The sequence below is a fragment of the Leucoraja erinacea genome, chromosome 26 (assembly GCF_028641065.1).
Source record: "Leucoraja erinacea ecotype New England chromosome 26, Leri_hhj_1, whole genome shotgun sequence".
In the NCBI taxonomy this organism is placed as follows: Eukaryota; Metazoa; Chordata; class Chondrichthyes; order Rajiformes; family Rajidae; genus Leucoraja; species Leucoraja erinaceus.
Genome location: NC_073402.1, coordinates 24,233,403 through 24,377,581, shown reverse-complemented (window position 1 = coordinate 24,377,581; position 144,179 = coordinate 24,233,403). Strand labels below are relative to the sequence as shown.

The following is a 144,179-nucleotide window of genomic DNA, read 5'->3' as shown; positions in this document are numbered from 1 at the left end:
TAAGTGCAGGATATGAGGCGAACAACAACAAATTGCATTTATAGTTACACCTTCAATATTACTTCAAGACACTTTATATAAAAGGCTCAGCCAGGAATATTCGACTTGAAGCCAGATTTGATATTTCGGATTCATGCCCAATAGTCAACATTGTGAACTCCTGTAACACAGCACACAAGGTTTAAAAATCCTAGGTGAAAACTTGAAAATAAAATTTTCCTAAGTTACTGTCCCTGTCAAATATTTATCATAGAACAAGCCTTGCTGGATATCGAATGAAATGTCATTGAAATCACTGACCTGGAACACATCATTTGCACATTTTCTGCACAGATTGTGCTGGCACGGTAGGATCACGACTGGCTTTTCGAACATTTCAAGACAGATTGGGCAGATTAGTTGCTTCTCCAATGTCTCCATTGTGTTGGATTCTCGAATTATACTTGGCTGGAAATCCATCTCTAAAAATAAAGCAGGCCACTCGAAAACCTGTTGACTTGCTTCGGCTTTTTCCCTTGCCTGTCGCTCTGGTTCCTTTCGCTCGAATCCCTTTTCGATTGCTGAGCCTTCTCTTCAGAAGTGAACGAAAGTAGAGCTCTCTGGTTCTGTCTGTGCCAGGACTGCTCATGCCCTTTTTAAAGAGCATTTTAGCATCACATGACAGCTGAGGCGAGGGGTGAGGGGGGGAGGTGTGAGGGGGGGAGGGGGAACAGAGTCCTCGACATAACTCTTCCCATATTAGAAACCTGCAACGTGAAACTGGGAACAAGGAGGACTCAAGCATGCAATCACATGTGATGCTCAGCAAAACAACTTTCAATGAAAGAGTAAATAAAATACAGATTTACTCAACTTTGGACATAACTATCAACGTACCGAGCTCAATCGGGAACATGCTGTCCAAGTTATTGATCAAAAATAAGTTTGTTCCTATCGTGCAATGAGGGAATTTTGCGAGCCATTGTTTTCGCAGCTTGAGGGCAAAAATGAGCTACTGAGGAGTAGTGGGAGTAATGTGGGGCAAGAGCTGGTTCAGAAGATGCATCCTTGTTCGGAGACTTTTGCAAAGTGCAAGAAGAGGGGCAGAAGGTGCAGTTTTAATGGTAAGATCGCGAATGATCGTGTTGCTTGGACCAAGAGGGAAGCAGAATTTACTTGTAGAATCTGGGTTTTAGAAGTTAGCCTCCTAAATGATGACCATGAAGCTACCAGATTGCCATTAATACACAGTTGTTTCTCTAATGTTCTTTAAGGAAGAAAATCTTCCAACCCCATAGTGTCGCAGAGTCATAGAGTCATACAGCATGGAAAAGGGCCCATCGACCCAACTTGCCCACACCAACCAACATGTCCTATCTCCACTAGTCCCACCTGCCTGCGTTTGGCCCATATCCCTCTAAACCTACTTGTCTAATGGTTCCTTAAATGTTGCAATAGTCCCTGCCTCAACAACCTTCTCTGGTAGTTTGCTCCATACACCCTTTATATGAAATAGTTATCCCTCAGATTGCTATTAAATCTTTCCCCTGCCTTTAATCTGCCATCCCACTGATATCCCACGTATAGGTCATGATAAGTTGGCAGGTATGCTATTTCATAAAGTATTATAGTAATAGTGTATGATTTACCTGCATACAGTATGTGAACCTCAGTGTTGTCAAATGGTACAATTGATCACACCCTCATTTGAGGTCCAATCTTCCTTGGGACACACTGAGACAAAGTGAAGAATTATGGCTTGCGATGCCATCTCCAATGTACAGGTACATGACAAAGGGAATAACGTTTAGTGCAAGATAAAATCCATTAAAGTCTGATTAAAGACAGTCCAAGTGTCTCCAATGAGGTTGACATTAGCACTCCACTTGTTGACAAAATGGTTCAGTTGCCTGATAACAGTGGGAAGAAACTGTCCCTGAAACTGGAGGTGGACGTTTTCACACTTCTATACCTCTTGCCTGATGGAAGAGGGGATAAGAAGGTGAAACTCATCCGTGCTTATGCTGATTGCCTTGTCGAGGCAGCGTGAGGTGCAAGTGGAGTCAATGGAAGGGAGGTTGGTGATCTGGGCTGCGTCCACAATTCTTAGCAATTTCTTGCGGTCTTGGATGGAGCTGTTCCCAAACCAAACCGATAAAATATGTTCTACACGTTCTGACATTTCTTTCTTAAACTTCCATTAAGATGTTGCTCAAATTTTCCTCATGTGTTCTATGAGCTCCTCATTAGATTCTGTGTCAAATATTGAGTGATAATGCTCCAGGATATTTCACTCTTTGAAACAAAACAATATAAATCCAATTTGTTAATAATAAATGCATAGACTTAGACAGTGATCTCTGATCCTTAACCTTAGAGATTAGATGTGACATATTAAGTAAAGAAATGCGCAATATTAAGGAGTGTGTATGAAGGAACTGCAGATGCTGGTTTACACCGAAGAGAGAAGGCCATTCGGTCTCGACCCAAAATGTCACCCATTCGTTCAATCCAGAGATACTGCCTATTCCGTGGAGTTACTCCAGCATTTTGTGTCTATCTACAATATTAAGGATCACATCTTGATACAGATATCGTATGTGCAAAGGAATACTTATGTTCATGGGGTTCATGGGATGATGATGGAGTCATACTTTGCATCAATAGAGAAGAAATAAGACGTAACACGAATTAATCCAAAAGCAAAGAAACTAATAAATGTTACATTGAAACTTCTGGTTGTAATTCTAAAAGTAAAATGAAAGATGAAGGCAGCATTTGAGTGACATGATGTGCTGATCAGCTGATTTTTTAGGTTCACCATATGGTAAAAGAAAGAGAAATGGCATTAATTTACCTGCAATTTATTTGACTGCAATGAAGTCAACACCAATCATACTAACCAACTACATTCACTTCCACATTAGTCGATCCAGATATCACAAGAAATCACAAGAAATAAGAACATGGCCAGGTTATACGTTCATGTCCAATATTTGTTCACCTAGTCCTCTGTGAGAGCAGCTCTCAAATCCACGACATCCATCATGAAGAAAGACAAGGGCAGCAGGTACCTGGAAACATAGAAACATAGAAAATAGTTGCAGGAGTAGGTCATTTGGCCCTTTGAGCCAGCACTGCCATTCAATATCATCATGGCTGATCATCCAAAATCAGTACCCCGTTCCTGCTCTCTCCCCATCTCCCTTGATTCTGTTAGCCCTAAGAGTAATATCTAACTCTCTCTTGATATACATGGAACATCATCCCTGTCGGTTTGCCACCAAGTAATGCAGTATTAGTCTCTTGGACATATGTTGACATTCCTTAATCCACATTGTTTCCAAATCCTGGAATCTCCTCCGTAAAAACACCAAGGGAATATAATCTCTACCAGAGAAGCTCAGTAATTCAAATAGGTGGCCCAGCACCTAAGGGCAGCATGGTGGTATAGTGGTAGAGATGCTGCCTTAGAGCACCAGAAACCCGCGTTTGATCCTGACTACGGCTGCTGCCTGCACATAGTTTGTACGTGACCTGCCTGGGTTTTCTCCAGGTGCTCTGGTTTCCTCCCACACTCCAAAGACGTACAGGATTGTAGGTTAATTGGCTTTGATAAAATTGTAAATTGTCCCTAGTGTGTGTGGGATAGTGTAAGTGTGCTGGGATCGCTGGTCGGCGGGGAATCGGTGAGCCGAAGGGCCTGTTTCCATGCTGTATCACTAAACTGATCACTTCACTAAACTAAACTAAACAGCACATTTTCAAGGACAATGATCATATTTAATGGCAGGACATTTCCCATGTTGCCCACATCTTGAAAAATTAATAAAGAAATATAGTTCCTTCAGCATGTTCTGCCATTTAATATGATCAGAGTTGTTCATATTTTCTACTTCAACTTGACAGATTTGGAGACACAAGAGACTGCAGATGCTGGAATATTGACAGATTAGTAAGTTTAAAAAAATTCCCACAATAAACATGAAGTGATATCACATTTACTTGGAAAATGCAGCGAGACGTTCCTTTCACATCACTTGCAAGATGTTCTAATTTGCCTTGCATCCAAAAAGCATTTTTGAGATGTAGTCCCTGGTGTAATCTTGTAAACTAATGCCCCTGTCCCACTTAGGAAACCTGAACGGAAACCTCTGGAGACTTTGCGCCCCACCCAAGGTTTCCGTGCGGTTCCCGGAGGTTTTTGTCAGTCTCCCTACCTGCTTCCACTACCTGCAACCTCCGGCAACCACCTGCAAACCTCCGGGAACCGCACGGAAACCTGGAGTGGGGCGCAAAGTCTCCAGAGGTTTCCATCCAGGTTTCCTAAGTGGGACAGGGGCATTAGCAGCTACTTTGTGTCCCATGAAAAGGTGATACATTAATGGTGTAGGTTCAGGGATCAGTATGGTAATAGAGTGATGCACTTAACAGAGCTACCATCTCATAGCTCAATCCTGGCCTCCCGTCTTCGCTGGATGAAGTCTGTTTGTCCTGGTGCGATCAGATGGGTTTCCCCATGAAGTCCTGAATTTCCTCCTTTACCCCAAAGATGCGCAAGTTGGTAGGTCGTTGCTAAGTTGTTGACTCGGGGTGGCGAGGTATTGATGGAAATAGGGTGGAATAGGTTAGAAGGAAAATTAGTAGGGAACACCCAGCTGGCAAAGACTCTATGTGCTCATACGGTCATAAGTGATAAGAGCGGAATTAGGCCATTCGGTCCATCAAGTGTACTCCGCCATTCAATCATGGTTGATCTGTCTCTCCCTCCTAACCCTGCTGCAATAGCTTTGTTCTATGCTGTAAGGAAATGTGGCATTGGCCTGTATTGACATTGAGAGCAAATCCTCAACTCTCCACAGAAAACATGCACGGTGGCCTTTCATGCCCAGAGACAGTGAAGAGGTCTGTAGTGTGGTGTAACAGTTCAATTCAAATCAGCGGGTGAAACCAGACATACTGTAACCTCTTTTAATAGCATTTCCCCGGCTTGTGAACTCTGCTGCCTGCAGGGAAGAGCACAGCAGGAGGTAAGGATCACCTTCATGATCGTTCCGGTCTCTCAGCGTCCCGACCGAGGCTAGAGAAATATAGTTAGATCAGCGACAACGATGGAGGGGGGGTGGGGTGGGGGGGCAGATGCTACCTCAGGCTCAGTGTTTACTTGTGGCCGTGTTCTGTACTTGTGCAAAACTAGCTGTGACTTTGCTCTTGCAATGTTTCCAGGAAAGGAATGACAGTGGTGGTCAACAAGTGATCACATGGCTGCGTGTGTGTACAACAATGGCAGCCCTTAATGCAACTGTTGATGAAAGGTGACACCCTCGATGTGCCTGCAACAACCTCTCAGATGACATCCGCATGAGGAATATCAGGTGAATACTGAGGCTGTTGCTGCCAGGGGAGACGTCAAAAGGCCAAGACTTACAAACATTCAATTCACGGAATGTTTCACCAAATCAAACAGCAGGATCCAGATCTTGCTGTATTGCGTAGCTCAGCCCATATCCTATTAATTAAACATTCTCTCTTTCAACTACTAGCTGGAATATTTTTCATCTCCTAACTTCTTGTAAGTCTAGACACAAAGTACTGCCGGAACTCAGCAGGCCATGCAGCATCCTTGGGGGGAAAAGGATGAATGACATTACTCATTCAGAATCGAGTCTGAAGAAGGGTCCTGACCTGCTGAGTTACTCCAGCACTTTGTGTCTTCCTCCACTGCTGGTCCCTGGCTCCTTCCACCAAGCCAATGTTGAATCCAGTTGACACGCTCAGCCAGGATCCAATGTGATCTAACCTTCTGGACCAGCCTACAATGCAAAGAGCTGCATTCACAAGATGCATGTCAGAGAAAAAGTTGTCAATACTGTAGCTCCTGTTCTCCCAATTATGCTCCCTGAAATTTAACCCTCAAGTTGTTGAATATTGATCAAATACCAAGGCGGCATCCCTGGTATTTAATCTCCCTGTCAGTTTGATCCTGGGCCTGGCCAAGATGCCCATTCACGGGTCCAATTGCAGGTAAATTGATGCCATCTCTCTTTCTTTTACCATATGGTGGGACGGGGCTCAACGGATCCCACTTGGTCTAGTATGTCAATAAAAGTCTCTTGACGTGACTCTTGATGAGGACTACAATCGGAAAGAGAGGAAATTATGGTTGAATTGTAGGAAGTCTTGATCGAATCCCACCGAGTGTATCTGGGCAGTACATCTCAGGAATGTATTGGCTATATAGTTGGGTACATTAACTGGAACGTCAGGACCTAGAGGATTGAGTTGGAAGGCAGGTTGTATTAACTAAATTTGTGCTCTCTTGAGGTTAAATAATTGAGAAGTTATCCAATTGAAGCATTTCACAGGCTAGATATAGAATAATTATTTCCTTTAGTTAGAGAAGCAAATCCTAAATTAGAATATGCATTCATCTGGGAAATTTCACTGCATTTTACAACCAATGATCTTAAAGTTTGGTCACTGCTGTAGGAATTGTTCCAAGCAATTGGCGTATGGCAAGATTGCAAAAATACCTAAGGGGAAAAGCACGCATGCTGTAGTGATGCTGTCTCAGGGATAAATATTGGGTCTGGACTTCAGGGAGTGCGCTCATCTTTGTTGATTAGTGCCATGACAATTTTTTTAAATATGAAATAGCACATTGGGGCCTCACCGTAACAATTTAAAAAGGAGCGTTTATCTCACTTTACTTTAGAGATACAGCGTGGAAACTGGTCCTTTGGCCCATTGAGTCCATGCCGACCAGCGATCACCCCGGACACTAGCACTATCCTACACACGAGAGACAATTCTACAATTGGATAACTTCTCAATAAAGCCAATTAACCTACAAAACTGTACGTCTTTGGAGTTTGGGAGGAAATTGGAGCACCCGGAGAAAACCCACGCGGTCACAGGTAGAACATACAAACTCTGTATTGACTGCACCCAAAGTCAGGATCGAACCCGGGTCTCTAGAACTGTGAGGCAGCAACTCTACCACTGCGCCACCATGCTGCCCTATTTGTACAATCCACTGAACCTGCTGCACCATTCAATGGGATCATAGCTGAAATTCCAGCAACTCCACATTCCAATCCTATTATCAAGTCACTGAGCGCTGAACAACGGATATTTTTGAATCCTTGGTTATTTGCTCTCCTGGGGCCTCACCAGAACAATTTAAGAAAGAAGAGCAGGAGTGTTTACTTTACCTTGGACTTTAGACATTCAGCGCAGAAACTCGCCCCACCAAGTCCGCGCTAACCAACAACAATCAGTTCTATCCTGCACAATAAGGACAATTTACAGAAACCAATTAACCTACAAATCTGCAAGACTCTGGTATGTGGGTGGAAACTGGAGCACTGATCTGGCTGAGATCTGATGTTCTCAAAGGTCTTCTACTTCTTTCTGTTTGGTTCAAATCTAACGTACGGCCAAGTAGCTTGAGTGCCTGGAGAGTTGTTGTAGTTTGGAACTGAATCCAGGCAAAAGTATTCCTTTATGTAATTCTGACAGAATAAAGAATCTAAGAAATGAATGCCACATCTATGAGAAGTGAGTGTGTGTGCGCATACATGTGTATCTGTCAGTGCTTGTGCACATGTGCTTATGTTAGAAGTCGCACGTGCGGATATCAAAATAGGCTGGTTGTATATATACATATGGAGATGAGGTTAATGATGTGGGTATTTATGATGTATGGAAAAATAGCTTAAAGCACAGTGGTGCTTGTATGTTTTTGTGGGTAAGCTTTTTATATGTAGGTCATAGGATGAGTGAGGTCATCGCATTGTTTAGTGTCTGGGAAGGAACTGCAGATGCTGGTTTAAACCGAAGATAGACACAAAAAGCTGGAGTAACTCAGCGGGTCAGACAGCATCTCTGGAGAAAAGGAATGGGTGATGTTTCAGGTCGAGACACTTCTTCAGACTGAATTGAATTGGTACTGTTTGTATGTGATTGGGATACGATTGTGTATTGTGCATGACTCGAGTGGGCATCACAGGAAAAGGCTCTTCGGCCCACAATGTCTGTGCCAAACATGACGCCAACTTAAACCAAATGTGGACCGGTGATTTTTTTAGATGTGCAAGCTTTTACAAAAAGTGTATATTTGGTGTGTGTATCCATGTTATTTTGGAAGTGCCTTCATGTGAATATGCAGTTGGATTTCGTCAATGAACAGAGGAAAAGCTGATATTCCATGTCCCAATGTTTGCACTAAGATGACGATGAGTGACTGACACTGCAATAACTAAAGCAGAATGATTTAACATATCACCAGAATACATGGCCAATGTTATATGAGTGTTGAGTGGGAATTCAGGAGGAGCAGGTTGGGAATGTGTCAGAATAGAGCATATTATTTACAGCACATCTCCAATGAGTCCCATTACATCAGCTGTTTATGATTTTATGAAGCAGTTTACACTCCGCAGTAATGGGAACCGCAGCTAATTTAAGATGTGGAGTCAAGGTCAGACCGAACATATGCAAAGTGCCTGCATGGTGTGATGGGCCAAATGGCCTCTTTGTATGACTGCATGACAATATGCCACTGTTTAAAATGTACTGAGTGGTATCTGATGTTCTTCCACAAACATATATCTAAGATCCTTCCTAAATAAAATGTATCCCACTCAAACCAGTTCCTTTTGCACCTCTCCCCGTTTTCAGTGAGTCATGAAGAGGGCTGTAAAATTGGCTGCTGATTCATCGTCATCCAGTTATACCGCGGGTATGATGAGAATGACTCGGGTTTGATAGATACCATTTTGTCACTTCTTGCCCTTCATTTCATATGTTCCCACATTCCCTGGGCAAATTTGATCTCAACCTAACATCGTATGTGGGGGCAGGACTTAGGTTCGATGCTACAATCTGCTTCTAGGAACATGGGTAGGCAACGCAGGCACTCAAATCTATTCTGCCAGAAATACACAGCATGTCAGGCCATCTGACAAAGGGTCTACAACCTGAAGTGTTAGCTCTGTTTCACTCCCCATGGATATGACCTGACCAGCATGAAAACACAGAGTCCAGGTTGACCACCGATCACCCATTCACATTAGTTCTATGTTAATCTTCTTTCTCATCCACTCCCTACACATCGGGGCAATTTCATAGGGGCCAATTAATCCGCAAACTAGCACGTCTTTGGGATGTGGGAGGAAACAGGAGCATGAGATGGAAATCCATGCGGTCACAGGGAGATCGTACAAGCTGCGCACAGACAGCACTAAAGGTTAGAATCAAACCTGGGTCTCTGGCGCTGTGAGGTAATGGCACTACCAGCTGCTCTTCCTTTGCATTATCTCTTATCAACCACTGCTCCATTGTCTATGTAGTAGATGGATATCTCCTTCCTTAACCTTATCCTTCTTGAAGCCAATTGAAAAGCAACCAGAAATTTTGTTACTATTCTGCATTATTCAAACAGCCATATTTTTCTTCATCACCATTAATTGTCAAGAGTCAAGTCAAGAGCGTTTTATTGTCATGTGTCCCAGATAGAACAAGGACATTCTTACTTGCTGCAGCAATGATCTTCCCACTGTTTGCTGTGGTAACCAGACAATTATTCTTCAATTCCTGGCGATTTCAGAGCACTCCAGTTGTTCTTGATTAGTACGGGTGTCAGGGGATATGAGGAGAATGAGGTTGTGAGGGGAAGATAGATCAGCCATGATTGAATAATAATAATAATAATAATAATAATAATAATAATAATAATAATGTTTATTTATATAGCACTTTTCAACAAAACCAGTATTTGAACCAAAGTGCTTTACAGAGATTGATTAAATTAATTGAACAGATCAAATGTCAATAAATCCATACAAAACAAAAAAAGAGAAAAAGAAAAAAAGACACAGAACAGTACAAATGGTGGAAATGACTTGATGGGCCGAATGGCCTAATTCTGCTCCAATAACTTATGAAGGTAGACACAGCGGAGTAACTCAGTGGCTTACAAAAGGAGGAAGACTGACTAAACTTTATTATGTTAAGTTCTATCGTCCTTTTAATTGTGTTGTGTTCTTTTAATTGGCTGCATGGTAACTCAAATATCACTGTCCCTTAATTGGTGCGTGTGACAATAAATGTGAATTTGAATTTGAATTTGGGTGAGGTAGCATCGTTGGAGAGAAGGAATGGGCAATGTTTTGGGTCGAGACCCTTCTTCAGTCTGAGTAACTCAGTTCAATAACTCAGTTACTCCAGCATTTTGTGTCTACCTTCGATTTAAACCAGCATCTGCAGCTCTTTCTTACCTACAACTTATGAGTTGAGACCCACTTTCCTTTGCTTCACACATGTATTTGTATCTTTAATTACATAGCCTGATGGATCAACAAGACCCAGTCAGAGTTGGGTTAATGCTCGGTCACAGGGTCCCAGTGGATGCTGATGGCAATTAATCATTATCTAGATTCCTTACCACTCCCCCACCAACTGCATTCATTTCCACAGGGAAAAGGGAGTCTTGTGATGTTTATGGTTCTTGGATGACTAACACATAACGACAGGCTTCACCCGAGGAACACACAGCAACCTGCCATTTCCAAGCATTTTTTAACCGTAGCAGATAAGACGGTCCAGAGAGCAAATGGTGAAATCATTGCTGCTCTGCATTTATCCAGCCTTCACCTCTTTCTCACTAATATTCGAAAATTAGTCCCTTCTGTACGAACAAAGTGCCACTGATCAGCCACAATTCACTGAAATGATAATCTAAGGCAGAGATTTATTTACAGGCTAATCTTGGCAACTTTCATGGAGTATATTTCTGGATGTTTGTCACATGACTTCAAGCCCTCCCAGATATCCAGTAATTGGTCACCTGACAGGTTTATTCTCTCTGTCCCCCTCTCTTCCGACAGACAATCAGAAATATAAGATTAATCTCACTGAAAAATAAATGTATGCTTTTATTTAGTATTTAAGTGAAATGTGGCTATTGCAAAGCCAGAATAACTAGGTATTGAACATTAGTGAGAAGGAGCTGAAGACTGAATGCATAGCAACAATTATCTCACAGTTCATTGATCAAACATGATATTCTTCTTGTCTAATTTATGCATAGATAAAAGCATTCAAAGGGAATGTTTTCTAAATGAAGCTTTTTAACGTCCTCACTGGCGTTTCTCCAGAATGCCAGGCAATGGTGCCAGGACTTTAGTCCTTAATTTCCAGAGCTTCCAGCATAATCATGGCGGAGCAGACTCGATGTGCCAAATAGCCTAATTCTGCTCCTATAAGTCTAATGGGCTTATGGTTGGCAACCTTAACGTCTACTCCAAACTATTTATTTTTACATCTGAGGCCACCTGGATTCAGGAAGTACTGTATATACTTGCCTCTTTTTCTTCTTTCACAGTCTTCATAAGTTCATAAGTTCATGAGTGATTGGTGGAGAATTAGGCCATTCGGCCCATCAAGTCTCCTCTGCCATTCAATCATGGCTGATCTATCTTTCCCTCCAAACCCCATTCTCCTACCTTATCCCCATAACCCCTGTCACCCGTACTAATCAAATGTACGTGGGCAACGCTGCCCACCTCCTTCCTGAGAAGGTGGTTCATGTATTTTTCTTTTTGAGTAGTGATGTACTACAACTGAATTGCTGCCTGGGGCATTTCATGAGGCATTTAGCTTAATGCATTCAGCAAACTTAGGGTATCCATATAGTTCTTTATGGTGTAGAAACTACATTAACCTTATTGCAGTAGTTATCACCCATATGCACCAATTTGACAACGCTTGATTTTTAGTGATAAAGGTTGAAGGATAATTATTGTTTAGGACACTGGTCCTCTTCAGATTACTGCTGTGGATTTGATATGTCCACTCGTGAGGGAAGGTTTTTGGAAGCTCAATTTAACATCGCATCTGAAAATGCACCATTTCAGAAGTAAACACTGCTGCAGACCCGACTCTTCAGTCTCCAAGTCAGTGACTTCACTACATGAGTCAGGTTTAATGTGTAAGAAGAAACTGCAGATGCTGGTTTACACCGAAGATAGACACTCAGCGAGACAGGCAGCATCTCTGGAGAGAAGGAATGGGCGACGTTTTTGTACATATTAACATATCCCATGATGAACAATAAAATGCATTGCCAATAAATCAATTTCTGAGAGTTTTCACAGAGAGAAGAATGTTGCTGGTCGATGGTCTGAAGGATCTGAAGAACGGTCTCGACCCGAAATGTCACCCATTTGTTCCCTCCAGGGATGCTGCCTGTCCCATTGAGGTACTCCAGCATTTTGTGTCTATCTATGGCAGGGTGTGGTAGTTTGCAAGGAAATGGTTAGAGGATGCTCTCTGGACTTCAGGAGATCATCCTTCAGCATCTATTTCAAATTGTCTTTGGACAACGAAATGCATTTTGAACAGTCAAATGAACAGTGTTCAAGTCAAGTCACTTTTATTTCTATAGCACATTTAAAAAGCAACTCTTGTTGGCCAAAGTGCATTACATTGGTATAAGAATAGTATAGCAAACAACAGTGGTTCCTCGATTAAATACAAACATCACTATATACATATAGCCCTCGCTCAGTGGACGGCAAGAAAGGCTTGGGTGCAGAGATGAGTTTTAAGTCTCGACTTAAAGGAGTCGATGGAGGGGGCAGTTCTGATGGGAAGAGGGGATGCTGTTCCACAGTCTAGGAGCTGCAACCGCAAAGGCGCGGTCGCCCCTGAGCTAATGCCTAGACCACGGGATGTTCAGCAACCCCAAGTCGGCCGATCTGAGGGACCTGGAGGTGGAGTTCAGCGGCAATAGAGGCAAGCAGTGTGGAAACAGGCTCTTTGGAGACTCCCCACCTTTCCTAGTCCCACCTGCCCGCGTTTGCCCCATATCCCTCTAAACCTTTCCTATCCGTGTAGCTGTCAAATGTCTTTTGAATGTTGTTATAGTACCTGCCTCAAGCACCACCTCTGGCAGCTCGTTTCATATGCTCACCACCCACTGTGTGAAAAAGTTGCCCCTCACGTTCCTATTAAATCTTTCCCCTCCCAATATTCTCCAACTGCCTCCATATCAAACATGGATAAAGATGTTTAACTATTCATGCTTGTGCCGGGTTTCAATAGACCCTGGTTAGATTGAGTTCTGATTAGACTTAGTACTATATTTAAGCAGGCATCAATATTCTAGATCTCATCACATGATATGTGTAGACAGTATCTTGAGCAACATTCTTCTCTCTGTGAAAACTCCCAGAGATTGATTTATTGGCAATGCATTTTATGGTTCATCATGGGATCTTTTTATATGTACAAAGTAGATAAAAAGCAAAGTATTCATTATATTCCAAGGACCATACGATGTCCCTGAGAGATATAAGAAGAAACCATTATTAATGTAAGCCTTTGTAAAATCAAATCAAAACTGAATATTACTCTATTTTTTACACACCATACACTTGCTGATCATATACGGCACAGTTACGAAAGTAACTCCAAAGTTAAGACTGTTCATGCACCAGAACCACAACAATGAAATTCTTAGTTGCCACAGGTGCATGAAACACAACATAACAAGACAATGTACAATACATTATCAGCTTTTCTAGGTAAACTAGATCATTCTGGGTAGAAGGCAGGAGAATAGGGTTTTGGAGGGAGAGATAGATCAGCCATGATTGAATGGCGGAGTAGACTTGATGGGCCAAATGGCCTAATTCTGCACCTATCACACAAACTTATGAGTTGAGGCCCACTTTCCGTCACCTCACCCATGTATTTGTATCTTTAATTACATAGCCTGATGGATCAACAAGACCCAGTCAGAGTTGGGTTAATGCTCGGTCACAGGGTCCCAGTGGATGCTGATGGCGATGAATCATTATCTAGATTTCTTACCACTCCCCCACCAACTGCATTCATTTCCACAGGGAAAACCGAGTCTTGTGATGTTTATGGTTCTTGGATGACTAACACAGAAGGACAGGCTTCACCCGAGGAACACACAGCAACCTGCCATTTCCAAGCATTTTTTAACAGTAGCCAATAAGACGTTCCAGAGAGCAAACAGTGAAACCATTGCTGCTCTGCATTTATCCAGCCTTCACCTCTTTCTCACTAATATTTGTTAAGTAGTTTCTTCTATTACAAACAAAGTGCCACTGATCAGCCACAATTCACTGAAATGATCATTTATGATAGTGCAAGCCAAAATACATAATGCAACTTTAGTAGTACAAAGTTCATAGAGGTTTGGGACTGTGAGAGAGCTGTGGTTATGAGGGTTGTGCAGCGTGTTTCAAGGGCCTTGTGGTTAATTTGAAATAGCTGTTCATGATTGTGGAGGTAATGGTTCTTGGGATCCTGTATCTTCTTGCCAATGATAGCAGTGAGATGAGAGTGTGGCCAGGATTTTGCTGCTCGTTGCTGATGCAGCGCTTCACCGGTGGGGAGGTCAATACTGTGATGGGCCGGGCATTGTACACCATTTAATGCAGCCTCCTTTCTTATTGGGCCTTCAAATGAGCAAACCAGGCCATGATGTCACGTCCATATGCTTTCCACTGCACACCTGTAGAAGTTCAATTGAGTTTTTGGCAACATGCTGAATCTCCTCATCAACTTCTGATGAAATAGACGGTTTGGTGAACCTTCCCTGTAATTGTATCAATGTGCTCGCCCCAGGGCAGATTATCAGAACAGTGTATGCCCAGGATCTTGCAGCTGTTAACCCTCTCCACTGCCATCCTGCCTTTGAAGATGGGAACCAGTCTCTCAGCTTTCTGTACTAAAGTCAACACTCAATTTCTTGGCCATTCTAATGCTGAGAGTATGATTATTATTCTCAATATTAGCAACTCACACTTCTCTCTGCAGCTCACAAAAACCAATTCTTTAGAAATGCTATAATCATATAATTTGTAGAACATACAATGTGTGGCCATAGTCGTACAGCGTGGAAACAGGCACTTTGGCCCAACTTGCCCATGCAAACCAACATACCCCATCTGCACAAGTCCCACCTGCCTGCGTTTGGCCCACATTCCTCGAAACCTATCCTATCCATGTACCTTTTTAAAAAGCTGTGATTTTCCCCAATATATTTCCTGATATTTTCAATTTTTTCATCCCGTTCAATATTACACACTTTAGCTTAATTTAGAGATACAGCCTGGAAAAAGGCATTTTGGGCCGAATAAGTTAATGCCAGCCATTGATCACCCGTTCACACTAGTTCTACTAGTTCTACTATTCCACTTTCTCATCCACTCCCTACTTGGGCCAATTTTACAGCAAACCACTCAACCTACAAACCAGCTTTGGGATGTGGGAGGAAACCGGAGCACCCGGAGGAATCCCAGGAGGTCATGGGCGAACGTGTAGGAAGGATCTACAGATGCTGCTTTAAACCGAAGATAGACACAAAATGCTGGAGTAACTCAGCAGGACAGGCAGCATCTCTGGAGAGAAGGAATGGGTGACGTTTCAGATCGAGGGTCTGAAGAAGGGTCTCGACCCAAAATGTTACCTATTCCTTATCTGCAAAGATGCTGCCTGTCCCGTTAAGTTACTCCAGCATTTTGTGTCTATCTTCGGTCACGGAGAACATGCTAACTTCATACATACACTACCGAAGGCCGAAGGAATTGAGCCCAGTTCTCTGGTGCTATGAGGCAGCAGCTCTACCAAGCTGCACCACTATGCCACCTTAACTTTACCAAAACCTTACCCGTTTCACAAGCTCAAAATGTTTTGGCTTTGACAAGTTGTATGGACAAAATAACAAACTTGTTTAGATGCTGCTAAGTTTTGGTTTAAGCTACCTTTGCAGATTTGCACATCATTTTAAATGGAATATCGGAAGCAATGTTGCAATGATTTCTTCGACTAGCATCGCAACCGGCTTCGACTAGACCTGCGACTAAAAAATTATCGAATTTTTAAAACGGCAACCTATTTTTAGTCGAGGCCGGATTTAATCGTGATGAAAAAATAGCAGCGACCTAGATGAAGCCTCGACCACGCGGGAACCACTTTTGACCATTAGGGAGAGTGACCAAAACCTCCTGTGACCTCGTGTAATGGGTGGCGGGCAAGGGCGTCAGAGGTTGCTGTTTAGGTCTCCTAAGTGGGACAGGCCCTTAAACTTACTGCGAGTTATCTGGAATTTCATGAACGGCCATTCTACTAAAAAATCAAAAGACACTTTTAGATTTCTCACAAATGTATATATTTCTTTGTCCAACCTGACTTGGAACCAAAAAGATGCTGTTGTTGTCCAGTGCAATTGCAGAGAGCTGGGGATGTAACCCAATCCACACTTAACTGATGCTCAGAAGAAAATCCTTAGCTCTACCGCTGTGCCATTCACATTTCCCTCATTAACGAGAGGCCTCGCAAACCAAGATCACCATTTTGTGGCCAATTACTGTGCAAACAGTGTGAAACTGAATGCTGTCGGCTTTATGTGCTGGATTGAGCAAATGCCAAATTAGCACAGAGGGGAGGTTCCTTCCTCATTATACGCATCCTTATTATCAGATTGTTCCATGATCTCAACTCCTAATTTCCAGCTCCACAACCCTCAGACCCTCAGGGTGTACGGAGCGAGCTGCTGGAGGAGGTGGTTGAGGCAGGTATTATCGCAACATTTAAGAAACATTTAGACAGGTGCTTGGATAGAATAGGTTTGGAGGGATATGGGCCAAGCACAGGCAGATGAGATAGCGTAGATGGGGCATGTTGGTTGGCGTGGGCAAGTTGGGCCCGAAGGGCCTGTTTCCACGCTGTATGACTCTATGACTGTAGTGCTCCTCCAATTCTGGCCTCCAGTGAATTCTCCATTTTCACCGCTGTGCCATCAGTAACACAGCACGCAACTGCCAAGGAGCTGAATTATCTCCTAAGTCCTCTCTGCCTTTCTCCTTCATTAAAATGTTCCTTACAGACTACCTCTTTGTGTCATATCTCTTTACTTGACATGGAGTTAAATATCCCTGTGGGGGCGGGTCCAAGAATGGATGATGGCGTTAAACGTTGTTGCTATAGTTGCCGACTTAAGCTGTTGTGGAAACGAGTGGTACCGGGGCACCTCTAATACGGGCCCTGTCCCAAGCAACAGTGGACGATTCCCAGAAACAGCGGCAGTGGAACTGGAGCAAAATGCTGCTGTGTTGCCTGTTGTTTCGTTGTTTGCTTCTGGTTGCTATCGGGACACCTGTTGTTGTCTGCGTCTTGGTGTTTGTGTTAGCGCTATTTAAAACTTCCAATGGGCCCGGTTTAAGCAAGAGGTTGTTGCAGTGTGAGTACATAGAAACAAGACAGCAGATGTGTCAGATCCTGCCAGACTCCGTCACTGCCCCAGGCACAAATAAGAGCAAGGACACTTTTCCATATTCATCCTCATGCAATCGGATTCCACTTCTACCAAGTACACACATTCAATCAAACCCTACAGGTTGAACCCTACAGGTCAGAAGACGGGCCTCGTGCCAACCCGGAACTGCCTCATAGAACTGGGTCCAATTCTGGCCTTGGGTGGTGTATGTGTGGAGTTTGCATGTTCTGCCTGTGACTGAAGATGGATACAAAATGCTGGAGTAACTCAGCAGGACAGGCAGCATCTCTGGAGAGATGGAATGGGTCAAGATCCCTCTGAAGACCCATTCCTTCTCCCCAGAGATGCTGCCTGTCCCGTTGAATTACTCCAGCTTTTTGTGTCTATCTTCGGTTTAAACCAGCATCTGCAGTTCCTTCCTACACATTTCGTCTACTGGTTGTTTTTGTTTTAGTTTTAGAGATACAATGTGGAAATAGGCCCTTCAGCCCACTGAGTTCATGTTGAGCCCTCTTCAGCTCCTTCATTGTTCCAACATACTGAGGATACTGAGGCACTGACAGCAATTTGTATTGGAATACCACCAATAACAGTAAAACTGTCCTATGCTATTTTGCAGGGGGCATCATCAAACAAAATTCAATCTGCCACCGCAGAAGGATATATTAAGACAACTTAAGTAACAAAGTGGCTTGAAATGAAGATTTTAAAGAAGAGACTTTACATCTTCTGTGGTTGCAGGGGAAAGTACCTGGGGAGGGGAGGGGATGGTTTGGGTGGGAAGGGATGAGTTAACCAGGAAGTTACAGAGGGAACGGTCTCTGCGGAAGGCGGAAAGGGGTGGAGATGGGAAAATGTGGCTAGTGGTGGGATCCCGTTGGAGGTGGCGGAAATTTCGGAGGATTATGTGTTGAATACGACGGCTGATGGGGTGGAAGGTAAGGACTAGGGGGACTCTGTATCAGTTGCGACTAGGGGGAGGAGGAGCATGGGCTGAGCTGCGAGGTACAGAGGAGACACGAGTGAGGGCCTCATCTATGATGGGAGAGGGGAAACCCCGTTCCCTAAAGAATGAGGACATCTCGGATGTTCTAGTATGGAACACGCCACCTTGCGGCGTAGACAGAGGAATTGGGAGTAGGGGATAAGATCTTTGCAGGAAGCAGGCTGGGAAGAAGTGTTGTCGAGATAGTTGTGGGAATCAGTGGGTTTGTAATGGACGTCAGTCAATAGTCTATTTCTTGTGATGGAGACTGTGAGATCCAGAAAGGGGAGGGAGGTGTCGGAGATGGTCCAAGTAAAATAGAAGGGGCTTGATTTTAAAAAGTATTCACATGACATTAAAACATAGAACATACAGTAGAACAATACAACATGGGAACAGACCTTCCAGGCCCTTCAGCCCTTGATGCTGTGCAATCTCCATCTACTCCCTGCCTGTTCAATGCCTCTTAAATGTTGTTACTGTACCTGCTTCCACCAACTGCCCTGGCAGGGTATTCCAGTCAACTACCGCTCGTTGGGTAAATAAAACACGCCAACAAATCACTTTTAAACTTTCCCCCTTTCATTTTAAAGCTATGCCCTCTAGTATCTGACGCTTCCACCCTGGGGAAAAGACTGGCCATCCATCATATTTATACCTCTCATACATTTATACATATTCGGGTCTCCCCTCAGTCTCTGACACTCCAGACAAAACAATCCAAGTCTGTCCAGCCTCGCTTTACAGCTGGTGCTCTCTAAACCGGGCAACATCCCGATGGACATCTTTTGCAAAACATAGACACAAAATGCTGTTGGAACTCAGTGGGTCAGGCAGCATCTCTGGGGAACATGGGTAGGTGACATTTCGGGTCGTCGCCCTTGAACATCTTCTGCACCTTCTCCAAAGCCTCCACATCCTTCCTGCCACACGGTGGCCAGAACCGCACTCAATATCCGAAATGGAGACTAATTATTTATACTGCTGCAATGTGACTTGACAATATCCAACGTCCTGATCCATATTCTGCTGTATCCTTTAACAACCTTCCTCGCTATCCACAAGTGCACCAACGTATTATTGGCAGTTCAGAGGAGATCTCCAAGACTGTTCTGAGAGAGGTTTAACTGTGAAGAAGAATCATCTAAAATGGAAAGTTTGCTTCGAAGTAGAGGAGGCTGAGGAGAGATGTAACTGAAGTTTGTAACAGCTCGGATGAATAGACAGGATCGTTTTCCTTTAGCACAGAAAAGGCAATATCCAGCTTATAGAGTTTTAATACAATTAAATAGAAGAATTACAGATACATTGAGGAAGTATGATTTCACCAGAATTATGTTGGATCTGGAACACTGTCTGAACTGTTAGCTGAGACAAAAACCTTTGACATGTTTAATAAATACTTGGACTAATCTCAATAACTCTTTTTTAGGTCAGCATGAATATGATGGGCCAAATGGTTTCCTTTTTTATTTTGTCATTCTATGACTCCGAGTTTCAATTATTTAGCCGTCGTTGAACACATGATGTGGAGCTATTTATTGCCTTCTATAATGGAGTAGGGCAAATTGCTTGTGAGTTGACATTGCTTGTAATCCTCTGAGTTCCTAGCGCACCAGCGTGCACTACACACTAGGGACAAATTTCATTTTTTACTGAAACCAATCAACCTACAAACCTGTACGCCTTTGGAATGTTGGAGGAAACCACAGCACCTGGAGAAAACCCACACGGGGAGAACGTACAAACTCCGTACAGACAGTGCCCGTAGTCAGGATCGAACACGGGTCTCTGATGCTGTAAAGGGCCAGTCCCACTTTCATGACTTAATTCAAAACCTCTGCCGAGTTTAAAGGACCTAAAAAAGATTGTAGTAATCTACGAACTCCTACGACCTTCCACGACTTTGTTCACGAACTTCTACAAACTCCTACGAGTATGTCTACGAATTCCCACGACTATTTCGATGCCCTCCTTACGAGTAAAAAGTTGCAATTTCTTTCATCCCGACCATTTTTTTACTCGTGGACATTTTTTTTTTATCGGGCTGGAAAAAACGTCCCGACTTACCTGATGCCACGAGTACCTACGGCCGGCATAACGAGCCGCTACGCTATATCTACGAACTCCTACGAGCTTCTACGGACTCGTTACGAACATTCTGTGAGTTTGAATCAAGGGGAAATTCGTGAATTACCTCGTGAAAGTGGGACATGCCCTTAAAGCAGCAACTCTACCACTGCACCACCATGTTGCCCCTGAGAGTACCAAGAGTGCCATTCTGGAAGTGGGAAATGCAGAATAAATTCAGCTCAGTCTGGTTATGAAGATTTAATTGGCAACACCAGGTGAATTACTTGGCAAGAGGCCAAAGGACTAGTGAGAATCGCAGTGCTGGGAGATGAAACGCCGCTAGAAAGGCTAAAAGGAATTGTATGTACATCTGCGACAGTCATTAAAGATACATCAGAATATACCGACAGTCCTTGACCTTAATTGTCTCTCACTTAGGCAGGCTCCGATATCAACACATAAACATAAATGGAAATGATGTGGACTGGCCCAGCTGAAGGTCACATGCACACACTGCCAGGGACACAGGAAGTTTGAAACAGTATTGTGGCATTTTTAAAGCATGTCTCAAAAGGCCATCTGTTCTGCCCAAGCACTCCCGTCAGCTGAATGCTGATTTAGATTGGGAAACTTTGCACTCTTAAGACTTGGTGCATTTATAAGCAACTCCATTTAAAGGTCTGGGCGTTATCTAACTCTAAGAGCCACTTCCATATTCCACACGCCAATTGCACAGCTCCACAGTTACTATAATAACTGTTGCAATTTCTTTAAAAAACATAACGGCGATGAAATCCTATTTAATCCCAGCCGCTGCGAGGTAGCACCACTTTTTTAAAGCTTCTCAGCACAAGAGGGGAACATTCATCACGTCCGGTTCGCAATCTGTGCGATTCTGCCCAGGAATTCTGTCACCTTTGCTGAACAGCTTCATGGAGGTCGGCAGCACATCACGGGATAGTCTCTCGCCTGAGGCAGAAGGTTGGGGGTTCAGGCCTAGCTGATGATGTTATCTTGCCCTCTGCAAGGGTGCTGTGGAATTGGAGATGCTGCCCTCTGTGTGTTAAGTTAATATCCCGTTGACCACAAAGCAGAATAAATCAACCTTCCCAAGTTATATAAAAAGTTGTAACTGCCTACATAATAACCAACCCGTGATCATGGCGAGGGTGGGAGTGGATATGCTTCAGGTTTGGGTTTAAAAATACTGATACTGCCTTCCACTCCTACAACTTGTAAATCAATTCCTTTCAGCTTGTGCTGTTTCAGTCTAGTGACAAGTGAGTGAGACATTTGAACTATCTGCCTCAGTCGTGACATTAGCGTTGATAACTCCACCATCTGTGTCACACAGCTACTTCAGCCGTGCGTTCATGGCTGATGAAGTCATATGCAGATAATTTAGTGCCTTTTCCCATCAGCGACCAGCTCTTTGGGTAGTTTCACTGTGCAGCAAATGTTAGCCTCTCGTGTCTCTAGTGCAGCATCCTTTTTTTTAAATCGCTAATTTATTCCTTCACTTCATCTTCATTTCCTTTTTGACTTTTCCTCTTTGCACAACTCGCTGCCTAACACTATATACAGAGGGTATAGAACATCACAGCAAAGAGCAGGCTCCTTAGCCCACAGTGTCCGCGCTAAACACAATGCCAAGCTAAACTAATCTCCTCCGTCTGCACGTGATTCATGTTCCACCATTCCCCACGTAACCAGGTGTCTACCAGTCTCACAGTCTGAAGAAGAGTCCCGGCCAGAAATGTTATTTTTCCATGTCCTCCAGACGTGCTGCCTAATACGCTGAGTTACTGCAGCACTATCTAAATGCCTCTTAAATGCCCCGATAGTACCTGCCTCCATCATCACCCATGGCGACGTATTCCAGCTACCTACCACTTTCTGTGTAAAAAACAAATTGCCCTGCTCATCTTCTTTAAGCTTTGCCCCTCTCACCTTCTAACTGAACATAGAAAATATTAGCAGGAGTAAAGCCCTTGTTTTACAGTATGATTATTATGGCTATTCGTCAATCACAATGCTATATTTCTGCTCTCTGTCCCTTGATGCCTTTGGCATCTAGAAATTTATCTCTCTCCTTAAATTGTTTCAGCAACCTGTCCGTACAGCCATCTATGGAGGGCTGGGAGATTGCAACCTACACGTGGTCCGCCCGGTTTCGACAAATGCAATCAACCTGGTGTGCACAATCAAATAGAACAAGTTGTCCTACAACTTTAGGCTGTGCACGCCATACGCAAGAGGAGGAAGCCATCTATGGTAGGGATTCGGCGGGTTCACCACCCTGTGAGAGAGGACATTTCTTATCTCAGTCTCTTGCTCCATAACCTGGGACTCTGCCCTCTCCTCCTTGTTACCTCTGCCTGGAGACACAGTCTCCTTATATCCCGTCTTGCTCTGTCAGAATTTTAGAAGGTTCAGTTAGACCCTTTCTTTATTCGTCTAAACACCAACAAAGATAGGACACAAGGTGCTGGAGCAACTCAGCAGGTTAGGCAACATCTCTGGAAGAGATGAATCGGGAATGTTTCAGGTTGGGACCCTTCTGAAGACTGACTGTGGTAGGGGGAAGAAATCGGGAAGAGAGTTGGGGTCTGGACAAAGCCTGACAAGTGAAAGGTGGATGCGTGGTTCGATCGGCAGATGAGTGGACAAAGGAAAGAGATGAAAAGAGGACAAAAGTCCGTGAGATAAGAGAGAAGGGGCGTAAAATGTGAAGCCCAGAGGAAGGGATGGAGGTAGATGTGGACAGGAAGAATGAGAAAGGGGAGGCGGGATAGTGGGAGAAATAGGTGCAACAAAAATAAACCTAGTAAACTTAGTCTCTCCTCATGCAGTTTACCTGCCATCCTAGGAATCATTAAATAACAGAATTAGTCCCCGGAGATTATTGCCTAGTTTTATTTATGAAGCAATGTAATAACTTTATGGAGTTTACAAAAATCAAACAGCTGTGGCTCATTGGGAAACATTCGTGCCTTTGAATCAGAGGCCATGAACCAGGAAGTGATAAGATTCTGTCTTTCTGAAGAATCGTCTTCCCTCTCAAATGGACATATCAGATCATCGCACCTTTGAACAGAGAGAATGTATTTCTTTCTGTGTCCTGTACACTATACATCCTACCAAAAGCAGGCTAACTTGCTTTCTCGTGGGCCCTTCCTGTTCATAAGTTTGTTGAGATATTTGCCTGTGTTAAAACAATCATCGACTTCTCTTACCCGGCAATGGCAAAATATAAACTCAAAACATATTCTAACCTTCTCTTGCACTTGCTATGATCGATAATAAGCAGTCTCCTGAGTCACCAAGACATTTTAACTTTACAATAGAGATGTGGGCTGTAATGCATGAATTTGATTGTCCATTTAACAGTAGAGTTTAAGGGGGTTGAATTTGCTTGTTTTGTGAGCATATAAATATTATTTTTCAAAACACCAAAGTTGAAAATCTCACTACAGATGGATGTCGTTTGCTGTTTCAGTTAATCGGGTTTTTTTTTACACTGGAAGAAGTGTTAAAGCGTATAAGAATCTTGCCAAGAAACAAGATGATCTGTTTCCTACACTCTGTGTGCACATTTTGCTCTCCTTCATATTAATCTAAATTATCAGTTTCACGGTATGATTTTGTTCTGAGGGGGTCTAGTAGAAAATACATTTCTAATCCCACTTCTAAATCCAATTACATTTCAGGGACAAAGGAGAAATAAATGAGTGGGTACTCATTCAGCAAGTAAACCAAAACTTATCTCGTCAAATGCTCCATGGAAGCTGATGTTTCCTTTGTAGTTAGAGTAATGAAAGGCTCATGGCTAATAATGTAGGCGGCAAGGCTTTAGTTTACCTGCAGAGAAATGATGATGGTTTTCAAAATGGCTTTGTAATGAGAGTATTTGGGATTTTGGAGACTGAGGACAAAATGACTTAGTGTGGACGTGCTGTTCAGACCAATGTAGTTCCACCTCTGCATGACCATAGTCCATGATAGAGTAGATTTTACATGGTCTATGGATGCAATGAACATCTTGGGCCAAATGTTCTTCTGTGCTTCAAACCCTTAAGACTTCTTTGTCAAAAGTCAGATGATGGAGATTAGTGGCTAGTGTTAAAGATTCTACCCAGTTTTCAAAGGTTGAAGCAGCCTGCAATCTCCACTGAAAGCAAATAACTCATTTCTTATTTATATGCGTTTTGGCTGTGCTCAAACTCTTGGGTTAATGGAGTTGTTTCCCTGTTCACGGTAAATGGTTGAACCAGAATAGGGTTTGATTCATCTGAAATAGAAAATAAATTAAATATTCAGTGCAAAGTCATTGAAGCAATGTGTCTTGTACTCAGTAAGAAATCAAACATGGTTCAACGGTGGCATTTGATGCAAATGTTTCGTCAAATTCTAGAATCTTGTGAACATTGCTTTACATTTTAATCCTTCAATCAATAAGAACCATTTTCAGCGCTCCATTTGGAGTATCTTTATCCCATTCTATTGATTGAAGAAACCTCTCCTATATGGCCTTACTTCTTATTTTGAGATCCCTAGTATCTAGATACCTCAGGGGAAACAGTCCTCTGAAACAAAATTATTGTAATGAGGATACCATTCACTCTTCTAGACTCACGAGACTAGATGTATATTTCATAAGATCTCATCTCATACAATAGACCTCTCATCCCTTGAACCTGTCTGGCGAATCTTTCCTGCCTTTCTTAAGGCAGAGATAGATAGGTTCTTGATCAGTACAGGGTTATGAGGAGGTTATGAGGAGAAGGCAGGAGAATGGGGTTAGGAGGGAGAGATCGATCAGCCATGGTTGAATGGCGAAGTAGACTTGATGGGCCCAATGGCCTAATTCTACTCCTATTCCTTATGACCTTATGATTCCCTCCATAGAAAGGACATTCTTTTTAGGTAAGGTTAATAAAATTGTACACAAGACTCCAAGTTTGATGCAATGTCATCACATTTCTGGGCAGTCGTCCTTTTGAATAAGTTATGCACATCACTAGCAACAAAGTTCCTTACCTGCGTGCACGGGCTGGTCCTCTGGTATATTGCATTTTTCCTCTTTCGTCAAACATTTGCCGCAGCAGAAACAGCAGCAGAAGCAGCAGCAACAACACGTGATGACCATACAGAAATAGCTCACAAACTGTAAGACAAGCAAACAAACAATTCACGTGCAGTGACAGAGTCAGGTTATACAGCGTTTCGATCACCTGCTTCCTCAGCCCAAAGGCATGCCCGATAGTCCAATAAATCACTTTTATTACCTACAGTATATCTGATTGGGTGCGGCGGGGACTTTAAATCTTCGACCGCCGGCCTGCGGCCTACACCAACCTAAAGCCGCGGTCTCCGGTGGGGAAGAGCCGGCTCTGGACTGGCTCTGGACTCTGGTCCCGACCACGGGGGGGGGAAATGGAGGAGGACTGGCCAGATTTTGTGCCTTCCGCCACAGTGATGAATGCTGTGGTGGATGTTTGTGTTAAATTTTTATCGTGTATTGTGTGTTCTTTCTCATTGTACCGCTGCTGACAAATTCATTTCACTTGCACTTTATGTGCAATGTGACGAATAGAGCCGTATATTGTATTGCATTGTATTGATTTGTGAATGTGTAATTTTGTTCAGCAGTTGAAACCGCTGGCAGCACCAGGCACGAGGGACAAGACTGTGTTGCTCACCTTCATGCAAAGGTTGTTCTGCCAAGCCAGAATGTTCTCTCCATCCTCCCCAAGCATGGAGGCCAGGTGCAGCCCAGCTGAACCATACGAGTCATAGATGCACTTCTTCTTTTCATCAGAGAGTATGGTGTGGGCTCTGTTTATCTCCTTGAATAATTCGACTGCTGAAGGGTCATCTGGATTTTTATCAGGGTGGTACCTCAGCGCCAACTTCCTGCAATGCAATCAGACCCATCAACCGCAGACAAAGAAATACTTTGAACTAAAGCATCAACCCTCCTTGTTCTAACTCTCCTATTCCAACTCTCTTCAACAAAGGTACACAAAAATGCTGGAGAAACTCAGCGGGTGCAACAGCATCTATGGAGCGAAGGAAATAGGCAACGTTTCGGGACGAAACGTTGCCTATTTCCTTCGCTCCATAGATGCTGTTGCACCCGCTGAGTTTCTCCAGCATTTTTGTACACCTTCGATTTTCCAGCATCTGCAGTTCCTTCTTAAACACATCTCTTCAACAAAGCTTCACCCTACACTCTCCCACTTGGCTTGGATACTTGATTGGCGTGGCCATCCTATCCTGTAGTGCAGCCCTTCGTCAATCCGAGTTATCCAAACTCTACGTGTCGGAAGGGGCTGGAGATGCTGGTTTACACCAAAGATAGACACAAAATGCTGAAGTAACGCAGCTGGTCAGGCAGCATCTCGGGTGGAAAAGGAATAGGTGATGTATCGGGTCGAGCCCCTTCTTCAGGCTAAATGTCTGCAGAAGGGTCTCGACCCGAAACGGAAAAAACCCACACGTACAAACAGCACCTGTAGTCAGTATCAAACCGATTCTCTGGTACTGTAAGGCAGCAAAAATGACTGCTTTGCCACTGTGCCGCCCAAAAATGCATCTTCATACACAAGGTTGTGGACAGCTCCTGCCCAAGTAAACTGGCGAGGCAAGAGGTTTGAAAACTGCAGTCAGCAGAAATGCATAGAAAACAATCTTAAAAGTACCAGGAAAATGTGACAATGATACAAAAAAAAGAGAAAAGAGAAAATAAATCACTTTCATACATATTGAACAGTGCAACAAGATTTGATTGTACCTCCTTACCTATAGGCTGCTTTGACCTCTTCCGGTGAAGACTTCCTTGGCAAGTGTAGAATTGTGTAAAGAGATTCCCCTCGTGTTGAATTGGATCGTTCTTGTCTGTTGGTCATTATTGACTTCCTCTGGACTTCCTCTAACATGACAGAGGATAGGTTAGTTTAGTTTAATATATTGTCACCTGTACCGAGGTACAGTGAAAAGCTTTTTTGTTGCTTGCTATCCAGTTATCAGAAAGACTAGACATGATTACAATCGAACTGTCCACAGTGTACAGATACAGTATAAAGAGAAAAAGTCCAGTAAAGTCTGGATCAAGATAAAGTCCAGTAAAGTCTGATTAAAAATAGTCTGAGGGTCTCCAATGAGGTAGACTGTCGCTCAGGTCTGATCACTAGATAACCATATAACCATATAATAACCATATAATAATTACAGCACGGAAACAGGCCATCTTGGCCCTTCTAGTCCGTGCTGAACACTTATTCTCCCCTAGTCCCATCTTCCTGCACTCAGACCATAACCCTCCATTCCTTTCCCGTCCATATACCTATCATATCTAGATGTTGATAGGATGGCTCAGTTGCCTGAGTAGAAACTGTCCCTCAATCCAGAGGTATGTGTTTTCACACATCTGTACTTCATGGCTGATGGGCGAGGGGGGACGAGGGAGTGACCAGGGTGAGACTCATCCTTGATTACATTGGTGGCCTTGTCAAGGCAGCGTGAAACGTAGATGAAGTCAATGGTAAGGAGGTTGGTTTGTGTGGTGGCCTGGGCTGCAAACGCAATTCTCTGCAAATTCTTGCAGAGGTCTTGGATGGAGCTGTTCCCAAACCATGCTGCAATGCATCCCGATAACATCTTTGCTACAATGCATCTGTAGTTGGTGAGAGTGGTGATATTTACTCCTAGGAACTTGAAATTTTCACCCATCTCTACTTTGGCACCATCAGTGTATACTGGGGTGTGTGTGCATCGCTTCGCTGTCTGAAGTCGATCATTGTCTCCTTTGTCTTGCTGACTATGAGGGAAGGCTGTTGTCTTGACATCAGGTTATGAGGTTGTCAACCTAAGATTGAGATCTCACTAAAGATTAGTTTCCAGGTCTGCACTCTACTGAGTTTAGAAGAGACAATGTCATGAAAATGGACAAGATGCGTCTGGGGTCTGAGGGACTACAGGTGGAGTTGAGGAATACTTGGGCTGGGTGTCTTCAACCAAGAATCACAGTTTCAGAGGAAGGGGTTGAACATTCAGGACAGAAATGAGAGGACATTTGTTTCTCCAGTGTGTTTCAGTTTTTTGGCTTTTACAACCTAAGAAACCAGTGGAAGTTTAGTAAGTGAACAAAACAAAAAGTGCCGGAGCAACTCAACAGGCCAGGCATCATCTGTGGAGTGAATGGACTGGCGACGTTTTGGGCAGGGACTCTTCTTCAGACTGAGTCAATGAATATGTTCAAAACCGATTGGTGTATCTTCAGATGTTGAGGAAACGGCAGAGAAGTGGTGGCACCGAGCTAAAAGATCAGGATTAATCTTATTAAATGGCAGAACATAAAAGAAAGGTCAATGGCCTCTTCCTGCATCTTTTTTTGCTTGTGTTCTAACCAAAATCTAAACTGTAGCTAACATCACATGGAAAACAGATATCGATTGCAGTGCTCTTGTGCGATCTTGTTCAAATTAGCTGCTGCTATTACCATATAACCATATAACAATTACAGCACGGAAACAGGGCATCTCGACCCTTCTAGTCCGTGCCAAACATGTATTCTCCCCTAGTCCCATACACCTGCGTTCAGACCATAACCCTCCATACCTTTCCCGTCCATATAACTATCCAATTTATTTTTAAATGATAAAAACGAACCTGCCTCCACCACCTTCACTGGAAGCTCATTCCACACAGCCACCACTCTCTGAGTCTTGTTACATTACTGGAGTGAGGTTATTTAAAGAGGAATTATGTAGTTGTGACAGATACACCTTTCTTATTACATTTATTTCACTATTGAGCTGATTTTCTGATCCAGTATTTTGCTTTTGAATTTCAGTGATTGGAAAAGATGCTCCTAAGGGGATCTTTACGTGGGACACCTCCTGGTTTTAGTTTTGTTCGGTCGAGTTGCTGCCTTACAACACCAGAGACCCGGGTTCAATCCTAACCACGGGTGCTGTCTGTATAGAGTTTGTACATTTTCCCTGTGACCTGCTTGGGTCTGGTGCTCCGGTTTTCTCCCACACCCTGAAGACGTACGGGTTTGTATGTTAATTAGCTTTGATAAAATTGTAAACTGTCCCATGTGTGTAGGATAGTGTTAGTGTGCAGGGGTCACTGCTCGGCATAGGTTCGGTGGCCCAAATGGCCTGTTTCCACACTGAATCTTTAAAACTAAAACTAAAACTAAAAGCTTTAGTTTAGAGATGGTGAATATGAATGAAATAATCTTCTATTCCTGAGCTGAGCGGTGAAATAAATGAGGGTTCCTGTTCTCATGGATCTTCAGTCATTCCTTCCTTAGTAGTACATTTGCATGAATTGTTAAGGGTTTGGACACGCGAGAGGCAGGAAACATGTTCCCGATGTTGGGGGAGACCAGAACCAGGGGCCACAGTTTAAGAATAAGGTGTAAGCCATTTAGAACGGAGACGAGGAAACACTTTTTCTCACAGAGAGTGGTGAGTCTGTGGGATTCTCTGCCTCAGAGGGTGGTGGAGGCAGGTTCTCTGGATGCTTTCAAGAGAGAGCTAGACAGGGTTTTTTAAAATAGCGGAGTCAGGAGATATGGGGAGAAAGCAGGAACGGGGTACTGATTGGGGATGATCAGCCATGATCACATTGAATGGTGGTGCTGGCTCGAAGGGCCGAATGGCCTACTCCTGCACCAATTGTTTATTGTCTATAATATCCAATTACAATAGTGCCACTCGCCTCCCTAACCATGGTCACTCACAATCCCTTGGAGGAAGAATGGTCACAACCTGAAAGGGAAGATGCAACATGGAAGACATCTTAAAAATACAGGATCAGTTAAAATGATGAAGGGGTTAGAGATAATTGATGTGAAACTAAATGTAACATCATGTACAATGCAGAAGCAAGTAAGTGCAGATGCTGGTTTGCACAAAAGGTGCTCCAATAACTCAAGGGGTCAAGCAGCATCTCCAGAGAACATGGATAGGTGATGTTTTGGGTTGGGATCCTTCTTCAGACTGACATGAAATGCTCAGTCTTAGCTCTGCCATACACAACATACTGCAGGAGTCCATTAGCAAACATTTCACTCATACGATTGTTATCATTTGACATAGTCAGTGCTATGGATGGCTGGTGCTGGATTGAATTCCAGATTGTCAGAAATGTCCAAATTGTGAGCTTGTTTGTTATTGATCATTTTTAGATAAAATGAAGCTCCTCTGTGTGTTATGAAGTAAGATGTCAGCTATGGAGTCATAGAACCACAGAGACACAGTACATACAGGTGATGACCCTTCAGCCCAACACATCCATGCTCACTAAACTAGTCCATTTGCCTTCCATTGAACATTTCGCATCTATGTACCCGTCCAAATATCTTTACATATTGTTGCTGTATATGCCGCAACCACTTTGATTAGTAGTTGGTTCCATGTACCTGCCACCCTCTGTGTGGAAAAATATGCCACCTCAGGTTCCTATGAAATCTTTCCCCTCTAATCTTAAACCTATGCCCTCTAGTTCTCAATCCCGGAGAAAAGCTTATGTGCATTCACCCACCTACAATATGCCCTTCATGATCATATACACCTTGATAAGTCTCTCGCATTCCAAGAAATAAAATCCTAGCCTGCACAAACTCAGGTTCTCAAGTCTTGGCATCAATCTTCTCTGTGCTCTCTCCAGTCCCTGCTGCTTCTCCTTTGTTTCCTCTCTCGACCTTTAAAACGTTGCCGTTCCATATTGCATTCTCCTCCTTCCTGCTCTCTCAATTCCTCTCTCCACACATTGCCCTGCAAGTTCCTCCTTCTTCCATTCTCCTCCCCCTGTTCTGTAATCCAATACACTCTGTTTCCCCTCCTCCCTTTTTTTCCCCAGGCACCCTGGCCATTCCCTCTTCTCCCCTCTCCCATCAGGTATAGAAGTGTGAAAACGCACACCACCAGATTCACGGACAGTTTCTTCCCAGCTATTTTCAGACAACGGAATCAACCTACCGCAACCAGAGAGCAGTCCTGAACTACTATCTACCTCTTAGGTGACCCTCGGACTATCCTTGATCAGACTTTGCTGGCTTTACCTTGCACTAAACGTTATTCCCTTATCATGTATCTACCGTATACACTGTAAATGGCTCGATTGTAATTAAGTATTGTCTTTATGCTGACTACATAACATGCAACAAAAGTTTTTCACTGTACATGTGGCAATAAACTAAACTGAAACTGTAAACTGTTCTCAGTATCCAATTCTCTCACACCCCTGCTCTTCATTTCCCCTCTCCCCACCCTCCACTGCTCCCTTTTATTCCATCACCTCTCAGCTTTATGTTTGGATTATTCGACTTTCCACCTCACTTGGTTTTCAGGAACAATCACAGGCAAACAATTGGGCGAAAAAAGCAGCTTACACCTGACGCACCTTTGCAACAGGTGAGTGTGTAACTGAAAGCTTTCAATGGCATCATGTTAAACATTCAGTATGATTTTCTTACCTGAAACCTTTGGTCGAGAGCGTGCAGACAATTACTTCACCAGTTCATCTATAACTGGGTTGAAAATCTAGCGCAGGGACTTACTGACTTCCGCGATCAAAGCCCTGATCTTTACGCAATGTAGGTCTTGTGATCACTGCCTAACAGAAAGCAAATCTGCTTTCCAGTTTAGGGAGCATAGGACACACCCTCCTGAGTGACTGATAGTATGGAGAGTGATATATTCTTTCATCCATTGAGAAAAAAAGGCTTCAAGTATACTTCATGGTTATATTTGTCAATGCACCAGCTATGAGCTACACTTGAAATAGAATCATTCTTGATTCCTGACCTGTCCAGTTAATTATTTAAGGCCCAGAGATTTGATAAGGTAATGTAACTAATTTTGAGCAAAACACTAAGTACTGGAGTAACTCAGCAGGTCAGGCACCATCTGCAGAGGGAATAGATAGGTGATGTTTCAGGTCGGACCCTTCTTCAGTCAGAGGTGTCGGAAGAGGGGTCCCAACCTGAAAGATCACCTATCCACAGGTGCTACCTGACCTGCTGAGTTAGTCCAGCACTTTGTGTTTTGCTCCAGATTCCATCACCTGCAGTTCTTTATGTCAGCATGTAACTAATCAGGATGCCCTTATCTCTACCATTGGAAAGTGGGAAGGTTCAAGCTTAGTGGTTAAGAAACTGATCAAGATTTGCCACCTTGATGCTCACAGGATGACCAGGTCATTGGGCAAGTTATTAAAGAACAGTTGAAATTACATCAGTAGGTTTTGAGACAGGAAAAAAAAACTGAAAATATATGTATACAGATAATTCATTCCAGTCTGAAGATAAAAATACTGCACGATATCTTAATCAAAGAATTATACAGTCTAAAATTATGTGGTCAAAATTGCAGGTAACGGAATTTCATATGAAAGACAATTGCATTTGAACACTCACAAATCTTTACCTTTGAAATAAAATCAGACGTTTTATCACTAAGGACTCACTGAATATGTAATTATGATGTCAGCAGATGCCATTGCTATGGTTTCAATAACAAATTCAGATGGGTGCAATGAATTCTTATGTGAAAATATTATGAATGTGGTTAAAGGAATTTGAGTTTGTGGGGATTTATTCATGGGTCGAATCAATATTGAAGATCTACAGCAAAAGTTATTAAGTGCTGGAGGGGAAATAAATGCTTGTGGAACTGGTATGTAGCATTGGCTAAATTCTTCAGGAGGAGGAATTGTAGATAAAGGGCCCCATTTAAAACAACAAACAGTATTGTATGGACAAAAAGGACAACATGCATCTGATGACAGTTTTTATCACCTTTTGAGAATGTAGAAACAAGGAACTGCAGATGCTAGTTTAAACCAAAGGGAAACAAAGTACTGGATTAACTGTCTGAAGAAGGGTTTCGGCCCGAAACGTTGCCTATTTCCTTCGCTCCATAGATGCTGCCTCACCCGCTGAGTTTATCCAGTACTTTTGTCTACACTGGATTAACTCAGCAGGTTAGGCAACATCTCTGGAGAAGATGGATAGGTGACGTTTCGGGTCACGACCCTATTTCAGACTGAATGGCTTAGTGTACGTTGCCACTCATGGTCGCTCCAGCCTAGGCTGCTTTTCATTTTCCTGTAACATACTCTATGCTGGCATTTCAGGGGCAGGTTCAGGGACAGTTTCTTCCCAGCTGTTATCAGGCAACTGAACCATCCTACCACAACTAGAGAGCAGTCCTGAACTACTATCTACCTCATTGGAGACCCTCGGATTATCTTTGATCAGACTCTGCTGGCTTTATCTTGCATTAAACGCTATTCACGTTATTCCCTTTATCATGTATCTGTAAACTGTGGATCGCACGATTCTCATCATGGATTGTCTTTCCACTGACTGGTTAGCACGCAACAAAAGCTTTTCACTGTACCTCGCTACACGTGACAAAAAACTAAACTCAAACTCAAGCTCAAACTCATTTCCTTTGGTGAAGAACTAGGCTGGGTCAGTTCGAAACAGATGCAGTGAGGGAACACATGCAAGCGGCTTTATAAGCAAGGATTGCCATCCATCAATGACGTACAGTTTTCTCCAGGATTGAAACCCCTGCACACTGCAGCAACTCCCTTTTATCCATCCCCCCATTACATCCCTCAATGCCTCAACAATAAAGTGCACACCCATTTTTTCAATAATAATATTTTGGATATTGAGTGAATCAAGAAATGTATGGGTGATGCTGAAAAACTGAGGCTGGGATTAAAGATCAGGTTGAAGAGCCAAATGGCCTACTCCTGCTCCTGATTCTTATGTGGTTACTTGGAATTTAAATGTTCGCATCAATCATGGTCATCGGAAACTACTAGATAATTGTTTTTCTTTAATCGGTTCTCAAATAATTTCCAGGAGTTGGATAATAGGGGCAGAAATCTGCTTTCTGTGAAACTAGGAATTGCAGATACTGGTTTAGAAAAAAGGATGCGGTGTTGGAGTATCTCAGCGGGTTAGACGGCATTTCCCGAGAACATTCCTTCTTAAGAAGGATCCTGATCTGAAAGTAGACAAAATGTCATCTATCCATGATCTGAAATATCACCTATCCATGTTCTCCGGAGATGCTGCTTGACCCGCTGAGTTACACCAGCACTTTGTGTCCATTTTGCTTTAGACAGAAAGTTGGAAGGCTGGCTCTTAACCACCCTTTGAAATGGCTACCTATTGAAAATTTAGGGATGGACAATAAAGTCTGACGTTGTTGGTGTTGACCACATCCAGTTAAAAATTATTTTAAGGAAGTAAAATATTTTGGTGATGAGGAAAATTAACTACGAATTAATTAGATCTGAATAAAAAGAGATGCAACAAGGAATAACTTTCTAAGGGGAATACGAGCTGAACTTATACATGTAACTGTTGCAAGAAAATGGAAAGATCATATTGGAGTTGTGCAAACTACTGTGTAGCTTTTCATGAGAGTTTACAGGCATGATAAGCCAAATGCCTGCCATTTGTAAACCCTGACAATTAAGAATAACCAACGTACAAGTTAATAGGAATTAAACAAACCATTGCAAATGTCAAGAAGGAGAGAAAACAACATAAATAATGAAGGTAATTTGAGTGCAAGAGTAAGGAAAATAAATCTTTCATCTGACTTTGAAACGTTTTATTCAGGGACTAAATTCTTTGCTAGGTACTGCCCAGTTATCTGTTTCTCTGGTCAATTGTACCAGTGGTGGAACTATTGTTTTCTAATCCTTGCAATGATTCTGTTTACCCAAATAATGAAATAAATGAATTAGCTGCCGGGGACCTCTTCACAGTCGGTGGATAAGCAATCTCCCTAACGTGACCCCGAGCTGTACAAATCTGAATAATCTCTAGTTAGACTCGTAGTCATCGCCTATTTAGCTGAACCTCAAGCCAGGACATTGGGAAATGTGTAATAACAGATCAATCTCCCTCGGTACACAAAAAAGCTGGAGAAACTCAGCGGGTGCAGCAGCATCTATGGAGCGAAGGAAAAAAGATGCTCCATAGATGCTGCTGCACCCACTGAGTTTCTCCAGCTCTTTTGTGTACCTTTGATTTCCAGCATCTGCAGTTCCTTCTTAAACAATCTCCCTCGGTACCAGGGATACCACTGAACATCAAAATTACAGCAGATACAACTCAACTAATAGGATTGATTTTTGACTCGTCCTGATATTGCCAACCCCAACTGCGTTGATTCTAGGGGGGGTCAATTAGCTCTGAGCATCTCTTTGGGACGCATACCTTGAATATTTGCAAAGTGTACATTCGTATAACTTTGTGCAGCTGACACCATGATGCCAGCATAGGTCACATGTTGCCCGCCTTGTCTTTCCGCTGACTGCTTAGTGCACAACAGAAGCTTTTCACTGTACCTCGGTGCATGTGACAATAAACCAAACTGGTGCATTTCCTTCCCAACTGGAACGCAGATTCTGTGTTGAGTCAGTCGCCATCATTTTCCTTCAAAATTCAAAGACAAATGGAAAAGCTACAATATTGAGGATTACTGTTTAATCTCCAAAGGCACCATGGTTCTCTTAAGCGTTGAACGTCAAAATTACATGGTTTGGAAAACTCAGCCCGATGACTAGCTCCTGCCACCTACTGGAAAGTGTATGTACACACTGCTGCATATGATTAGCAATAAGATTACTAACTACCATGGTTTTCTTGTACTTACACTTCAATAATCAAGAGTGGTTAATTGTCATATGTACCAGAACAGAACAACACAATTCTTACTTGCAGCAGCACAATAGGTCTGTAAACACAGTACTCAATACGTAGCATAATAATAAAAAAAAATTAAAAAAGGGTTCAAATGAAAAAACCCCAATATTAGTTGAAAACAAAACAAAAGTCTTTACTGCAACCAAAACTGTTTGGAATTTGTAGTTTTATTGGTACTTGCAGTGTTCAGGAGCCTGATGGGTGTTTTGAAGCGGCTCTTCCTGAACATGGAGGTCAGAGTTTTCAAACTCTTATATTTTCTTCCCAATGGCAGCAGTGAAATGAGGGCATGGCCAGGATAGTGTGGGTCCTTGATGATGCTGACTGCCGTTTTTGAGGCAGCACCTCCTATAAATCCCTTTAATGGTGGGGAACTAAGTACCCATGATGGACTTTGATTTGCGTGAGACCTGGAGGGATGTCACTATCTATGGAAGTCATCACTCCATTTAGCCATTTAGGAGAAGTTTACAGAAATTAAACTCAATTTGAAACTCACTCATTCTTATATAATACTAGACCAAGTGGGACCCGTTGGGTCCCTGTTACGTGGAAGGCCTGGTCCCCCAACGCAATATTCCACCACTCACCCATAGCCCCCACGGGAGGCCTGGTCCCCCAACGCAATTTGTTCCCCAGCACAATATGCCATCCATTCCCCCAATGCAAGTCGTTCCCCCAATGCAATATTCCAGCACTCCCCATTTCCCCCAACTGTGCAGGCGGGGCTCATTTCCCCTTATGCACCCTCCCTCAATAAACGTTTAAAAAAATCCTTGCTGCCAAGGATTTTCTATTGACCGCCATTCGGTTCATTGGCTTGTAGGCGATGCTGCCTTTCGGGTAGGTGACGTTTCGGCAGAGAGGCCATTCGGTGAGTTTGCTTTTAGGTGACGCAGCCTGTCAGTTAGTTGGCTTTTAGGCGTCCGGCCCTTTCGGTTGGCATTTCAGCTTTGTTTCCATTCGGTTATTTGGCGTTTCGGCTTTGTTTCCGTTTGGTTATTTGGCTTCCACCTCTTTGCTTCGGCTTCTCGTCCGTCAGCGCCACATCCGCACAGGGCTGTAAGTGCCAGTGCAGAGAGAAGACATTTTTTTTCTCAAATTGGAGTATTGTAAAGTTAAAAATATGAATAACTTGTGAAATATAACATCAATTTGAACAAAACTTGATACAAACCACCACGCGACCATTGTGAGTAAGGTGATCCAAATATTATAGTGCTCTCGTGTACCGTTATGGCATAATTTGACAACATCACCGAATCACAGACAGGCACGAACGCGCACACACACACACACACACATAGAAACAAACAAGATGAGAGTTTTAGTATAATAGATAACAGTTTGAAATTTCTCAGACACCATTCAGTGTTTTGCATTGCAGGTGAATGGGATAGTGACTTCATCAGTTATAGCTCACACTAACATAAGTATATTCACACATAAATAAACAAAATCTTTTCATCAGATACACATAAACATGGCACCATTAGGTATAGAGCTTTTTGTTGTTCATCGCTCAATTCCAAGTAAGACCATGGCATCTAGTCTATCGTTAGACATAAAGTGCTGGAATAAGTTATTGGGTCAGGCAAAGATGCTGTGTTACTCCAGCACTTTCTGTCTATCTTTGGTAAAAAATAATATCTGCAGTTCTTTGTTTCTACATCTAGTCGATAAGAAGGTTAAGGGAGGACTTGATAGAGGTCTTTAAAATGATGAGAGGGATAGACAGAGTTGATGTGGACAAGCTTTTCCCTTTGAGAATAGGGAAGATTCAAACAAGAGGACATGACGTCAGAATTAAGGGACAGAAGTTTAGGGGTAACATGAGGGGGAACTTCTTTACTCAGAAAGTGGTAGCGGTGTGGAATGAGCTTCCAGTGGAAGTGGTGGAGGCAGGTTAGTTGGTATCATTTAAAAATAAATTGGATAGGCATAAGGATGAGAAGGGAATGGAGGGTTATGGTATGAGTGCAGGCAGGTGGGACGAAGGGAAAATAATTGTTTGGCACGGACTTGTAGGGCCGAGATGGCCTGTTTCCGTGCTGTAATTGTTATATGTTATATGTTATATGATAATGTTATTGCCTCTCATTCCCTTTCAACCTATATTTCTTCCTCTGGCTTCTCAATCTACACCTCTTCTATTCAACAAAAGCTTTTCACTGTACCTATATTTGACAATAAAATAAACTGAACTGATTCTTATCTCACATCTTTTGTCTTTTCATCTCTGCCCTTTCTCCAATCATTTGCTGATCAACACCTCCCCCCATGTACCCACCTAATACTCACTAGGCTTTGGCCTGCCCCACCTCTCTCTTCCAGCTTTCTTCCCACCCGCCACAATCTGTCTGAAGATCGGTCCTAACCCGAAACGACATTTATCACTATTCTCTAGAGATGCTGCCTGACCTGCTGAGTTACTCCAACACTCTGTGTTTGTTTGTAAACCAGCATCTCACACACACACCAGTCCTCCATTAGCCCACAATGTCTCTGAGCACATTACAGAGGAATATTAAAATATTAACTACATGCAACTATCATATACACACAAATGTAAAGAAGCTAGGTGAGGAAAGAAACATATTTAAAATCAAAATCTAAGGCATTGGGGGAGGTATGAAGATCGTGCAATGAAGGAGGACATTCTGGAAGGCAGATGCATGGACGAAAGGGAAGCTGTAAATGGGGGGAAAGGAATGTTGAATGAGGAGCTATAGCGAAGAAACAGTGGAGAAACCAGAAGTTATAAGATGGCAGAAACAGATTGGGTGAGCCTGTGAAAAGTTCTGAAAATGATAATGAGGACCTTATGATAAATGTGATAAGATTTAGCATCTGCACAGCATCTTATCATATCTGCTGAATTTTCCACAGTGTGGCATGACCACATAATCACTTTAGTGTGATTAAGTAGGAAACTCAGTGGACAATTTGTACTCAGGAAGCAACACTGGGATAAATTAGGAGATAATCTAAGTAATGTTCGTTGAGCGATTAAATGTTGGTTTGGTCACTGGAAATAACTCTTTGGTTTTTCTACTGATTGCTAGCTGGGGTATTGTATATCAAATTGAGACAGGGACTCAATTTAACATCTCATTTGAAAGATGTTGCCTCTTATAGTGTGGCAGCATCTTACTGTTTCATTGACAGTTGGCCTACATTTGCATTCAATTGGAATTAACGAATCTCAACCGTCTGATTCATAAGCCTTTCCCAAAGCAAGACTGACACTTTTAGTCAAGAGGCTGTTTTATTGTCCAAACCAGAACAATGACATTTGTAGGAAGAAACTGCAGATGCTGGTTTAAACCAAAGATAGACACAAAATGTAGGAGTAACTCTGCGGGTCAGGCAGCATCTTTGGAGATATACGGTTGACGTTTCAGATCGAGTCCCTTCTGCAGATTGTGAGGAAGGATAGAGGAAAAGTGGAGATTTGGAATGGTACAGAATGTAAGGTGTATATATATATATATGACTCTAATTAGCCCCATTCACAACTGCCATACTATGTGTAAGTAGCTTTGATGCATGAGATTCCAGCACAGAACTTAAATTAACGAGTTAAATTCCCATGCAATATTTTACAAATCATTAGCATATAACTAAGCTAATAAAATAAACACTAGATACCCTGCCTGTCTATTATTTGCCTTCATTCACATTTTTATATTATATTTGAGGTTTAAAGGGTGCACATGCATGCCTTGCCTGTTCCTGATACATAACTGCACAATAGGGGTCACTATTCCACAAAAGGCTCCATAGCAGAAGCATCCACCTGGCGGGGAACTGGAAGTATCCCGAGCTATTTCTGCTATCACCATCATCTTTTACACTAAGTGATGGCTGCCACTGATTGTCGCCGGAAGCTTGCGTCCTTTTCAGGACGGATGATGACAGCGAAGTCAACATTTGGAACATGGATTGAAGGTGGACACATGGAAAGTGGGCTCTTGATCTCTTTCTCTATCTCACACGAATGCTAGGCTCATTATCAGCTGCATAAAATGTCCATTTTATGGCACCGATATATGTAGCACTGTATTCTGCCTTTTGTTAATGCTTTGTATATTTTACAGCATTGCAGCTTTAAGATTAACCATGAAACCAATTGTATTGTATTTTCGGAGATATGCACGGCCAAATTCCTGGGCGTAGATCTGTCCTAGACCCAGCACATTAATGCATTCATAAAGAAAGTCCATCAACACCTCTGCTTCCTTAGAAGATTGAAGAGATTTGGTATGTCAACAAATGCTCTCTTGAATGTCTATGGGTGTGCAGTAGAGAGCATATTGGCTGTTGCATCACGGTCTGGTTCGCAATTCAAACGCCTGGTAATAAAGAAGGTTGCAAAAAGTGGTGGACGCTGTCCTGTCCATCACTGGTACTGACCGCCTGCCGCATCCGAGCAACGTTTCGGGTCGAGACTGAAGAAGGGTTTTGACTCGAAACGTCACCCATTCCTTCCCTCCAGAGATGCTGCCTGTTAAGTCAAGTCAAGTCAAGTCAGGTCAAGTCAAGTCAAAATTACTCCAGCATTTTGTGTCTAACATATATAGACAATAGACAATAGACAATAGACAATAGACAATAGGTGCAGGAGTAGGCCATTCGGCCCTTCGAGCCAGCCATGTACCGCCATTCAATGTGATCATGGCTGATCCCGCCTTCTCCCCATATCCCCTGACTCCGCTATCTTTAAGAGCCATATATTGTGTCTACCATATATTCTCTTTTATAATATAGTTCACAGGGTACTATCTTTACATATTCTGTTGTCCTACTGCGTAAGAATTTCATTTTTCATTTCATTTTTCATTTCATTTTTCTCCCTGGCATATATGACAGTAAAACACTTTTGACCCTTAAAATTTAGAAAACATGCTTCCAATGTAAATTGTATGCCAGTATGAAAGATGGCGGCGCTCAAAGTTGCCACAGTGCGGATCGGGCCCGCCAAATGTGACGTCTTCCGCCGCCGCACGACGCGATGACGCAGCGCGTCTTTGGCGCTGGCTGGCAGCCGTTAGTGACGGGAAAAGCGCCGAAGCCGCGACCGTGAGGCCTCGGTGACTTCCTCGGTGGTTCGCGGCGGTTGGAGACCGCGTGTTGGGCCGCTGGGCCCCGCAGGCTCGCTCGGAGGCGGCAGGCGAGCGCTTTCGGGGAGAGGGAGGGAAGCGGGGAAAGGAAAATGGCGAACGCGGCCGAGGTAAACGCGGTGCCCGTCGGCGATGTGGTGGTGGTGACGGCCGAGGCCACCACCCTGGAGGGCGACGGCTCGGAGGAGAACAAGACCCAAGTCATCCTGCAACTGCAGCCGGTCCAGCACGGGTAAGCGGCCGCAGGCCCGGCACACAGCCCAGCCCAGCCCGCTTCACTCATGGGCAGGCAGTACGACAACCACCCCCCCCCAGGGAGCAGCAACCAAAATGCATTCACTAAGATGCGTGCAAATCAATATTCTGTAATGTGGAAGTAAACTCATTTAATAACATTCACTTCAATAGAGACACTAAACTTTTAATACACGTAAAGCAAATCTTTAATTTTTTTAAAAGGTACATTAAATTACATAGCATATTCACTAAAATATAAACATGGAACTTAGTAGTACATGAAAAATATAAAGGAAAGGGTTCAACTTCGAAGAAAAAAAGTAAATTAACTAAAATATAACACCAAACATGAAAAATATAAAGCAAATCATTAATATAAAAAGTACATTTACTGAAATAGCAAATACACTACGATATAAACATGAAACTTTTAGTCCATGAAAAAGATAAAACAAATCATTCAAATAAAAAGTAAATTCAATTAGATAACAAATTCATCAAAATATAAACATGAAACATTTAGTACATGAAAAAGTTTCAAAAGGTACATTAAATTAAATAGCATATTCACTAAAATATAAACATGGAACTTGTAGTACATGAAAAGTATAAAGGAAAGGGTTCAACTTTGGGGGGGAAAAAAAGCAAATTAACTAAAATATTATAACGCCAAACATGAAAAATATAAAGCAAATCATTAATATAAAAAGTGCATTTACTGAAACAACAAATTCACTTAGATATAAACATATAACTTTTAGTACATGAAAAATATTTAAAAAATAATTCAAATAAAAAGTAAATTCAATTAGATAACAAATTCGCCAAAATATAAACATGACACTTTTAGTACATGAAAAATATAAAACAAATCATTAAAATAAAAGTAAATGAACTAAATATAACACACCTTTACTACATGAAGAATATAAAGCAAACCATTAATATAAAAAAATAATTTACTTAAATAGTAAATTCATTAAAATATAAACATGAAACATTTAGCACCTAAAAGAGATAAAGCAAATTGACTAAAATATACCATGAAACTTCATACATGAAAAAGATAAAGCAAATATTAGATTAAGAGTAAATTAATTTATATAATACATTCTCTACAATATAAACCAAACTTTAGTACATGAAAATGGTAATGCAAGTTATTAAAATAAATGAATCAAATCTAATATAAAATGTAGACATCTAGAATCGTAGCATCTGAATGCATGTTTTTTATAAAAAATCTCTGAAATATAAATAAACTTTAAATAATAAAACAAACAGCATATATACAAAAGTGTGAATATAGCTAAATGTATTACCACTTTGCCTTGAGTTTAAATATATTAAAGAAACATATTTTGAATTATTAATGCAGTTGAGAAATTCATCCTGAAAAATGTTACTAAAATCAAATTTAAATTTAACTATAAATACAAGAAAAAAACAATACATTTATGGCAATCGTAGCCTATTAAAATGTACAGTTTATAAATATTTTGAATTATTTTAAAATCAAATTGTAAATGCCCTGTAATTTGTTTGGAATTCAAAGTTATAATATAAAATGAAACAATGCATATCTTGTAAATATTGTGCGGTGGACAGAATTATGTAGAGCTGATCCTTATGCATGGGCATGGAATTATAAGATGAACACTAATAAAACTAATAGCGAACTCTGGAAAAATATTTTTCTTCCAAGAACAAGAACTACTTCCTGGAATGGTTCTGGTGAATGGTCTATTTAAGATAAGCTCCATTTAATCGGAAAAAAAAGAAACAGGAGTTTATGGTATTTGGATTGTTAAATCCAGGTAGATCAGTTGCGCTTAATGACCTGTTTCTGTACTATTCTAAGTAATTGTAAAAACATGCAAATATCAAATGTACAGTTTGAATCCATTAGATTCATAAATGCAATATGTTGAAGATAGATACAAAATGCTGGAGTAACTCAGCATTTTGATGTTTAGGATTGAGACCTTTGTTCAGCATCTCAGCCTAAAGAAGGGTCAGCCTTTCAGTCATCTATTCCTTTTCTCCAGAGATGCTGCCTAACTCACTGAGTTACTCCAGCATTTTGTGTCTATCTTTGGTGTAAACTAGCATCTGCAATTCCTTCCTACAATAAATTAAGTTCAATATTAAAATATCAGTTCAAATGATGTATATACAATTTGTAATGCTAATAGGATAAATTATTTTTTCAACTCTTGCATAGCATTGTGGTGGTTTCTGGTAAACATGAATTCTTAGTATTGTACAAAATACAAATGATCTAAAACTAAAGAAATGGTATAAAGCAAATCAAACTGCCTCCAGCTTGCTAGATGCTACATGGGATGAAAAGATCTTTGATGGTTATTTCTTACAATTCATGCAATTAAAATTGCCTGATCAAACTGGGTATTGCATATTTCAGAAAAAGGGTCTCGACTGAAATATCACCTATCCATATTCTTCATTGATGCTGCCTGACCACTGAGTTGCTCCAACTCTTTTTATGCTATAATATTGCTAATCTTTCTCCAACGTGGTTTTTGCAATTTGAGTGGCCATCCTCGGGAGCACTTAGATCCCTGTAACATAAAGGCCTGATTTAATGATCTGAAAACACGGGTTAAGGAATTGATTGCGAAACAACAATGGAAAAACATTAAAATCACTATTGTTGATAAAATGACCGGACTGTTTCAAAACCCTTCTGATCTATAAGTAGTCTTGAAGAAAGGAAATCTGCTCTCTGAAGAAGGGCCTCAACCCAAAATGTCACCCATTCCTTCTCTACAGAGATGCTGCCTGTCCCGCTGAGTTACTCCAGCATTTTGTGTCTACCTTTGATCTAAACCAGCATCTGTAGTTCTTTCCTACACAATCTGCTGATCTTGGGCTGATCTGACAATCTACTACCTGTATTGAGATTCTCAGCTGACTCTTGGATAAACAACTCTATCAAACCCAACACAAAAACTCAATGAGTACTGCTTAGTTCATCCAGTATTGATAAAAAATATACACAACCCTGTTAGCCATTCAAATCTCCTTCATGAGAAGGTATACAAAAATTGGGGGGTCTATTTTGCAAGTTGGTTTAAGCAATGGCCTGACATAGATGTTTAAGAAGGAACTGCAGATGTTGGAAAATCGAAGGTAGACAAAAAATGTTGGAGAAGCTCAGCGGGTGAGGCAGCATCTATGGAGCGAACGAAATAGGCGACGTTTCAGGTCGAGACCCTTCTTCAGACTGATGTGGGAGTGCGGGGGGGGGGAAGAAGAAAGGAAGAGACAGTGGGATGTGGGAGAGCTGGGGAGGGGAGGGGAAAGAAGGAGAAAGCAAGGACTACCTGAAATTGGAGGTCAATGTTCGTACCTCCATGGCCAGAGTGAGGCTCACTGTAAATTGGGGGACCAGCACCTCATATTTCGCTTGGGTAGTTTACACCCCAGCGGTATGAACATTGACTAATTCATAACTTTAACTAATCCATTAACATTTCCCAAAAGCAAGCATCCAATCCCAAGGTTGGTCATGATATCTGTCATGGTCCATGTGTATAAAAGCAACAATGTTGCTGAAATACTGAAGGTTATCTTTAGAACTGTTACAGCAAAATGTCTTTACTGCAGGGAGCATTTCAGGAGACTTCTTTAAACTGTTTGAAAAACAGTCAACTTCATGACATTCTTCAAGAAGATGAGACTCATTGCATTTCACCATTTGACATTAAGGCCACGTGATATTGACATGCTATTGGTGATAAGACAATAAAATCAGTAAATTGAATTAATTCACTGCTTAGTAATTTGGCTTAATGTTAGAGCGTGGTAAAATATCATGCTCTACTTTGGTCCAGGCATTAAACTGTGGTCTCAACTGTTAAGACTATCCAAGTTCCTGTGGCACTATTTCAAAGAAGAGCTGGCCTTACTTGGTACTCCAGGCCGTGAGTCCTTAACAGCAGCGAGTGTAGCCAAATATAATTTATTCAGTTGAGTACTGAGAAAATGTAAGTGCTATCCAAATGCAAGCATTTTTTTGTAAAATATGCTGCTATCATATGATTGATCCTCATTAATTTGTATTGGTTTCATGAATTTCACCAGGGCTACTTCCATTAGTTTTTTATAGTTCCAAGTTTAGCTGGATTAAATCTTTTTCCACTCTGAGGTGTTGTTAGTAGTGCAGTCTCTATGTTTGCTTAACATATTGATTCCTCGAAGATACTTGATGAGCCTTTACCACAGCGGTGATGTGTACGGGACAAAATGTAAGTGGCTTTAATTAGAGGCCACAATTAGCATAAATTCAATATATAGACATCAAGATTTTAGTCAGTGTGCTTTACAGAATTCTCAAGGCATTGCTATATACTTTGCCCGAACTACTTTTCAATTGAGCAGTCGTTGATTCCTTTTGGCTCTGACATTCATTTCAAATTATTTCGATAGCATGTGTGAAGACGGAGCTGAGTCGAATTGCAATGCTTCGGTTGTTACTGTGGAGGCTCACACTTTACAGAAGTTAGCAGATGGAGAAGGTAAGTGGTTGGATGCTTTTCCTTTACTTTACGTTTATCAAACATCATCATTGAGATTTTAAAAATCCAAATTTAACATCAAGGTGAAGGTGTTCTATGTATCATATCCCCAAAATATTTAGTTGACCAACTTATGATTTTAACAATTATAAAACAACTTAAAGTCAGGTAAATGTACAGTGCAAGTGGTTCAGTTGAAAGCCTGCAACCTAATAAGAAAAGAATGGGAATTATAGAATTTAGAACATAGAAGCATGTTGTTCTGCACTAATCACATTTTTTTTCAACAAACATTTTGATGGCATGCTATCACAATGAGTGATGACCTGAATGTACTTAGAATAATTTGTGACAGTCTATGTTATACAGTGCTGTGGTTCAGGTATAATTGGCTTTTTGGATGTTCAGCAAGCTCTGGATTCAACTTCCCCCAAGTTGCTTAAATTAATACGTAGCATGTCATTATTCTGGTATTATTGATTAAGTTACAGGGACATTCTCTGTGTAAAATGTTTAAAATCTAGATTTTATTAGACATCAACATCAATAAAATGTTTATTTGTGAAATTGCAAATGTTTTACGATTTCATTATATACTCTGATTGGCCTTATCTCAGTGATGACCGATCCCGTACCTCTTTTTCATAGGTTCTGGGTGCATCTAATGGAGTTGTTTCCTGGCATAATCTGGATCAAATATACACATTGTCTTTGCCAAAGGCTGGACGAAGTTGTGCTGTTTTCTTGCTATTTGCAGACCTTGATGTCTGTGGAGAGTAGGGGTTGGTCTGCCATTCCAGTTCCTTTAAAAACTGTCAGCGAATCAAAAGCCACGTTGTTAAGTTAATTTAACAAAACCTTCCTGCCTGACAACTCATTTGGGATCTACTCATTCTCTTGTATAGTTCACTGGCCTGCATTTAGGACTTATCCTTGAACCAAATCCGCTTAGGTTGAGACAAGATAAATTAAAAAAATAAGTCATGGTCATCGTTTTGAAATTGTTATATTATGACCCGTTGCTAGATAATGTGACGAGGACAGGTGAGGAGAGATTTTTTATTCTGCCGTAAATCTCTGGAATTCTCTAATCCAAGGGGCTATGGTGTCTTATTTTTAAGGTATATTCAAAGCAGAGACCAAGAAATTGAAGGATGATTGGATCAGGTATGAATGTGTATGAGATCCAGGATTAACCAGGATTTTACTGAACCATAGACAAAGCAAGGGACCATTGGTCTATCCCTGCTTCCATTATGTCTGTGCTGCCTCTCTACTACAATCAGTCCAGATGCTCTGTCACAAAGTAACAAGTGTTTTTTTTACCTGTTCTGGGTGAAACTAAAATTGTAAGAATAGTGAAGCACGGAAAGCTCATTTATCCCATGGAGACAACACCAGCTCTTTCACTGAGCTAGAGTCATAGAGTTATACAGTGCGGAAACAAGCCCTTTGGCCCAACTTTCCCACACCAACCAACAATGTCCCAGCTACACCAGTCCCACTTGCTGCATTTGGTCCATAGCCCTTCAAACCTGTCCTATCCATGTACCTGTCCAACTGTTTCTTAAACAATGGGATAGTACCTCAACTACCTCCTCTGGCAGCTATTAAATCTTTTCTCCTTCACTATGAACCTATGTCCTCTGGTCCTCAATTCCCCTACTCTGGGTAAAAGATTCTGTGCAACTACCCAATCTATTCCTCTCATGATTTTGTACACCTCTATAAGATCACCCCTCATCCTCCTGTGCTCCATGGAATAGAGACCCAGCCTACTCAACCTCTCCCTATAGCTCACACCCTCTAGTCCTGGCAACATCCTCGTAAATCTTTTCTGAACCCTTTCAAGCTTGACAATATCTTTCCTATAACATGTTGCCCGGACTGAACACAATATTCTAGATGCGGTCTCACTAACGTCTTGTACAACTGCAACATGACCTCCCAACTTCTATACTCAAGCTACTTTAGCTACCTGCGACTCGACCTTCAAGGAACCATGCACCTGTACTCCTAGATCCCTCTGCTCTACAATGCTACCCAGAGGCCTACCATTTACTGTGTAGATCCCGCCTTTGTTCAGTCCCAGTTTCCAGTCCTTTGCATCCTTATAATTATTTTTCTTTGCATTTAACCAATTCCTCTTTCACTGTTATGAAGTTCCATCCATCACATCAGAAAAATAGTTCCAAATCCTAGGTTCTTTTTGGATAAAGTAACTTTTCCCTTTTGCTGATCACTTTAAACATTTCTGCTGATCACAAATGCATTTCGTTGTCTTTTGCTGATCAATTTATCTGAATCTGAAATCTGACCATTTGGTGTTTATCCTTCAGCTAAGAAACAATTTCCATTTAGTCAAGGGCCTGTCCCACTTGGGCGTCATTTGCGCGTCACGCAGGTGGCGTGTGAAGATTTTGAGAATCCCAAAATCCTGGGGCGCCACGCGCGTCACTGCCTACGCCACCACATCTCACCACGCACCAAGCGCGTGTGACGCATAAATGATGTTGCGTAAATGACGCCCAAATAATGCCCAAGTGGGACAGGCCCTTTACTCAAATTACCTAGTTCATAACTCATAGGAGCAGATTTAGGCCATTAACCCATCGAGTCTACTCTGCCACTCATTCATGGCTGATCTATCTTTCCCTCTCAGCCCCATTCTCTTTTCTTTTCCCTGTAACCTTTGACACCTTTGCTAATAAAGAACCTAATTAAACTGTTTTACTTAACTGTTATTTCAATGCTTTAAATATATCATCCCATTAAACTATATATCTTCTCTGATTTCAAATGTATTCAGACAAACACTTAACTCTGGACTCGTTTTAAAAAATCCTAACAGGATAATCCAAAGAGTTTTCAACATTATAAGTTTGATAAGAAATAGGAGTATGATATGCAGTCACTTGAGTCTTCCCCACTGATCAGTTAGATCATGGCCCAGCAAGGCTGTTCTACTATCTCAATTCCAATTTCCCCACAAGGTTTTATCCTCATGCACTGCCTCCAGCTTGGAATCAGCTCAATGGGCTACTGGAAGGACCTAAACGTCTTTGTAGTTCTCAATTCAGTATAAATTCTCTGAATATATACTGTGAGTAGACAATAGTGTCAGTTTGCTTAAAATATAGGTTTCTTTGTGAAGGGAATTTGATAGGAGTGAGAAGAATTATGCCAGTAAAAGGCCTTCAGACCATATGCACCAAAAGGTTGCTCTTTAGACTTAATTGATACCTTGTCTATGATTGGGTATAAATCACAGTCCAGAGCATTCATTGACCCACTGGAAGGAGCTGAATACTCAGTCAGAATGATGACGGTTTGTGTGTCCCATGAGACTTAAACATAAAATTTAGGCTGGTGCCCCTCATGAAGCACTGCTTAGCTCAAATTTGAAAAAGAGCAACTTTTTCAGAGGTGAATGAACTGAAATGGTGTTTTTTTTTTCTTTAATCACCAGACCAGTAAATTGTTCATCTGGTCATTATTTCATTGTGACGTATGTAGCCCGGATGAATGTAAGTGATGTGCTGTTTTAGACAGTGATTATACATCATGAAATACACTGTATACATTTATTTTCCTTTACAAATCCACTGACACAATCCTAGGCCGCATCTGCTATTCTCAACCCGGATGTTGCAGGGAAATCTTATAGAAACATAGAAAATAGGTGCAGGAGTAGGCCATTCGGCCCTTCGAGCCTGCACCGCCATTCAATATGATCATGGCTGATCATCCAACTCGGTATCCTGTACATGCCTTCTCTCCATACCCCCTGATCCCTTTAGCCACAAGGGCCACATCTAACTCCCTCATAAATATAGCAATGAACTGGCCTCAACTACCCTCTGTGGCAGAGAATTCCAGAGATTCACCACTCTCTGTGTGAAAAATGTTTTCCTCATCTCGGTCCTAAAAGATTTCCCCCTTATCCTTAAACTGGGACCCCTTGTTCTGGACTTCCCCAACATCGGGAACAATCTTCCTGCATCTAGCCTGTCCAACCCCTTAAGAATTTTGTAAGTTTCTATAAGATCCCCCCTCAATCTTCTAAATTCTAGCGAGTACAAACCGAGTCTATCCAATCTTTCTTCATATGAAAGTCCTGACATCCCAGGAATCAGTCTGGTGAACCTTCTCTGTACTCCCTCTATGGCAAGAATGTCCTTCCTCAGATTAGGAGACCAAAACTGCACGCAATACTCCAGGTGTGGTCTCACCAAGACCCTGTACAACTGCAGTAGAACCTCCCTGCTCCTATACTCAAATCCTTTTGCTATGAATGCTGACATACCATTCGCCTTCTTCACTGCCTACTTTTAATGACTGCTGTACCATGACACCCAGGTCTCGTTGCATCTCCCCCTTTCCTAATCGGCCACCATTCAGATAATAGTCTACTTTCCTGTTTTTGCCACCAAAGTGGATAACCTCACATTTATCCACATTATACTGCATCTGCCATGCATTTGCCCACTCACCCAGCCTATCCAAGTCACCTTGCAGCCTCCTAGCATCCTCCACATAGCTAACACTGCCCCCCAGCTTTGTGTCATCCGCAAATGTGGAGATGTTGCATTCAATTCCCTCGTCCAAATCCTTAATATATATCGTAAATAGCTGGGGTCCCAGAACTGAGCGTTGCGGTACCCCACTAGTCACTGCCTGCCATTGGGAAAAGGACCCGTTTACTCTTACTCTTTGCTTCCTGTCTGCCAGCCAGTTCTCTATCCACATCAATACTGAACCCCCAATACCGTGTGCTTTAAGTTTGTATACTAATCTCTTATGTGGGACCTTGTCGAAAGCCTTCTGAAAGTCCAGATATAACACATCCACCGGTTCTCCCATATCCACTCTACTAGTTACATCCTCAAAAAATTCTATAAGATTCGTCAGACATGATTTACCTTTCATAAATCCATGCTGACTTTGTCCAATGATTTCACCACTTTCCAAATGTGCTGCTATCCCATCTTTAAAAACTGATTATAGCAGTTTCCCCACTACCGACGTTAGACTAACTAGTCTGTAATTCCCCGTTTTCTCTCTCCCTCCCTTTTTAAAAAGTGGGGTTACATTAGCTACCCTCCAATCCTCAGGAACTACTCCAGAATCTAAAGAGTTTTGAAAAATTATCACTAATGCATCCACTATTTCTGGGGCTACTTCCTTAAGTACTCTGGGATGCAGCCTATCTGGCCCTGGGGATTTATCGGCCTTTAATCCATTCAATTTACCTAACACCACTTCCCGGCTAACCTGGATTTCACTCAGTTCCTCCATCTCATTTGACCCCCGGTCCCCTGCTATTTCCAGCAGATTATTTATGTCTTCCTTAGTGAAGACAGAACCAAAGTAGTTATTCAATTGGTCTGCCATGTCCTTGTTCCCCATGATCAATTCATCTGTTTCTGACTGCAAGGGACCTACATTTGTTTTAACTAATCTTTTTCTCTTCACATATCTATAAAAGCTTTTGCAGTCAGTTTTTATGTTCCCTGCCAGTTTTCTTTCATAATCTATTTTCCCTTTCCTAATTAAGCCCTTTGTCCTCCTCTGCTGGACTGAATTTCTCCCAGTCCTCTGGTAGGCTGCTTTTTCTGGCTAATTTGTACGCTTCATCTTTTGTTTTGATACTATCTCTGATTTCCCTTGTTATCCACGGATGCACTACCTTCCCTGATTTATTTTTTTGCCAAACTGGGGTGAACAATTGTTGTAGTTCATCCATGCAGTCTTTAAATGCCTTCCATTGCATATCCACCGTCAACCCATTAAGAATCAATTGCCAGTCTATCTTGGCCAATTTACGTCTTATAATGGTTGTTTAATTCTCTGGTGTATTGCAGTTCAATGCTGAAGTTGTAACTGACTAATGTGAGGTTTCACAGTTCCTCCATATCTTCCGAGATCACTTGTAATGTTTGAAAGTTGTTGAAAGCACAGGTTGTCGAGTTGACAGCGTTTATTTGCTGTCGGGAAAGGTATTTCCACAATTAAGCTGAAAGAAAAATTAAAACTGCTTGTGCCTATTAAATTAGATTGTTTGCATTCCTTTAACGAGTCAGGATTTGAAAATGTGTACTTTTCATCATTGGAAAATAAATATGTACATTCTGTAAATGAATAAAATGATTTGGTTGCTGGGTTTTGCTGTATTGGTTAAAAATCTTTAGAAGAGTGCGCCAACATATTTAAATCCCTGATTTCTCGGGTTTAAAGCACGTCCAATTTTAGGAAATGGTATGGACCTGAAAGTCCATACCCTGGCCACTGCTCTACTGTCTTTCCAGACTAGGATGATAATTTGACAGGAAGCTGTGAAGACTTGGGCTGAGAAGACACTGTGTTGTCTGAATGTTAGTTGAGAATGTCATTGGGCCTTGTTTAATTGCTATTGTGAAACGCATGTTGAATTGTTGCTTATCGTTCTAGCAGTTTGAGCAGCATTGACAATGAAGGACAATCAATCCATTGTTTATCAATGTCTCTCTGCTCAGGATGCTCTAGCCATGTGTCTTGGGCACTGCTGTAGAAACTCTTGCTTCCTAGCTCCCTGTTGCATGAAGAGAAACAGGATTTAAAGATGAGAGAGCAACTGAGGGAAAAAGAAGGTTGATAATTTAAAGACTTTAATAACACTGAAATCACGTTTTCTTTATTTTGTGTATTAATCAGGAATAATTTTACTAATGGGCTCAGTGTAGAACTAAGTCATGAGAATTCCAGATTTGACCCTATGCCTTTCTGATTCCAGCTGAAACATTCAGAAAAGTTGCTACGTGGACTTTATCACCCATAAGTCAGCGAAGCAAAATCAAACAGTGTTAATAGTGCCTATCATTGTCCCGTAACTCCAACCAGAAAGAAATCAAGTGGTTTTTGAGCTAGTTTATACTGTCAAGTGGTAAGCTAGCTTGCCAAGGTTGCTTCTCAAGGCACAAATCTGTCAGGAAATGTATTACCTGTGTAACTCAGTAATCCCATGAGACATTGCAACAATGTGAATCACACTACATTGTGGTAGTTTTGAAAAGTAATAACAATTTAGATTCAATTTAATTGATAAGTTGGGGGATCAAAAGGTGATTGTTATCATTTGGTGTAACTGATGTTTAGTAAAAATAATGTAATAAGTTTACTCGGTGAGCATGTAAGAACATGGCAGTTGTAATATAATTTAAGAAGAGTGCACGGGCTTCCACTTTGGTGCAAAAATTATTTGGTTCTGAGTTTGTGGTTTCACTAAATTGCTGAATGAGTGCCAGGAACTGTTTTAAACTGAGGACATTTCCTGCTTCTGCATCTGAAGTTTATCTAGGGAACAGTACTGTCAGCAAACTCTGACTTGTAAGTGCCCATGAGGACAGAACATGGGGAAATTGTAAATGAAAATGTAGCTCAAAAGAGTAGCTTTGATGGTGATCGGGACACAGATCCTGCCCTCGGCTGAATGATGTAATAGAAATGGAGTGAACGAACAGAGTAATATTTCATTTAAATATGGTATTACACTTGACATATATGTGTCTTCATGAATTTTCTCCACTGGTTTCCTAGAACTGTGTATTGTGTTCTCTATTTTCTAGCTGCTGAATGTTGTCTTGCTAAAATATTGCTTTAAGTGTGCGCTTTGATAAAGTTTGGTTGCTTGTCATCAATGTCTCTTTTTGTGACTGCAATTTGCTTTGCTTGCTAATGCTTACATGAAGTGATATGGGCATTAACAGAAGTTTAAAAATACCATTTAAGATGAAGGTTGTTATTGGGGAGGGGCTGAAACCGAGGACAGTGTTGCTTTACAATCATGAGATTGCAACAAGGATGAGGTTGAATTTGCCACCCTTATTTGGTTAATGGATAGGTCCAGGAAGGAGTCGTTGCAAAATGACAGATAACATGCAGACTTGATTCTTCTGATTTGGCATGCTGATATTTGTTGAACCCTCATCTCCTCCTGTCTGCCAAGGACACGAAACAATTGCTGTACTCCAAATTATGTGTCAGTTCAACAGTGGCAGTTCATTTCTACAAAGATCAAGGTAATTGGGAGCATTTAATGCAGAATTTTCTTGGCATCTACCTCTAACCTCAAGCAAAGAATGCAAAATTCCATAGAGGCTCATATGCATGATCATTATGTTTAAACCCAGACCAGTAGGTTTAAATCCAGACCAGTCTGGTAGCAAGAAAATCATCTCTATTCAGCTGTGAAGGCCATGTAAAATAAGTCCGAAGGCAAATTCAACCCAGTCGCTGCACAATGAGTGAGCATGTGACTAAATTGAAGTCTCACTCAAAGAACATATGATGTATTGCATTAGCAAATTAAGTGAGACTGTGGAATGTATAGAGATTGGTGTATTTAGACTGCTGTGGCTAGATGTTGCATGGTTGATGGCAGAAATGTAAAAGGTGGTTTGCTCTGCATCTTAACCCATGCTTGTCTAGGTGTGCTTTTATTTACTGTAAACTGGAGGAGGTTACAGAAGCGGAGTAGAGGACTATTAGTAAATGTCAGAGGATGGAATTTTGTTTCTAAACAAAACCCAGCAAAACGGGAATCCATGAAGTATAGAAGTTTTACTATTTCTTACCTATGCTATGTGTATTTTGTATGCTATGAAGAATGTCATGCTTATTTGGGGTCATGTTATTTTCATTCCTGCTTTGCTTCCTTTGTGTAGAATTCCAGTCATTGGGCTTTTACAAATAGCTTTCAGCCATGTTTTTGCAAACCACCATACTCCAATTCTATAACTTACTCAAAAACTCTGTATATTTCCATCATGGCTGCTTTACCTTTGCTGCCAAACCAAAAATGTCAGGTTTCTCCTGTTAAACCTCACTCACTACCCGATCACTGGGCAAAGAGCTGGTCGGATTTGTTTTACTAGTTTCTGAAATATATTTCACCACACCATTTATAGAACCAAACTCTGGGAATGTTCAAGGGGTATTTAGAATAACGAGTTTAATGGAATAAACGAGTGAAAGAGATTAACAGAGAACCAGAATAACGTGTTTGCTATGTGGATCAGAAGAGAAGGTTCATCAAGACGGGTAAATCTTTCAATTCAATCTTTGGCTACTAGTCACTCATTGAGCAGGACCCTTTGACCACTGTCCATCCTGACTTTTTCGCCCAACTACAATAATCCCATTTTCTTACAGTAGGTCTATATCCTTCTGTGCTGTGCCTTTTTAAGTGCCTGTCCAGTTGTCTCTTAAATATAGAGATTGTATCTAACTCCATCACTATCTCTGGCAGCATGTTGCATCTATTATGTGTAAAGAAAAATGTTTTCTGTGAATACTAGAACTGAACATAATACTGTAAGTACATTTGAACCAGTGTTTTGTAAAGTCCAAAATTTTATGTTCTATGCCCTTACCTATAATGACAAGCACGTGTCTATATAAAGACAACCATATCTACATTTGTGCCACTTTCAGGGAACTGTGGACTTAAACCCAAGATGACTATGTTTATCAGTATTCCTTCGCGATCTTCCATTTACTGAATCTGTCCTTTATAGCTTTTCAAAATGTTTTGCCTTGTATTTCTTGAGAGTTGAAATGAAGAGTAAGAAAAGTAAGGGTCCCTGTCAACCAGATGCCAAACAGTTTGGATTTCTGCATATCGGATAGCAGATTATCTGAGCTTACTGTACTAATTAAATGCCAGTAAGGTGAGGTCTGCAGTGTTATGAATGCCCAGGTTTCTCACTTTGATGTCATTCAACCAATCAACCACTTTTTGGGATCATCCTCAGGGAATAAAATTAATTTCACATACAATGCAAAGATTGAAACAATGACTTGCATGTTTTTATAAATCAATTCTGACATGTCACCATGGAAACTTATTAATTTGCCTAATCGGCTGAGACATCGTACTTTTGTGGAGTTGGCCCAGGAACAAAGGGCCAAATGGCCTTGTGGTGGATTCTGTTGTCCTGATAGGAATACACTCCCACCAAATGAACTTGCACCACTTCAAGTCTCAATCCAAGATGTACATTGGCAAAACATGGCATGGAAGCCTCAAGGCTGAGCAGGAATGGCTGCATTTTCACTTGTTAAAAATCTACACCTCCAGCGCCAGTCACAACATCCAGTCACTGGCTACTTACTGACTATCAGGGTTGTGCAGTTGGAAAGTTAGAAACAAGTTTTAAACAGATTTGTTGATTTTGGCGTTTTGCTGATTTCACTTGTGTAGCTTGGAAAACTGATGTGCTACTTTGCTTGAATTTCCATTTAAACAGTAAATGTGAAAGATTACAAGAAATATAGATGTCGAAAGAGTACTCAAATATGTCCCTCTTAAATGAGCTGACTTTTCGCTCAACTGATAGCATGTTATAATGTGAAACATTATGTAACAAGGAACACTCTTTTACATTAGATTATAAACCTCCTAGACAAGGGGCTAGTTTAAACAATATAACAGATGCTCTCTCTTCAATAGAGTTTTTTAAGAATCACTCTTCATGATCATGATTTAACCGAGGATACTTTGCACATCCTTAAATCTTGTTGCATTTGATTCCGTGCATTTTGTGGTGAAAATATAGACTTTCCTGACTCCAATTCTTTAGCACTATGCATAACTAGTTTACCAGGAGATTGTCTGCTGTCGATTTTCTACCCCTCAATGGAATAGTTGTCGAGTGTGCAGTCAAGAAATTGACATTTTTGGATACCATGGGATCAAGGTATATCAGATAATAAAAGTTGAATTGCAGTGCAGGATTTGTTAAGGTATTATTGAATGGTGGAGCAAGACCGAGTGACTTGATTCAATTGTGTGTTTTCATTCTCCCATTGGCTGTGTGACTATTTTTTGAATTGTTTTCCAAAGAAAAGTAGGGACAATCAGTGACGTAACTTTTTTTCTTAGTTCATTCATTCTGGGGTATGAGTGCCTTTGACCATGTCAACTTGTATTTCATATTGTTAATTGGCCTGAAGAAGGTGGTGGGAAGCTGTTTTAGTGGTTTGTTAGTTAACCACTTGCTTCAAGTCTTAAGTGGCCTGTCCAGAATGGGTTAAAGTAGCATATTTCCTTCCTAAAAGCACATTGTTGTCAAATTCCATGGATTTGCCATCTGGTAATTTAATGGTTATCATTATCATATTAGCTTCTAATTAAATCAGGAATACATTTCATGTAGATCCAATCCTAGCATGGGATTTTGACCAAGCATTTTGGATTACTTGTATAATGACATACCCACAATGTACACAGTAAAATAATATGGTTTTGTATTTTTTATTTCAGATATCTGCAATGAAGATGTTGAAATTGCTTATCCTATTACTTGTGGGGAAAGCAAAGCCATTCTAATGTGGAAGAAGTTTGTTTGCCCGGGGATTAATGTGAAATGCGTAAAGGTATGATTGAGATTAAAATGTTCTTGCTGTTACTATTCTGATATTTTTGATGATTGCTTGATGTGCTGCTCAGTATTGTAATGAGGCAGACTGGCAAAGTCCTATGTTGGACATTTGACTGGAATAGAATTATGGTGGCTCAAAGGAGATAGCAATGAGGGTTCTGTGGTTGGAACAACCCTCCTTGGATTTATTAAAGAGAGTAAACTGGTGCCGGCGCCTACATCAGAGTCACCATCTCCCACACAAATGTCAGGAACGTCCTGATGTCCCTCACAAATGGTTCATGGTGGTGTTTTGAAAAATTAGACCAAATGCTTATGCTGTTTATATTTACAAATAAGGGGCAATCCTTTTTACTGTGTATAGAGAGCTACAGAATTGAAACCCACCATGAGGCGGTTCTTAATTTGCAGCTATCTTGTCTGTTTTTGGATAACTGGGGCAGGTAAATCGAAATTGGGATTATTTCAGAGGGTTGAGGAAGAATTTGCCTATAAATCACTACTGAATCTTTGAATTATTTGCTCCACAAAGCTCCAGGGGTGGAGTCATGAATATGTTCAAGGTTAAGATTTACTATTTTAAGTGCAGAGTAGTGTAGGAAAGTGGTGTGGTCACCAAGATTGAATCATGCATGATCTAATTTGATTAGAACTCAAGGGGCTAATTAGTGCACTCTTTCTTCTGCTCTTGTTTATGTTTTTATTTTCCTACTACCACAATAGATATTCTCTGCATGGGTAATACTTCCAATTTAAACGGAATTGTGTATAAAATCATGATGGAAATAGATATGGGTGATGCATAGGGTCTTTTATCCAGGGTATGGGAATCAAGAACTAGGCGATGTAGGTTTAAGGTAAGAGGGGAAAGATTTAATAAGAACCTGAGGGGCAACGTTTTCACTCACGGTTATATGGAACAAGCTTCCAGAGCATGTAGTTGAGACAGGTATTATAACAACTTTTAAAAGACATTGGGATGGTACATGGATAGAAAAGTTTTAGTGGGAAATGGGAAATGTAAAAACTCCCAAGTTTGCGGATGATGCAAAGCTGGGTGGCAGTGTGAGCTGCGAGGAGGATGTTATGAGGCTGCAGGGTGACTAGGATAGGTTGGGTGAGTAGGCCGGCGCATGGCAGATGCAGTATAATGTGGATAAATGCGAGGTTATCCACTTTGGTGGCAAAAACAAGAAGGAGGACTATTATCTGAATGGTGTCAGGTTATGAAAAGGGGAGGTGCAATGAGACCTGGGTATCCTTGCACATCAGTTACTGAAAGTAAGCATGCAGGTACACCAGGCAGTGAAGAAAGTAAGTGGCATGGTGGCCTTCATAGCAAGAGGATTTGAATGTAGGAGCAGGGGGGGGTCCTACTGTAGTTGTACAGGGCCCTGGTGAGACCACACCTGGAGTATTCTGTGTAGTTTTGGTCTCCTAATTTGAGGAAGGGCATTCTTGCTATTGAGGGAGTGCAGCGTAGGTTCACTAGGTTAATTTCCGGGATGGCGGGACTGACATATGATGAAAGAATGGGTCGACTGAGCTTTTGCTCACTGGAATTTAGAAGGATGAGAGGGTATTTTGTAGAAACATATAAAATTCTTAAGGGATTGGACAGGTGAGATGCTGGAAAAATGTTCCCGATGTTGGGGGAGTCCTAGAACCAGGGATCGCAGTTTAAGAATAAGGGGTAGATCATTTAGGACTGAGATGAGGAAACGCTTTTTCACGCAGAGAGTTGCGAATCTGTGGAATTCAATGGATGTTTCAATGCCACAGAAGGCATTGGAGGCCAATTCACTGGATGTTTTCAAAAGAAAGTTAGATGTAGCTCTTGGGGCCAACAGAATCAAGGGATATGGGGAGAAAGCAGGAACGGGGTACTGATTTTGGATGATCAGCCACAATCGTATTGAATGGCAGTGCTGGCACGAAAGGCCGAATAGCCTACTTCTGCACCTATTTTCTATGTTTCTAGGTGGGACTAACATAGATGGGGCATCTTGATCGACATGGGCAAGTTGGGTCGTGTGGCCTGTTTCCATGCTGTATGACTCTTGACTATGAATTTTGTATTTCCTTTTTTTTAGTTTAATGAACAGCTCATAAGCCCAAAGCAGTTTGTACATCTTGCAGGGAAATCTACACTGAAAGACTGGAAACGAGCAATTAGAATAGGTGGTATAATGTTGAGGTTAGTATCATTTTACAGAATTGCCATTTTTGTTAACCTCTTTGCTTATGTATTTTGAACTGCCAGAGTGAGTACTTGCTTTTAATTTTCAATACACGTTTCTAATGTGAGGGCCACTTTCAGCATGTTTAAATCTCCTCCTTTAACTTTGATTGCCCACGTAGCCTTCCTACCTCCTTTTCTTCTCCACATCAAAAATATTACCATCATTTACCCATTTCAATATTTTATTCCATTCTTCCCATCTATTACTCCCACTTTTTATTGTGTTTATTGAGTAATGAATTGTATGTCTAGCATTAGATTCCTGTCTGTGGGTAAGATCAAGTACCACTTACCATTGGTTGCAAAGTTTCTAATTCACTGAATTAAGTTAGAAAATGCTGAAAATACTCAGCAGGTCTGGCAGCATCTGTGCAAACCCGAGTCCATGTTGAGTATCAAAGACTTTTAGTTGGAACTGAGCAACATTGCTGACAGCGACTCGTTTTGCCCAGACGATTTAACTTTATATGCTACTAGTCCTTTCAGGTAGATGTATGAAATCCCATGCACTTTCTCAAAAAAAGTACAGAGCTTTGCACATTTCCTGACCCACATTTATGCTCAGCCAAAACCACTGTGAGGTACATAATGTAAATGTAAAACACAAAATTGCAGGAGGAACTCAACGGTTCAGGCAGCATCTTTTAGTTTAGAGGTACAGCGGGGAAACGGGCCTTTCTGGGGACAATTTTACAATTATACCAAGCCACAACCTACAAACCTGTATATCTTTGGATTGTGGGAGGAATCCGAATATCCCGCAGAAACCCCACACAGGTCACAGGGAGAATGTACAAACTCAGTACAGATAAGCATCCGTGGTCCGGATCAAACCCGGGTCTCTGGCGCCGTAATGGGCCTGTTAGGCGATTTTTAGGCGACTGTCATTGTCGTAGCAGGTCGCTGAAAAAACAGCGACTGGATCCCCCGTCGACATAAAGTTAGCACCGGCGACAACCTGGCACCAACTACGTCAGGAGAAATCAAGCTACCCTAATTGGTGTCAAACCCACTGTTGCCGACTGCTTCTGAAAATGTTTCAACATGTTGAAAATCCAGCGGCGACCAGAAAGATGCTATGACTCTTTGGGCGACTGAGGAGACTACTCACGACCAGACAGGATTAGTCTCCTGTAGTCGCCTAAAAAATAGCCTAAGTGGGACAGGCCCTTCAGGCAGCAACTCTATTGCTGCACCATCATGCCGCCTTGGAGGGTAGGAAAGACGACATCTCAGATTGTGACTCCCGACTCAAAACATTTTCCAATCCATTCCCCTCCAGGGGTACTACCTGACCCGCTGAGTTTCTCCAGTAGTTTGTGTTTGTAAATGGTCCACCACCACATACATGGTAAAACATTAGTCTTTATTCTATTCAGTAATACTGAGCATTCAAACTGCCAGCCATGCATTCCCAGCTCTGTGTGGCTTCTGAGAGCTGGCTGTCCTTGTTAGTGTAGTACTGTAATATCATGTAATGGGTGGCATGCATATATGTGTTGTGGAAAAAATGACATGGATTAATAAGGGTTAATCTACACTTTGTATTTTGCTTAAGATTACATCATCAGTAGTTTCTCTTTCTTGTGCCCTCCCTGCATTTCTCCAAAAGCCAAAGTTCCTGAAATTGGTCCATTTTGATCAGCCTTTTGTCTTCGAACGTGCTTTAAACACCTTGATATTTTGTGTCGCAGTTTCTCGCAGTTTTCTACATTTGTGGCCTTCTGTGACAATCTGGTGCTGCAACATGCTCTTCCTTTGAAGACTTCACAGATCTGTTATTATGTGAATACAAAAATCTTGGATTGTGTGCTTACACCTATGAGACTTGCATACAACCTATCAGGAACCTCACCTGTATTGGTAAAATTCTAGTCCCCTATGATATTACCCATTCTACTCCTTTTCCATCTATCTCCCCCCCATCCCCCTCAACCATTTCTCTAAACTTTCACATTTACTCATTGTTTAATGTATGGTGATCACCACTAATAATATTACGTTGAATGGACAGTCATAGCAGTTTACATGGTTCTTAATAAACTAGCAATTATCTGTTTACACTGCTCTCTTCCTTTCTCAGTTGCAAAGAGATTTTTGCGGTGTCCTAACCAGAGTATGTCCAATTCCATCTTGAACACGTTGAAAGCAATCAATAAGTCTAAATTGTGTTTACTGTTTTTGTGCTGAGCTCTGGTCTTAACTATGTATTGGATTAGGTTGCTGAATTGTCACATCGTCCAATGGAAATTGTTTTGTCTCCGTTAACCTATCACTCATAAATATGCTGTGCTTTTTCTATGGTGTGAACTTTGTTTGCAACACAAATGGGGGGAAAAACTACTGGACTATATTCTACAGCTGAAGGTTTATAGCAGCAAGGTAGAAGGGTCTTTATGAAACAAGTAGCAGGGTATGAGATGAAGAATGCACTTCATGCTTTGGTAATTCCATAGCTTCTATGTCTTGTTGTCTGAAGTGAATGACGTTGACCATAACCCAAACAGCTGCCTATTGTTACATCTCAAGAATGGCCACTGCACTCTGTGATTGTGCCAATCCAAGTAAATCAATATTTTCAAGTTAAAATCTCTGGAAAATCCTTGAAGTAAAGTTTCTGATGCAGCTGTATAAAAATGAAATAATGATTGTGGTGTACATTGAGCATTTGGATATGTTTTTTATTCTCTTGCCCTTTTTTAAAATGACTAAAACCCATGGCACAGAATATTGTGAAAATTGAAAATTACAATCATGAAATAGTAATTTTTAGAATCTTTTTATTTAATGTAGGTTTTTTAGAGAAATGTTGAGAGAGTTCCACAACTAGGAATAAATTCTTTAGGTGTCAGAGGAGCAAGACTTCTTCATCTTGAGAAAGGAAAATAAACCTTTCCATTAGCTGTATGAAAACTAGAATAGCCTAAACTCCGATTATCGTTGAATGTTATAGTAAGAAGACAATTGTTATTTTGTGTAATAATGGTACTTATTCCCCTTGTTTATCTCTTAATCTCTGCAAATTTCTTCCTCCAATAACCATCCATTCCCATTTTGAAAGTTGCAATAAAATTTGTTTTTGTTACTTTACTTTTTTTTGGCCCAAGAAAAAATATTAAGGGAGCGATAGTAAGTGCCAGTTCAGTTGAAATCCTTTTGCAGGCTAAAGTCTAAATGGAGATTAAAGACTGTAGTTGTATGGTGGCAAGGGGGCCAATGTATTGTGTGCCTAATATTTGGTTGCATTATTGGTAGGAAGATGATGGATTCTGGGCAGTTGGACTTTTTTCAGCATGATAAAGTTTGTACAAATACCTGCCGAAGCACAAAGTTCGACCTCCTGATCAGTAGCGCTCGGGCACCAGTTCCCAGCCAGCAGAGCAATGTGATACAAACTCCAACCACCATAGAAGGTAAGTGTAATGCCGCAGTGATGCATTGAGGATGAGGAGTGATGGAGATCTGAAGTGATAGCAGAGAATGTTGCAAGTTCATCAGGGAAATGTGAACTGTATGTGACTATTGTGCTCTTAGCAGGACTGCAATAATCTGTTCTCTACATCAGTGTTCTGTAGGTTATGTTTGAGCCTGATGCAAAAGCAAGCTGTTGATTGTGACAAAACAAAACCTTCTGAGATTGGAAGGTCACTGTTTCAGGTGAAATTCTTCGCCAAAAGTCCTTATGGAATGTGGAGTATGTCACGTATGCCTGCATCAGTTTGTATTTCTAGCATTTGCTGTTTTTCTTCCCTGTCTCCAACACAATGTTGTATAATTTTAGTCAAGATTTAACCCACTGATCACGCAATCAAGCTGTGCTGATTGAGAAATTGAATTGATGTTCTTGACCTGGAAGTAAGTAAAAGTGACCTTGAAGTTGGCAGCCTATCGTAAATTAATCTGGTTCATTATGGTCCTTTGAGGAATGGGAACCTGCTGTCATTATCCTGTCTGCCCACTCAGAATTCATTCCCATGTGTATAAAATTGGTTTGCCACTGAGGGAACTTGAAATTGCAGTAGGTGAACCCTGAGGATATCATGGTCCAATTGCATCCGCCTTTACTGGGCAGACTGCAGTATCCAGTAAGGAATTCACATGATCTCCACTCTTTGTGTGTTGCATTACAATATGACAATGCAGTTTAAATATTTACGTTATTTTTGATGAGTTAAAGCTTGATGCGGAATGAAATCTGTGGTTGGAATGTTCGGGACAGTAGCTCGTTGAAGAACATTGCGACAATTTGTCTGTTTTCCGCGGCAACAATAGCTTCCCACAAGTAGATATTGGGCCTTCTGGCCCTGTCATACAAAACTCTCTACAATTCTTCTTTGCCAAAGTTACTTCCAGAGCTACAGAAAATATTTTCAGGCTAGAATTGTGTACATAATGATGGATCATTGCAGTTTGATAGATTGGGGAGGACTGGGGACATGCATTTGAACTATGCAAAAAGTAAGAGTAGGCTAGATGTTAGGTGGTTCTCTTTTTTCCTAGAGTAGTGAGCTTCTGGAATGCATTGCCGGTTGGTGTGCTGGGTGCTGACCCTGTGCAGGCCTTCAAGAATGAGAGAGCTGGACTGATTCCTGGCTGGGACTGATATCTCATCATGTAAAAGGTAAGTCGATAAGCAGTTAACTATATTGCCTGAGGGGGTCAGAAAGGAATTTTCTGTCATAAATCACCCACTCCAGCCATTTGCCAGTCTTTCCTTTTTCTGTGACTTTAATTTATACACGGGTTGGTAGCGAATTGATTTGTAGAATAAGAAGTGGTTTGCATAATTCTCTAGGTATCACAAATATGGTGCAGACTTGAAACAGCTAATCCTTGCCTTCGTATGCAGGATTGTTTCTGACTGGTAAAGAACGGTGTAGGCAGGTTATAAATGAAGCATGCTGATTTGTAAGGAGAGAGTTTTAATTTTTTTTACACAGTAACTATACACTAAAGTATACCATTTAAAGGCTCTGTGTTAATTTTATAGGTAATGGGGCCCACATTACGGTGTCTGAAGAGAACACTGAAGAGTGCATTGAGTGGAGTCCAGCTTTGACCACAGTGGCAGTTACTACAGAGGATCTAAACAGGAAAGATGGTGAAGAAATTTCAGGTAATTTTGAAGTTCCAAACTGGCTAGCTTTGAGTTAACCATTGACATCAGGTGCTGCTGCCTGCCTTTTGCAAGGGAGTGAACTGATTTATTGTTTTCATTAAAACAATTAGCTTTATCCATTGGTTATAAAATGCAATTGCCCAGAATGCTGAAGCACATAAAAGCATTGACCTAGTGAAGGTCTGACCTGTACGTGACAACAAGTTAAAACTTGGATGATCTGTATTCAGTTTATCTTGAATGGGGGAAAAACTAATATTGTCTCCACAATCCTCCCTCCCCATCCCACAACATGAGTCTACATCAGTCAACATAAGTGTATGTTTGGGTTCATATTACATATCATCATCATAAAGAAGAATGGATGTGATAAGGTAATCAATGTCACTGTGCTCTGTCAGGCCGATATTGCCAGCACTGAAGCCCAGATTACATTCATTCAGCTTGCGTGGGCAGGTTCCATCACTTGTACGCCTGATATCAGACTCCTGAAACAATTGCTCTATTCCAATCTCTGTCATGGAATGAGATTACCAAATGGACAGAAGAAAAAATTAAAGGGTGTGCTCAAATCTACCGTGGAAAAATGGCAGCTTTCCCACATATTCGGCTGTGACCACTCATTGAGGAAGGAACATTTGTAGTGGCAGTGAGAACCTTGAGTCCCTGTAGCACGTGAGGCTCTGTAAATGGTAGGACCAAGCATACTACCTCCCAAGCTATCAACTCTCACCTTCTGTTCTATATGTGGAAGAATCTAGTTCGCACATAGGCTCTTCAGTCACCTTAGAACCCACAAATCTGCAGCAGAAGTGGGTGAACCCTCATCCCAAGGGATTGCCTAAGAAGAATAATAGACTTGTATCCGTTGATGTTAGAATACTGTGGTTTTTACCCCTCTCCAGCATCCTAACAGAGTGAGTGGTAATGAGAAAGTGGTGCCTATTTGAAGAGATATTGTCTTTGAAAGCACATTAAACTGGGGCCCCATTTACCTCGCCAATGTTTCTTATCAAGCTAATGTCATTAAGAACAAAGTTTTTATACCTTGGTCCACTTGACATTAACATACCAATACCAAGACTAAGATTCAGATTACCAATCTCAGTTGTTTGTGTCCTGGATGAGCACTAATTGGCCACATAGCAGAAGTGGCAGTACTTAAAAATATTTTTTTACTGTGAACGGACAGCACGGTGGTGCAACGGTAGAGTTGCTGCCTTACAGCGCTTGCAGTGCCGGGGATGTTGTTTCGATCCTGACTGCGGGTGCTGTCTGTACAGAGATTTTACATTCTCCCCGTGACCGAGTGGGTTTTCTCCAAGATCTTCGGTTTCTTCCCACACTCCAAATACGTACAGGTTTGTAGGTCAATTGGGGCGTGGGTTTGTATACTTGGTATATATGTAAATTATCCCTAGTATGTGTAGATAGTGTTAATGTGCGGGGATCGCTAGTTGGCATGGACTCGGTGGGCCGAAGGGCTTGTTTCCGCGCTGTATCACTAAACTAAACTCCTTCAGTGTGTCCTTGGGTCTCAAAAGATACTTCCAATCTATTTAAGGCCATTCCGTCATTTTTCTTCACTTTTGATTAATGTTGCTTCAGTTGAAAATCTGAAGCAACTGATGATCACTGTTTGCGGCAGAGCAACTTAGTGCAATTTGAAATGATCAAAGTGGCCTTTTAATGAACATAGGTTGAGAAAACTAGGAGGTCTAAGGTACATTGTGTGGACACTGCTTTTCTCCACAGGAGACCATTTGGCTCTCTGCCTTGTGGGTTCTGGAAGGAATTGTCATTTAGTTCTGTGATTACTTTTCTTCCGATAACCCTGAGAAGCTTCCATTCCAAATATCTACACCCTTGTTGCACTGAAATTAAGTGCAAACCGAACAGTTCCCTGTAACTGTCTCGTGGTTCTCTATGGAACCATCTGTTTATGTGGGTTCTTGCTTCTCACATTATCTGAGGAAGTGGAGGTAGAATGTTTTGCATCCATTGTCATTATAGAGTTCTAAAATAATAATCTGATCTGGGACGTAACTGGTGTTGGTGGAATATGAGATTGATGGAGTTGCTTTATTTGTTGCAGAGGACACCTTGGCTTTCTGGAAAGGAATAGCAGACGTGGGTTTGCTGGGGGAAGTTGTTACCAATATTCAGAAGGAGCTGATGGAGATGCTGGCTGGTGTTCAGCAGAGGATGGGTCAAACTCCACTGCAGATTACAGGTAGGTAGAGGAGTATTGTGCTTCACATACTTGAATACTGGCCCTCGAATGATAATTTTCGCAACAGTAACTTTCAAACTAATTCCTGTTTGGGTTTCTGCAGACATATCATTGAGATGAACTATGACAGAGAGCCACATCTGATCATTTCACATTCAGTTTGTTACCTCACTATTCCAAATGGGAGTAAAAGTAAAGTACTTTGCAGCTGCCATTCATAAATTACTATACAGCCGTACAATCATATTCCCATTGATCATTTCACATTAAATGACAAATTGAAGATGCTATTTACAGAATATTTCTTTGACCAAGGAGAAATTTCATCTCATCTGTCATGATAGGCAGAATCTTTACTCTGACTGATCTCCAGTTCTGGATTATAAAAACATTTCAGAATATGTTGTGTGTTTGTTTCAGATGCTGCAGTTCTGAACAACATGGCACACACATTTGGCCTTCTGGAGACTGTGAAGAAGGTCTTGGACAACAGGAAGAGTCAAACTGATCAAAGCCAAGAACAGATTCACAATGATCTTGCAGGTAAGTTGCATTTATCGGGTTGTTATCAGGCAACTGAACCGTCCCCTCACCAGCTCAACTGCAGTCCTGACTTCCCATCTACCTCTTTGGAGACCTTTGAATTATCTTTAATCAGACTTGATCTTCCACTTAATGTTGTGCTTTTTTCCTTTATCTGTACACTGTGGATGCCATCTTGCATCCTTCAAGTTTCAATTTTATTAAAAATGTGTCATAACTTGGCCATAAAGGCCCTTTCTTCTGGTAGCGGCACTGGATCGGAGTTGCAGGGGTCGGCCTTGCCATGTGAAGTCAAAGTCCTCCCCTGCTCTGTGCCGCTGCAAGCCGTGTCCAATCCAATTGATCCCCAGGCTGCTGCAAGGTCTCCAGCGGCCCACTCCACAACACATCGAACCAGGTACATTGACCTGTAAATGCACCATCCTACGTCTCACATGGCCACCACTCTGACTCTGTGCATTGGGGGCACCTCCCGTAGCCGACCTCAACATCCAGAGCACCTCCGAGGGTGCAAGAGGTGAGCCCAGCCCGCTCACTCACTACTCTCCTCTGAGAATGTGGAAGTCCGTCAACAGCTGCACTCAGTCGGTCAATAGGAATTAAAATCGCAAAATAGTATGCATCCAAGGGATAAGATTGTTTTTGGCTGGGTACACCTTTTTCTTCTATAAGAATCCTTTATGTTGGAGTCCATTGACAGAGTAAAGCATGCATGCCCAGTCTGTAAAAAGTAAATACTTCGATATTATTAAAAATTCAACACTGCATATCTACCCGTTGCTGGTTCTTCATCTCCCCTTTGGTATGCAGCTTAATTGTTGCCATGGGGCGGCTTTGTAAAATTTCTCACATTTGAGTAACTGACACCACATATTCAACTTACAAAATATCACGTTAAACACACAAAGCATCCCACAGTTCCTGACAGAAGAGTCACACTGTCACATAGGAGACATGTAATCAAAACTCTGAAAGAATTAGAGAACCGTGCAGGTTAATGGAGGGAATTCCAGAGCTTGAAGCTCAGGTGGGTCATCAGTAGTGTTCAGGGGATGATAATTGGGAATTTCAGGAAAAGACTAGGAAGGAATCTTGCATGTACGTGAAGAGAGGATGGTAATGTTTTCTATTAATTGCATTTATTTATGGTTACATTGATAAAGAGGGTGTTTGATATTCATTTTCTTTGAACAGTACTGCTTTTAAAGATCCATTCAGTACTAACTGGTATTACATGTAATTTAATTGTACTCTGATAATGATTACACTTTTAATTGCCTCATAATTCTACGTGCTGAGCCACAACATGAGGTGTAATAAGAACTTGTGCAGTTGGTGATGTTACCATTTCGATAATGTATAATTTATTTTCCTTTCCCAATTCCTCCTACTCTTGCTTCCTTCTTGCCAATAGAACTGGAACGCCAGCTGGAGGAGCAGAGGAGACGAGCCAAGGAACAGAAACTGAAAAACCAAACATTACAAAATGTGGTGCTGATGCCGATCGCCACTCCCAAGCCCAACAAGCGCCCTCGACTCCAGAGACCTGCCTCAGCCAGCATTCTGACCCCAACCACACCGCTTCAGCAACCCCAGTTCACTGTCATATCACCTATTTCAATCACGCCAATGGGAGCAAACTTTTCTGTTGCCAATGTCACAACCATGCCCATGTCCATTGGCCAGCAATCCAGCCCTGTCACTGTCCACACACTGTCAGGTGGGTCGCAGATTTTCACCAGGTATGCCTCCGTGGTCAGTGCGGCCAAGACAACTACCTCCGACACGGTCACCATTCATCCCGCCTCCAGCCTTGCCCTGCTGAGCACAGCCGCCATCCAAGACAGCAACGCCATCACAACAATGGCTGGTGTGAGCATGGGCCCCGTGGAGCTAGTCACAGTGGACTCTGGTCTGGCCTCTGTTGTTCAGAGCCATAGTGTTGATCATTCAACAGCAGAATCGCAGACTGTGATTGAAATTCATCCTGGGCCAGAGATGGACTCAGACCCAGATGGTGTGGCAGAAGTAGATTGTGATGATAAGACACCTGAAACGGACAACGAAACCCAAATACAAGCCATCGAAATTGTGGCCCACGAGGATCAGCAGGATGAGGAAAATTGAAAGAAGAAAAACAAACATTTGAGCTATAAAAGTAATTGCTTGGCTGTATCTGAATGTACTGTTACCAAAACGTAGTTATGTGTAAAAGGTATGAATTTTGACATGATTTTTTTAAAAGAAGGAATGCAATATTATGATGCGTTCTTTGTGCTCTGTTCCAACCATGGGTTAGAATCCGCTCCAGTTTCCTTCATTTTGTATGCTGCCATCAACCAAGTGTTTGGGTAGCATGTAATTATCTCGCATTGTTTCTCCCTTATCAGAACAATTTGTAATGAAGATGCAATCTTTGCTTTCTTGATGTATTTGAATGCAAAATTAGTACCAGACCCATACACTTAAAATTTCTCACCACAACTACCACTGGCAACTGTTAAGCTAAGTGAGTTGATTCAGTTTTAACCATGCCTAGTCTGAGCATGGCATCAAAATTTGATTACCTGCAAGTGGTGGGGATTGTTCCTACTTGAAGCAAAACTAAAGTTTGAAGGGCTAGTAGGAGTGGATAATAAAACCAGCTGAAGAAAAATTGTATCTGACATTGGATACTTGGAGAGAGGTTTGGAAAGCAATGACAATAGATGTAACAGGTGAAAAAACAGCAACTCCAGATGGTGCAAAACTGATGTAAAATGACGACAAATTGCTGAAACACTCAGCATTTTCATAGCATTTGCACAACAATACATGGGTCTGCATCTTGAGGCTCTGCTTCATGTTTTTTTTAAAGAATCCACTTGATGAAATGTTGATTCTTTTCAGATGCTGCAGACCTTGCTGTTCACTGGTATATTTACTTGTAATTCCTTTGCATACCCTTGCCAAAATTGAACAGGTTCCTATTTGTGGAAGGGCAGCTTCATTGTGTCTCCTTTTCAATGATGTTTTCAGAAGTTTCTTAATGTGAGGCTGTAATGTTTTAATTTGCTTATTATGAATCCACAATATGTACATTTTTTTAAACTAAACCAACAAAAAATGCGTAGCATTCCTATATAACAATTAAATGCATGTGACAGAAAGGTGATTGAAATTAATCAAATGCTTTTATTCGGTGTCTTGTCTAAATATACATTTATTTTTGTAATTCACTCCTTCAACTGATTTATGCTGACAGATATCAAAACCTAACAGCAATGACAGATGATTGCATATTTTGAGAATCATTGTCAAGATTTACTCACCAAACACATCTAAATTTTAAATAGTGCTTCAAAGCAACTGATTACTTTGAGCTAGTTCTTCAGCAGCATTAGTGAAATGAAATGATGATGAGTTAGCTTTTGCTTGTGTTGGCCAGGACATTGAGAACTCTGTGCTCTGAGATAATTTTCCTTGCGAGCAGAGAGCCATGATTTACAAACACTTAAAATGAAGTGGTACTCCCAGCCACGCAGCAATTCCCTGCAATATTCTCAGCAACAATGAGCAGGAAGTTCATTCCCTGTTACAACTCCCTAAAACAATGCGGATCTCCAGTTGGGTCCTATAGTCCTACAGTGTGATTGTACCAGAAATCTGACTTTGAGCAATGGTTGACTTCACTTGGTCATGAAGCATTTGTATGGTTGTTAAGCATGCCATCAATGAGCAATGGAGTACATCGAGCTGGGGGCTGTTCCACTAATAAAGGGGATGCCGAGGAATGCCATGAGACTTCTTTAAACCTTGAAACTTGGGGAATAATTATTCCAATAATTAATATTGAGGGGCAAGAATGAATTAATATATGAAATATTTAAAATAGAAATACAAATGATCATTGTTGTGCAAAACAGTTTGATGCAAGTTTTGCTTAAATCGTCCCCTTAAGATTTTTCTGGGAACTTGGGTGTATACAGTATTTTTCACAATCTCAATCTGTCCCAAAGCATTTTATAACGATTGAAATATTTTTTGAACCAAATCATAGTGCAAATTGTAAAACCTAAGTTTTTTTTACCAAACCTTTGCTTACCAGTTCTGTTTTTAGCAAATGATCAATATTTTAGGCACTTTGTTTATGTATTATGGCCTTGGCTGTGTTTACAGATTCCATCTCTACACCGCAACAGTCTCCCTGAGCATTTCTTCCATTCTATTCTTTAAGTTCTTTGCATAATCTTTGGAGGAGGAGGATAAAAATATTTTTTACGCTGGTGGATAAATAAAAGATCAAAATTTTAAAATCATAGCCTGGGCAATTTATAGTAAAATGAGTGCAAATATCTTCATGTCGATAATAAATTTCATATCCAAAAAATGGGTAGATAATTACAAGCCACGGTCATTTGAGGATACAAAATCAGGAGGAGAATTAAAATGCAGTAAATCTCAACCATAATCTCATCAAACCATGAGAATTGACAGGCTGAATAGTAGTATTTCTTGCTCCCACTTTGCTTACTACCATATCTTTTGTGGGGCATTTGTTACGGATGAACTGTGTGTCATTTTCATCTGTTTCTTCAATGGTAGAGAAGCATACATCTGCCTCTGTCCTTTATTTTATTAAGGGCCAAGGATGAGGAAATAAATGGCTGATGAAATTTAGTGGGATGATGATAATTTGGTGTTCAGACTAATATCCAAGGTGAACCATCACCCAATACTACGGCAGTGAAGTATTTTGATCTGGGATGACAGCTTTTAAATCTTTGCAGCTCGATTCTTATTGCAATTGGATGCTTGGAAGTGAATGAATTAATCACTGTGGGTGTGATGATAGATATGGCAATTTAAAGGATGGCAAATTGTCCCTGAAGTTGAGTTTAAGTTTGATTCTAGGGACTTGAAAACACAATCCACATTGATACCCCTGAAACACCAGGAGGCTTGGCAATGCCGTGGAGTCATTGATGCATGAAACACAGGTAAATGTAAAATATGTCACAGAACTATTTCAAAGCAGAACAAGTTCTCCTTGGTGTTCTGTCAATATTTCTTGACCAACAACAGATTATATACAAAGCAGGAACTGTAGATGATGAATACTGCAGAATTTTCCAATTTATAACAATTTAACTCAAATATACTTAATTTGGCTATGGAGTGATTTGTGACACCCTGAGATCATGGAGGGTGCTTTGTAGGTACATGCTTTACTTTAAATCAGAATACCTAAGATCTCACAATTTCAGATGCAAAAAACAATAAATCTTTATCGAACCTTTATGATGTACAAAATTGAAAGACAATATATTTTCACACAAATAACCAATACCCACAGGAACCAGCAAATGCATATAAAATGTGGGATTAGTGAAAAATTGATCAAAAACAGAAAATTATTGGAGCTCAGCCATTCAAGCAGCATCTGTGGAAAGAAAACAGTTGACATTTGAGCATAAGGACTCTTAGAATGGATAAGAAGGGAAGATTTACAGCAGCTGATGGGAGCTCCATATCTCTAATCCTATCTACGTACCGGTTCAAATGTTTTTAAACATTGTGACAATACCGGCCTCAACTACCTCCTCTGGCAGCTCTATTCATAGACCCACCTCCCTTTGTGTAAAAAAAACCCGTTGTCCCTCGGGCTTCCATTAAATCTTTCTCCATCACCATAAATCTATGTCCTCTGGTTCTTGATTCCCCTATCCTTGGGAAAAAACTGCATTTATCCTATCTATTCTTCTCATGGTTTTATATACCTCCATAAAATCACCCCTCATCCACTTGCACTCCGAGGAATAAAGTCCTAGCCCGCTCAACCTTCCCCCTATAGCTCAGGCCACGAGTCCTGACAAGGCCCTCGTAAATGTTCTCTACACTCTTTCTAGTTTGATCTTGGGAATATACTTGTTAAATCTTATTTTCCCCCTTAAATCTGCTATTAGCTGTTGTAATTAATAATCAGAGGTTCATATTACTGATCTATAATTTTGAAAATAATAAAGTACTAATCTAGTGATTCAGAAAATTTGAAAGTGTCTTCTCAGTCAAGGATGTCTTCCAGGGAGAGGGAAATGACAACCTTAATAATTATAACAAATAGTAAATTATTAATCTAGATTTTATTTGGATTCTTCATGGAATATTTATTTTCCATTCCTACCTGATTGAGAACAAGTCATATTTTCCTTGAATGGCATATAAAAAATAAGTTTACCTCCTTGTGGATCATTTCTGTTTCACAACTGGCCTTCATAATGATTGCTCGCCTGAGCTCCTTTTGAATTGCATGTCATTTGCAGAGAAGGAATATATTTATGTAAAAGGTGACACAAAGTGCTGGAGCAACTCGGCGGGTCAGCCGGCATTTATGGAGAACTTGGATAGGTGACTTTTCTGGTCACCACCCACTTATATACATATGTAACACCTTTTAGAATATGCCAAGCCTTCAATGCTAATTAATTATTTTCTGAAATAAAGGCATTGCAGTTGTGAAACCATATGTGGTAGTCAATCAGCACGCAGCAAGATTTAAAAATAACTTTGGTATTGCACACAACCTACAACACAAAAGGGGCCATGAGCCCATTGATTCTGTGTTGGTTCTGTATAAAGTGATCAAGGCAGTCTAATTTCCCTATTCTTTACATAGCTTTGCATTTTTTACCATTATAAACCACAATTTAATTTGCAGCCATTACAGTTTAACATAGTTCCTTACAATATCAACTGTTCAGAGTATAATTAATAGTTCATTTCCTCTTGGTAGGCATGGATGTTTTACCAACCACATTAAATCAAGAGCCCTGGTCAGCCATTAATTGTTCTCTTAAACTCATGATTTTGTAAGTCTCTATCAAACAGAAATCTTAAAGAAATAAAACAAAATAAGAAATATTCAGCCACTGCACACAGGCCAGTAATTGAAATTACTTGCTTTTTGATAAATGACACTTAATTTTGAGAATGAAGGACGTAACTTTGCAGATATGAAACTTGGAAATATAGTAAACAGTGGGAGCAGAGAGGGATTCAGGAGAGTATAGAGAAACCTAATTACCAGATCTTTCCAGACCCAGATTGCTGCCTGGAATAATTGCCTACACTTTAACCACACCCTTGCTAATTGGTACAGATGCATTTGTAGAATCTTGCGAGGCTCCTGCATCTGGGAGACATCCATTAAACCAAAGTAAACACAGTGGTGACTAGACATCGGATGGTGTAGTGCTGAGGTCCCACCCAATTGCATCTCAAATCTACTTCCTCCCAACTCCCCACAGCCCGTCCATGTTCAAAGACGCATGATCTCAGCTCAGAGACTTACAATAGCTTTGCAATTTTTTGTTGTCATAAAACGCAATTCAATTTGCGACTATCATAATGTAACATTGTACCTTCCATCTTCTTCTTGCTTATGGTGTGCACAGCCTAAAGTAGTAGGACAGCTTGTTCTATTTGATCTTATTTGATTGTGCACGCCAGGTTAATTGCATTCGTCGAAACACTTGAAGGTCACAATCTCCCACCCCGTACCTTCCATATCAATGGAATGCTTGGGTAGAGCTTTGTCACCCAACAGCACAGTCAAGGAATAGACAAACTTTCAGTGTTCACTCCCCACACTGAAGGGTGAGAATTCAGATTTATATGAAGGTTACACAAAAAAGCTGGAGAAACTCAGCGGGTGCAGCAGCATCTATGGAGCGAAGGAAATAGGCAACGTTTCGGGCCGAAACCTTCGCAAAAGTCGCAACCTTTTTTGTGTAACCTTCGATTCTCCAGCATCTGCAGTTCCCTCTTAAACACAGATTTATATGAAAGTGGATTGGGGCTCTCTGCCAGATAGGTAGGTGTATGATCTGCATGGAATTTTCCCAGCTTAACATTGATGGTTTACCCCGAAGATAGACACAAACTATTGGAGTAACTCTGCAGAACAGACAGCATCTCTGGAGAAAAGCTATGGGTGACGTTTCGGACTGAAGAAGGGTCTTGACATGAAACATTACCCATTCCTTTTCTCCAGAGATGCTACCGGTTCCGTTGATTTATTCCAGCATTTTGTGTCTTTGGATTGAACCCTGGAGATTCTTTTGGAATGACTGGCCATAGCTGACATGATTCACCCCTTAGAGTATTATGTGTGAAGCTTGGAACAATAGTGGAAAGCAACAAGAATGATATGATCTTAAAGGGGCAGAGGAAAAGTGAGACCTACATGTATGCATTTTTAAAGTTGTTCTTTGATATAGACTCCATGCCATTCTCAACTTGTTCAATGGGAAAGGATTTATGTTAATCCTTTGTAAAACATTGCTTAAGTCTCAGCTGGCAGAGTGTTCAAGTTTGGGCCCGCTGTTTAGGCAAGATGTTAAATTATTAGAGAGGATACTGATGAGATTCACTAGAATGATATGAGCGATGAGGGACTTGGCAGCAGAGGCTGGGGAAAAATGGGCTTTTTTCTTACAGAAGAAGCAATTTCATCAAAGTGTTCAATATAATTAATGCTTTTAATAAAGGAGAAATAATTTCCATGGCAACAACCAGTCAATTCATGCTTGAGATGTGAACAAAGTAAGCAGAAGGGAGTTTTGCATAGCTAATTATTACAATTTGAGATCAAATGACTGAAAGAGTGGTGCAAGTATATTCAATACTAACAATCAAATGGGAATTGGAATGCACATAATGGAATTTGCAGGGCTTTGAAGAAAGTGGAACATAGATTAACTAGATAACTCTGAAGAACCCAAAATGTTAGATAACTAGAGAACCCGAAAATGTTGAGTAGCCATGTCCTCCAGGGATTCTAGCAGAGCTCTTCAAGCACTTTGTGGTTTTACTCAAGATTAGAGCATCAGTGATTCATTGTGTCTACATCTTCCTGTGACCACATCTGTTTTTCTTGGATACTCACCTTGTCTTCTACATCCTAAAGGCAATCCTGGCCTAGATCGGACCTTTCAGAGACTTGGGACTTGCAAGTTGGTGGTGGAACATAGTGACTCCCTGTGTACTATTCCAGGAGGATCTATTGTACTCATGTATTGCAAGATTTGATGGATAGCATGCAAAACAAACATTTCACTATATCTCTGTATTTGTGACAATAAAGAAACCATTCATCCATTGAAAGCTTAGTAAACTGAAACATTAACTCTCTCTGAACAGAGGCCTACGCCAAATAAACCTTAATTCTGGTGTCTGATCCGGGTTTTGACACTCCAAATTAAGATCTTCAAGAAAAAGTGCAGTAAATAATTATTAGAATTATTTCAGGCACTGAGATAATTAAAGACACAAGGAACTGCAGATGCTGGAACCTTGCATAGAACACAAAGTATTGGAGTAACTCAGCAGGTTGGGCAGCATCTCTGGAGGATATAGATAGGCTACATTTCAGAGACCCAATCCAAAATATCATCTATCCATGTCCTCCAGAAATGCTGACTGACCCACTGAGTTAGTCCAGCACTTTGGGCACACCCGGGGGCAATTTATTTTACAATTTTAAAAATATATATTCGGAATTAAGAAATACGTACAAAAAAGTGCAAAATTTCTTGATACGTTTTCAATGCCTATGCATTCAATTATGTCATACTCAGTGGTGTTCACATCAGTCTACACAAAAAAAAACCGCTGCTACACATGGATATCCCTTCCCTTGTTTGAAGAGGAAAGTGGGGGAAATTCTAGCTCTCAATATCCAGCGATGGAATGCCAGAAACAAGCTACAGCAGATGCTGTTTAATCGTAAAGGTCACAAAGTGGTAGAGTAACTCAGCGGGTCAGACAGATATGCTCTCCAGAGATACTGCCTGGCCCGCTAAGTTCAGAATAAAAAGGCGTACCTTTAGAAAGGAGATGAGGAATTTCTTTAGTCAGTGGGTGGTGAATCTGTGGAATTCATTGCAGCAGACGATTGTGGAGGCCAGGTCATTGAGTATTTTTTTTAAGGTGAAGATCGACAGATTCTTGATTAATAGGTGTGTCAAGTTTTAATGGGAGAAGGCAGGAGAATGGGGTTGAGAAGGAAAGATAGATCAGCCATACTGGAGAAAATGCGATGAACATATGAGTTATTCCAGCACTTTGTGTACAAAGCAGCATCTGCAATTTCAAGTTTCTACACAAAATACTCTTGCACCACATGGTGACATCCACACCCTTTCTTAGAAGGAGAAGGTTGGGGAAGACTTTGCCAAGAGTCACCTAAGGTACAGGCAGGAGGTAAATGGGTGACCATCAGGAAAGGGAGTAGGAGATAGACACAAAATGCCGGAGTATCTCGGTGGGACAAGCAGCATGTCTGGTGAAGGAATGGGTGATGTTTCGGGTCGAGACCCTTCTTCAGATTGAGAGTTTGAGGAGAGGGAAACATATCTGAACCATCTGAAGAAACGTTTGTCCAGTCTTCAGTGTAAACCAGCATCTGCAGTTCCTTCCTACACATTTTGTCTGCTCCCACCCCAACCACAGACTGTTTACCCTCCTACCATCCGGGAGGCGCTACAGGTATCTCCGTTGCTGGACCAGCCTGGTCCAGGAGAACAGCTTCAGCCCTATGGGGCTGTTACATTACTCAACAGTCTGTACCTGGGGTGATTGCCAACAATGATTGGCCCCCCCCCCCCCCCCGCCCCGGACACCCCTCCACCACAAAAAATAATAATAATTGCACTATGACTGTATGCACGTAAATATATTTATTTATTGCTCATATTCTATGTCGCTCTTCCAGGGAGATGCTAACTGCATTTCATTGTCTCTGTACTGTACACTGCACAATGACAAAGTTTGAATCTGAATCTGAATGCGAAATCTGCTCAAGATATGCCTACTTTGAAGTTCTCTTCCTCTCTCTGACAGGAAGAAGGGTCTCGACCCGAATCGTCCCCTAATTCTTCTCTCCAGAGATGCTGCCTGCCCTGCTGAGTTACTCCAACATTTTGTGCCTAGCTTGAGTGCAAAGTAGCATCTGCAGTTCCTTCCTCTACATCCCATCATCAGAGTGTCTGTAGGTTATGGGGAAAAGGCAGGAGAATTGGGTTCGGAGGGAGAGATAGATTAGCCATGATTGAATGGTGGAGTAGACTTGATGGGCCGAATGGCCTAATTCTACTATTCCTTATGACCATATGAGATGCTAATTTGAAGAAGGGTCTCAACCCAAAACGTCACCCATTCCTTCCATCCAGAGATGCTCCCTACTCCAGCATTGTGTGTAAGCGGGATAAGGGGGGAGTATTTTAGGACGTAGATGAGAAAAAAAAATCACACAGAGAGTGGTGAATCTGGAATTTTCTGCCACAGAAAGTAGTTGAGGACAGTTCATTGGCTATATTTAAGAGGGAGTTAAGTCAAGTCAAGTTTATTCGTCACATACACATACGAGATGTGCAGTGAAATGAAAAGTGGCAATGCTCACGAACTTTGTGCAAAAAGACAAACAAACAACCAAACAAACTATAAACAGAATGGAACAGAATCACATATTCTTTCACATATTAAATATTGTGGGCGGAAGGAAAAAGGGAAAAAGACAGCAATTTTAAAAAAAAGCAGTAGAGTGGTACTGTAAAAGTTAGTCCCTGGTGAGATAGGAGTTTACAGTCCTAATGGCCTCTGGGAAGAAACTCCTTCTCAACCTCTCTGTTCTCTCTGCAGTTCCTTCCTACACTAGGAACTGCAGATGCTGCTTCACACCCAAGATAGACACACAAAATGCTGGAGTAACTCAGCAGGACAGGCAGCATCTCTGGATGGAAGGAATGGGTGACCTTTCAGGTAGACTCTCTGCAGAGCCTACTTGTAGATGTGGCTCTTGTGGCTAAAGGGTACAGGGGGTATGGAGAGAAGGCAGGTACAGGATACTGAGTTAGATGATCAGCCATGATCATATTGAATGGCGGTGCAGGCTCGAAGGGCCGAATGGAACAGCTTATTTCCGGCGGCTGTCACTCTACTAAACAACGTACCTCGGTGACTATCAATCACCCCCCCCCCCCCCCCCCCCCCCGACACTTATTTTTTTTTATTTATTCAAATCGTTTGCTATGTCACTCTTCAAGGGAGATGCTAAATGCATTTCGTTGTCTCTGTACTGTACACTGACAATGACAATTAAAATTGAATCTGAATCTGAATCTGATCTGAATCTGATGGCCTACTCCTGCACCTATTTTCTATGTTTCTATGTTATACAAACTTTCCCCGTGTTATTCCTTCAATCCAGGCAGCGTCCCAGTGAACCTTCTCTGTCTCGTATCCAGTGGAAACACATCCTTCCTGTAGTATGGTGACCGCAACTGTACATTATACGTAAAATGAGGTCTCAGTGGTAAATTTGGTAAAGTTGTGCATTAAAGTTCATTTACTATATTTAAGAGGGAGTTAGATGTGGCTAAAGTGATCAGGGGGTATGGACTCTCTGTACTGTACACTGACAATGACAATTAAATTGAATCTGAATCTGAATCTGAATGGAGAGAAGGCAGGGATGGGATACTGTGAGTTGGATGATCAGCCATGATCGTATTGAATGGCGGTGCAGGCTCGAAGGGCCGAATGGCCTACTCCTGCACCTATTGTCTGTGTGTGTGTGTGTCCACCTTCCTACACAGTGAGGAATGGTCCGCCGGCCTGCCAGGTGGCGCTGCGGGCGGGGTTGGAGTGGGAAGGGAAGGAGAGGGAGCGGTTCTCCTGCGGCCCAAGCGAGCGGCGCTGCCATTGTGTGTGTGTGTGTGGGAGTGAGGGAGTGAAGCACAGCAATAGCAGAGCAAGCCCAGCCCGTTGGTCCCGAGGGGAGGGGGAAAGTGAGCGGCATTAGCCGTCGATAGCAGGAGCGCACCGCGTTCGATCGCACCGGGACCGAGACCGACGCCGGGACTCGCTCGAAGCGGGTGGGATATTAAACAAAATAATACCACCTCCACAAAAATCAACAACAACCCTCCCCCATCCAGCGCAGAGATTAGAAAATACCCGGTCCCGCCTGTGCCAGGCCGCTCGGAGCCCAACCCACAGCCTCGGGAGCCGCGTAACGACTCTCTCCCACCCCCCTCCCCTTCACCCTCCCCTCCCCACACCCCCTGCTCTCGGTTCATGAAGAAATGTCGGCCACCAGCGTCCTGGATCAGGTACGGAGCATCGGCGTTTACCCTCCTCCTTCCCTCCATTCCTCCCTCTCCGGGAGCGAGTCTCCCTGTGCACGGGGTGTGCGGGTGGTGGTGGGAGGGGGGAGGATGTACGGGAGGGCGCGGGGGTGGGAGGATGATGGTGACTCGCTAGGCCGCGGCCTTGGCCCTGGCCTCTCTCTCTCTCCCTCGCCATTAATGATTTCTTCCCTTCTTTCTTTTTTTCCCTCCCCACTATCTGGAAACCCGCCGACGCAGAGACCGAAAGGCCAAGGAAACAAAGGTAAGGCGGACTAGGCTCGACTCGACTGAAAGCCCCGCAGTCTCGGGCTGTCCTGGGCTTTGGTTCTAAAATGGTGGCCGGGCCCGCGTGTGAAAGGCGGGAGCGGCTCCCCCTTCCTTCCCCCACCACCAAAACAAAACGAAACCGTCTCCCCCTCCACATCCACGCCAGGGGTGAAGAAAACTCGTGTTAGTAAGGAACTGCAGATGCTGGTTTTACACCGAAGATGGACGGACACAAACATACACACAATTGCTGGAGTAACTCAGCGGGACAGGGACAGGCAACATCAACATCTCCGGAGAGAAGGGACGGCTGAGGTTTCGGGTCAGACTTGTCTGAAGACGTCTTTACGGAGGCTCCCCGCCTGAAATGTCGCCCCTTCCCTCTCGCCAGAGATGCTGCCTGACCCGCGGAGTTACTCCCAACATTTTGTATCTGAGGAAATCTCGTGCGTTTAGCGGGGTGGGGTAAGAAGGAAACGGCAGTGGACAGGCCTGAAAGCCTGGGGCTCGAGTTGAGTCAATCCCCCGATAAATTTCCCCCTTTCCAGTCCCAACCGTCCCTTCCGTTCCGTCCCTTCACTGCCCTTTTAACCTTATCCCCCCGCCCGCCTTGGGGTATAAACCTGTCACGGGAGATTTATTTTAAAAGATCCGTTAAGATACACATCGCACCCTGAACAGGAAGCATGACTAATGTGTTTCTGTAGCATCATCATTTTGGGTTTTCTCGAGATTTCGATTGATCGTATATCTTCCTGGGGTTTAGATTTTTCTTTCAAAAAATGGCGCACTTCTACGATTTGAAGGTTTAAATCAGTGTTTTTAGAAATAAGGGAGGGCAATGTCACCACTTTTGAGTCCTTGCACAGGGTTCTCGACCCGAAACACAGATGTTGCACGATCTGCTGAATCCCTCCAGTTTTTTTTTGCTCAAGATTCCAGCATCTGCAGTCTGTTGTGTGACAAATTTTCGTTGAATGACGATTTTCATTTTATGGTGTTTAACAATCTTACAATGAACTGGCCATTGAGAAAAAAAAGCCTCGATTACAAAAAAAAGTCGTCTGCTTGAAAAACTTGGATCCATTTGATACCATTAGCACTCGGCCATGCCCATATTTTTAGTCGAAGTCCTTGTGTTCATTTGTAAAATTTTGTTAATTTTGATATTTATCAATGAGGTCAACAAAGTATATGTGTTATTTTGCTCTGTGCCCACACCCTGGGGCTGGCTACATTTGTGTTACCACTCTTAAACCATCCCATTATTTTCTGTCATTATGATGTGGTCTTTTTGAGGCAAGATATTACTCATTTCTTTCCAAAGTTTATTCACCTGGAGTAAACTTGTTTGTGTTGGTTTAAATAACCTGTATTTCTGGAAAAATAAGCACACATTCAAATATAAATATTTACAGTTACACCAGCACCCTATTTATCATCAGTGTACAAGAAGTTCAAGTTTAAGTTTATTGGTCACATACTCAATTATACAGGTATAACCAGTAGTGAAAAGCTTAAGTCCAGTTGTGCATGGTTCCCCACTTACACATAACCCACATAAAACAATACCCACATATAACACATAATAAATATGTACCCCATAGATACCACATAACCCACATAAAACAATACCCACTACCTACATATAACACATACCCCATAAATATACCACATAACAAGTAGTGCTGTTACAAGCAAAGTGACAAGTGCTGTGGAACACCTGTGATGACAGCATGTTCCATCCAGTTCAGTCCCAGTGTGTGTTTGATCGGGGGGGCGGGGGGTTTTGGGCGGGGGTGCAGGTGCTGGTGTGGAGGGTTTGGATGTTGGGGGGCTGGGGGAGGGGGGGGGGGGGGGGGGGGGGGGCGGCGACACTCGGTCCTCGTTCTCTCCGTGTTGGCCCTGAGCAGCCGGTACCGTTTCCCTGAGGGCAGCAGGGAAAACAGTCTGTTGTTGGGGTGAGTGTGGTCTTGGATAATCATGGTGTAAGGTATGTGCTAGAGTATGGGGTACATAAGCATCGGTGAGGTTCAATATTGCTGTGGGTACTGTTTGGGGGTGTTAAATTGGTGGATGTCCAAAGATGTTGGACTTTTCTACAGAAGACATTTTATCTTGATTAGGTGTGGAACTTTGGTTGATTTGCATCTTCTTAGATTGGTATTGCTCTGACATTGTAGAACTTAATTTGTGCTCTGGCACAAATTATCTACAATTAGGATTAAATGCGACTTTCTAAATGCATACTAGGCAGAATTTGATCATTTCATTTTTTTGCTTTGGAACCTGCAATTCACATTGTCGACACGTTCATGTAAAAGTACAATTTTTTTCTGATAACTCCTAAGATATATATTCAAAGTGCTGGACAAGGGATGTATTCCTGGTTGCCTGGTGTTTATATGCCCTGTTAACGCACCAATGTACCAGGAAAGGCATTTAGCATTTTAGCTTGGCAGGAATGCCATATCTTTGAATGGTTACACCACGTGCTTGACTTGCCTACTAAGTAAATAAGACTATGGTGAGCTTGTGAGTCATGCCAGTTTAAAAGTGCAGGAGTGTCTAGTAAGGATGCTAATGTTTTGTTCCTCTTTCTGCAAGTTATCTGGGACAAAGCGCTATTGGAATGGGGCTAAACAAGACGTTTTTGTGTTCCATCTAATTTTTTTTCAGTTCTCTATTTCATACGTAACCAGATCCAGCTTTCATTTAGTCCTGGTGGCTAATGACTCCCCAGTTGGCTATTGGAGGTTTGCTGCTATTGTTTTTTTTTGTGTAGGAAGGAACTGCAGATGCTGGTTATACACCGAAGATAGACACAAAATGCTGGAGTAACTCAGCGGCACAGGCAGTATCTCTGGAAAGAGGGATTGGGTACCGTTCGGTTCAAAACCCTTCTTCCTTCTGCAGTCAGACCGGAAGCGTCTCCCATTCCTTCTTTCCAGAGATGCTGCCCGTCCCACTGGGTTACTCCAGCATTTTGTGTCTATCTTCGATTGATCAGGCACTATTGAATTTCTGCATCCCCCTTCCATTTTCCCACTCTTCCTCCTCCATTTTCACACTCTTCCAATCGTAGCAAAAACAATTAGAGCAGCTGCCTTCCAGTGACTTGGTTTTGATCCTGACCCATAGTGCTGTCTGTAGAGAGCTTGTACATTCTCCTAGATAGCTACATGGGTTTCCTCTGGGTGCTGTGATGACCTCCTTCATCGCAAAAGATTGACCGCTATAAATTTCCTCTAGTGTATAGATGATTGGTAGACTCTACGGGTGGGGAGGACTGATGGGAATCATGGATTAATGGTAATGTGGGGAGAATAAAATGGATTAGTGTAGAATTGGTGTGAAAATAGATGCTTGATGTTTGGCGTAGTCTCATTGGGCTGATTCTGTGCCATAACTTTCTCAATGATTCTGTGACCATTTCTTTTATAGTGCAAAATGGAGCAGTTCACCAAAAGGATGCACTCAATGATGATGATTTTGAGCCTTATCTGAACACTCAGACCAGGCAGGTGAGTGTGTGTGTATTTTACTAATAAGTGTGCTTTTAATGGGAGAGGAAAAAATAATGTTAATTTAGAGAATGTTGAAAACTTTGTCAAGAATAAAGTTGCCATTGCCCCGGTATTAATGTTGAATTTGGTGTTTGTTGTTTTTTTTCTCGGTTACATAGAAAAGTTTAAAGTTGTAGAGGGAGGTTAAGGGAAGGGGGGGGGGGGGGGGGGGGGGGGGGGGGGGGGGGGGGGGGGGGGGGGGGGGTTAACCTTTGATTACTCTTTGCAACTATCACATGGCTTTGATTGTTGTGATGAACAACTGCCCAGGTTGTCTAAGAATATTTTAAATAATCTTGGGTAATGTGAGCATATTATTAACATGTGTATATCATCTGTTTTTGCCTTCCTTCTTTCCATCCAACTAAAGCCTAACCATGGTTTACAAGTTTCAGTTGTATGTTAGGATATTTTGGTGCTATTTACCTTCGGAATGCAAACATTCCTGCAAGATCTATCATAAGGTCAACCCCTTATTTTATGACCCTGACCCCCCCCCCAGTTCTAAATTCTACCATCTTTCGTTATTAGTACTCTGAAGAATAATAGTTTGCCAGGGGTTAAATGTGTTTACAAGCAAATAACTTTTGTGATTAATTTACTTGTGCATGTGTAGAGAACATTATGTGCACAATTCCACAAAAGAACACTAAGATCGGAAAATGGAAAAATTGTTGGCTGTGGAAATCGGTCATAGAGTAGGGGAGCAGGCCCTTCAGCCTGACTCGTCCATGTGCCCAAGATGCCCATATCCCTCTAAACTTTTTGTATCCACGTATCTGTCCAATTATATTATTGTACCTGCATGGACCAATTGCTCTGGCATCTTGTTCCATATACGTACAACCCACTATGTGGAAAATGTTGCCTCTTTGTATTCAATGCCCTGACTGATGAAGACCAGTAAGCCCCTGACTACCTGACTCCCGGATACAAAGCCAACGTGGCTATTGTTAATCAAACCACATCTTTCCAAATGCATGTATCACTTTGAATCTGCTCTGCTCCAGTAACTTGTCTACCACAGATGTTAGGCTTACTGGTCTATTGTCGCCATTTTTTTTGCAACCCTTAAATAAAGGCACAATGTTTAGAAACATAGAAATTAGGTGCAGGAGTAGGCCATTCGGCCCTTCGAGCCTGCACCGCCATTCAATATGATCATGGCTCATCATCCAACTCAGTATCCCGTACCTGCCTTCTCTCCATACCCCCTGATCCCCTTAGCCACGAGGGCCACATCTAACTCCCTCTAAAATTTAGCCAATGAACTGGCCTCAACTACCCTCTGTGGCAGAGAGTTCCAGAGATTCACCACTCTCTGTGTTTGCCACCCTCCAATCCCCTAGCATCTTGTAAACTTTTATTTCCTTTTAATTTTAACTACTTAGGAACTGTAAGATTCTAAACCTAATATTGGTTTGTTCTTCGGTGTGTTTTGAATCCCCACCCAGGTATTTGAAATGTCTCCCAAAACATCTTGGGGAATTACAGTTGCACTAATCCGAATGAGAGGAATTAAAAGGCAATAAAAAGGACGAGAATGCTGGGAGATATGATTAATATTTCAAAACTTCATTGATGGAGGCTGAGATAAATAAGCTGGGCACTCCCATTTGAAAATATTTTCTAAAAGGTTCTCTCCCCGATAGCTCAGACAATACTTAGTCATCATGATTGAATGGCCTTGGTAAGTTTACCGGTTTCAGCCAGAATGACACAAAAGGGGATACAATGGCCTAAAACGAAAACCTTCTGGAGATGCTGCTTACAGCAGCCAACATTTATGGAGAGAGTTAATGTCACTGACCTTTCATTATCAATATTTCAATTGTGTTTTTATTTTTCATTTTCAGCATCTGCAATATTTTAATGTAAAAATTATCTTCTCCCCAGCATAGGGAGCAAGAAAGTGCAGACACTGGAAATTTAAAATGAAATGCTATAAATACAAGTGACTAATTAATGCCTCAGTATCCTGCGTAACCTCATACATATATCCTTTATGTTGCAAGATCATTGAATTTCTTTACTTGTCCTTAACCACAGCCTCTTATTACCATAAACTTAGTCATATCTGGTGCCAGGTCTCCCTTTTTCTCCACCTCTAATTCACATGATATCCAAGACTATGTTCTTAACTTGTCAATTGTTATGATTGACGGGAAAAGAGCTGCCTCGCTAACTAATTAACTTGTCCCAAGTGCCATTCATTTAATCAACCTTGTGTTGAGTTCCATCATATTCTCATGCCAATATTTAATCCTAATGTCTGCTGACCCACACCCACAGTTATCTTTTCATGCTTCACCTGAACTTCAGGCTCTGGGTTTTTGCACTCTGATTGAATAGCTTTTCGCTATGACTTTTCAGATTTTCTGTTCGAAGCTTTTCCTATTTTTCCAATTTTTTTTCCCCTTCAATTTTCCATTCCAATTGTTCCATTTCAGATTTGCAAGGGATTCCTTCTTGGATTGTTACTTTTTGACTAGATAGCGTTTTCCCGCCTCCAGTAGATTTATGCAGTCCAATATGTGTCCAGATAGTGGCAAAACGGTGATATTCCTTTACCATAGTTGTCCGTTTTATATTTTTGCCAATCTTTTCATAGGTGGCCTGAAAAACATCAGAAGTGTGAATCAAGGTGTGAATTGTTCATTTAGAGCAACTGTTCACTAAACTAAATTACAACTTAATGCATATTGCTCCTCAATGGTGAAATATTTATGTTTAGAATCACTTAGATCCCTGAATTTCCTCCTTGGTCTCAAGCCAAATCTTTAAATGTTCTCCTGGCCATAAATCCTGTTCTCCAACTTCCTCTTGCCCCGCCTTGCTCTTATTGAATTCTTCATTTCACTAAGTTGCATTTTAAAACCTGACTGACTGCCAATCTTGCTGCAGCTAAGTGAGATCTGCTGGGTCCCTTTTTTCCTGTCCCATAACAAGTGTTTGGTCCTGATTAATCATTTGCTGAAGTATTCCTTACTAGTCCTTCTGCAATCTTCTTCTCCCAAACACCCCTTTCCTCTCCTGCTCCCAAAACTACTTTTTTTGCTATCTTGCTCACAACTGTCAGGTAGAAGCTGCATACCCAAATCTCGTTGCACTTATGTGCAATGACAATAAAATATATTATTATTATTATTATTATACCTTATGAAGTTCAAATAAAGAGACAGTTTGTTTCCTATGGAGTCGTGACTCACAGAGACCCAAGGTGAGATTCAGGTAGCAGTTTGCACACTTGGCATCTTCTGTAAATGCAAGCAGTTGTAACATTTTCTTCTGAGACTATATATTTAGTTTGTTTTATATGGAGTTTCAGGCACATCTTTAGTTAAAGCAGCTGCAATAATGGGACAAGAATCTACTGTGTAAGATCACTGATTTTTGGTGCCCATCTTTGTTAAGCCTTTGAGGGGAAATTACTAATGTCTCTTCCTGGTTAGATATCTGAATGTTACGAGGGAGATCGTGCAGGAATGTCAAATTGTTAAATGTAGTTAAATGTCAAATTGAAGGGGAATCAAGCTATATCCAGTTAACTCATGGAAAATTAACTGCAATCAGCTTGTAGCTGGAAAACCATTCCAAATAAAGTATTGGTTTTATCTTGCTGGAAAATGATATAATGTTTCCTTTTTTTGTGCTCTCAACATTGCAAAGGATATGTCCTGTGATTTGTTGCAATAGAAATGAATAGTAGATTGTGGTATTTCTCCATTATGCTCGTAATTTTAATACAATATAATTATGCATATGGTTTGAACTTCAGTAAAGATTACATTTATGTACTTCCATGTAAATGTTTCTAGCCAAGTTGCTTTGCAGAGTCTGAGCTGTACTTGAAGCAAAGTATTTTAAACCTATGTATTGCACGGAAAAAAGTTGAAACCCGATTAGCTGTTGCTCAGTCAATTTTGTGTGATTGTGATATTGTGTATAGAGTGTTGGAAGTATTTTGCAAGCTGATTTGTACTTAAAAATTTGTACTTGTGTTGTGGGACATGTTAATAGAAGCAAATGGTGTGAACATTTCCAAATTGGGTAAAAGCGCAACTTTTGTGCTTCATGCTTTCTCAAGCACTGTCAAACATTATGCTAGACTAGTATTAGTATAATTCTATTCAGGGACTAGTATTAATAATCTGTTCAGTTAGGAACAAGTTTTTGCTGAATTTAGATAATCAGACTAGTTCCATAAAAGATGGAATGCTAACAGAAAGAATCTTCATGCCCTCAAATTATGTTACGTATAATCCATTCTGCCATTTAGTGACTAGGGCAGAATTCCCCATATGGGCAGAATTCCCCATGTTTCCAGATAATGTAATTGTACATGCAATGTTTTTTCAACATAAAAATATCTTATGTGTGATAGACCTATTGTATGAAGATTGGATATATGTGGAGTAAAGATTGCAGTAAATGTAAAGATAACAAACTCGGGAATCTGAAATTTCTAATTTTTATTCCAATTTAATGTGTTCTTTACATGGCTTTTAAATTTCATTCTTTAGCCATAAATGTCTTGTACCAAGTAGTTTCCAATCGCAAATCTGTAATAGTTTTATAATTATGGGGTTGTACTATATCGACCATATGGTCTTGAGATTCCTGTTGCACATTTCTTTCTGTTGCTATAATTGATGTTTAAAGTGGCTTATGATAACTTTGTGCAGCTATATCAATGATATGAAAATCCCAGCAAGAGCGTTGCATATTTATGCTGTTCATTGGCAGTTAATCTAAATGTTTTAATATAATTTAGATTGTCCAAAGTGCTCATTCTGTGTAATGTCTTTCATTACTGAATATTTTTATTTTTGTTTTGCAGAATAATACATATACTGCCATGTCTGACTCCTACCTACCAAGTTACTATAGTCCATCTATAGGGTTCCAGTATTCGTTGAGTGAGGCGGCTTGGTCTACTGGAGGAGATCCACCTATGCCCTATCTGACATCGTATGGACAGCTGAGTAATGGAGAGCATCATTTTCTACCTGATGCTATGTTTGGACAGCCTGGGACTTTGGGTAATACTCCTTTCATGAGCCAGCATGGGTTTAACTTCTTTCCGAGTGGCGTGGACTTCTCAGCTTGGGGGACCAGCAGTTCTCAGGGACAGTCCACTCAAAGCTCAGGCTATAGCCCCAGCAGTTATGCCTATCCTCCTAGCTCTCTGGGCGGAGCTATGATGGATGGACAGTCGACCTTTGCCAACGATACACTGAATAAAGCACCGGGTATGAATAGCATTGACCATGGAATGGCAGGACTGAAAATAAGTGGTGGTGAGGTTGCTAGTAATGTATCTAAAATGGTAGGTTCTGCTGTTGGGAGCAATCCTATATCGACTATTTCCAATAATGCGATACCTTCTAATCCCATGCCACCAACTACAATTGCTCCCCCCAAGCCAGCTTCATGGGCGGACATTGCAAGCAAGCCTGCAAAACCCCAACCCAAGAAAGCAAAAGGTGGGTCCAGTGGGCCATCTCTTCCACCACCTCCAATTAAACATAATATGGATATTGGTACTTGGGATAACAAAGGGACAGTGGCCAAAACGGCTCCTCCGCCATCAACTCATGCCAGTGGCCAGCAACAAGGCCAGCCACCTCCGCTGCCAGTGAACCAACAGGTGGTCAATATGCAGCCTCAACAAGTGTCCTCGGGCCAGCAGCAGCAGGTGTCCTCACAGCCAGTGCAGCAGCAGCCGCAGCCAAATCGCTGGGTTGCACCCCGCAACCGTGCTGCGGGATTTGGCCAAAATGGCGTGGATGCTGGAGGCATCGGGCTGCCGCATGGGAATTCAAATTCTGCCTCAGTGGAAGCGCACCCAGTTTTGGAGAAATTGCGTTCTGTCAACAACTACAACCCTAAGGATTTTGACTGGAACCCCAAACATGGACGAGTTTTCATCATTAAGAGCTACTCTGAGGATGACATCCATCGCTCTATTAAATATTCCATTTGGTGTAGTACCGAGCATGGCAACAAGAGACTGGATGCAGCCTACCGTACGATGAACGGCAAGGGCCCTGTTTACCTCTTGTTTAGTGTCAATGGGAGTGGTCACTTTTGTGGTGTTGCCGAGATGAAGTCAACTGTAGACTACAACACTTGTGCTGGGGTGTGGTCTCAGGATAAGTGGAAGGGACGGTTTGACGTCAGGTGGATATTTGTGAAGGACGTGCCCAATAGTCAACTGCGGCATATTCGTCTGGAAAACAATGAGAATAAACCTGTCACCAACTCCCGAGACACTCAGGAGGTGCCCTTGGAAAAGGCCAAGCAGGTTCTGAAAATTATTGCCAGTTACAAGCATATGACCTCCATCTTTGATGACTTTTCTCATTACGAAAAACGTCAAGAGGAGGAGGAGTGTGTTAAAAAGGTTGGTCATACTAAGAAATGTTAATTGGAAAGTTGTAACATGGTGAAAATTGTCAACTTTCAAAAGTCAGTTGGAACTTTTGAGTATTAAGTGTTAAGTTTCTTTTTTTTTTAATATGCATATACAAGAAAATCTGTTTACTTAAACCCTGGTAATCCTAATTTTGTCTGAGTTTAATGGCTTATAAATGTCACTAGATATCAGAAAACATTAAGGAGGGATGTGAAATGTTCAGTGTGCTCTTGCACTGTAATCCCTCAACCTGCAATTATTGACATTTTAGATTTTGTCCTTCGAACCTTGGGTAGTGTCTGGATAATATTTTCTGTTGTATTACAATAGGATGAAGCATTGAGGCGATAAATTCAGGGTGTCGCACAAGTATATCATATAATAAAAGTGTATTGGCTCAAATGTGATTTCTCTTTTCACTTATGGTTTGAAATAATAACAATGGTGATAACTGCACTGACCACACAGCTAGAAGATTTGAACCCAGTTGAAGAAATCAGGGGATACATTAAGATAAGACTGTAGCTACTCAACAAGCAGAGTGATAATTACTCTTAAATATATTTTGAAAAAATATAATTTCATTTTGCTCTGTCATCACCTGTTGAGTACATTTTTATGCATGTTCTTTTGGTTGAGCTCATTGATTTAGTGCAAAGGATTCATTCCTTGATTTAAGCCACTGGCTCGTAATTTAGACCAGTCCTAGCTGACAGACTCAATGTTCTTAATGTGCAAGATGTATTTGGGGGTTTGTCATTTCCATTCAGATTTTAATGGAGTGATGTGCAGTGCAACTAATTTAGTATTGAGGAAGAATCTATGAAGAAAGATCACAATGGCTGAAGCTGTCATAAATCATTGTTTGAATTGGAAGACATTTTCCTAAATAATAGAATATTAATTTCTCTAACTCCAAATGTGATAGCTATTTTAAGTGTGTGTGTTATGGTGATGTTGGGTGACTGACTGAAGACATGTGTTAAATTTCCCACATCAATAGGGTTTGTAATAATAATAAGCACATAAAACATAGATAAACAGATGGATGTCTATCTTGTGCTGTTCAACTTGTCAGATAGTTTACCATGAGGTCAACAATATAAAAAGTGCACCAGAGAACGCATTAAGCAAGGCAGACTACTTGATGTCGCATCTCTCCCTCATTCGGATACTGTGGCTGCAATAGTTACCGTGTGAAGATTGTGCAGTGATGCCCCGGAGCCGTGAACTTTCATCATTCAGAAGACCATGGATAACATCACTATCTCTCATCTGACCTTCAGAATTCTTGAACTCAATTATACAAAATCTTCCATTACAAAACTTTTCTCACTGTCAGTCTCCAAGGGCAGCTACAGATGTAGATGGGGACCAAGTATATAATGACTAGTAAAAAATACACCTTCAGTGGAGCTAGTAAAGACCAAAATATGTTTTTCAATGTAAGTATACCCAATTGGAAGTTCAGGATCTTGGATGGTTATCAGAAATTATATTTTAAATGCGAACTTTCTAAATTATAGGCAGGCAAACAGATTTTGACCTCAAAATATTTAAATCTTAAAAAATTGCTTTACGTCAAACCAAAGTGACTAAATAATTGTTGAAGGATCATTATTTCTGAATATTGATTTAATCTTCATTATTTTGAACAGATGAATATCATTGAGGCTGGTTATCTCTTCCATCTGAGTAGAGCATTTGGCCTACGCCTATTTAATTGGAATTGATATCTGGCATGAAATCATTACTACTTTGCCTGGGAAATTTGTTAGAATAATGAAGCTAGGCAGTTTTAGATAAAAATTCATTTAAATCTTCCTGTACTTTGAAACAAAAAAAAAAAGCATTTAACTCCAAATTTGTTGCTAAAAGATTTTGTCAAATTGATATATTGCATGCTGCTCTTAGTTAGGAGCAAAGAGGATGGGTTTGTAAACCAATTATTTATTTGCTGGTGAAAGGGTGGATGTTCTGTGTTTAGCCCAAACATTGAAGATGCACATTCTTGGCTGGCATTTAAGTATTATATGAATAAAGGAGTGTTGCGTTACTGAACATACAATTTTTCGGGCCAAATGTTAAACCTTGGTTTTGTGTTTAGTTTTGAGGAGTGGTGCCTTAGACGACATTTAAAGAATTAGCATTTGCTCTTGTTCAAAGCTTGGTGAAAAATTGATGAATGTTCATCGAATAGTACAGTACAGAAGCAGGGTCCCCTTTTTGCTGTCTTTGTCGATGGTGGCTGTAATGCCTATATGTGCTAATCCCACTTGCCAGTGTTAGCCACATCCATGTCTACCTTTCCTACACCAACACCTCTCCAAATGCCTTTTAAACGTTATAGCTGTATCTAATTTCGCTGTCTCTGCAGCTTGTTCCAGATAACTACCACTCTTTGTGTGGAAAATATATGTCCCTCATAATTTTATAAATTTCCAATGTCATTCCTCGACCCCCTGTGTTCCATAGAGAATAAGCACAGCCAATTCTATCTCTCCCCATAACTACAACCATCCAATCCAGGTAACATCCTGGTGATTCTATTCTGCACTCTGTTGCTGCCACATCATCCTTGTGTAGTTGACTGAGCATTACACAAATACCCTACAAGGTGGGTTGCAACTTCCTAAGGATGTGAAACATTGTATAAATTCTTAGCAGCCAGGATTGCTAATCAATCCACCATGCCAATAGACAGATGAATAGGCCACTGCTGTACTGGATCTTACTGCCAAAGTTTGGCTGCTGCGCCAAGTGTAGTCCCTCTCATCGTCAGGGACCCATGTTCAATCTTGACTTCCAATGCTCTTTGTTTGGAGTTTGTACATTCTCCCTGTGACCTCATGGGTTTCTTCTGGGCGCCCGTCTACGTCTCAATAGTTTGATTGGCAGTGTAAAATCTGTTTTTGGGGGGGGGGGGGGGGGGGGGGGGAGGTAGTTGAGGGCGAAATGTTACTGATTCCCACAGCTATCTAGACAACACTTCTTCCCACCCTGCCTCCTATCCCTTACTCCCAATTCCTCTGTCTACATTGCATCTGCGCCCAAGGTGAGGTATTCCATACGAGGAGACCTGAGATGTCCTCATTCTTTAGGGAACAGGGGTTCTCCTCTGCCATCATATACGAGGCCCTCACACGTGTCTCCTCGATACCCCGCAGCTCTGCTCTTGCTCTCCTTCCCCCTCCCCCAAGTTGCAACAGGGACAGAGTCCTCACCTTTCACCCCTTAACATCCCTTCCCCCCCAACCCCCCCAGTTGCAACAGAAGATTCAGAGTCCTCCTTGTACCTTCCCTTGACTCCCCCAAGGACCCTGACAGTTCTTTTAGGTGAGGCAGAGGTTCACTTGCACCTCCCCCAACCTCATCCCCCCCCCCCGGGCTGCTTTCCCGTGCAACTGCAGAAGATATACCTGTCCTTGTATATCCTCCCTTGACTCCGTCCAAGGACCCTGACAGTTCTTTTAGGTGAGGCAGAGGTTCACTTGCACCTCCTCCAACCTCATCCACTGGATCTGCTGTTCCAGGTGTGGACAATATATATATATGTGTGTGTGCGCATATATGTATATGTAAATATATCAAAACCTGCGTAGTCTCCCAGCTTAACTCCTCCTCCCATTCCCACATTGATCTTTCTGTCCTGGGCCGCCTCCACTGTCAGAGTAGGCTCAACACAAATTGTAGGAACAGCACCTCATATTTCGCTTTGGTAGCTTACAATCCAATCTACTTTATAACCCTTGCTTTCCCTCTTCATCCCTCCCTCCCCACGTTCGCTGACCAGTCTGACTCCTGATTAAATTTGATCTCTGTAAGCTTTGTTCTCATCTCCCCCTAGCCAACAATGATTCTACATTTTCCTTGAGCACCATCCCCTTTGATGTCTCGTTTTCACACCCTGCCCGTCCATATCTCCAACTCCCTCTCCCCTGACTCTCAGTCTGATAAAGGGTCTCGACCCGCTTGTCCCGCTGAGTTACTCCAGCATTTTTTGTCTATCTTTAGTGCAGATGGATACTTAATGGTCTGTGGGAACTCAGTAAATTAAACGGCCTCTTTGAGTGTTGAGACTCTGCCCTTAATGTGGTACCCACTACCACAAAAAAAACCCAGAATAAATAGTATGATTAATGGGAAATTGGTTGAGAGCATGGGCAAAATAAATGTGATAATTGACAGACCAGTTGGATCAAGTCCCCTGTATACCATGAATTCTGTATCAATCCATGCAAAAATCAGTAGATTAAAAATAACATTTTGTTCAGTGACTTGATGTGCTTCATTGATGTCTAAATTAAAAGTTTAGACAACCTTTTGAATTTGAATTTTCAAGCGAAACCAATTATAATGGCTAATTAAAAATTTTACCCAACTGCATACATTATTAAAATTATTTATTTGTGCTTCACAAGACAGAGTACTATATGGAAATGGGTGACCTCCACTATATTTGCTTATTGCTTCAATTATTATTTCAATGTTATACCTGCAATGTTAATTTAAACAGATAGCACACAACTTCTTGTGATCCCATTCATTAGGGTGATTGCTCTGCTGTCCAACTATTCCTTTTTCAGCGCAACCCATCTAAATTTGTGTGCCATATTCTAAATGGGACTAGGTTTGAAATTAATTTTCCAAAAATATCATTTCAAGATTAAAGATTCAAGAGAGTTTATTGTTATGTGTCCCTGATAGGACAATGACATTTTTGCTTTGCTTCAGCACAACAGAACATAGTAGGCATTGACTACAAAACAGATCAGTGTGTCCATATACCATTTTCGGCTGTCTTTATGACCATCATATAAGGTATATTCGGCCCATCAAGTCTACTCTGCCATTCAATAATGACTGATCTATTTCCCTCCTAACACCATTCTCCTGCCTTTCTCCCTATTATCTCTGACACTTGTACTAATCCTATAGGTTGGATTTAAACGCAAAGTTAAAGATTTTTGTACCTTCTCCAATATAATTTTACAACTGGACTAAGCACAGTCCAGCCTGTACAGGCAGGGATATACTGGTATTCCATAGTGAATGCATTAAAATCCTGCTGCTTCCTCTGTTGTCTATTTCTCTGCCTCCCTGAAGGAGGTCTGATTCTGGTTTGGATCTGCTGACCACTACAACTTTGGGATAAGTGCAACATTTTTAACTGTTTAAATATTTAAATATATTGACCTCTAAAATGGCTTTCCTACAATTTAAAAGGTATAGGAAGGACTAAGTTTAAATTGTGAATTTTGGCTTAAAAAAAATAACTCAACAGTTTAAATTTGGATTTTAACTTTAAACTTGAGTTTAAATTTACGTTAGATTAAAGTTTAAGCTTTAACTTAGATACTTAATTGCCATTTCTAATTGGCCTGTTTAAATTTCCAGAATCTCGTTCTATTCTTGCCAACTTCAGAACTGTTCATTAGGCACAGTTTTCTTTGTCCTCATTTGCAGTTCCAGGAGTTTCCCTGGTTATGAATGATCTGACAGAAATCTACATTTCCTCAAATTTTCCCATACATTTTCTGGGCATTTTTCAAGTGAGTAATAATTATTCAATGAAAAATAGCAAGTGTATGTATGATGATATAAAGGTTACTCTAGAAAACAGATGTTATTGATTTACAAATATATTGACTAATGGATAGTTCTCAGAAAGGGAACCCTTGCATAACCCATGGACTGTTTGTACCAAAATCTGTCCAGCTCCTTGTCCCGACTGCAGTATTAAGCAAATGCCTCTTAAATCAATGCCTGTTTGGAAAGTGTAAGATACCAAAGCAGTAGTTTGAAGGAAATGGCTCTAAAAAGTATAGGCTGTCTTTGGTGTAATCTACCTAAAGTAGTTCTCCTTGTTTTGAGCCTCCTTGGAACCTCCAGTGCTTTGAATCTTTTCTAATGCACGCTTATCTGCTAAACACAATTGTACCTATGCACTAATCGACTTACCCATGTATATCTGTAGCCCTCCATGTCTGGGTGATTCAAGTACTTGTCTCAATGTTTGAATGTCGTGGATTTTGTTTCCACTGCCACTGAAGGCAAAGCATTCCAGACTTCACTGTCTGGATAGAGGAAATATAGCCATCAGATCTCCATCTAAACTGACCTTACTTTCACCCCTCTTATCTTTAACATAATTTCCACTTTCCATCACCTGCGTATGAGGGAAGCATTTCTGCCATCTTCCTTGTTTATACCCTTCATAAGTTTGTATACCTCCCCGGCCTCCACTATTCCAGGGGAAACAAATTCAGTCTCTTCTTACCAGCGCAATTATTCAATCCAGACACCTTCCTGGTGTGTCTCGCTACACCCTTTCCGGCACAATTATATCCTTTGGTGTGGCAACCAGAACTCTTAGGTGTGGTCAAACTTTTTTTTTGTAAAGCTAACATGAAGTCCCAGCTTTTGCATTGTAAGACATGGCTAATGAAGTTGAGTGTCCCATACACCTCCTTTATCACCTTATTAGACAGCTGGCAATTGTGGGGATTCATGGGCTTGTATCTGTTCATCAGCACTCCCTCGGACCCTACAACTTTCCAGCATGATCTATATCATGCTTCAACAACCTTTCTTGCTATCTAAAATACCACCAGTTTTTCATATCATCTGCAAACTCATACAGCCAGGGTGAAGAAACAGCAAGGGAGGGGAGAAGAATTTGTATCTTGAACCAATGTTTTTGAATTGTCTGAGAACCTTTGATGGAGATCTATAATTGCATAGTGTCGTGGCCTCTTGATTGCTGGATGAAGTTACACAGCACAGGAACAGGCCCCATTAGACCACCATGTCTATGTGGTCATCTAGCGTGCATTATTCCTATTTACCAGTACTTGGTCTGTAGCTTTCTATGCCTTGGAAATCAAATACTGTACTGTTTTAATTGTGAGAGTATCTGCCTTCAACTTCTCAGGTCGTGATTTCCAGTTAGTGACCATCGTTTGGGTTTAAAAAATCTTTGTCTTGTTAACCCTCTCAGTCCCCAACTTAAACCTCTGCGCTCACGATTTAGGCATCTACATTATGGGGAAAAGTTCTGCATTATCCACACTGCCTTTCATAATTTTGTCCACTCTTATCAGATACCCCAGTCCAAAGAAAACAAACCCAGCCTATCCACTACCTTCCTCCTAATTGAAATGTTCTAAATCAAAATTGAATTAAAAGGAGGCATTCCTAAGTGGACAACAAATACATTATTTTCATATCAATACTGTATTTGCTTGCATTGAGATGTAATCATAACTTGCCTTGCATTTTGGGTGTTTCCCACTCTCCTTGTGCTATTTACATAGGTTGGGAATTTAGCTCATTTTTAACAGCTTTTACATTTTCAGCCAGATCGATGGTAATGCTTGCATTCAATGAAGTTTTATACTGAGTGTCTTCTGTGAGATAGAAAATATTCTGGAAATGTTGCATTCATAGGTAACAACAATTGAAAATCAAACTTTTGTGTAACTTTCAATAAATAAGTAGAGATCAACTTTTGTCAGTAATAATTTTTTTTTTACAATGGAGAACCTGCTGTATTCAGATGGTGAAGGGTGGCATCAGTAAGTTGAATTTAACCATTTAACTTATTAGCTGATTTATGATCCGATATTTGGGTCCATAATTACAGATGGTGGCTGCATGCATCTGCCTCTGAGCAAATTAGTTTTAGTGAAGTACAATCCATTTTTCCGGAACTCAATCCAAAATGGTTTCAATGTTGATTTTGTCAATCACTTGGAGGTCATTGTGTAACATAAATTTTGAGGAGTGTTTCTCGAATGTTTCCAAATACAACTTTGAAACATCCATTTGATTTCCTGAAAATTTAGATTTTCAATACAGGTAATATTATTATAATGGGCAAAGGTAGATTCTTAGTACAGGATCTTATTACTGCCACAGCTGAGATAGTATGCTTTTTTGGGGGAAAAAAAATCAGTTAATGAATGTACTGTGAATCCAGCACTCTTGAGATTAATTGTTATTGAAGGAAGATGGATCAAATATTCAGTGCGTCGTAAAATGCTAAATTCCCAACCAGTTAACGTAGTACTCGTGAGTTTCTGTAACTCCTTATAATTGGTGTGTTACTAATGTTGTTTTTCTTGAGGATTAGAACTCAAACTGTTCTAAGTCCCATATTCTAAAATTCTAAATGGTATACAAACTATAAGGAAGTTTAGTGAGGTGCTTATAGTAGTTTAAAAACAAATGTGCATTGAGCTTCTCAAGTAAGTTTGGCTCCAGAATTGGGAAGGCGCAAAAAATGTGTCCCAGGAAAATATAATAATCCTCCACAGTCAGCTTACGGGTGGGTTCAAGAAGCACATTTTAAGGCAAGAGGTTGGTAAGAAATTGTGGAATAGGAGAGAATTTATAACTGGATTTTTGATTCATGTTTTCAGTAGGTTGTCGTGTTCCATAAAGATTGTTTATTTGTAATTACAGAAAAAAATTGATAAGATTGGTGTCGAGGTTGGATGGGATGCCATAGCTCTTGATGCCATAGGTCATTAGGAAAAATTAACCCAGTAAATTTTATTTTCTTGGGAAATGCTGACTAAGTAAAATTAATTGTCATAGGTTTTTTGTTTTTGTAGAGAAAAGGCTGCTATTTTTTCCCCTGTTGGTTCTTCCACAATTGCACTGAAATTGCTCTGAACTGCAACCTTAACTCAAGTTAGTGCCCTTCATAATGTTTGGGACAAACACCCATCATTTATCTATTTGCCGCTGTACTTCACAATTTGAGATTTGTAATAGAAAAAAAATCACATGTGGTTAAAGTGTGCATTGTCAGGTTTATCTCAGATTTTAATAAAGGCCATTTTTATACATTTTGGTTTCACCATGCTCAATTGAGTTCAGATCGGGTGAATGACTTGGCCACTCAAGAATTAACAATTTTTTAGCTTTGAAAAACTCCTTTGTTGCTTTATTGTTTTGCTGTAGAATGAACCGCCAAGCAATGTTTTGAGGCATTTGTTTGAACTTGAGCAGATTGGATATGTCTGTACACTTTATTATGCTACTACCATCAGCAGTTGTATCATGAATGAAGATAAGTGAGCCAGTACCTTCAGCGGTTATACATGCCAGGTCATAACACCTCCACCATCGTGTTTCACAGATGAGTTGGTATGCTTTGGATCTTGGGCAGTTCCTTCTTTCCTCCATACTTTGCTCGTGCCATCAGTCTGATAGAAAAGTTAATCTTCGTCCCATCTGTCCACCAGAACTGTGGTTGCTCTTTTAAGTACTTCATCGCAAACTAATCCGGCCATCCTATTTTTGCGGCTAACCAGTGGTTTGCATCTTGCAGTGTGGCCTCTGCATTTCTGTTCCTGATGTCTTCTGCGGACAGTAGTAATTTTGCAAATCCACACCTGACTTCTGTCATCAGCTATGGAGGTCTTCCTTGGCCTGCCGGTCGGTCCCTTTGTGATTAGTAAGCTCACCAGTGCTTTCTTTCATCTTAATATTGTTCCCAACTGTTGATTGTGATAAGCCTAATGTTTAGCTGATGTCTCTATTACAGTTTTATTCTTTCTCAGTCTCACAATGGCTTCTTTGACTTTTATTGGCACAACTTTGGTCCTCGTGTTGATAAACAGCAATAAAAATTTCCAAAGGTGATGGAAAGATGGAGGAAAGACGAGGTGCTGAGAGCTCTCTTATACCTGCATTAAAGAGGCATTTAAACACACCTGAGCAAATACAAATACCTGTGAAGCCATGTGCCTCAAACATTGTGGTGCCCTGAAATGGGGGGACTGCAGAAACACTGCTGTAATTTCTACATGGTGAAACCAAAATGTATAAAAATTACCTTTATTAAAATCTGACAATGTGCACTTTAACCACGTGATTTTTTTATATTACAAATCTCAAAATTGTGGCGCACAGAGGCAAATAAATAAATGATGGGTCTTTGTCCCAACCATTATGGAGGGCACTGTAGTTCAATTTATTATTGAATGAGCTAACCACTTCCAATGTTGTAAAAAGGTACTGTGCTACTGACAATTTTGTCACAGGAGAAGAAACTGGTAGATCTCCAAGGTAATATTACTTCTTGGGCTGCATTCTTGTTGAAACTAAAACTTTATCCTATGAATCTTAACTATGCATTAAATGTGAGTTGCTTTAAAAAAAAAAGCTTCTGTCGGGAAATTAATGTACTGTAATCTAAAATAAAGCAATTCTTTAAAGTGCTTGAGTAACTGAGCAGATCAGGCAGAATATCTGGAGGATATGTGTAAGTGATGTTTCGGTTTGAGTCCTTTCTTCAGACCCGATCCATGTCTCCCAGCAGTTCAAATTTTTTTTTGTAATCCATTTCCTTGCATCTCCTTGAAAATAAATCACTTTTTCAGCAAATGCTGGAAACACAGCAAGACTCTGGTACAAAGTGGCCATGTGCTGACATAGGCCATTTATCAGCATATCAGATCATAGGAATTGGTTAGCGGAAATGTCAAAACTGGAGATTAAATCTACTTTGTAGTCAAAAATCCTTTAAAGAAAAAAAAAGAACGAAGCCCAAGAGATTTGTTGCGAACTGCGTAAATAGTGTAAAGCTTAAGGGCCTCCTGTGTTCCTCAGATTTTGCTCATAAATTCTGCATTGATGATTGTATAGACAGTTTCTTTAAAAAGCCAGCATTGGATGCAACATCAATGTTCAAGAATACAGCTCGTAATAATCAGGAAGAAATCCCCAACAAGATCTACCCTGCAGGAATTATTTAGTCCCTTTATAATAGAAAATTGACCTGATGCACTAGTGAATAATAATACAGTATATTAATTTCCTCAATACTTTTTGTATCTAAAATGTCTGTGACCTCATGAGTATAATCTACAATTTTGTTTGAAAAATATTGGAGAGAGGCTTGCACTTACTAGCACCTTTCATTATCTCACATTCCCCACCGTCAATAAATCATTGTTTAATGCAGGAATGGTGCTACCAATTTGTAGACAAATTCTCTCGAATAATCAGTTTTGATGATGTTGGTAAAAGTTGCGTATTGAACATGGCACTGAGGGGAAAATCACCTGCTGTTAAATAGTAGTTAGACAAAAATGCTGGAGAAACTCAGCGGGTGCAGCAGCATCTATGGAGCGAAGGAAATGGGCAATGTTTCGGGCTGAAACCCATAGTGGGATAATCTACTTCCATTTGAAAGAAGTCATCACTAATTTTAACTCGATCTGAGAATAAATTATGCATTCTGACAGAACCAGAGGAACTTTACCATTGTTTTAAAATATGCCTGTCCTCTGAACTGTTGAATTCTAAACAAACACTTTTGCCATGCTTGAGTCGACACTCATCGCTGAGCTGTTAAAGTTTTTAGCATTTCTTAAACAATTCAGTTTTGACGGTATTACTAATATTATAAATGCATGCTAAAAATGTTCTGTTGAGCACAGCCATGAGTATCTCCAGAAGCCTGGAGTTTTTGATCCACAGTACCTGTCTGAAAATAGACATTGTGTAGTTAAATTACACAAAATCTGGCTCATTATTTAAGTCAGTCAAGTTTTAGAAAGAAGATAGACTGGATTTTTTTCAGAAAGAAGCCTTTAATTGTCCACTATGAAATAAATTAACTAAACCCACACTTTGGCTTTAAAATTAAATGTCTGTTTCCTCATCCTGATTCATCTGTTGCTGCCGTGTGTTGGTTCTGAATTTCCTTGCTCCAAAAAGCCATTGATCAATCCCGATGAATCAGTGGAGGTTCCAGATAAATACTGTTTTGCCTGTGGGTGGATATGACGTGTAACATTAAACAAGGTTATTTTTATCAATGAAGCAATGACATCCAGGAATTGGACAATTGGTCATAATTTGCCTGAACCAATTAATGTAAAGAAAGAACTATAAAGCAGTAAGTAGTTGAAGGCAGTAGAAATAAGGAACTGTAGATTCTGGTTTAACAAAATTGATGCAAAATGCTAAAGTAGCTCAACAGGTCAGGCAGCATCTCTGCAGAACAATGGATAGGTGACATTTGGGGCGAGACCCTTTACTTCTTTACCTGTGAAACTAACTGGTTGGTTTACTGTACGTTGTGCTGGTTAGGTTACTTGTCATGAGATAGCATTACCTTTTACTCTGGTTTATTCCATTTCTTCCTTTTGCCCATTTTTCTGTGTTTTCTCTGCACTTCCTGTAGGTTTGTGCATTATTTTGCCCATGCAGAGCCCATTTTGTTTACATACAAACACTGTTCAGTTTTATACTGAGTTTGTTTTTCCTGGGACTAGAAAGAAGACAAGATCAGGTTAGTAAGTATTGCGATGTCTTTAGAGAGCCTTGCAACCAAGTTAAGACCTTTCGTATTTACTATTTTGTTCTATAATCTGGGGTTAATCTAAATTTGGATCTTGTTTCATAGTCTCTTTCCATCACCTGAAAAACACAGTAATGATTATTTGACCCCAAGTATGTATTATGTTCTTTGTTCCACAGATGCTGCCTAACCTGCTGAGTGTTTCTTCCATCTTCTGTCTTTATTTTTTTTAATTTCAGAACGTTTTCAGGTAGTCCATAAAAATTGGAAATCCCAATTCCCTGCAAGTGAATTGTTGAATTAGGATTTATATTTTCCAAATTTCCAAACCCACAATAATAAAAAATAATAGAAACCAGGAAATATGAAATACAAATATAGAGTTGAGGATTTGCAGGCCAATTACCATGGCTTGATTATAATACATGATTGGGAATGAAGGTTGAATAGCCCCAGTATTAAGAACTATTGACTTAAATTGCCTTTGCAGCTAGATCATTGGTTCTCATTTTAAACTTTGCAGAGACTTATACAGTTCGTCTCTGCAATGTCTCTAGTCATCAAAGATTGTGTTTTTGTTGTTGTTGAAGTTCTAAAGCTTGTAGGGGAATTCAGGAATACATTCACAATCTCAGCTCCCTTAATTGAGTAAAGGATGTGTCAATGATCTTCAGACGTTTGCCACTGGGCAAGTCATCACCAATATTCACCTAAACTGTCTTCTTCAAAGAGCCAGAGAGCTACTCCTTAAATTTGTATTCCAAATTCCATCCATCTCAAAGAGTACTCAGATCTTTATTATGTTAACTCCAAGGAAATTCAGGCAACCATGCATAGCCTTGTTTGATTTTGCTTAAGACTTTGACCCTGTAAGGAAATAAATAAGGATTTTGCTTCATATCTTATACTTCACTCACTATTGAAATTCACCCTGTTTTGTATTTAATGATGACATGCAAAAAACAGATTAAACCATCATAGGTACACAAAATTGCTGGAGAAACTCAGCGGGTGCAGCAGCATCTATGGAGCGAAGGAAATAGGCGACATTTCGGGCCGAAACCCTTCTTCAGTCTAAACCATCATGTTCACAACAGAATCTATGCAAACTCCAATCACAAAAGGCTACTTTATCCTAATCCTTACTCGCATTTCTCACCACATGACTATTCCTTCCAAAAACACTTGCTCTGGAGTGGAGTGTATGTGTATCTGCATGACAAACAGGAAGCGTTTCAATCTCTACTTGAATCAGAATCACACATTATTCGCCAAGTATGTTTTACAACATACGAGGAATTTCTATCCAACCAACATCAGTCATTGAGGTGCAAACACTCATTTGCGTCTCTAAATGATGTTGAGTCATTCACTGAAACGTACAAGAGAATTGACCTACCTCTTTCGCAGATGGAAGATTTGTTACCAACCTGTTCTCACTGCCAAATAAAGGTCAACGATGGGACCCAAAAATGTTGAATAGTTTCCTCTGAAGGGACTCATCACTCAATGGAGGCAATGTTAATGAGCCACCATTGCCTTCGGAACATCAAACTGCTCTCTTGAAAAGTGAGCTTGAAGATCTAGTCCTCAAACATAGCACCAAACTGCAGTGATCCATGATTTCCTGTACACTTCTGAGAAGTGGGGTACCTAGAGCAGGCACCTGAAATCAGTGGAGAGAAGCCCATTAACGTTGTCGCTGCAAATCCTCTACATCTAATGGCAAAATAAACAAGCCAACAACCGTCTTCTCAGCTTTGAGGCCTTAATTAAACCCAATTGGCTCCAATGGTCGGGTTTCATCATTTGTGCCTAAGATCATACTCCCAAAATGTGCTCTGCATTAAGTTCCATCACAGCAAGAGAGCAGAGAAAGAAAATGAATCATAGACCTTCTCAAAGCCAATTGGGGAAAAGAGTAATATTTCCACTTCTGAAAATCCTTGGCACGGTGGCACAGCGATAGTTGCTGCCTTACAGCACCAGACGCGGATTCAATCCTGACTACGGTTGCTGTCTGTACAGAGTTTATCAGTTCTCCCTGTGACTGCGTGGGTTTTTTCTGGGTGCTCTGGTTTCCTCCCACATTCCAAAGACGTACAGGTTTGTGGGTTTTTTGTCTTTGGTAAAGATTATAAATTGTCCCTCGTGTGTGTAGGATAATGTTAGTGAGCAGGGATCGTTGGTCGGCGCAGATTCAATGGGCCGAAGGGCCTGTTTCTGCGCTGTACCTCTAATTTAATCTAATGATCTCCAAAAGAGTTCTCCAAGTGGAGGAGCTGCCTTTGGGTGATATTGAAGTCCATTCTTCAGGAGCACACAGAAGCAAGATATAAATGATGGAAATGATTGCCTCTCAAACTACTGACTCGGCTGACCTGCCAAGTATAGCCTGCCCCACCACTGCCAGAAGCTGCAGATCCCACGTTGCCTCATCAGGCAGCACAGAGCACAAACAACTAGAATGGAAGCGAACATGCTATGATCCCAAATGCAATGACGTTAAAATGTATTCTAATCATTAATTTAACTTTTTTTTACACCCAAAGACTGGTTGGAATATTATTTTGTTGGTCCCATTGTACTTTTTGTAAAAGGCTAGTTCTTTATTCATGTACAGAAATTGATCATATTATGTTGATAGAAGGCCCAGCAAAAGAGCCTGTGAGAAGAAGCAGGACGGCCCTCGTTCCTCATCCTTCCACCGTTAGAAGAGTTGAAAAACTCTTATTTTAGATTTGTTTGAGTTGGGTTTAGATTTTTGATCTTTGGATAGAGAAGTTGGAATTTGACCAACATAAAAGCCCTGATTGCAAACCCTGGTAAGGACAAGATAATTTGGATCCAAGTAATATCTGTTGTGAAATGACTGGTTAGACCGACTGAAGAGAAAATGGAATGGAAGGGTTCCGTCCCGAAACGTCACCTATTTCTTTTATCCAGTGATACTGTCTGACCTACTGATGTCCAGCATGCTAATCCAGCATTTTATGTCTGTCTTCTATGTAAACCAGCATCTGCAGTTCCTTCCTACACCAAAGACAAAGTGGATTGGAATAAGAAATCCCTTGAAATATTTGGCTCTGATTTGGTCAAGGAAAGATCTATCAATCTTGAGATTTATTTGCTTAATTAATCTATTAAATGTAATCATATGTCTTATAACACAAAAATTATCTTCGGGTTCAAAATACAAAATTGTGAAGTTGACCCAGCTAGTTGTTTTGTAAGCATTATATAGTGCACATTGCAGATGCGATCTATTAAATTGTTAAAAGTTATTCTTTGTGAGTCTAAGAAGATTTTTTAATCCGGCTAGTTTTTTGTAAATTCCACACAATTGAAACGATTAATTCACCAAATTCACCAAATAAACAGCTTTACGTAAGCAAATTATAAAGTGCATAGCGTCAGTGAGTCACACAAATCAGGGAATTTATATCTCCTAGGATTGCATTCTTGGCATTATATACATTTGTAAAAGAATGCATAATAATCCCAAATAATAGCTGTATTATATGTAAAAGCTGAAGCACATTTTCATTGTTCGTACCTTTTTTGATGCCAATGCCTGAACCACAGTTTTGCATCATTTGCACAAAAATATTGTTTTAAAATGTCTTGGTGGGGGGTGGGGTGGGGGGGAGAGAAGGGGAACAAATTGCAGTTATACACTGATGGCCCCCCATTCAGACGTATAATGTTGGTCATTCATTCAATTCTGAAACCTGCAACGGCCACAGTTGAAGATGTGAAATGGGCCACAATAAAACAAGTGTTGAATTTTTAGAGCAACCCAGAGTAACTTCCCAGGGTCCAAGGTTATTCAGTTTGTTAACAATTCATGCTGAATAAAGTCTCAGAGGTGAGTGCGATTCCTTCTGTGGCTTGTGCACAAGTCTTTTTGGGCCTTAGTATGGAAAATTGTTCCCAAGTAAATTTCAGTGAACCTCTTCTCGCCAACACTAAACAGCTGATGGAAGAGAAGGGTGGAAGAATATAAGTAAATGTTTTCCTTTATAATACCTCATAATTAAAAAGTTGCTTATGTTAGCGTTAGATGAAATGTTTGACAGACATCGGGGAACATGAGATGAATGGCAGATTTAAAGTACTGACGTTGGGTGAACTGAAATGTTTCCATTTCAGATTCCTGCAATTGGACTTAAAGACTTGAATTATTTCTGACTGGGTGGTGTTATTACTTTAGTCAGCATGAGGTAAAGACCTGCTCAATCTGTCTGTCTGGAACGAATGTACCAGAACCTGCCTAAGAGATAATTAGAAAACTAAGTGTTCGGAGAAATGCTTTGTATTTTCTTAAACCATATTTGCCATCTCATGAATTTTGATAGTGGGAAAGAGAACTCCGACTGCAGAGTTGCGTGAGTTCTTCTTGTCTCATTGCCAATGGTTTAAGGTATTAGGTACACCTGAAAAAACAAAAATGGCAAAAAGACATTCCGGCCCAACTAACCTGATCCACATAGCTGGGGTGGTGTGTGTATCTCAACGCAGGTACTCTGCATCCCATTTGCCAGATGCTGGTAGAGGTGCAGAACTAGATGTATTTTTAAAAAAAAGCTAATTGTATCAAAGTTCTTAGTCAACCTGGGCAGTCAAAGCTAAGGCAACAATCTCCCGTGGTTTAAAATAACACAAGGTACAGTGAGGGAGTCTCACAGCACTTCAGGCTCTTCAGCCCAATTGATTCATGCCAATCAAGATGCCCCATCTGCACTAGTCTCATTTGCCCCTTATCCCTCTAAACTTATCCTATTCGTGTACCTGTCCAAATGTCTTTTAAATGTTGTTATTACCTGCCTCAATTACTTCCTCTGACAGCTCGTTGCATATACCCAGGGAGGTAGACTTTGAGATGTGATTCTTTGGGTGTAAAATCATTTGTGTTTCTGAAGACATGGACCATTGTCTAATTGTTCTTTATTCCCCCCTAATCCCTCAACAAAATACATGCTGCTCAGTAAATCTGAGCTACTATAGGTCCGGAAATCTTAGTTTTGCACTACTTGCTTCAACTGGGGCATTAGCACTTTAACAAACGATTGCCAAGGATCAAAGAAAAATGAATTTTACCTTTCTCAAATTTTGTGTTTATTTTCAAAAGAATGAAAGGTTGTTCTAACACAGGCACAATCTCTGTAAGTGTTTATTCTACTGGAGAACAATGTCATTAAATTACTGTCTTTTCGCAATCAATAAATGAAGCCAGTTTTCGTTCCATCTGTTTGTTCCCAATTAAGGAATGAATGGTCGTGTATTCTTTCCATTGACTGTTAGGACGCAACCAAAGCTTTTCACTGTACCTAGGTACACATGACAATAAACTCAACTAAAACTAAATGCAAACTAATGATGCAATAGTTCTTTCAGAGTTTCTCATATTTAACATTTTGTATTTTTCAAAATATCAACTTCACTTTTGTATTTTTCAAAATATGCCCAACTATAGGTTTAGTTTAGTTTATTGTCGCATGTACCGAGTTATATTGAAGAGCTTTTGTTGCGTGCTAACCAGTCAGCGGAAAGACAATGCATGATTACAATTGAGCCATCCAGAGTGTACAGGTATAGGATAAACGGAAGCAACTTTTGGAAATTGTATATTGAACCTTTTCCTTGCTTTTACAGGAACGCCAAGGTCGTGTCAAATAATACTGGAAACGTGATGTCGACCTAAAAGTCATATCCTGAATTTTCTTCAAGAAATTGAATGACAATGAAGATTCCCCACTCCTCACCTTCCTTCCTCCCCACCCACCAACCTACCCTCTTTCATTTCCAGTGAATCCTATGGCTTTTAGCCTTGTACTTGTCAAACTTAATCCTCTTCTGTAGAACTATGGTAATAATAGCAAGATCTAGGTGGGGGAAACAAAAACGTTTTAAGGATCCTTTCTCAACTATTGGTTGTGACTTTGCAAAGTGGTGCATTTTGTTTTCCTTCTGTTTAAACAAAATTTAAAACTGAATCGCTTTTTGATTTTTTTTTAATGGGCTGCATTTAAATGCGGTTCTACGGAGAAGAGACCAGTTGCCTTGCAACATCTGAATCGTCATCGCCCAGCTGGGTCAGAACGTGGGCAGATACCTTCTCCGACTGGACTGAAGATCTAATTTGTTTCATTCAGGCCTTTTTGAGGACTGTCCGCCCCACCTCGCCCTCCGTTTTACTGAAAATGCTGCTTGTTTTTGTTTTAAAAAGGCTCCTGGGAAGAGCGGTTACTTTTGTGTTTGTCCCGCCTTTCGTTCCAAAAAATTAAAAGCAAGTTCACGTGAGCAAGTTTAAGAAAAAAGATGCCACCAATTAAGTCTAAATCCTTAAAAAGTGAAGACTGGACTAATGGAATACTGTAAGGAATTTTTGTGAACACTGAACTTTGAGAAATAAAAACTGTTTAGAATCTTTTTTTCAATCCTCGTCAAGTGGAACAACTGGGAATTTACCCTTCATTATTAATCACTTCTCAGTAATAAATGTGATATCCTGTTCAGCAGAATGGATGCGTCAAATGCATTTTTGTTTGGTCTTTCATTCTTCCTGTTTTTTTAACATGAGTCAGTAAGAGACCTTTGAGGAAGAGTAGGGTTAGCATTCAGTGCTAACACTTGATGCAATGCTAGTAGGCACTTACATCTTGCACCTTGAGCACAAAAGATCAGAGGGGAATGGTGACATTTCCAGATTCTGGAGCAGATTAGTCAAACTAATGTGACTGGCCTTTATTCAGCGAGTGCTGCTAGTAGATGCCGCCCCCTCACATTTCCAATAACCTTGGTTCAATCCTGATATCAGTCGCTGTCTATGTGGAGTTTGCATGTGCTCCCTGCAACAGTGAGTTTCTCCTGGGTCCCGCAGTTGCCTTGCACATCCCAAAGACTTGCGGGTTGGTTGTTGGCCACTGTAAATTGCTGCCGGTGTGTGGGGAAGAATAACCGGTGAGGGTGGCCATTATAACCTGCCCCTGGTGAGTTGGGGGGGGGGATAAGAGGTGAGAGAGTTGCCATTTTAACATGGCAGTAGTGAATGAACATAAGAATAACTGGAGGAAATTGACCTTGGGAGGCAAATATTTCTGATACCTGCAATACTTCCCACATTGGAGGCATCACCTTATGCAAGTACATAGGATGATATTTTGCTGAAAAGAACATTTTAATTTCCCATTGGTGCTTTGTAACGGGCTGAAGTTCAGAAACTGATACAGTGAGAAACTGCTGACGTGTGCTCTCTTTGCATTCAATGGGGAATTGAGAATTAAAATTAATTGTGAGGAATTATAGATTGAATTCACTAAGCTGAGTGAGCCTACTGCTCCCATGAACAGTAGTAAAGATCTCAAGTGATAGGGGCAGCATTGGGCCTAGCAAGTCTACACACCATTTAATGATGGCTAATCTATCTCTCCCTCCTAACCCCATTCACCTGCCGTCTCCCCATAACCTCTGACACCAGTTGGTCCAGAATGGAACATTCAGCATTTGAAATTTAAGTGGTGTCTGTGCTTAGACTGGGCTGATTGTGTACCGATCGCAACTAACATAACTTAGGCCTGTCCAGTAGATCCCCACCTGTGATGGCACAGCTGATAGATCTGTGGCCTTACAGTGCCAGAGATCCAGGTTCGATTCTGACCTCGGATCCTGTTTATGTAGAATTAGCATGTTCTCCCTGTGTGACCGTGTGGGTTTCCTCCAGGTGCTTCGGTTTCCTCCCACATCCCAAAGACATGCGGGTATGTTGGTTAATCACTCCCTCGTGTGCAGGGAGTAGATGACAAAGTTGGATAACTAGTGGAATAAATGGAACTAGTATGAATGGGTGATCAATGGTCCACGTGGGCCAAAGGGCCTATTTCCATGCTACATGGGGAGAAGGCAGGCACAGGTTATTGATTGGGGCCGATCAGCCATGATCACAATGAATGGCGGTGCTGCCTCGAAGGGCCGAAGGGCCTCCTCCTGCACCTATTTGCTATGTTTCTATCTCTGAACTAAACTAAACTAAACCAGTTATTGCAAGGTCAACCTCATCGTCATCAAACTGCTGTGATTTACAGGCAAAGATTCAGTTGAGTAACTGGTCCACTACATATTAACTGTCTCATGTTTATGGTTCACTGTGTTACAAATTCCAGTGCAAGCAAACAAAATGACCCCCCCCCCCCACACACATTGTAATTGTTTGATCTGCCAATTAAGTTGCATTCTCAGTTGTCTGACTTGCCCTGGGACTTTACTGCTCTCCCGCCACTTTCACTTTGCTCTATAAATGGATGTAAGGTTTGCAGTGTAACTTAAAATGCAATATAAAATCAAGGCTTTTAGAGGAAAGTAAGAGTGTATGATTTGAAAAAGGAGATTTTCCTGTTCACTGTTCTAATTAACTCCTGCCCTCTAACTCCAATTCACCCAAAGCCTACATTTGGTTTCAAGTCCCTTGAATGTAGTATCATGGGAGATGGACTACTTAGCATAGCTACTGAAGTAGGCTACAAACTGATCTTATTTAAACTACTGCAGGTCTGTGGTGCTGTTTGAATGCTAACATTTATCTGTGTGTTACCATCGCAAAGTTTTGGGCAACTTCTCTATTTATGTAATAGCTCATTTATTAATATGTCAATAACAGCTGATCACATTGCAAAATGGTATACAAATTCCCACACTGGTTGACATGTTGCAGTTGTGACAGTGGGGGGCTGAATTGTCGTTTGACGTAACTCCAATTAAGTTGCGCTTCCCAGTAAGTTGATTAAGTGTAGTTGATTTACAAATACAGTAGCTTTCAGAATAAGCCACCTATTGTTGGCTAGAATCATACAGAACGCACACATGGGGGGTGTCCAGCCCCTTTTTCTGTGCTGGTGATAATACCCTTCATCTGTATCCTCCCACCTCATCCCATTCTTTGCTTTATCAACCATTGACCACAATATTGAGACTAACCTATGTGTGTTTTAGTTTAGTTTAGAGATACAGCATGGAAGCAGGCTCTTTGGTCCACCTGGTCCGCGCCAACCAGCGATCCCCGCACATTAACACTAACCTACACACACTAGGGACAATGTTTCCATTTACCCAAGTCAATTAACCTACTTACCTGGATGCCTTTGGAGTGTGGGGGTAAACCGAAGATCTCAAAGAAAATCCATGCTTCGGGAAACCGAAGATCTTGGAGAAAATCCATGCTTTGGGAAACCGAAGATCTCGGAGAAAACCCATGCTCTATGCAAGCTCTGTGTTCTTAACTACTGCCAATACACACAAGTTCCACATACAGTTCCTTGGGTATCTCCTGAATTTCTTACTGGATTTGCTGGTAATTATGTCATTCAGCACAGAAACAGGCCCTTCGGTCAAACTCTTCCATGCTGACAAGGTACCCCATCTTTGCCTAGCTTTGGCCCGTGTCCCTCTAAACCTTTTCTGTCCAAATATCTTTTAAATATTGTTATTGTACCTGCCTCAACTATTTTATCTGGCAGCTCGTTCCATATACCCACCATCAAGTGTGAAAAAGGTGCCCCTCAGGTTCATTTTAAATCTTCCTCCTCCCACCTTAAACCTAAGCCCTCCAGCTCTTGATTGCCCAAGCTCTACTCTCATTACATAGAAATACATTGCACCCAAAGACCAAAGCCCACTCTTTTTGATTTATGATGTTTCCCTTAGCAAAAGCTTTTGTTTTAGAGAAGTATCCTTTTTATTAATCAAGACATTACTCTTAGCATCTTGTTCTGACCTCTTCCAGAAATGCAAAAAAAAATCTGTACATTTAACCCTATAAGACTACTTCATTAGTTAGGCTGAATAATCTATTTATGCTGTAATTACTCTGTGAGTAATTCTAAATATTCCTTTGGTTAAACCTCTGGTTAAGACTTCAACAGGTTTGGTCTTTGGTAATGATTATAACCTCTCAGTTCTGAAACCAACCTTGAAAAACAATCAAAAACAGAAAATGCTGCAAATATAAGGCCCGGCCACTGGAAAGAGAAAGTTAATGTTACAGATTGAAAATCCTCCATCAGAAGAGAAAACAAGCTCATTTAGTTGCAGGTTGGGGAGGAGGGATGTCTCTGACAAAATCAGGACGCCCATTGGCATAAGCTTATCGGGTCAATGAGTGAATGGGAGAGTGAAAACATGGACAAAAGAATGTGCGAAATGTGGAGGCTTACCTGGCAGGTCAGGCTCGACATGTCCTTCAGTCCCAGAGGAGGAAAAGGGGGGAAAAAAACCCAGCTAATTTAACAGATATTGCTGATTCAGACAAATCGTGCCTGAAATTGGAATTCACTATCAACCCACACAGCTGCAATGTGTCTGGTGAAAGAAAAGGTATGTTCCTCAAGAGGTGTGTATTTTAGTTAGGAGATACACCACAGGGATGAGGCCCTTCGGGCCACCAAGTCCATGCTGACCAGCGATTACCGCACACTGACACTATCCTACACACACTAGGGACAATTTACAATTATACCAAGCAATTAGCCGACCAACATGTATGTCTTTGGAATGTGGGAGGAAACCAGAAATCCCAGAGAAAACCCACACAATCACAGGGAGATCGTACAAACTCCGTACAGCCAAGCACCCAGCATCAGGACCCAACCAGGGTCTCTGGCGCTGTGAAGCAGCAACTCTACTGCTGCGGCACCAATGCCTTGTAATTATTGGACAATAGATAGGAGCCCAAGTAGATTTGCCGTTTCTTTTACTTATTCCCCCAAGATGTCGTCTGATTTTATGTTCTCTCCAGAGACACTGAGAACAACTGTAGTATTTTCAAACCCCAGTTGGATATCATATTGGTACCGTAACAAAAACCTGGTGGTCACATTGGATATATGGCATTCCGTTTATCCATCAAGTCATGGGAAGGAAAAGGAAGACCCTTTTACAACCTCAGGGTATCTTATAGGACTTACCAACTTTTCAAGTACTTGACAGTGACTATGGTAATATAGAATAAACAGTAGCCAATTCATTCACAGCATTCTCCCACGTGTGCCAAAATAAAAAAGATTCAATTATCCATATTTTAGTGATGTTGACTGCAGAATAATTATTGGTTGGGAGGTGATGAATAATCCCATTCTCTTTGTTGAAATCAGCTCAAAGGGATCATTTATATTACCCGTGTGAACCATTTCTGTTTAATGGGTTAAGAGGGAGTTGTAGTGAGAGTGATTAATTGTCATATGTACCGACAATGGAACAATTAAATTCTTACTTACAGCAACATAATGGGCCTGTAAACACACCACATGTAGATAGAAAATAATGAACAAAAATTCAACAAATTAATAACCTGTGCAAAACACTTAACCTGTGCAAAACACTACAACAATTAAAGATAGTGTATGGAAGATTATTGGAGAGTTTTGTGTTGTATAGCATTCAAGAACCTGACGAGACAGCATTGGTGTGTGGGTTTAGATTACCTGGTCGAACCCGTGGAGTGCAACCTGAGCCTTGGCCTTCTGACTCACAATGGAGACCAGCACTCATTCATCCACAGAAGGTGCTACTTTTGAGCAGGTGAGAGGCTTGCTTCTTGATTTTCTGTTGACCCTTCAGCAGTCAGGTGAGGGGAATCATGTTGATGATTGTCAAATATGTCACCTGGAACATTAGGCCTTCCACTCTGTCACCCATGAGAAGACCACTGTTTTACCCATTGTAGGGTGAATGGGGCTACCTTCGATTTTCCAGCATCTGCAGTTCCTTCTTAAACACAGAGTATTTGATCAGATGGACTTATATGCGAGACCATTGAGATCCCTGTGTAACAACTATTTACATTACTATGGTGCCTTTAACACACCAAGAAGTTTCACAACAGTATTATCAGACGAAGCCACTTAAGACGATGTAATGACCAAAGATCCACTCTAAGATCTTTGGTATTGACAAGCTATCAAAAACGTGGAACAAAGGTTGATTTGAAGCTTTTTTAAGGAGACAGAGAGGTGAGAATTCCGGAATCAAGAATCATTCATTATATAATTAATGTTATTTAAGGGGTGTTATTGAAGGCCCTGCTTAGACTTTTTGAGCTGTGAATTCATCTAGTAAAATATCAACAATGGGAGTAATAAAATGAAGAATGGCAGCTTGTGTGAGGATAATTGCCTGGGTTATATTAGACAATAGGTGCAGTAGGCCATTTGACCCTTCGAGCTATTCAATGTGATCATGGCTGATCATCCCCAATCAGTATCCCGTTCCTGCCTTCTCCCCATATCCCCTGACCGCTATTTTTAAGAGCCCTATCTAGCTCTCTCTTGAAAGCATCCAGAGAACCTGCCTCCACCGCCCTCTGATTCAGATAATTCCACAGACTCACCACTGTGAGAAAAAATGTTTCCTCATCTCTGTTCTAGATGGCTTACTCCTTATTCTTAAATATTGGAGTATTGTGTGCAGTTTTGGCAACATTATAGCTGGTGAATGTGGAAGCTTTGGAGAGGATACAGAAGTAATTTGTCAGGATGTTGCTTGGATTACAATGTATTGGCTACAATGAGAGGTTGGACAAACTTGGATTGTTTTCTCTGGAACACCAGAGGCTGTTGGAAGTATATAAAATTATGAGAGGAAGAATTAATGTAGGCAGTCAGAATCTTTTTCCCAGGGTAAACACCAAAGGGCTTAGCTTGTTGATGAGAGGGAGAAAGTTCAAATTATACTTATGAGGCAAGTTTTTCAGGTACATGGCACATACTGCCAGAGCTAAAGGGGTAGAGCAGATAAGGTAGATTTGTTCAGAGGCATTTAGACAGGCACTTAAACAAGCTGGGAATGGAGGGAGAGAGAGACCATGTGCAGGCACATGGGGGTTAGCTCAATTTGACTTTATGGTGAGCAGAGGCACTGAGAGTTGAAGAGCCTGATTCCATTCTGTACTATTCCATGTAACTCTCTTAGGTGTTCGCCTCTTCAAGCTCTGATTCAATGGGACATTTTATTATGGCCGACATCTATTGAGATAAAGAAGAAATAGTTTTTTCATGGATTAATTTTAACTATTGGGTGAATTTTGACTATCAGATTCAGAGACAGTTTATTCCTACCTGTTATCAGGCAACTGAATCATCCTACCTCATTGCAAATCCTCGGACTATCTTTAATCGGACTTTACTGGACTTTATCTCGCACTAACTAAATGTTATTCCCTTTACCCTGTACACAGGACGGCTCGATTGTAATAATGTATAGTCTTTCCGCTGAGTGATAAGCACGCAACAAAAACCCTTTTCATTGTACCTCAGTACACGTGACAATAAACTAATCTAACACAAGAGCTAACTGGGTATTACGCACTTCGTATAGGGCCACCAGCATCGAGAGTTTGCTTGATCATGTCCTTCTTTCTGGTATCAACGAGGAATACAAGGAGGATTAAGAAGCTGCTGTAGAGAGGAGGAGGAAGGCAAGGTGCATTCCCTCCTTCGCTGAAGATGAAACAAGGATGTGTCCTCCTTTGGGCTTCAGTCATAGAGTGATCCAGTTTCCTTCACTGAAAACCCAAAGCAAGTCAATTGGAGATTATTGCATATACACGAATACATAAATTATACGTAAAATCTAGAAGTGTGCAAAAAGATTATGCCAAATACTGCCATTAATGCAAAAATATAAACTTAGGAAACAAGTCCATTGTAGCGCAAGAGATGCTCTGTAGTATTCCATGTTGAGGTAAGATTAGTGTTGTCTAGATCGGTTCAAGAACCTGATGGCTGTGGGGAAAGTAGGAACATGGAACTGCAGATACATGTTTAGAAAAAAAGACAAAATGCTGGAATAACTCAACGGGTCAGGCAGCATCCCTGGAGAACATGGGAAGATGACATTTTGGGTCGGGGCCCATCTTCAGGCTGGTGAATTAAATGGCACATTTCCATGTTCTCCAGGGATGCTGCCTGTGACCTGTTGGGCTAATCCAGCACTCTGTCTTTTTTAGCTGTAGGAATGTAAAATGCCCCAGGAACAACAGAAGGGAGGGCCCAGGTAATCAGATGTGACACCCCTGAACGGAAACCTCTGGAGACTTTGCGCCCCACCCAAGATTTCCGTGCAGTTCCCGGAGGTTGCAGGTGGTTGCCGGAGGTTGCAGGTAGTGGAAGCAGGTAGGGAGACTGACAAAACCCTCCGGGAACCCATGCCCCATGGATTCCATAGATAGACACAAACGCCTGGAGTAACTCAGCGGGCCAGGCAGCATCTCTGGAGAAAAATAATATGTGACGTTTCGGGCCGAGACCCTTCTTCAGATTCCACATATTGTACACTATCCAAGGAAATTGTCCTCATTGGGGACTTGGTATTGATGTCTGAAGCTTCAAAGGGGAATTAGATACAATCCAGCAAATAAAATTGCAGAGTTGTGGGAAAGGAATGGGCTAGGTAGGACTACTTGAAAAGACATGTTACCATTTAAAATCTTTAGTTGTGAAACCATCAAATTAAAGAGCAAATAGTGTTAGCCACTTATATTAAAAACATGACGAAACGTGAAGTGCTTTATTTCTGTCACCAGAGGGAGCCGCAGCCTAACTTTCAGATCTGTGACAGACATTATTAATGCAACTCTCGGAGAAAATAATACCGAGCAAGCAATAACTGTATTAATATACGTACGCACTCGATTGCAGTCATTGAGAGATCCCCGCACCCCGTGTCAACTAATTTTTCAATTAGTTATAGAGACAGTCATGTAGCACAGAAACAAGCCCTTCGGCCCAACGCGACCATGCCGACCAAGATGCCCCATCTAAACTAGTCCCATTTGACCGCATTTGGCACATATCCCTCTAAACCTTTCTTATCTATGTACCTGTCCTTTAAATGTGTTATTGTTGTTGTGCTGTCCTTTAAAGGTTATCAACTACCTCCTCTGGAAGTACATTCCATATACCCACCACCCGCTAAGTGCAAAGGTTGCCCCTCAGATTCCAATTACAACTTTCCTCTCTCCCCTTAAACCTCTGCCCTCTGATTCTTGATTCCCACTCCCTCGGTAAACGACTCCGTGCATTCACTCTATCACTCCCCCTCGAGAATGTAACACACACCCAGCACTTCAAGAATCTATCCCGCACTTTAAGAATGTTGCTTCTTCATTGTTAATGAAGATGTCATGTTGATGTCTTGCTCATATTAGAAAATGTTTCTTAGAAGGTGAGAAATGTTCCCGTCATACAACATATTGCATTAAGCTCAAAATAGAAGTTGTCCCAGCAGGGTTAAAATGTTAAATAGAAACGCAATTTTCTCTCGTTTGTGCATCTCGAAACTGTATGATTCAGCGGTTGGAGATGCAGTGAGACCAGGTTTATTCAGGATTGAAACGGGTGGATTTTAGACTTTCGGAGAATCTGGTGTAAAGGCAAATGGGTGTGAAAATGGAGTTGAAGACAAAAATAAAATCAACCACGATCTCATTTAATGGCGCAGTGGTCTCGTGGGCAAGTGTGGCTAACATCTGATCTCATTTCCACACAAAATGCTGGAGTAACTCAGCGGGTCAGGCAGCATCTTTGGAGAAAACGGGTGATCGGAACCCTTTTTCAGACTGAAAGTAGATGAGGTGGGGCGGGAGGGGGGGGGGGGGGGCGGCAATCACGACCAGCAACAGATGGCCAAGGACGAGTGAAGCCCATTATGTCCCATTGTTAGTTGTGGAACAGGTGATAAGGAAGGGATTCAGAGATGATCTCACTCCATGTATTACATGGGAGGTGGACGGGGCACTGTATATGGTTCACAGATATTTAGTCGTTCTAGACCATTTAGCCCTTGTTCTGGCTCCGCCATTCAATCTGACAGTGGCAGATACTTGACTTAACTGCACTCACTCCATATCTGCCCATTCCCTCGCTATCTAAAATTGATCGATCTCTGACATGGACATACTCAGTGACCCTGAGCCTCTACAGCCTTCTTGTCCATTGAGGGGAGACATTTCCTCATCACTTCTATCCTGAATAACCACATTTTTATGGTAAGACTTTTACCCCCTTGGTCTCAACAGGCCATCCAGAATGAACGTCCAATCGACATCTATCCAGCACTAATGTCCACTAGTCATAGGAGAAGAATTAGGCCTTTCGGACCATCGAGTCAACTGCGCCATTCAATCATGGCTAATCTATCTTTCCCTCTCAACCCCATTCTCCTGCTTTCTCCCTGTAACCTCGAACACCCTTTTTAACGTTGCATGTTTTAAAGAAAGCACGTCTCATTCTTCCACATTCATGGGACGATGGGCATATTCTGGCTGAACTCATGAGAATGGGATTGAGAGTGAAAGATAGATCAGACATGATTGATTGGCGGAGTAGACAATATGGGCCAAATAGCCTAATTCTGCTCATACAACCTGTGAACTTATGAACTCACATCATACGGCTAACTGTGTTGATCTAATAACCCAAAATATTTGTGAGTTGATTATCCTTGCTGTACAATAGGTGTAGAACCAGCTATGTGATGGACTTGTTATATCATAGGACCCGGTACATAACTAATGGTTCTGCCACAGTGGACTTGTGGTTGCACCCTCTGTATTCCCTTTGCTGCTCCAAGAGGTTACTGCCCTTGCTCTTCGATGGGCCAACAAACCATTCCCTATCGTTTCTTCAGAGACTTTAGTTGTAATGGCCGGGTGCAACAAGCACCTCCCGTGTGGGTTCTATACATCAATTCTCTAAACTGACTCAATTGAACTGGACGGACCAATGGCCGAGAGTCAGGAGGCCACCATCAGAACGTCTATGTGGATGCTTCCCAATTCAACTCTCAATGCCCGGGGCTGCTCTGGCGAAGGTGACATAGAAACATAGAAACTAGGTGCAGGAGTAGGCCATTCGGCCCTTCTAGCCTGCACTGCCATTCAATATGATCATGGCCGATCATCCAATTCAGTATCCTGTACCTGCCTTCTCTCCATACCCCCTGATCCCTTTAGCCACAAGGGCCACATCTAACTCCCTCTTAAATATAGCCAATGAACTGGCCTCAACTACCTTCTGTGGCAGAGAATTCCAGAGATTCACCACTCTCTGTGTGAAAAATGTTTTCCTCATCTCGGTCCTAAAAGATTTTCCCCTTATTCTTAAACTGTGACCCCTTGTTCTGGACTTCCCCAACATCGGGAACAATCTTCCTGCATCTAGCCTGTCCAACCCCTTAAGAATTTTGTAAGTTTCTATAAGATCCTGTAAGTTTCTATAAGATTCTATAAGACCTCTTTCAGACGAGATGTTAATATCTAAACGCTCAACTGATGCTGATTGTAAAGTTGCCAGCACACTCACTATGGGAGGAGGACACATGAAATAGCAGATGCCGGAATCTTGAACAATACACAACGTGCCCGAGGAACTCAGCAGGTCAGGCAGCATCTGTGGAGGCAATGGGCAGAGCGCCCTCTGGAGAGGAGTATGAGGGTTTAAAATGTCCCATTCGTTTATTATCTCAGTGACTGAGCGAAGTTGGCAACGCCAGAGTGCGTTGACCTTCCCTCAATGCTCTTCAGAAAGTAGTGGCTAGTCGCCTCCTTGGACTGCTGCAGTTCTTCAGATGGAAACGCTTCCACAACAGTGGTGGATGGGGCTGGTCCAGAATTTAGACGCCGCGACAATGAACGAGTGAATGACTAGGGGTGGGTCTATTGAGAAGTTAAGAAGACTGTAAATATAAGAACATATCCGAAAATAGACACAAAAAAGGCAGGGGACACCGAAGATAAACGCACAAAAAACTGGACACACAGGAGCCGTGAGGCGTGTTTTTACGTCTTGGGTCTTATATTGGTAGTCTTGGGAAAATGAGTTGGGAAAGTTTGGGGCGAGATGTGAAAGGCGAGGGGAATGCGGTGGGGGTGGGGTGGGGGCGTGTAAATTGACTTTTTGTTTTGAAGTGGCTTTGAGTTATCCCACACCCTGTCTGGAGTTTTTTTTTAAGTTATCCGGCGTTGAGGGGCATTCCGACGAAGCTGGGGAATGCCAAATTATCCGAGACTTTCTCCACAAGTAATATCCCTTCCCCTTGCTCCTTGCGCCACAGGTGACTGGGGAACAACCTGGACTATTGAGAGGAGGCGAACCAAGCCCTTGAACCAACGGGAGGAAAAGGGAAAGCAAGTTGTGTTTGTTTATGTTAAAGTTAGTTTAAAAACGCAAACCAACATATCCTTCGCTTGGAGTTAGACGGCGCAGCGCTGAGTGGATTAGCCGTTGTCCTGGCGATGGTATAGAGGCGGCCTATTCACTCCCTGCCAGAGAAGGGAGCCGAGAGAAGTTTGCGACAAAACTCTTGTTGTTTGGCAGAAGTGATTCAGAAAACTATGGTTTGGGAGGGGAGGGGGTTTGGGGGAGGGGGGGGAGAGAGAAAATTCACATTATCTGATCATAGCAGTTACGAGACGAAGTCTCCCACACTCTCCAATAAGGGGTGCGGAGAATGGAGAGACACAAGACAATGGACACCGCTGAAAGTGACTCATCTGAAAGCTCTCAAAGGTAAGGAATAGGTTATCTGCTACAAAACGGAGGACACAACGCGTCTGGTCCACTGCCCTGGCCCTGGCAGCGCTGGCATTTATTAAATATGCTAGTTATTAACTTTCTTAACACACCCCCCCCCCCCTGCAACATCTCTCTTTTCCCCCCACTCCCCACCCCTCCCCTCTCTCCCGCTCACCCCCTCCCCGCCAACCCACTCACTTTATCTCCCCCTCATTCCGATGACCTTCCTGTGTCTAAAACGTAGCGTTTCACTGTTCCTCGTATGAAGCGACATTGTTTAGTTTAGAGACACAGGCCCTTCGGCCCACCGAGCCCGCACCGACCCGTGATCCCCGCACCTTAACACCATCCTACACACAGTCGGGACATGTATACCAATTAACCTACAAAACCTGCACGTCTTCGGAGTGTGGGAGGAAACCGGGAATCTTGTGGAAAACCCCAAGTTCACGGGAGAGAACGTACAAACTCCGTACAGACAGCGCCTGTAGTCGGAATCGAACCCGTGTCGCCACCGTGCCCCGCCCATAAAACATACCCAATGAAGGTCAGGAATTAATTAAGTATATGCTATAATTTGAAGGGAGCGGGGTGATATGGGGATAATCTGTCAGGTGGCATGTTGTTTGTATGAATGAGTGAGTGTGTGTGTTGTTCGTGCGTGTGTGTGAGGTGTGTGTGTGTGAGTGAGTATGTGTGGGTGTCTGTGTGAGTGAGTGTGTGTGTTGGTGAGTGTGTGTGTGTTAGTGTGTGTGTGTATGTGTGTGTTAGTGAGTATGTGTGTGTGTGTGTTAGTATGTGTCTGTGTGTGAGCGAGTGTGTGTGTGTGAGTGTGTGTGATTCTGTGTTGTGTGTTGCTGTTCCCTGCATCCTCCCGGGGTGGCGGCGGTCCGTCCTCGGTCACTGAAACACTCCGCAGGTCAGGCAGTATCTGCGGAAAGAGAAATAATGAAGGTGTCAGATGCGAGACGTTGTATTTAAGGCAGAGGTAGATATAGTCTTGATTAGTACAGGTGTCAGGGGTTATGGGGAGAAGGCGGGAGAATGGGGTTAAGTGGAGAGATAGATCATGTGGAGTAAACTCTAAAGGCCGGATGGCCAAATTCTGCTCCTATCACATATGACCCTATGACCTAATGCACTTGACCTTTAAGATCTACCCTTTGTTTCTCAAGCTCTGGGATTCACGCAAGTGTTCCAGTTCTCACTTCAGCGCCAGTTACTGCATCAATTTCACTGCACCAATTGGTGTATGTGACAATAAAATAAATGTCTTTTGTCCTTTGTCCTTTGCCTTTGCCTTTGTTGCTGCAGAGTGAATGCACCTGCGATGGCCATAATGTCCGAGTGGCTTGCTTATCAAATAATATAAAACAGTTGTTCATTCTCCCCCTTCCCCTGTTCACTCTCCTGCCTTCACCTTATAAACCTATGACATCCTGATTGTACTGATTGGGGATGATTGGCCATGATCACATTGAATGGTGGTGCTGGCTCGAAGGGCCAAATGGCCTACTCCTGTACCTGTTGTCTATTGTCTATTGTCTATAGTACAGCTCTGGAACAGTGTGCATGTTGCACACCATGAAAAATATTTCCGTGAGTCCAGCTACTGGAATTCACAGCTCAAATAGCAGTGTGGGATTATCAGCACCACCAGTTTTGCAGTTGTTGCAATCAATGACACTGTAAGACTTTCAAGGACATCCTATTAACCATCTTCTGAACTTGTTTTATATTTAAAAGTATTCAAACCCTTAGGAAATTTGGCAGTCACTCATAAAGCAAATTTCTAAATATAACAATGGCCCAAAAATCATGGTTTAATATAATAGGCAAAACACAGATCTATGACCAGTTACCACTGCAATCAGAAATTCAATATGATTTTATTAGTTGGAGTGTTCATGGTTAACATAATATCACAACACAATGTAATATCATAATCAACATCTTTAATGTAGGAGCAACATAATTAAGACTACTGAGCGATTAAAAATTAGTTGCAATTAACTGTGCATTTATAAAAAATGACAAGTAAATTGTGGTTTTAATTGGATTGTAAAACAAAAATATATCACCAATATTTTTGAAAGGCATGAATGGAAAATATTTGTTTTGTCTTCGTGAGGAAGTGAATGAAAGGTGGTGTGAAAGGCAGGGCATAAAGCAGTGAGTATGGAGAGGAATAGAGAGGGGATGGGGTAGAAGGGGGAAATGGCCTCAGGGAGCCCATGCCTGCACTGCATCTCCTCTAGTCTCCTTACCTCTTCTTTCCCCCCTATCTCCCTTACCCTTCGCCTCTATCATCTCGGTGCATTTGATTCCTTATCAACCTGACCTTATTTCTTTTGTCTCTCCTGTCTCTCATTTCTTTCCGCTCTCATTTCTTTCCCCTTCCCTATTTCTACCACTCCCTGTTCTCTCTCCTTTTCTTCACATGTCTTTTCTTTCCTTCCTCTCTTCATCTCCTGTTAATCCTCTCCCCTTCACTCTTCATCCACTTTTACCATCTCTTCCCGCTAAAAACCTGCCAGCCCTCCATCACCCCCTCACTATCCCACACCAATTTCCTCTCTCCCCTATTCTCTACCTTCCTTTATCATCCCTATACCTTCTGTTTCCTCTGACTCTTCCTTTCACTATATTCTCCTCCCTTATTGTACTCCTCTCTCCTCTCCCATTTCTCCGTTCTCTCTTAGCTGCCTCCCTTCATTCCTCACCTTCACTATCTTGACTATCACTCATTTCCCTCCTCATTTTCACAGCTCCACTCTCGTTTCCACGCCTTCCCTCTTTCGCTCAGTCACGGTCTTAGTATCCTTTCTCCCGACGTTTTCCCTCTCCTTTCTCTCTCTTTTCTCTCTCAAATGTAATTCATCACTGGGTTGGGGGACAAGCAATGCAAGACCAGGACCTATGTGCAGGGTTTCCTGGCATGGTCCTTCCACAAGACTGCAAAGCTTAAAATGCCTTATCATAAATACAGGCAACCCATGCAACCTAACTAATAGAGTCACATAATCATAAAGTCATACAGCATGGACCAGGCCCTTCGGCCCAACTTGCCTGTGTCAACCAAGATGCCTCAACTACACTAGATCTGCCTGCCTGCTTTTGCCCCATATCCCTCGACACCTTTCCTCTCATGAACTTGTCCAAAATGTTGTAATAGTACCTGGCTCAAACATCTCCTCAGGCAGCTCATCCCTTATACCCACACCCTCTTGTGAAAAAGTTACCTCTCAGGTTACTATTAAATCTTTCCCCTCGCACTTTAAGATGTGCACGGCTAATTTAGCAATGTGGATCTTGCCACATCTCATGAAAAAATGAAATGTATTCAACGGTTGAACTTGAATCTGAAGTTGGAATTCCAAAGATTCTCATTAGCTTCTCTGAACAAATTTCAGTCTCAAGAAGGTTGACGCCCACTTCTGAGGCTATATTACAGATTTCTGCCTGATCTGTGCAGAGAGAGAACAAGTTAAGCACAATTGCAAATGATAGGACAGAGTTGCTGTTATTATACATAGTGCGGGCCTGGATTGAGTGAATTTGGAGTGGATGTTTCCACTCATGGGAGATTCTAGGACCAGAGGCCATAGCCTCAGAATAAAAGGACGTACATTTAGAATGGAGATGAGGAGGAATATATTTAGTCAGAGGGTGGTGAATCTGTGGAATTCATTGCCACAGACGGCTGTGGAGGCTGTCAATGGGTACCTTTAAGCTGGAGATTGACAGGTTCTCGATTAGTACGACTGTCAGGGGTCAGGGGTGATGGGGAGAATGAGGTTGAGAGGGAAAGATAGGTCCGCCATGATTGAATGATGGAGTAGACTTGACGGGCCGAATGGCCTTGTTCTGTTCCTAGAACTTATGTACTTATTTGTATTTTGAAGATGTATTTGGATTCAACGAAAATAAATTCTTAGTTGGCACATAAAATGTGAGTATAGAAACTGTTCAGTTTGTTAGCATTGGGAGATGTTATCATTATGGTCTCTGAACAACATCCTTCTCACCCATCACAAGTGCTGACGTTTACACTGAAATTGCACCCTCCGTAACCCATGTTTGCAATGTGATTCCACTAGATGTCCTGGATTAAGCTCAATGGATCAAACAGCTAACTCATGGTCATTTGTTTGCTACTGGCCTCTTCTGCAGAGCAAATGCATTATGAGCTGCAAGTGACATTGAAACTTATTGAAACTTACCAAATAGCGAAAGGCCTGGACAGAGTGGATGTGGAGAGGATGTTTCCACGGGTGGGGAGTCTAAAACCAGAGGGCATAGTCTCAGAATAAAAGGACGTACCATTAGAAAGGAGATAAGGAAGAATATCTTGAGTCAGAGGGCGATGAATCTGTGGAATTAATTGCCACAGATGGCTGTGGAGGCCAAGTCATTGGGTATTTTTAATGTAGAGATGGAAAAATACTTGATTTGTAAGGGTGTCAAGGGTTATGGAGAGAAGGCAGGCGAATGGGGTTGAGAAGGAAAGATAGATCAGTCATGATTGAACAGCAGAGTAGACTGGAAAGGGCCGATGGGCTCCTGTGATCTATGAACATGAAATATGTAGCAGAAGAATGGGAGCATCCACATTAAAAGCTCACAGTCCAGCTCTCCTTACCTATTGATAATGTCCTTACGGTATGCTGTAACCCATTTTGCCCTTTCCCATCCAGAACAGTTAAAACAGCAAGCATGCTCCTAATATACTGTAACCAGTGAAAGTTCCTTGTTAATTTTAATGTCTCACACCTCATTAGTCCTGCTCCTGTGTGATGATTTGCAGTCAAACTAGGTCTGATCTGTTCTCATCAAGTTTTTAAGAAAGAACTGCAGATGCTGGAAAATCGAAGGTAGACAAAAGTGCTGGAGAAACTCAGTGGGTGAGGCAGCATCTATGGATAGAAGGAAATAGGGGACGTTTCGGGTCGAGACCCTTCTTCAGACTCATCAGGCATTGTTGCCACTGTGGATGAAGAGGAAGAAATGTGGTGGAATTAGTGACAACACCAATGGGTCAGCAGCAGAAATCCTGAATGATTTACTCCTCTCTATTCCAGACATGTTAGAGTCCATTGTAGATAATCAAAGCCACAGGGGTGACCTGCTAATTCGGCACAGAGTATGGAGCAAACCCAGAGCTGATATGGTATAAGACTTACTGTTTAAAAGATCTGGGAGACTTTCACTGATTCCAGTCAAAGTGAGTGGGATGGAGTGTGTAAGAAGGAACTGCAGATGCTGGCTTAAACCGAAGATAGACACAAAAAGCTGGAGTAACTCAACGGGAAAGGCAGCATCTCTGGAGAGAAGGAATTGGTGATGTTTTGGGTCAAGACCCTTCTTCATACTCATTAGGGATAGGGGAAATGAGAGATATAGGCGATGATGCAGAGAGATAAAAAAACAATGAATGAAAGAGATGCAAAAAGGTAATGATGATAAAGGAAACAGGCCGTTGTAAGCTGTTTGTAGGGTGAAAATGAGAAGCTAGTGTGACTTGGGTGAGGGAAGGATAGAGAAGAGGGGGAATGCCGGGGTTACCTGAAGTGAGAGAAATCAATATTCATACCACTGGGCTGTAAGCTGCCCAAGCGAAATATGAGATGCTGTTCCTCCAATTTGCGTTTAGCCTCACTCTGATAATGGAGGAGACAGATAGGTCTGTGTAGGAATGGGAAGGAGAATTAAAGTGTCCAGCAACTGGGAGATCAGGTTGGTTCAGGCAGGCTGAGCGAAGGTGTTCCGCGATATGATCGCCCAGTCTGCGTTTGGTCTCGCGGATGTATAAGAGTCCACATCTTGAACAACGGATACAGTAGTTGAGGTTGGAGGAGGTGCAAGTGAACCTCTGCCTAACCTGAAAGGACTGTCAGGATAAATACTTTTTCAGGCGTTCTGGCAGGGATAGGGCAGCAATCGTCACTGAATACCGAAGCAACATTATCTATCTGTAGGGCATTGCGAGCTAGACTGTGAGACATTAATAAGGATGCTCCCATTCCTTTGGTGCTTGAGATGCCTCTTTATTAACAATTGGTAATGATATTCAGTCTTCAGGGGATGCCAACAGCAACAAGTGTATATAAGTAAGTTATTCGACCCATTGAGTCTGCTTCACAGTAGCTATTGGAAACACTGCAACCATGGGAACAGAGGAATGCATTTTACACATCAGCATCAATACTTGAAATGGATGTGTGTGAAGAATATCACCGTTCCCATCTCAGGATCAGCACTCATCGCCGAACCCCATACTTAGAGAGAGGTCCAATTAGCTGAGGGCCAGGGGAGTCTATACACCCAAACAGGATTAATGAGCTCCTTCAGGATCGGATTGGAGCACTCACTGTGTGGGGGAAAGCTCTCGCTGATAACATTGTCTTTTAAGTTCTATTATTGTACGAGGGGTAGTGAGTAAAACACAAAAAGTTAAAATAAATGCCGAAATTTCTGGAATTAAACAATAGATCTGCTGGGCTAATCAAAGGAAAAAGTTGGAGTGAGGTTTGCCCCAGGCCTTTCCTCGGCAATAATATATTCAGCTTCTTACGATTTTCTTGTTATGTTATATCTTGTCCCAAAACAAAACCAACTGGTTTCTCGCTGGGAGAGATAATTTGCAGGTTGAATGCAATATGGTTCAATGGTGCTATGGTTCAATGCTACTTTATTATACCTAAGGACAGTGAGATTTTTTTTAGTGCCCAGTTAAATTGCTAACTGCAGCGACTTCACTCTAACTTTGTCCCCGGACAGATAACACTTGCTCACTGGTAACTGCTGTCACGTGAACAGGGTTCAATGTCATTTGGACCTTGATTGTAGAGACGGACGGTGTTCGATCGCTTTATTCTCCAAATGAGTCATTGGATGTCTCTTGCTATCAATTTACCTCTGCGTTTTATAAGGAAGATCCGAGAGAGACACAAAAAGCTGGAGTCACTCAGCGGGACAGGCAGCATCTCTGGAGAGGAGGGAATGGGCGACGTTTCAGGTCGAGACCGTGGTGATTGCAAGATGCAGTGGCCACACACACACACACACACACACACACAAGGTGCAGGGTGGTATTTGAGGGGGTTTCAGCAGATGACCTCCCGCTTGTACGTGTTCAGCACAGGATCCCGCTGTTGATCACCAGCTGTCAATGGTGAACAATGGCTGCCAGAACCCCCCGTGTTGCAGAGTACACCACAGTGTGATTGTAACGCTGAGGGCTTGTACCCCATCCTGTCACTGTTGTGGGTCCACTATATTGCTTCGGTTGGGCCCGGCAGGAGCAGAATGTTACCAGTGGCCATGGACTCCGATACTGAGTGCAGGAGCACCTAGGATTTGCTTCTGAGATAGTAATAGGGCAAAGATAGACACAACGTGCTGGATGGAGTAGGGTCAGGCAGCATCTCTGGAGAAAAGGGTGGATAACGTTTAGGGGCGGGATCCTTCTTCAAACAACCCAACAACAAGAGCTGCCTCCCTTTTTGGAAACCATGAAGATAATTTGTAATAATGACATTCGACATCCGCATCCAATGTATTATTATTATTTTAGACGCAAAGTGCTGGAGTAACTCAGTGGGTGAGGCACCATCTCTGGAGAACATGGAGAGGTGGTGTTTCGGGTCGGGACTCTTCTTCGGACCCTAAACGTCACTCGTCCATTTTCTCCAGAGATGCTGCCTGACCCGCCGAGTTACTCCAGCACTTCGTGCCTATCTTCGGTATAAACCTGCATCTGCAGTTCCTTTCTACTCAGATCATAGGACAAGGCGTTGCTGAGAATCCATTTGGGGTATTGTGCTCAGATTTGGTCACCCTGCTATAGGAAGGATGTCATTAGGCTGGACAGCGTGCAGAGAAGATTTACAGTGGATGTTGATGGGACTCGAGGGCCTGAGCTACAGGGAAAGGTCGGGCAGGCTATGAAATTATTCATTGGAGTGCAGGAGGTTGGGGTGTAATCTTGCAGAGGAGTATTAAACCACCAGGGGAGTAGACACGGTGGATGCACAGGTATTTTACCCAGTGTTGGGGAATCGAGAACCAGAGGGGAAAGGTTTAAGGCGAGATGAGAAATATTCAATAGGAACCTGAAGGGCAACTTTTTCACTCGGAGGATAGTGGGTATATGGAACGAGTTCTAGAGGAGGTAGTTAAGGCAAATACCAAAGATCTTATACCTCCGCTATAAGATCTTTGGCAGGTACTGTGACACAATTTAAAATACACTTGTGTAGGAAGGAACTGCAGATGCTGATTTAAAGCGAAGATAGACACTTGGAGGGGTGCATGGTTAGGAAAGGTTCGAGGGATGTGGGCCACACGCGGGTAGATGGGACTTGCTTAGATTGGTCGGCATGGACGATTTGGGCCGAAGGAACTGTTTTCGTGCATTATGACTCTACGACAATCGGGGATGCTTGTTGACTTCCGTGTCACCTACCGAGCTCTTGAGTCGGGCTGTTCAGTTAGGCCGCGGAATTCATACAAGAACGCACTGGAAGCTGAAGTCACTTTGGATTCCATTTGCTTTAATGCCCCTTGAACTTGAGAAGCTAATTTCAGCGCTCTGTGAATGTTCAGCAGGTAAAGCCAAAGGCCTCTCACTACAACACTAGCCCCTGCAGGGCCGGCCTTAAGCCGATTTGACCGATTGCCCCCAATTGGGCCCCGCGCCTAATGGGGGGCCCGCACTAATGTTCCGTATTTCGTACGGAAATACGAATTCTCTTTGTTAAATAAAGATTTTTATTTTTAATACGCCATCCGGATTTTTTTGAAACGAACATGTATAACAACAGCTGCACGGCCATCAGGCACAAACGATTTGTTAACTAGTACTGTTAGCACTTCTTAACATGAAGTAGTTAACAAGTTGTTATATCAATCTGCATCCATCCACATTCCTCAGTAAATGTTATTGTGTTTTGAATGAGTATTAATGTTCCTTTGAATAAAATTCACGCGGCGTCAATATACTTGTTTAAAACACAATTACATTCACTGAGGAATGTAGATCGATGACACGTTGAGAATTTCTTTAAACTCACCATCATGAGTGAGGGCCCCGGACCGCGAGAAGGGGCTTCTTCCTGGTATGCAGGTTAGTCCTTCACCTACCGACCCACGATGTGTCTCTCTGTGTTTTGTTCTCTCTATCTCGTTCTCTCTCCCGCTCCCCATCTCGTCTCTTTCTAGCTCTCTCACCCTGTTGCCTCGGCATTCCCGGAATCATTGACGCTTAGCGGTAGACAAAAATGCTGGAGAAACCCAGCGGGTGAGGCAGCCGCCTTGACCGCTGAGTTCCTGAACTCCCGGAACTACCTGAACTCCCGGTGGCTCAGCACTTCAACTCCCCCTCCCATTCCCAATCCGACCTCTCTGTCCTGGGTCTCCTCCATTGCCAGAGTGAGCAACACCGGAAATTGGAGGAACAGCACCTCATATTCCGCCTGGGTTGCTTGCGTCCGTATGGCATGAACATTGAATTCTCCCAATTTTGCTAGCACTTGCTGTCTCCTCCCCTTCCTTACCCCTCGAGCTGTCTCCTCCCACCCCCCCCCGCCCCCCCCCCCCTCCCCCCCCCCCCCCCGCCCTTCCTCCTCCTCCCTTTTTCCTTCCTCCCCCCCCCATCAGTCTGTAGAAGGGTTTCGGCCCGAAACGTCACCTATTTCCTTCGCTCCATAGATGCTGCTGCACCCGCTGAGTTTCTCCAACATTTTTGTGTACCTCCTCCAGCACTCTGTGTTTTTTGTTTTGCTCTGAAGTTGAAGGTGGTTCAGCGGGACGGGCAGCGGCTCTGGGGAGAGGGTTGCGTTTCTGGTCGAGACCCTTCTTCAGACAATCACAAGTACTCTCACCGACGCGAGTTCAATTCAGTCTGAAGAAGGGTCTTCTCCCCAGAGTCGCTGCGCTGCCTGTCCTGCTGAGTTACTCCAGCGTTATGTCTATCTTCAATTTCAGAGAAATGCAATTTCTCACGCGGGGCTTATAACGTCTCTAAAAGACCCCTCTGAATTCCCTCCACCTCTAAACCCACCTGAACCCATCTGAAGCCCTCTAAACATCTCTAAACATCTAAAACTAGGCGGCTACAAGGTGACGTATAGGCTGGGTGAGTGGGCAAATGCATGGCAGATGCAGTATAATGTGGATAAATGTGAGGTTACCCACTTTGGTGGCAAAAACAGTAAAGTAGACTATTGTCTGAATGGTGGCCGATTAGGAAAAGGGGAGATGCAACGAGACCTGGGTGACGTGGTACATCAGTGATTGAAAGTAGGCACGCAGGTGCAGCAGGCCGTGAAGAAAGCGATTAGTATGTTAGCATTCATAGCAAAAGGATTTGAGTATAGGAGCAGGGAGGTTCTACTGCAGTTGTACAGGGTCTTGGTGAGACCACACCTGGAGTATTGCATACAGTTTTGGGCTCCTAATCTGAGGAAGGACATTCTTGCCATAGAGGGAGTACAGAGAAGGTTCACCAGACTGATTCCTGGGATGTCAGGACTTTCATATGAAGAAAGACTGGATAGACTCGGCTTGTACTCGCTAAAATTTAGATGATTGAGGGGGATCTTATAGAAACTTACAAAATTCTTAAGGGGTTGGACAGGCTAGATGCCGGAAGATTGTTCCCGATGTTGGGGAAGTCCAGAACAAGGGGTCACAGTTTAAGGATAAGGGGAAATCTTTTAGGACGAGATAAGAAAAACATTTGTCACACAGAGAGTGGTGAATCTCTGGAATTCTCTGCCACAGAAGGTAGTTGAGGCCAGTTCATTGGCTATATTTAAGAGGGAGTTAGATGTGGCCCTTGTGGCTAAAGGGATCAGGGGGTATGGAGAGAAGGCAGGTACAGGATACTGAGTTGGGTGATCAGCCATGATCATATTGAATGGCTGTGCAAGCTCAAAGGGCCGAATGGCCTACTGCTGCACATATTTTCTATGTTTCTATGACTGCGTCCAACTGCTGTCTGGTTCGTTGATCGGTTTGCTAGATATGAACTGTTTTGGGAGAGAAAAATTGAAACATAGAAACGTAGAAAATAGGTGCACGAGTAGGCCATTCAGCCCTTCGAGCCTGCACCGCCATTCAATATTATCATGGCTGATCATCCAACTCAGTATCACGGCAGACCAAACGTGTTAAACAGATATTGGGCAGATATTGAGCTATACACAGTAAGAAATCATGTGAAATAATCACTGAATTTAATTTTAAATGAATGTACCTGCGTGTTATACTGTTTAGTTTGGAGATACAACCAGATAGTCTACTGAGTTCGCACCGACCAGCGATTTTTGTTACAGATTTGACAATTTTGTTTGTCGGCCAATCAATCGCTGTCTCTAAGGGGGCTGCATCCAATCACCAACCAGCTTGCTTTAAAATTCCCGTCCAATCAACAAATAGGTCTCCTCCCGTCCAATCAGCCGCTGTCTCCAAGGGCATTGTGTCCAATCACATAATGCAGTTTAATGGTAATTAGCAGCTGCGGTAAAGATTGGAAGCCAGCGGAGCTACTGACAGTCAAACGGGAGGGAGCAGGAGAGATTCACACAGTGTATAATCCATCGCACCTAATGTACAATTTCACAATATATACTAAATAACTGGGCTGACAGACCTTGGCTGGGAACCTGGGGCCCACCAAAATTGTTCCCAATTGGGCCCCGCACATCCTAAGGCCGGCCCTGAGCCCCTGTCTGTCTCCCCAGCTGGCTTGAGAAGCTGGCTCTAATGACACTGTCATTATGACATGAAAAGGCGGCCATGATTGATGGGCAGATCAGCCGTGTTATTAAATGGCAGAACAAGCTCTAAATAGCCCACTCCTGCCCTACAACAGTACTATGCTCCAGTAATGCCCTTCCATTCAATTACGTGGAGTGGAGAACGTGCTCCTTAGGGTGGGCAAGTTAAAGGGGAGATTCATTAGCATTTAAAATTAAGTAGTTGAGATAGTATAAACAGGATGAGTGTGTTCGAAACCTAGTCAGGCCGGTACCCAAAGAATATAAAGCGAATGCACGCTTCTGCGGATTTAGGCAAGGGATTGGTGGCGTGTTGGCGGAGATGCGACAAGTCATTGAAGTTCAGAGAATTGCGAATTTGAATCTAACGCTCGAAAGAGTGAAGGAAACCTCGAAATTCAAGGGGGATTCGAGTCATTTCGCGGCTCCGGAGAGAGCAGGCGTGAAAGACAACACACTGTTTAAAGTAATAGCAGGAACACGATCGGCCGAGTGGTCACTCTGAGCGTTGTCGTTATATCATCACATTTGTTGTTCTATTAATGCTATTTATCGGTGGATTAAAACGTCGAATGTGGAATCAAACTCGCTCGACAGCACAAGGTTCGGAAAGCACTTTCAATCTTTATTTCCGCAAAATAGTTACATTTGCAATCGAGTTTCTTGCAGATTCCATGAAATTACATGCATGCAGTAAGTACCACGGTATATATTTTAATTAACCAAGGCCCAAAACGCAGCTGTGTTTTTTTTTTTTCTCTCTGCTGCGACTCTGGGTTCAAACCTCCAACTGAGCTCATGGGACGAGCATTCCCCCAGGATAGCCAACAGTGATCCGCTCCATCAAACCCCAGGACACATCCGCCGTTATAAATATGGATAACCCCACCGCGGCGAATAGGCTTTGAAAGGCAATTGCGAAACGCCTGTCATTTGATGGCTGCACCTGTTTCTGTGTGAGGTTTAAAAAATACTGCTCTCCCTTTGGACCTGAGTGATGTGGAATAAAACTCTTATTTAGAGGGGGGAGGGGGGAGGGAGGGGGGGGGGTGAGAGAGAGAGAGAGAGAGAGAGGGAGGGAGAGAGGGAGAGAGAGAGAGAGAGAGAGAAAGAGATAGAGAGAGAGGGGGGGAGAGAGAGAGAGAGAGAGGGGAGAGAGAGGGTGAGAGAGAAAAAAACACAGATAGAGAGAGAAATATACCATTCCCCTCCCCCCTCAACTGATGAATATGCAAATATTAGAAAGAAGCTAGGCACATATTTCCGTCTGTAAACGGGCTTTGACTGACTGCAGGCCCTCCGGGAGCGCTTTCTATCAAGAGTCCCAGACATGTATGCATTTTTTAATTCCTTGTGGAAATATCCATCGAAAACAAGAAGGGAATCAAAAGATTTAAACAAAAACACACACACACACACACACAACACACACACACACACACAGAAATGACAACGTTATGCCATTTCACTTTTCATTTGGTCGCAACAAGTGTTTGGCAATTTCACGCTCCTTCTGTTCACCTGAGCATCACCAGAATAAAGTATTTATCAATGTACAAACATCTTGGAAAACGAGTGGTTTCCATGCACACTTAATCTCACTGCGTCATTTACGTATTACTAGTGTTTAATTAAAAGTTAGTGGGATAATAGGGTGGAAAACAACGAATAATCCCCAATTTTAAAGGCAAACATTCTTGCTCATATACTCGTGCATTTCCACTCGTTCGTAGACGATTTAATAGACGATGCCGGATTAAAGTTGGCATCCTGTACCTGCATCCTCCCACCTGAAGTGGCGCTGCTCCCCCCCTTGGGAGGAAAGTAACATTGGAGTGGCATATTTACTTAGCTTCCTCATAAATATGTACATCATCACTTATAAAGGAAAGCGTGCACTGAATATCCATGTGTACATAAATCTGTATTACAATAATGTGTTATCAATAGCGTATGTCCAGGGAAGTGTTATAGAAAATATATCAATGGAAATAAATGTACTAGTTATATAAATGCATGCTACATTTGACGAGTCCACATTGCTCCAGCTGTATATAACACAAAAACGAGCGACACTGTTCCTCAGAACCTACTGTGTGTACTATGTTAGCATCTTACCTTTTCTTCCTCTTCATCTTACATTCACCACACCTTTACATTCTATTCCTTTAGTATAGAAGCTGAGAGGTCATGTTGCAGTTGTATGAGTCGTTGGCGCGTTCAGAGTATTGTGTTCAGTTCTGGGCACCGTGTTATAGGAAATATGTTGTCAAGCTGGAAATAAGATTTACGAGGATTTTGCCAGGACTAGAGGGTCTGCGCCACAGGGAGAGGTCGAGTAGACTAGGACTCTTCCTTTGAGCACAGGAGGATGAGAGGTGACCTTACAGAGGTGTATAAAATCTCGAGAGGAATAGATCGGGACGATGCACATAGTCTCTTACCCAAAGTAAGGGAATCGAGGACCAGAGGACATAGGCTTAAGGTGAAAGGGAAAAGATTTAATAGGATTCTGAGGGGTATCTTTTTCACACAAAGGGTGGTGGGTGTATGGAACAAGCTGCCAGAGGAGGTAGTTGAGGCAGGGACTATCCCAACATTTAAGAAACAGTTAGACAGGTACATGGATAGGACAGGTTTGAAGGGATATGGACCTAACGTTGGCCGATGGGACAAATGTAGCTGGGCTATGTTGGCCGGTGTGGGCAAGTTGAGCCGAAGGGCTTGTTTCCATACTGCATCCCTCTATGACTCTATGACTTCCGCTCGGGATTTGCACATCTCCCCCTTCGATACATTCCTACTGTTTGCAGAAATAACAATGAACCATTTTCCACGTGTTCTGTCAATGTTGTGCAGGGACTTTAACATTTGAAAGTTTTTGTTGTAACTCACTGCAGGTAAATATAACAATAATGAACGTCCTCTCAACCTGGTTTGAGCTGTGGTTTGCTCTGTATTTGCGAGGGGGACGTGTCCTCGGAATGATATCTCTCCGATGCGGTGTCGCCCCTACGCTCCCAATCTGGAGAGTCAAAGACTTGTTCCAATATCACCACTAAATATATTTAAGTCAAGTGAATTTCGGCACCGTGACCTTGATGGTGGGAATCGCGGTCCGAAACTGCTTCCGCAGCGGTTTACAAACCAAGCTGATTAAACAGAGTGGACTCGCCCGGTTTGAGGTTAATGGGCAAGGGTGACTTGACAACTAAATATGTATACTTAAACTCAGAATATGGTGTCAATAACACAATTATTTGCAATAACCATTTTTTTTTGTCTCTTTTGCAGTGTGGGCTGATATCAGACTCTGTTCGTTTTGAGACAAAAGTCGGGGCTACTGAGCAAATAGAACAAAAATGTGCACCGACTCGTGAACGGAAAATCTGCGGTTTAAGAGCAGAAGGAATCGGAAGGATGAGACGTGAAATGGGAGGAAAAAATGGGAAGAATCCAGTACGGATTGGAGGTAAACATCTCTGACTCGGATTGCCAATAACCGCGTGTCTAGATGTGGGTTGAGGTGGCCATTGGGGCCCAGAAAGCTCAGAGATATTTTAGTCTGACCTGGGTGACATGGTCTAAGGCCGCATCTAACAGCCCGTGCCCGGGAACAGCCGGCGCGCTTCGCTTACATTGGGAAATCCGTGAAGTTCTGAGGCTTCTCTCCCAACCGCGGCTGAATCAGCGGACATCTGGCTGGCGGGCCGAAGCCACACTTCTGTAGAAAGACCTGTTTACTAAAGGAAATAACAATAGAACATTCTGGAAACGCGCTGCGGTTCGGACAGGGTCTCGGGGAGGGAGAGCCAGAGGAACGTTTCAAGTTGACGACCTTTCCTCACAGTGAAATCGAACATTCAGTTGAATGAAAGGCCATCGACCTGAAACTCGTTATCACCCAACCCACAGCCAACAATGGACCATTGTGTGCTCCACCTCTCCTTGATCATCGTTACTTTTTGCACATATTTCATTCATTAGTTCTATGTCTCTCCATATCACCGTCTATTTCTCTCGTTTGCCTCTCCCCTGACTCTCAGTCTGAAGAAGCGGCTCGACCCGAAACATCACCTATTATTTTTCACCAGAGATGCTGCCTGTCCCACTGAGTTACTCCAGCTTCTTGTGACTATCTCTCTCTCTCTGTCTCTAAATGCCGCCTGATCAGTCGAATATTTCCAGCGTTTTCTGTTTTTGATTTCAGATTCCCAACATATGTATTTCTGCGGGACTTTGGTCCACTGTTTTCCTTAAGGTGAGTCCGACCAGACTTGAAGCTTGTGTGACTGTAGGGATCTATAAAAAACAAATGAGCGATAAATGTAGAACATCTGTTAACGAAGAATACGATAAGAATATCGCGATTACTAATCAATCTCATAACGAATTAAGAGGACGCTTCTTTCCAAAAATACGATACCGGGATGGTGTGCGCATTTCGGTCCCCGCGAAGCGAACTATGAGCGCAGTCGGCTGTAAACTGAATGAAGAAGGGTTCAGATATCACTTAGCCCACAGTATGGTTTTGTTTTCTGGGCTGGATGATCATTGATCGTAAATACTGCACGATATTCTGAAAATCGTTTTTTTTTTTTTAAAATAGGTGACAGTTCGGGTCCACTTTCTAACGATACTTCCCGCACGGTGAATTCTGTTTGTGCCCACTTTAGGCCGGCGCTCGGAACAACGCTGGGGTTTGGATTCGTACATATACAAAGGTGGTGGTTAGAAAGAGGGGGTGGTATTAACGTGGCGTGAGAGGGGGCGCGGGTGGGAGAGGATTAGCTTTAGTACAAAGAGTCGAACCATGAATTATGTTGTCCCAGAATCATCAATAATTTGACGTTAGCTAAACATGGACGATATGATTGGGGATAAAAGTGAGGGGGAAAAATACTATTCAAGCCAAATTACTCCAGAACGGAGCGGTTACCATCCCGGGAAAGGGGTGGCTATTTTCTTAACGTCTATAGTCCCCGCTATATGTCGACTGCTATTGTTATCAATATGAATCTGTGCTAAACGGGAAAAACAGTTATCTGAGTTTAAACTGTATTTGGGTTCTAAGCTGCTCTTTAAAACATTTCATGTCTTGATAATTTTTAGCCACTGAAGCCCAGGTTTTATATTGCCGTGGAAGCCGGGTTTGTGGTGCATTAAACCAACAAAAGCGACTGACGCCCCGAGTCCCACACTCCACTCGGCGCCGGCCGCCCTTTCCCAAAACATAAGCAATTATTAACTTACAATATTTGCTGTATGCAGACAGTCGCCTTGTGGTTTAATATATGTATCCATTTTATAATTCTCGTTTATTGTACATTTCTCGCATTAAATTCACTTCTTGAAGGAGCCGGACCTCTGGCTTTTGGTTGAATTGGTCCAGAGAGATGGGCAATAAACACACACACACCACACGCAGTTTACATACACACACACACACACACACACACACACACACACACACATACACACACACACACATACACACAAACACACACACACACACACCCACACACACACACACCACCACACACACACACACACACAGACACACACGCACACACACAGTTTAAACACACACGCACCGTTTAAACACACACACACACGCACAGTTCAAACACACGCACGCATTGCCCATTAAGCGCTGTCTAAGCGCTAACATTATCCAAATTCTACTTCTCTTCGCGAACTAGCGATAACAATTCAAAGCAATTCAAGTCCAGCTCAAAACCGGGAGCACCTAATTCTCGTATCAAATTGTCTCTTATAGTTCAATTTCATTATCTGACCATCAGTGTGTGCGTGTGTGTATGTGTGTGTGTGTGTGTGTCCGTGTGTATGTATGTCTCTGGGTGAGAGACATGATGTGGGTACAGGGAGTGGTGGGTTGAAATAAAGTTCTGCATATAAGACGTGACGGAAGGTGAGAGATTTGAGTTGTCACCCCTCCGCCACCAATTTCCAGTCGTTCAATGTAGTTGTTATTTAATGTTTAAAGTAATATATTCTTCCAAATACAATGCCTCCCTAATCCACGATGCCGAATTGTGATGAAGCGAATATGGAGGCAATTGTGAGCAGAGCGGCGAGCGCCGTCTCGGGCTCAGAATACAGCCGGCGCAGGCACCAAATACACCCAGCTAGCCTGTGAGTGAGTGAGTGTGTGTGTGTGGGCGAGAACACGATTGTGTACGGGCGTATGTCTGTGTGTGAATGTGTATGTGCGTGTGTCTGCGCGTCTGTGTATGTGCGTGTTTTGCATATGTCTCTGTATGTGCACGTCTGAACATGTTTGCATATGTTCGAATGTCTGCACATGTTTGCGAATGTACGTTTGTTACGCGTTTTTCGCGTATGCTTGTGTGTGTACATAATTGTGTATGTGCGTGTCTGCACGTTTGTGTGTGTGTTCCTAATCATGTTTGTGTATGTGCGTGTGTACATGTTTGTGTGTTTGTGCGTGGGTGTACACGTTTGTGTATGTGCGTGTGTGTACATGTTTGTGTATGTGCGCGCGTGTGTACTTGTTTGTGTATGTGCGTGTGTGTACATGTTTGCGTGTTTGTGTATGTGCGTGTACATATTTTGTGCGTGTGTGTACATGTTTATGTATGCGTGCGTGTGTACATGTTTGTGTATGTGTGCGTCTGTGTGTGTACATGTGTGTGTGTATGTGTGTGTGTGTGTACGTGTGTGTGTGTGTACATGTTAGTGTGTGTACATGTTTGTGTGTGTACATGTTAGTGTGTGCGTGTGTGTGTACATGTTTGTCTGTGTGTGTGTACACATGTTCGTGTGTGTGTGTGTGTACACGTTTGTGTGTGCGTGTGTACGTGCCACTGATGTGCCCCGTCTGTCACTGACCGAGGATAAATCTCCTACGCGAGAATCGCAAAGCTTTCAGGTACAATTAAGTGAAGGATTAGGTTACTGATTGTTATCCTGGATCACGTTCCCCGTAATGTAAATCCTGGTATAAAACCCGCAACACAAATAACTGCATTCCAAATTCCTCTGAACTCTACTCACCCGGAATGTTTAAATTTTAAATCCCGCCTGGCCTTAAAATGCGCATTAATGCTACCCCCCCCCCCCCCCCCCCCCCCCCCCCCCCATAGGAACTTAATTCAAATCGGGATATCACTCCGGTGAGTCCATTTAAAATAGCCCCAAATATTCCCGCTGGGGTCCCCAGATTGCGGCTGGGTTTGCGGTGGGACATGGTCTTCCAGTCTCCGCACCAACACTCGCTCGGTCGTTGCAAGAAAGGCTGCCGCACTCAGATATAACCAAGCATCTAACGACCGAGGCTAACTTTTTTCCCCCAATCACACACACTCAGCCTGAGCTGTGAGGCTCGGGAACTCGCTATCTTGCGGCGCTGAATCAGAAAGCGCAGCAGCCGAGATTTTGACCGTTTATCCGCAAAACATAGTCAACTCACATCAATTAACATGATTACAAGTTCATTCACCCAGGGCGACGCGCATCTATGTCCATAGTTTATTCCTCTCCGCGCATTGCATACACCGATGCATACACCGTACACCCTCCCTTGAAACAATCACCAATACGCTACATTTCATGTACCTACCGGATACCGAGCGTTGTAATTGAACTCCTGTATTAAGGTCGCTTTTTTTCGATTTCCCCCTTGGCATTCACCGCGTGCCTTAATTGTATGATATTAAATCAAGGTCCGCCGTGAACACGGAGAGTGAGACCGGTACATTTTTTCCAATCCCGGTTACCGCCGCTGCTGTAAACATTAAACCCCTTGGTCCGTTTTATCTGCGCGCTTGTTACCTGTACGGTTCGGCTCCTCCTCCTTCCCCGCGTCCTCAGTGTAAATATCTGTCCCTTTTTTGGCTTGCTTTTCAACAATCATGCGCTAAGATTTCGGTATCATATACATATATATATATACGTATATATTGGGTTCGGATGAACCACTTTTGTATTCGGGCGAGAGAGCTCTATATTGCTGGTCCTTGCATTTGCGCCGCTCTTATTAAAGGGAGGGCTTTCAAAGTATGACAGTGTCCCATGTGGCTCCAGCGTCCATCTGGTCATTTAGGATCCGCAAAATCCTGGAGAGAGAGAGAGACACACACACACACACACCAAACAAAAGAGGGGCAGTATTACCTCCGCCCGTTACCGACCAGCGCATCCAAAGAACCAGTCCCACGGACGGCGGCCGCTGCTCCAGAAGGCAACCTGAGAAATGCGCCATTGTCTGTCTGCGCCCCTCCATCCTTGCGCCTTTCCCACCCAAATCGATAACAGACCACCAATGCGCCTCGAGTTGGGAGCAGGGGAATGGACTCCAGTCCATGTTTGTTGTTGGGGAATGTGGATCTGAAGAGAATGATATTGTTTTTTTGTTTTGTTTTTGGACAGCTTTGGATTTCTGTTGTGAACCAGCAAGTTGTGACCACGGCGTCCGACCCCCCCCCCCCCCCCCCCCTCCTTTTCCGACCGGAGAAGTGATGCGCTCGCAGCCAGGCGCACTACTGCGCACTCCGGCACGGGTTATGCACCCAGCGCACCCTGATCCTTGCCTCAGGACCGCAGCTGGTGGCAACACACTCTGCCCCAGCGGACTACTGCCCGCCTATGACGTCAGCGCCTGTGCTGCCCGTTGCAGTCGGTTGATCCAAAGAGAAACTGACCTCTCTTTATCCCTGGACCGCGGCGGGTTACTGTAGCAACATCTTACGTCAACCTGCAACCGCATTGACATTCCATATATCCCCATATACATACATATATGTACCCGCATTAACAGATAGATATAGTTTATCCAAATATGCGTATATATATATATATGTATATATATGTGTATATAAAGTATATATACTTTTGAAGAAGGTCTCGACCCGAAACGTCGCCCATTCCTTCTTTCCAGAGATGTTGTCTCACCCGCTGAGTTATATATACACTTTTATATACATACTTGTGTGTGTATGTGTGTGTGTGTGTGTGTGTGTATACACACACACACACACACACACACACACACACACACACACACACACACACACACACACACACACACACACACATATACACACATACACATGAATGGTATATATACATATTCGCGTTTAATAAGAATGCATATATATATTTTGTTAATTCGGATATTTATACTTTATTTAAATCCGCATTATAAAGTATATATACTTTTATATATACTTCTCTGTGTGTGTGTATATATATACACTTTGCCTACAAACACAATATATATGTGTGTGTATACACATGTTATATATAAATGCCGTATATATATATATATATATATATATATATATATATATATATATATATATATATATAAATATATATATATATATATATGTATGTATGTGTGTGTGTATACACACGCACACACACCCACAAAGTATATATATATAATATATAATATAAAAAAGTATATAAAATATATAATATAAAAATATATGCGAATATATAAATATATATATATATATTGGGAAAGCATTTAAAAAGCATATATACATAAAAATGCGGATATTTATACTTTTTTAAAATCCGCATTAAAAAAGCCGCCACAACAAGCTTCCATCAGATTAGCAATGATCAACTAGGCTGATGACTTCAAGTCTCATAACAGCTGGTCCCTAGAACTGGGCCAGAACGTCAAATACATAGCATCTGATCTCACTGAACGCTACCGAACATTTATTTATTGCTCAGATGGTTGGAAGTTTGTTCATTTTATATATGGGATCGAAACGTAAATGAGCATTTACTTGCTGTTGAATCTTTGTCTCTCGTTTGCCTGCCCTCTACCCACTTAGATGATTTATACAGCGAAAGGGTTCGACACATAAGTAAATTGCTTTATGTCTACCTTCGATTTTTCCAGCATCTGCAGTTCTTTCTTAAACAACTAAATTAACCGATGTCTTCTGTTGCAGGATGCTAGAAGGGGGTTTCTTTCGCAATTTGTAATCAGGGCTTAAAAAGAAGAAAACAGAACCTCCTAGGAGCTAAACATGGAAAACGAGCTCCAATGATCCATCCATTTGAACGGTTTAGGCCCAAGCTTCGGGACTGCAGAATGCGCATGTTCTCTCACCATGTGCCATCACTATCGGATATATAGATATAAACCAACGTGTCAGGGTCGTGATTGATTGGGATCAGAATGGTCCTGGCGTCAATTAATTTCATAAATTAACTATCTATCCCGCGGCCCTCGGAGAGTTCAAAAAGGCAGATGAAGCCGGATCGATATATACAATTAATTCCTTTGACTCTATTCTCGGGCTGAAAGAAGACATCCATCTTTTTGACGTGAATGTATCATTTTCCCCTCCATTTTTTAAATCTTAATTTGTACCGTCCCGTGAAGAACCGTAGCCCGGGACTTTTGCGTGCAGCTAGAAAGGGGACCAATTATGAGATGCGCTCTCCGTGGTGCTGAAGCGCTCCGAGCGGTTTGCGAGGTGGGGGATGAGGCAAAACCTCCCGCGACTCCAACCAA

General features: G+C 41.9%; 4 protein-coding genes across 6 annotated transcripts in view; 2 read left to right on the top strand and 2 right to left on the bottom strand.

Annotated features, from left to right (window-relative positions):
* LOC129709839 (E3 ubiquitin-protein ligase TRIM63-like) overlaps positions 1-613 on the bottom strand; it is a 16,731-nt gene extending 16,118 nt beyond the window's left edge. Inside the window, exon 1 of one of the 2 annotated variants that reach the window (XM_055656449.1) lies at positions 301-613. In XM_055656449.1, the coding sequence (XP_055512424.1) occupies positions 301-459 (159 nt within the window). In that variant the 5' untranslated portion in view covers positions 460-613. The remainder of the gene's footprint in view (positions 1-300) is intronic. The other variant, XM_055656448.1, reaches the window with a different exon arrangement.
* A 21,734-nt stretch (positions 614-22,347) lies between these two features.
* LOC129709838 (dnaJ homolog subfamily C member 5-like) lies at positions 22,348-32,213 on the bottom strand. The gene is made up of 5 exons (XM_055656447.1): positions 31,849-32,213; positions 27,159-27,286; positions 26,057-26,270; positions 25,395-25,521; positions 22,348-24,645 (listed from the first exon to the last, which is right to left on the bottom strand). The coding sequence occupies exons 2-5, from the start codon at positions 27,263-27,265 to the stop codon at positions 24,548-24,550; spliced, it is 546 nt and encodes a 181-aa protein (XP_055512422.1). The 5' UTR covers positions 27,266-27,286; positions 31,849-32,213; the 3' UTR covers positions 22,348-24,547.
* An 8,922-nt stretch (positions 32,214-41,135) lies between these two features.
* On the top strand, positions 41,136-70,718 carry LOC129709837 (glucocorticoid modulatory element-binding protein 1-like). Its single transcript, XM_055656446.1, has 9 exons — positions 41,136-41,466; positions 45,924-46,012; positions 57,315-57,427; positions 59,526-59,629; positions 62,930-63,087; positions 64,665-64,790; positions 66,889-67,026; positions 67,447-67,569; positions 68,984-70,718. The coding sequence occupies exons 1-9, from the start codon at positions 41,327-41,329 to the stop codon at positions 69,694-69,696; spliced, it is 1,704 nt and encodes a 567-aa protein (XP_055512421.1). The 5' UTR covers positions 41,136-41,326; the 3' UTR covers positions 69,697-70,718.
* Positions 70,719-80,290: 9,572 nt separating this feature from the next.
* Positions 80,291-109,835, top strand: ythdf2 (YTH N6-methyladenosine RNA binding protein F2). 2 transcript variants are annotated; one of them, XM_055656444.1, is made up of 5 exons: positions 80,291-80,720; positions 80,976-81,000; positions 84,450-84,529; positions 89,412-90,977; positions 108,967-109,835. In XM_055656444.1, the coding sequence occupies exons 1-5, from the start codon at positions 80,694-80,696 to the stop codon at positions 108,988-108,990; spliced, it is 1,722 nt and encodes a 573-aa protein (XP_055512419.1). In that variant the 5' UTR covers positions 80,291-80,693; the 3' UTR covers positions 108,991-109,835. The 2 variants fall into 2 exon arrangements, with proteins under 2 accessions (XP_055512419.1, XP_055512420.1); XM_055656445.1 differs by having other exon boundaries at positions 80,292-80,483.
* Positions 109,836-144,179: the final 34,344 nt, after the last annotated feature.

What these genes read in the sequence shown, in the direction of transcription:
- LOC129709838 (XM_055656447.1), bottom strand. Translation starts at nt 27,265, where the DNA reads ATGACCAACAGACAAGAACGATCCAATTCAACACGAGGGGAATCTCTT. An exon ending in AGAACAACCTTTGCATGAAG is followed by an intron (nt 25,522 to 26,056) that starts GTGAGCAACACA and finishes CTTGTCTTACAG; the next exon opens with TTTGTGAGCTATTTCTGTAT. An exon ending in GGACCAGCCCGTGCACGCAG is followed by an intron (nt 24,646 to 25,394) that starts GTAAGGAACTTT and finishes TTTCTATTTCAG; the next exon opens with ATGAATCAAACCCTATTCTG.
- LOC129709837 (XM_055656446.1), top strand. Translation starts at nt 41,327, where the DNA reads ATGGCGAACGCGGCCGAGGTAAACGCGGTGCCCGTCGGCGATGTGGTG. An exon ending in TTAATGTGAAATGCGTAAAG is followed by an intron (nt 57,428 to 59,525) that starts GTATGATTGAGA and finishes CCTTTTTTTTAG; the next exon opens with TTTAATGAACAGCTCATAAG. An exon ending in ATAGGTGGTATAATGTTGAG is followed by an intron (nt 59,630 to 62,929) that starts GTTAGTATCATT and finishes CATTATTGGTAG; the next exon opens with GAAGATGATGGATTCTGGGC.
- ythdf2 (XM_055656444.1), top strand. Translation starts at nt 80,694, where the DNA reads ATGTCGGCCACCAGCGTCCTGGATCAG. An exon ending in GAAAGGCCAAGGAAACAAAG is followed by an intron (nt 81,001 to 84,449) that starts GTAAGGCGGACT and finishes TTTCTTTTATAG; the next exon opens with TGCAAAATGGAGCAGTTCAC. An exon ending in TGAACACTCAGACCAGGCAG is followed by an intron (nt 84,530 to 89,411) that starts GTGAGTGTGTGT and finishes TTTGTTTTGCAG; the next exon opens with AATAATACATATACTGCCAT.